This window comes from Dama dama, chromosome 14, assembly GCF_033118175.1.
Source record: "Dama dama isolate Ldn47 chromosome 14, ASM3311817v1, whole genome shotgun sequence".
Taxonomy (NCBI): Eukaryota; Metazoa; Chordata; class Mammalia; order Artiodactyla; family Cervidae; genus Dama; species Dama dama.
In genome coordinates, this window is record NC_083694.1 from 30270879 (window position 1) to 30415057 (window position 144179).

The 144179-nt window shown below is 41.0% G+C and overlaps 3 protein-coding genes across 3 annotated transcripts; 2 read left to right on the top strand and 1 right to left on the bottom strand.

The window, feature by feature from the left end:
- The first annotated feature begins 16375 nt into the window (after positions 1-16375).
- On the top strand, positions 16376-49363 carry ADSS2 (adenylosuccinate synthase 2). The gene is made up of 13 exons (XM_061160220.1): positions 16376-16688; positions 30048-30150; positions 30955-31023; positions 32915-32965; positions 33858-33924; positions 34209-34316; positions 35332-35413; positions 38119-38245; positions 39432-39586; positions 41548-41672; positions 42910-43007; positions 46750-46899; positions 48218-49363. The coding sequence occupies exons 1-13, from the start codon at positions 16506-16508 to the stop codon at positions 48268-48270; spliced, it is 1371 nt and encodes a 456-aa protein (XP_061016203.1). The 5' UTR covers positions 16376-16505; the 3' UTR covers positions 48271-49363.
- Positions 49364-50873: 1510 nt separating this feature from the next.
- Positions 50874-51211, top strand: LOC133069102 (large ribosomal subunit protein eL43-like). Its single transcript, XM_061160222.1, has one exon. It carries the CDS (start codon positions 50889-50891, stop codon positions 51165-51167), a length of 279 nt encoding a protein of 92 aa, XP_061016205.1. The 5' UTR covers positions 50874-50888; the 3' UTR covers positions 51168-51211.
- A 1063-nt stretch (positions 51212-52274) lies between these two features.
- On the bottom strand, positions 52275-90810 carry SPMIP3 (sperm microtubule inner protein 3). Its single transcript, XM_061160221.1, has 5 exons — positions 90709-90810; positions 77460-77528; positions 68649-68744; positions 62785-62957; positions 52275-52366 (listed from the first exon to the last, which is right to left on the bottom strand). The coding sequence occupies exons 2-5, from the start codon at positions 77513-77515 to the stop codon at positions 52275-52277; spliced, it is 417 nt and encodes a 138-aa protein (XP_061016204.1). The 5' UTR covers positions 77516-77528; positions 90709-90810.
- Between the last annotated feature and the right edge of the window lie 53369 nt (positions 90811-144179).

Below are 144179 nucleotides of genomic sequence, written 5' to 3' on the forward strand. Positions count from 1 at the left end.
AGGAATACTGGAGTGGGCTGCTATGCCCTCCTCCAGGGGATCTTCCCGGAACATGGATCAAACCAGCCTCTCTTCTGTCTCCTCCACTGGCCTGCCAATGGCAGGTTCTTTACCACTAGCGCCACCAACTGCTAGCGTGTATTAAATTCCTTGGAGTTTGCACTTCTGAACTCCTGGCCATACTGTAGTCTATAGGGTGTCCCTGACAGAGGCGGGCATTGCTGACAGGGAGGGAGCACTAATCGAGAACAAATCCACTCCCCATCCTCGCAACACTTGGCTTAATAAAACATATATCTGAACACTATCCTTTGCTGTGTCCCCTGAAATGTCATCTGAGGACATAAAAAAATATGATAGTCTCTCTTTCTGTTATATTGTCATTTTAGTCACTTTTTTTTTTGATGTTTAAACGAGTACCCTAATTGAAAATGGGAGTAGGCAGAGGCAAAAAGAAATAAAAATCAAAACTCAGGAACCAGGAAACCTGAATTTCAGTATAAACTGTAACTTTCCGTGGACATGTTTCCCTAAAAATATTTCTGGCCTATCCCCTGTATGGTAGGTGTGAAGTCATATCTAAACTAAATGTAAGCAGAGTAAAATATAAGGATAAAAACTCAAAAATTACTTAAGCATTTGCCCTCCAGCAGCATCCAACAAAGGAACACCAGCTTCCCTTCCCATGTACAGTGCAAAATAACCATTTTTGCAGTCTCACCTGACTAGTGATTTTATTTTCTTGGGCTCCAGAATCACTGCAGATGGTGACTGCAGCCATGAAATTAAAAGACACTTGCTCCTTGGAAGAAAAGCTATGACCAACCTAGATAGCACATTAAAAAGCAGATATATTACTTTGCCAACAAAAGTCCGTCTAGTCAAAGCTATGGTTTTTACAGTAGTCATGTATGGATGTGAGAGTTGGACTAAAGAAGCTAACCACCGAAAAATGGATGCTTTTGAACTGTGATGTTGGAGAAGACTCTTGAGAGTCCCTTGGACTGCAAGGAGATCCAACCAGTCCATCCTGAAGGAAATCAGTCCTGAATATTCGTTGGAAGGACTGATGCTGAAGCTGAAACTCCAATACTTTGGCCACCTGATGTGAAGAACTGACTCATTTGAAAAGCCCCTGATGCTGGGAAAGACTGAAGGTGGGACGAGAAAGGGATGACAGAGGATGAGATGGTTGGATGTACGTGAGTTTGAGCAAGCTCTGGGAGTTGGTGATGGACAGGGAAGCCTAGTGTGCTGCAGTTCATGGGGTTAGACACGACTGAGCGACTGAACTGAGTGACTGTCTGACTATTATTAACCATTTATTCAAAGGGTTCCCTCTATTCCTCAACGTTTCTGTTTTTGTTGAAAACCTGTAAATTAGACCCACAGACTTTATATCCCCGTGTATGGATCTTGTGTACGTGCCTGTGTCTGGTCTTAACTTACTCATTGCAGTACCAAGGACATTTGTTAGGGTCAGGTTACGGGATGTAACATTTGGAATACAATGAGGCCTTCTAGATTGGGGTGGAAATCAAGAAATTAATGTTTAATATAAGGCAGTTAATTCATTTGGTTGGGAGCCAGAAGTGCCAGTTAGAGCCCTGTCCAGGTGGGTTATCTTGGTTTTTAGGACCCCAGCCTAACCCTGAAATAGCTCCTCAGAGCTGTGTAAAAAATCACAACACAGTGACATGCTATGGATGTCTTAGTAGAAACCCTTTTGGTTTTCCAAGAACAGTTAACAGTACCCTTTTAAAAAGAAAATATTTTTCTCTTTGTAAAAATACATTATAATCATAGAAAAATTTACAAGCATGCTATATTATAGATGAGAATAAAAACTATTACAAGAGAGAGAAAACTTCTGGTAACCTATTCATAATTCCCTCCTGCCACTGCCCGTAAGTACCTGTGGTGGTTTTAAAATGTCCACAAATTCTTTGACAGTCCTTCCACCAAGAGGTAGAGTCCATGCCTTTCCCCTTGAGCCCAGGCAGCCACTATGACTCCCTTGATAAAACATAATGTGGTGGGAGTGACAGGCCAAGTCAGAAAAGGTCAGGCCATTCTTGCTAGTTTCTCTTGAAACACTTTCTCTGGGAACCCTGAGCTACTATATAAGAACTCTGGCTACTCTCAGGCTACCATGCAGAGACTGTGTTAAAATCTTCCCAGTCCACAGGCAGACAAGTAAGTGAAAAAGCATTTGAGATGACTCTGTCTGGGGCTTGGAGATGGGAGTAAGGGAAAGAGATGAGCCCAGGCACAGATTTAACAAAGATTCTTCTGGATCTTTTAAAAAACACAAAGAAAAGGGAGAGGAGTTTATAATTCCAGAAAAACTGGCTAAGAAAGAAAACAAAAAAAGAAAGAAAAAAAATTTTTTTAAGTTAAAAAAAAGAAAAAGAACAGAAGAGCAGGCTAGACGTACTTGCCAAATATATACAGGTCCAGATCCATGAGGCACCAGGCAGATTTTCGTAATCTCCTTCCCTTCCTTAACTCCACCTCTAACCCAAGCCCTTTGAGTCCTAGAGGAGCCAGGAGGTTAAGAGTCTGCCAGGAACAGCTTTAAAGTCAACAGTTATTACTAGGGAGACCTGTGCTGCTTGAAATGGAAGGAAGGAGAGGCAATAAGAAAGACATATGCCAATGTTAGAGCTTTGAAGGAATTAAGACAACCCAATAAAGTAGGTTGAGGGCCTTGTATTCTTCGCACTCTAAGGATTGAGTAACAGTGAGGGAAAACCAAGTAGGAGACCTGTCAGACCTCTACACTCGGAATTGCAATGATAGAGGAAAATGGGAAACCAGAGAAAGAGACCCATCACCAGGAGACTGACAGTCACATAGGCCCATAACCTCTATTAAATGCATGCAGCACCATGGTAGGGGTCAAAGCCATGGGCCCAGGCACCACACTAATGGGCTCTAGGACACCATTCTCTCAGCAAACCCCTCCTTGGGGTCAATCAAGCAGGGCTCACAGATGTTGGGGATCAGTTCCTAGATTAATGCTAATAACTAGTTCCTTGAACTCAAAGCAAGGCCATGAGTAACATTTCCAGGCAGCCCCTGGAAAGGCTCACTGGAGCCTAAAAAAAGCTCACAAGGCTCACTGGAGCCTAAAAAAAAGCAGGCGCACATTTCTGAGTTATATATGCTAGAGTTGAATATCTGAAAATCAAAGCAGGTAAAACCAGGTCAAGAGAATGAGTCTTATTTCTCTGGTGAGGGCTGGGCTGGATTCTGCTCAGGCTTGCCAGAGGCAGAGCCTGGCCCCATGAGATTCCCTCCTCTTTGAGAGCACAAGTATGCCCTACCTGGCTGAGGGCTTTTCATATACATTAAAGAGAAGTCTCCTTGAATCTGAGCTGAGCTGGAAAGGGCCATCCAGTTTAGCCCTTAGCTACTGCTATGCACTTTGACTAATGCACTGACTCTAAAACTATACATGGTTAGACCCTGGAAGAATAGTTCTTTTCTTATTAGAGACCCCTTTAAGAGTAGAATTTATCGATCTTCTTGTCTAACAGGCTCTTTGGCACTTCAAAAATTATTTCAGATGTTCCAGACAAGTTGAGATCTATTAAGTTAAAGACAGCCTCTAAGGCTGTTGTTTGCCTGATTCTCCCATCCCTAGTGCCTGAAGTTCTACAGGAATCTCACCTCTCAGTGGGTACACAAAAAGCATGCTAATCCCTCCCTTTCCCCCCAACTTGCTTTGAAACACATGGGACACCAGCCCACAAACCAGATGATGCACCTGGTCTTCAGAGTGGCAATGGCGGCATTCACATGCTTGGGTACCACATCTCCATGGTAGAACAGGCCATTGTTTGCCATGGTGAGTGTCACACTTGACCCATCTGATTGGGGGCTTTGGAGCAGACATTGCTAACCCCTGACACCAAGAGCCGCTCATGATGGTCTTTCTCAGCTGAGAAAACATGTGAGTGGGTCACCAAGGGGAAGTGGATGTGGGGGTAGGCACCAGATTGGTCATGGACTCTGTGAGGTTCACATTGAGGGCACTATCCAAATGCAAGGAGGCAATCGAAGAACAATCTGGCTTATGAGCCAGTTGAGGTGGATGCAGGTTGAGCACTTGATGTCCTGGTTACAGTGACAGATACCATAGATAGCTTCATTATCTACATGAAGACACAGTCCAAGTGCTTCAGGGTGGAATGGTGGTCAGGATGGAGCTACCAACTGCTTTGGACACTTGAGAGGCTGGGTAAATAGCAAACTCCAACATGGATTTCTTGTCATAGCAACAGAAAGCCAATCCATCAGCAGGATACCGAGCCAGTGTTCTCCTCAAAGCTATAGAAGATCAGGAAATAACACTATTAAGGATGCAGATGGCATTATCATCTCTCCCCAGCCCTCTTCTCTTGACAGAATGATTTCCTGTCTCCAAAACTATTGTGACCTAACTACAACTGTATTCACTTCTGTACTTAAACACAAAACTTTCAAGCATAATTTATACTTAAGTATATACATATTATTGTATATACAATTAATGATTTGACAAATGTATATACCTATAGAACCATCAAACCAATCAAAATATAGAAATTCTCCCCCCCAAAAAATATACAGAAATTTCCATCACTCCAGAAAGTTCTCTCATGCTCTACTGCTTCACCTCTAGAGATATGAGAAGAGAATACTTAGAAGGGGCTTGGAGTTCTGGGGAGACAGATGACCTTGAAGGGCAGTACTATGTGTATGAAGTGGAGAGGGGAGATGAGGGTCAGGTGGACACAGGATTTGTAGTCAGAGAGCTGAGCCCTCTCAGCTTTGTGTCTTTGCCACCTAGTTGCAGGAAAATGGGATTGAGGTTGGTGGTGCTGAAGTCCATGGGGTCACAAAGAGTTGGACACGACCGAGCAACTGAACAACAACAACAAATATATAATAAATTTTTTAAAAGCTAAAGATAAAAGAATTAGGCTTTATATAAATTGATAACTAAAAAAATTCTCCTTTTAAGAAGGCTCTAAGCTTAGTGAGTACTTCGTTTTACTTTCACACAGAATCGCATTCTTCAGATCTCCAGCAAATCCTCTGTCTCTGAGCAGCAGAAAGCATATCTGGACAGTCCCTCTAGTCTAGAAGGCCAGTGACAATGTACTGGCTCCTAGCTGGCCTCAGTCCTGGTATTCTCGGCCTCAGGCAAGGGTTAGGGTAAGCTGGAAGAGTAGCTAAAGCTAAACAGGAGCCTCTCCCAGCTGGAAAGCCCTGCTTAGGAGTCTAAGAACAACAAGCCAAACTGCTGAGGCAGCTTCCTTCCATCTGCTGGGGCTAGAGATGAATAAAAGACCAAAATAGGTTTGGATCAGACGGTCAGGCTTGGCAAAGCAAGGAGCCAGCAAGGTGGGAAGCCCTAGCCCACAGACTCAAGGCAGAACATGTTTCTCAGGCTTCTAACCCTGGATCCACACTCAGGACATGCAGCTCCCCGCAGAGGAAGCCGAGTGGCCAGATAGGCCAGAGAAACCAGCGCCAGCCACAGGCCTTTGGGTCCCCTTTCTTCCACACAAGTCCATACTCCAGGCCAGAGAAGAGGTTGTGTGTGTGTTAGTCATGCAGTTGTGTCTGAGTCTTTGTGACCCCATGAACTGTAGCCCGCCAAGCTACTCTGTGCATGGACTCCTCCAGGATATACTCCAAGAATACTGTTAAGAATGCATTGAAAAAAAAAAAGAAGAATGAATTGATCTGCAGGTGCCAAGGGCACATGGTCTGCTCACCAGTTCTTGGATCCAGTCCAGCGCGGGATAGGGATCTCCTTCCACAGTGTAGTGGCCTCTGGCAGAATGGCTGACAGCATCTTCCTTGTCAGATATCAGCTGCTCAGGAAGAGCCGTGGATACCTGCCAGTTTTTGCCCTGCCCCGCGGGGAGGAAAGGTCTCCTCTCCTGTGGGGACATGGGCACTAGGACCCTTTCTGCTGAGTTCCCCCAGGTAGAACTGGAGAGCGGGGCGTGAGAGGCACATGGCACTCCCGAGAACCACTTCTAAAGCCCGGTCTTAACCTGAGCGGTGAGGCATGCTGGGTGGCCCTAGTGGTAAAGAACCCACCTGCCAATTCAGGAGATGTAAGATGCAGGTTCAGTCCCTCGGTAGGAAAGATCTCCTGGAGGAAGGCATGGCTACCCACTCCATTATCCTTGCCTGGAAAATCCCATGGACAGAGGAGTCTGGTGGGCTGCAGTCCATAGGGTCTCACAGAGTCAGATATGACTGAAGCGATTTAGCATGCACACATCTGAACTGTGAGGAGGACAATTAGGGGATCCCTTTTCCTGTCCCGTCCCATCATGGCCACTTCATTCTGCTTAGTGAGGAATCAGGGATGTGTTTAGGGGAATCTCCTTTGACTTTTGATTCAGATAAGAACACAGACTAATGCAGAAACCCCATCCACAGTTTAATATCTGCAACAATGTCTTTAGGAAGATGGGGGAGGGGCAATGTTTTCAAGAACAAGAAATAGGAAATCCAGATGCAGAGACTCCCTGGGAGCCGACAACAGCCAAGTTCACACAGGTCCGCATCCTATTAAGGAACCCATTTCAGTTAAACTTAGGGCTTTCCTGATATCTCAGTTGGTAAAGAATTCACCTGCAATGCAGGAGATCCCGGTTCGATTCCTGGGTCGGGAAGATCTGCTGAAGAAGGGATAGGCTATCCACTCCAATACTCTTGGGCTTCCCCTGTGGTTCAGCTGGTAAAGAATCTGCCTGCAATGTGGGTAGAACTCGGTTCGATGCCTGGGTCAGGAAGATCCCCTGGAGAAGGGAAAGGCTACCCACTCTAGTATTCTGGTCTGGAAAATTCCATGGACTGAATAGACCATGGGGTCCCAAAGAATTGGATACAACTGAGCAACTTTCACTTTTCAGTTAAACTTAATTGTTATCTCTGAGAGCTGGAGGGTAGGGAAAGGGTGGTTTAAAGTTTCTGCTTTAATATTCACTCTTTTCTGCAATCCTTTCTAAGTCTGACCCCTGACTCAAATATTTAGCAGTTTCCGAGGCAGAGCTCTTTGACTAATCTCCCACTCCGCACAGGAAGCCCCCAGGACCCCTCCTGGAAGACAGAGTCTAGACGAAAGCAACAGACCTCATTGCTGTTCTTGTTGGGTGACTGCCTGAACTACAAGAGTTTTTTCTCTTAAGCAGCGCCCCCAGCAGATTTTGGGGATTGTGAAAAATATGGACTGGGAGTGGGGAACTCCCCAGTGCTTGCCAGTCCTATCTCACTGATGGTGTTGAAAGAGTCACTACTAGCTCCCTAGTTGCTGGGCACAGTGCCATCTGCGCTCCTGGCAGTCAAGTTCCCAGCAGGCACTGCCCATCTGCACCCCAGCCTGGCCCACAGGGATAGAGTCACCCTCATGCTGTTGGGGGAAGCAGAGCAGTGGTATGATCTGAGAAGGGAGGGGGGTTTCAAAAGCCTTTCCTGGGAGCACCCCTTTGTCTTTCCTCCCCTGAAGCTGAAACCTAGCAGTGCATTACCCAGTTCCCTTTACTGGATGCCCATTCAGGCCTTCTTACTCTTCACAAGACCCTCATTTTCTCTTCATTTACTCAGGGCTTGAGAACAAAGGTGGCTAAAGCCTAGATCTTCTAGAGAAAGTCAATACCAAGCAGCCAAACCCCACTGCCTAGTGCCCTGTCTTGCTGGCTGGGGTGATTTGGGAAGGGGCAGAACCCCACATGCAAAGTTAGGGCACCCTGGAGCCCTGGACCCCTAGGAGAACGAGTCTCCAGGGCCAGGACTCTGTGTCCTCCACACCCTGAGGAGGCAGAAGATGGAGTTAGGTCTGTGGGTTCATGGAGGCACAGATTCTGGAGTAAGAACACTTTACAAGCTCATCTGCACCAAGGGGTGTGTGTGGACACAGGCCCTAGTGCCTCCCAGAATCTCAGGATCCCCACCTCTGACCTGAATCCCGGTGGAGGCTCTGGGGCTGTCTTGGAGGACTGTTCCTAACTAAACTGAACTGTGAAACTGTTGCCAATATTCTAGAAAACTCCCCTCTGCATCTAGGAAGGTCTAGGGTGGGTTGGGGTGAAGGAACAGAAGTCTGGGGAGTCTGCCCATCATAGGAGCTACCTCAGTGAGGAAAGTAGCCAGGTAGGGTGAATTTTCTGCTTCTTTTGTGACCCTTGGAGCAGTTATCTGAATTAACAAATCTGTGGTCAGTGGGCCAGGACCAGGCTTATCCCACTACGCCAAAGGACAGGCTATAATGTAATAGGTTCATAATACTTTTCACACAAAAGAATACATAAAAAAATAAGCAAAGATAAAAAATAAAGAAAACATTTTTAATATTACAGTAAGGTACCTTGAAAAGTACAGTGCATGCTAAATCGCTTCAGTCATGTCTGACTCTTTGTGATCCCATGGACAGTAGCCTGCCAGGCTCCTTTGTCCATGGGGATTCTCCAGACAAGAGTGGCAACTGAAGTGGGTTGCCATGCCCTCCTCCAGGAGATCTTCCTGACCCAGGAAGACAAGAAGATGACCCAGACATCTCTTATGTCTCCTGCATTAGCAGGCAGGTTCGTTACCACTAGCGCCACCTGGGAATACAACAGCTGTTTACTAGCAGTTCCAGCTACATCACCACGCTTTCACTCTTGCTTCCGGACATCTTGGACTTGAAATAAAGATACTGTCTACTGTACTCTATACAGTACTCTAAAGGACACAAAACACAACCACTTGCACAACCACACATGACAATGTATGCCAGACACGTGAACTAACTTATGTGATTGGACATGGGAATGCGTGTTCATAACTTTGAAAGTTCACAACCTGAAGGTTCATATGTAAGGGACTAACTGTATCCTGAAATATTTTTAAACTTAATGCTCAGGTGGGAAAAGAGGTTTAAGCCCAGGGTGCAAAGGTTAACTTTGGAACCCTGAAAACTATTCTTTGGTCTCAATCCTTGGGTTTTATGAGGTTGCCAGCTCTAAACTGGATGCCTCTGGTGAAGGGATAAGATGAGAGTGAATATTCAAGAAAGTACTTTGAAAACCCTTGTATGTACAAAGCTAAGTCATGGTTATTCATTGCCTGTCACTGCCCCAAACGAAACAACTCAAACGTTGTGTCCTATTGAAGGTGGGCATACCAATGATGAAAATGAAGCTACTTGGCCATAAACTCAAAAAGTTGAACTCAAGATCATTTTCTCTTCCTTGCCTCTCCTCATTGGGCATCCACTCCACCTGCTAGCAGAGTCGGCCAGTTACAAATGTCCTCCCACCCCTCTATTGAAGAGACTGCACTCTAACCAAGAGATTATAAATACATTTGAAACAGTGACATCCTTGTGTGTTATTTTGTGGAAATTACACAAACCCTTCTCTCTTTTCTTTTCTCATTAGATTTATTTGTTATTTAATATTTATCTATTTTTGATTGATGATTGCTTTACAATACTGGTTTGATTTCTGTCATACATCATAAAACCTCCTTTCTTGATGTAAATATGTTTTTCTTTACATCACACCTATTAAAATTAGTCCTTTTACAAGGTATTTGTATTTATTTCTTTTATCTAAATTGCTTCCAAGTTTAGACTTTTCTTTCTTTTGTTTTGTTTTGGTGACTCTTTGTGACCCTGTGAAATTCTCCAGGCAAGAACACTGGAGTGGGTAGCCTTTCCCTTCTCCAGGGTATCTTCCCAACCCAGGGATCGAGCCCAGGTCTCCCGCATTGCAGGTGGATTCTTTACCAGCTGAACCACCAGGGAAGCCCAAGAATACTGGAGTGGGTAGCCTATCCCTTCTCCAGCGGATCTTCCCGACCCAGGAATTGGACTGGGGTCTCCTGCATTGTAGGCAGATTTTTTTTTTTACCAACTGAGCTATCAGGGAAACCCTTTGTTTTGGTCACACCCTGCAGACTGCAGGATCTTAGTGCCCTGACAAGGGATTGAACCAGGGCTCCTGGCAGTGGAAGCACCAACTCCCAAACACTGGACCACCAGGGAATTCCTTAGATTTTTTTTTTTAATGCCTGATAGGATTTTCTAATAGTAATTCAGAAAATTATTTATTATATTTTATATTTGACTGTGCTGGGTCTTTGTTGCTGCAGTGAGCAGGGACTACTCTTCATTGTGGTAAGTGGGCTTCTCATTGCAGTGGCTTCTCTTGTTGTGGAGCACGGGACTTACGTGCATGGGCTTCAGTTGTTGCGGCACATGGCTTAGTTGCTCCAGGGCATGTGGAATTTTCCCAGACCAGGGAGTAAACCCCTGGGCCCTGAATTGGCAGGTGGATTCTTAATTACTAGACCATCAGGGAAGTCCTACAGTAATTTTTTTCTTTTTCTATAGTAATTTAAAAAGTTATTGACTTGGCCATGCCAGGTCTTAGTTGTGGCATGTGTGATCTTTGATCTTCACTGTGGCACACAAGCTCTTTAGCTGAGGCATGTGAATCTAGTTCCCTGACCAGGGATCGACCTCAGGCCCCCTGCATTGGCAGCATGGAGTCTTAGCCACTGGATCACCAGGAAAGTCCCTATACTTTTGTTTCTAACTTTTCCTTCTCCTTTTCTTTGTATCACCTGTCAACCTCAAAAATAAAAGTCAGCTATTTTATCAGCAAAATGGGTTTATTTGGGAATAGTAGAGAATTACAGTTCAGCTATGGTGAATCATGGGTAAGTCTAGAGAACAAAGAGGGTTTTGCTTTTGTTAGGTTTTAGAAGGAAATTGCTAGAGCTGTTTTGAACAAACATTCACTGGAGAAGAGCCAGAGTTGGAGGCTGTGGCAGTTTCTCATTGGATGCAAGTGGGAGTTAATGCATTTTTTCTGGGTGAGGGAGGGATTTTCTTTTCTTTTTTAAGAGCAGGAGATAGGGATTAAGAACTGCCTTGCAATGCAGGGGATGTGGTTTCGATCCCTGGTAGGGCAACTAAGATCCCACATGCCTTGGAGCAACTAAGCATGATCACCACAACTAAAGAGCACACACCACAACTTGACATAATGAAGATCTTGTGTGCTGCAGTTAAGACTTGACATGCCCACAAAAATAAACAAATAATTTTTTCTTAAAAAAGCAGGAGATAAAATTGCTCTGTGAAAAATGTCTTCCCTTATACCAGAAAAAAATTAACATTCTTTTCTTCTTTCTTGCTGCTGGTTATGCAGATTGCAACAAGTGGCAGGTGGGTGAGAGCTCCCTCTTTAAGGCTTTCTGACTCCATTGAAGATGACGGTTCCTTTCTTTTCATACTTCCCCCTTTGGTCACCATCTTCCTTTGAGAGCATGCTTGACCAAGAGTCAGGTTTTCCAGATCTAGAGGTTTTGGTCCTTGGTTCCAGGGGGGAGCTTTCTTGATGGCTGTGCCCCATAGAGGTTTTGGTCCTTGGTTCCAGGGGGGAGCTTTCTTGATGGCTGTGCCCCATGTCGGAGGGAAAGTGCAGATTGGAAATCATTGAGACCACATTTGAGGAACAAAGAAAAGTAGGAGGGATAACTATCAGGTATTTCCCATCTAAAGTCTATATCTTATCAAGGCCATAAACACTGGAGATCATCTTGAACTGGTAGGCTATTACCACCCTAGCAAACTTGGGTCTACTCACCCATGCACAATAAAGCTAATCTACTGACATCAGATTGTGGTGGAGAAAAGTGTAGTGCTTATTGCAGGGCACAAAACAAGGAGTCCAGGCAGCTAGTGCTTAAAAGACCCGAAATTCCTGATGGCTTTCAGGGAAAGGTCTTTAAAGATAAGCTGAGGGAGGGGAGTTGTGGGGTGCATGCTCAGCTCATGGAAATTCTTCAGACTGGTTGGTGGTAAGCTAATTGGGAGTCAATATCATCAGTCTTTTGGTTCCCAGCTGGCTTGGTTTCTATGCACTTATGAGCAGCATATAGCTAACTTCCTCCACTTGGAGGGGATTTCATTAGCTGCAGAACAACTCAAAGGGATATAGCTCAGAATATTAGCTAAAGCCCTTGAGGAGGAGCTAAAGATCCTTGACTTTATGGCTAAACTGTTATTATTTTGTCTTGCTTGATTGTTTTTCTTTCTTTGTGCATTTTCTCACTTCTCTGATTAAATTTATTCTTTGGAACTTAGGGAAGGCAAGTGGAGGACATGCAAGAGTGAGATCTACCCCAGAAAGCCTCATAGGGTCCTGCTCAGTTACACTGGGTATACGTCATTCTTACAAAGGTTTAACGAGCACAAAAATAATTATGCAAAGCAGAGTTAAAAGTAATATAAGTTCAGTTTGTATTATGGTTCTAAACCAGGAGCCCAAATTTAAAGGTAACACTAAATAGGTTTAAAACAAACGAAAAAACCCTAGGGATCATCAGGTGAAATTTATTGTAACCAATGAGCTAGTTTCCTGATCTTTTATGATTGAGTTTTTAATCTCTCCAGAGGCATTTAACTATGTGTAACAGGTAGTATTTGCTACTGAAAAAAATGCCTTCTTGTTCAGCAAGTAGGTAATGAGGGAATATGCAATTTTCCAAAACTACTTTAGCTAATGAGTCAGGTGATTGTTGCTGGGCTGCTATGCTTTGGCTGTGGAATTGAGTAGCTCTCCTAATGTTAGGGAGTGTGAATCATGCTTTCATTGGAACTTATTCTGACCCAGAGGAGAAAGTCTCTCCCTATGGAGGCAGACTCAGAGTCAAGTAGGCTTCTTTTAAGAGGTGAAAGAATGGGAAGCTTCAAATGTTTTACTCTGCAGCTGATGTCAAGTGATTGATGAGTGAAATTAGCAATAGTGCTTGGGACAACAGGATGGACGAAAGGGTCACCACTATTGTGAATAGATTGATTTCTCTAGGGGCAAACCCAATAATTAGGTAAGTTTCCCCCTTTTGTAGTAGATTGAAAATGTGGACAAGAGTATTGTCTTTCCAAGAGGAGGGAGAGGATAAGGCAATAATAATAGAGGGAAAAGTTACACAAGCCTGGTTCAGTCATCTTGGGAAAAAAGATGCGTCCTTCAGCTGTTATCTACTTCAGTTCCTGGTCAGTTTGATTAAGTGGTCTTCAGAGCTTGTTACAGGATGGGATGCCAGGTAGGGTCTTCTTTAGCTGTGAGATGGTTTATTGTTGTTTAGTCGCTAAGTCGTGTTGGACTCTTGCAACCCCAAGGACTGTAGCCTGCCAGGCTCCTCTGTCCATTGGATTTCCCAGGCAGAAATACTGGAGTGGGTTGCCATTTCCTTGTGAGATGTTTACCCAAGGTTCAAAACACCCAAGGTGTTTTGGCGCATCTGGGTAGTGAGGAGGACCTTTGTGTCCAAGGAAATTCACAAATTTTATTCTTATTGATTCCAAACCAGAAGGGTTGGAAAAAGTTGGAAATGTTAATTTGGAGACTTGTAATCAGATATTTGAGGAAACAAGAAGACTTTAGGATCTAGTCCAGCTTATAGGTATATAACAAAACTTGAAAGAAAATTAACAGGACAAGAATCTAATATCTACAAAGGTGCAAACATAATTTCTCTCTCCATAACTTTCTCCCTTTTATCAAAAAAATCATAGTAAAACTAATTTGTTTGTATTATATTTGGCCTGATTATTTACATAAATGTAGCAAGAATAGTGATTGACCATATAAATTCTTTTTAAGATTACTGTGCTGGAACCTTACAAGCAAGGTGCTAGGCTTAGTTTTTCCAAGCAATTCCTTAAAATTGGTCATATCTGAGTCTATGTAACTCTCTCAAATATGACATTCCAGTCAAAGCCTTGGCAATGTAGTTAATATTTCCTGTTGTATACTGTTATAAGAACAGGTTCTCACTGAATTCATGTAACTAACTAACTGTACTGTCAGGAAAAGAATATTTAAGAGTTCCCAAATTCTGAAGGGATCAGGTAGGAAAAGATGAATATTTCATCTTTGTTTACAACTAGTGTAAGTGACAGATGCTTAAGAGAAAAATTTCCTTAAATACGGAAAAGTAAAAATTAGGGGATTAGCATATGAAGTCATAAAGATTATAATCATCCTCTAAAAGACTTCATTCAGGAAAAGCAGAACATTAGGGAACCAGCATAAAAAAATCATATGAATTATAGTCATCCTCATTTGTTCATTCAGTCTCCTGTAATTCTTGTTGATCTTGGGTTAGAGGCTTTATGAATCAATCAATTTTCCATTAAAGCTTTGTAAGTTTTTACCTAGTTCAGTGTTATGATCTTAAAGTTCTCAGAAATCTGCATTCTAATTATTTGCGGCGGCGGGGGGCACTTTTCCACGATTCTTCTTGAAGATGAAGCATTTTTATAGGAATATTTTTGCGAAGCATCAGAGTAAAACTAACTCTCTACGGTGACAAAAGAAATGTCCGTTTTTAGAGGTCCAATAAGAGCTCATTATAATAGAATGGACAAGGGAATTTGTTAAGTTCTATGACACGCATTTTAAGATAATAACTAGAATTATGAATGGTGCATGTGTGTGTGTGCTAAGTTTCTTCAGCTGTGTCCGATGCTTTGTGATCCTATGGACTGTAGCCCACCAGGCTCCTCTGTCCATGGGATTCTCCAGGCAAGGATACTGAGGTGAGTTACTGTGTCCTCCTCCAGGGAATCTTCCCAACCGAGGGTTAGAACCTGTGTCTCTTATGTCTCCTGCACTGGCAGGCAAGTTCTTTATCACTAGTACCACCTGGGAATGGTGACTGGTAATAATACACCAGATATATCAGATTTCGAGGAATGTTATATTTATGAAGCATTTATAACACATACCTATACAGATGCAATATAAAGAAGGCTTAGTATTATTTACTTGACAATGCTTCCCATGTAATTTCCCAAATAAGTCCAATTAGTTTAATATCTCCCTTTTTATAAACAGAGAGAACAGATCCTCTGAGATGCTCCAGGGGCCCTCCAAAAAAATCCCAAAGTTAGTTTAAGGTCAAAAAGACTTCAATTATAGCTTGATTTGGGGGAAGTTTTTCAAAAATATCAAAAATTTTGGACGTGACTAAATTGGATCACAGATCATCGTAAAATAATATTTAACTATTCATTTAACTAAAGTGACAAAAAGATTTCAAAGGTTAGAGCATTGTTACTGGGGCAAAGGAGGAAACTGCCTTCCATTTTTTAAAAGCAAGAGATAAAATTCCTATGTGAAAAATGTCTTCCCTTATCCCAGAAGGAAAGTAATATTCTTATCTTCCTTCTTCCTTGTTAGGCAATCTGCTCGGAGTGGTACCCGCATGAGAGCTTTCCCCTTTGGGGCTTCCTGATTCCGTTTAAAATGAGCTTTAGTTTTATAGTATGCTTGGGAATCTAATGACTTCCCTGGTGGTTCAGACGGTAAAGCGTCTGCCTACAATGCAGGAGATCCGGTCCAATCCCTGGGTGGGGAAGATCTTCTGGAGAAGGAAATGGCAACCCACTCCAGTACGCTTGCCAGGAAAATCCCATGGGAGAAGCCTGGTAGGCTACAGTCCATGGGGTCGCAAAGAGTCGGACACGACTGAGCGACTTTATTTACTTACTTCTGGAAATCTAATGGCAACTGAAACACTAAACACTGCAAAGAGGACCTGGGCTCTGGACTGACCATCTAGGTACCAATTCACTCCTCACTAGAGGTAGTTAACTAACTTTTAAATCCTGTAAAATAAGGATAAGATACCTCATATGGTTGTTACTGTATTCTGGCATACACTATAATGACATCGGCATTTAATTCTAATAAGAAGGTATAGGACTCTACGTATTCTGTAGATTTTCAGGCCCAATGACCTCTACATTACTGCTTTACATTCGAGTTTGCCCTTTTTTGATGCCCGTTCGCATCTCTGTTCTTACTTTCAGACCTTTATTTTCCAATTCTAAACTATAGTATGTTCCAATTTCATCCCATTTGTATTTTGAAGTTCCACCCTTCGTATTTTGTATACACTATCTCATTCCTTAATAAAAGCAAATTAAGAAACAACTTAAACATTTTTCACAAACTGAAACGTGCAGATTGCAGACACCAAATCACCGGAACACACCTCTTCGACCAGAGCGCTGCCGGGAGTTGTAGTCTGACGCACTGGCACGTACCTCCCCGCCTCTCCAGTTTGAAAAGCCCGAGAAAGGGCTGGTGGGCGGGGCGTTGAGGTTGAGGCGCGCTCGAAGCCCCGCCCCCGTCCTTTCCGTTCCGTGTTCGCTCTGGAGGGGCGCGCCCGGCCGCGGAAGGGGCGTGGCTTTTTTCTGGGGCGGTGCTGCCGAGGCCGGCGTGCGCGGGGAGGTCCTGGTGCCCCTCCGAGAGGGCGGCGGGAGCGCGGGGCGGGCCTGGCGGGAGGGTAGCGACCCGGCAGGCGGGGCGGGGGCGGGCTGGCTCTGGCTCCTTCTTCCTCCGCATGTGGCTGGCGGCCGCAGAGCAGTTCAGTTCGCGCACTCCCAGCTACCCGCGTCCCCTTCGGGCTCTCCTCGTGTCTCCGGAGCCATGGCGTTTGCCGAGACCAACCCGGCGGCATCCTCCTTGCCCAACGGCGACTGCGGCCGCCCCAGGGCGCGGCCTGGAGGGAACCGGGTGACGGTGGTGCTCGGCGCGCAGTGGGGCGACGAAGGCAAGGGGAAGGTGGTGGATTTGCTGGCGCAGGACGCCGACATCGTGTGCCGCTGCCAGGTGAGGCGGCAGGGCTCTGACGGGAAGCCGGCCCCTGAGCTCGGGCCCAAGACTCGCATCCACCGTCCGAAATAAGGTGTCACCTTGAGGTTCTTTCCTCTTACTACGAGCTGCGGCGACGTGGAGAAATGGCGGGAGGTCGGAGACCCCTGACCTGGGTCTCGGGCTGAGGGCTCGTGATGGCTCAGGAGGAAAATGCGGCTTGACTCGGGGAGCCTTTGAGATGCGCGATGCCTGGGGAGTTGCAGTGTTCCGTCTGAGGACCAGTGCTCAAACCCAGGATGGGCCGGGGTGGAGATGGGAGACCGTTCGAGTTTGAGGAGCTACAGCCCGAGGCCTGATGGCGACTCCGGGCAGAGACCCTAGGGGGCCGCAAAATCGTCCCCGTCATCACCCATCCTCCCAGGGGATATCAAGTGGGCCGAAACGCCCAAAAATCCAGACTCGCCACTCCCCCACCTGCAGGCCCGAGCTTCCGAGCTTTGCCTCCTCGGGTCCACTTTGTTGACATGAGAACCCACCTCTGGGCTTTAGGCCGGTTTAATGGCCCCGTCTGTTACTGGGTACCCGGTATACTAAGGAAGGTTAATTTTACTTCTTGGTCCTAAAGGTAGGAATCCCAGCTCTTTTACGAGTGAGGAAAGTGAAAGGACACACGTGTCAAATCTAGTATTTAGAAATATTTGTATTGTTAACGCTCACACCTAGAGTGAACTTTCGGGAAATAGAATGGTAATATACTTCCTACCGGGAGACACGTGGTTTTCAGTGTAAGCCGCCTTCCTATTTGTCGTTTGCTTTGAAGCAGCCTAGAGGCTAGGCCTTTCTAAAGGCTCATAGGTAACTGTTACGAATTTCAAAATTCGAAATAGTTGAGCAATAAGCCCTTTCAGAACGAATGGTAATGTAATGTCTGAAGTTAACTGCTGTTTAGGTTGCAAGAATGTTTCTTCTTCATCAACTGTGTACATCACAATATAATAATGCTGTGTGCATTCTAACAAGTTCATAGGCCTGCTTGATTAGAGGTGTTCTACCTAAACCTGAGTACCATTTTGGCAGGCAGAAAAAAGTAATCATAGGTACATAAAAAGTTAAATGGGAAAAATCTTGTTTTTTGCATGAGGAAATCCATCCTGCCTGTTTCTGGGTTAAGATAGCTGTTGCACCAGTTGCTTCTTAGTATTACCACTTCTTAGTATTACCAGCACCCCTTCTCTTCCAGTCTTCTATTCTCCCACCTCTCTGGCTACACACACAGGTTACTTCATGACACTCCTGAAGGTGTTGCCTCACACTGCTGTAGGAGCTGCTCCAGAAGACTGACCATCACCTTCCTTTTCTCTTAAGATTCTATATTGCTGTGCTGTGGCAAAGTCTGGGAATACCTAACTCTTTCTGGGCAGGAGGAGAGGTTGAGACCCATTTATCTACTTCACTGTCATTTCTGATATCTTTCTTATACAGAAATGGTTGTGGTTTAGTTGCTAAGTCCTGTCCGACTGTTACGAACCCATGGACTGTAGCCCACTAGGCTCCTTTGTCCATGGGATTCTCCAGGCAAGAATACTCCAGTGGGTTGCCATTTCCTTCTCCAGGGGATCTTCCCAACCCAAGAATCGAACCCAGGTCTCCTGCATTGCAGGCAAATTCTTTTATACAGAAATAGCTAACATAAATAACAGAATAAATATAGGTTGTAAGTAGTTTTGGGGGATGTAACCATTTTGTGTTTATTCTAAAACAGCCTCAATTTTAATAATCACTTTGAAAAGAAGTAGAACTCGCTTGTTGGTTGGAGAGGGTATTACCATGTTACTGTAAAAAGTAGTCTTGAAGGAAGTCATAGGCTGATCTGATCTGATGCCCTTGAAAAGTCTGGAGAGAAGTGATTGAGAAGGAGCCAAGTTTGGCTTTAGAATGTTAGCTGAAGATAGAGGAGAAACATATGAGCAGACTTGTTAAGCAGACTTGACTCACCTGTAAAATTTTGACTTAACTACCTTCCTTATATAATTTTAAAAATTTATATTCTTCTAGTGTTTAAGAACCCAAAGGATTCTTATGTCTTGTTAATGCCAGTAGATAATGAATAGATTTAAGAATATTCGTTGTGATTCACTTTGGTAACTGTATTATTTGGTCAGTCCCAGTAAGCTGACATCTCTTAGTGAAGTTCTCTTGACTTATAAAATTGATAGTTATGGACTGTTGAAATTCTTAAGAAGTATGTATAGAGAGCTGGGAAAGGTCAACTTTTGGAAGGACATTTTGGACTAGGCTTGCTCTGTTTGATGATTTGAGTTTTGTGTATTATTGAAAATAATATGCACTTTTTAGAGTTTAATCAGTCTATTTTGTCACATTCATGCCATAAACTCAAAATTCTATAGTGTTTCTCCAGAAGTGGTGTACTCATAATGTGTCTCTAATGGAATCATAAAATAAGGAATTTCTCCCAATAAAAATACAGTTTTTTAAAAGAAAAACTGACATTGCATTTAACTATTTATTTTAAATATAAAATGTCTTTTTGGAAAGAATAGGTGCAAAGCTTGTGGCATTTTCATCATCATTTTAGATTTGGGATTTATAGGAAGCTATAACTTGTCAGATACTTAAACTTCAGATCCTTAAATAAGTGTGTAGGACTTGCATGGAAGGATGACTTAATTCAATAGGTCTTGTAAGAAAAAGAGAAGAAGTAGTATAGGACCAGTTTCTGGCATAGTTCATTCATCTAACAATCTCATAATAAATATCTATAGGGGACCACTTAGCCTCAGAGTTAGCTGACAAAGGCAGGGCTTGTGCTCACAAGGTGTTTATAGTCTGGTGGATAACTGTTACTTAGAAAAGTATTGCCAGGGTGGGGATGGAGAAGGGTGTTAGTGTGGGTTTTTCAAAAGGTTAAAATATGGAAATAGGAAGGCCCCTTCCTGGCAACACAAAGATAGTTTTATTAGAAGGTCTATTACTGTCCCCTCACCGCAATTCCCTCAAAGTAAATTAGGCTCTATTTTCTTTATTTCATCGAATAGAAATTACAGAGATTTTGACTATCGTACTTTATATCAGGCCTGAAGCATAGGCTTGTTTATTGTTCTGGTGAAAGTAAAGCTTGGTAGTCTTGTCTATGACAGGTATGAGGTTAGTTGCCTGTGATGGGGTAGCTAGAACAGTATTTCCTTTCTTTGTGTTTTTCCTCAGGGTTTTAATGTTAATATAAAGAGGAAATACTAAGTAAAATTAATTATAAAGGGAAAGTATGTCCTGTCACATGCTGTTTGTAAAGTTGGCCATAAAACTAAGCACAGTGAAAAAAATGTTTGTAGCTAGATTCGGGTATCTGTTGAAGGGTCTGAAACCAGTTATTAGCAAGTGATAAAGAAATGCAAAAGATGTACCAGCAGCAACTGAGACTTTCTCCTTGAAATACTCAGAAAGGTTGAGAGATAATTTAAAAGAAAATAACTTTCGTGTTTTTTTAATGCCTTGACCTTATACAGCTAAAATTATCTTCTAAATCACCTCCCATAATTTTGAAGCTGTTGGAGAATTAGCATTTAAGGTAAGCCATTCTTCCAGTTTTATAACAATTGCTGTTTCTTTGTTTATATCAGGATTGTTTTCTATATATAGTGTTTTCCAAGATTGTACATAAGTGATTACCACTGTGTGTTGTACTTGGTTAAATTTTACTTTCTTGGATTATTGTGCTTTCCCTAATAGAATGCTTTCCAGGTGGCGCTAGTGGCAGGAACCCACCAGCCAATGCAGAGTCGGACACAACTGAAGTGATTTAGTACTATTAGAATGTAGGTTTCTCAGAAAGAGGACTCATTCCCTTTTTGTTTTCTTCCCTAGCACCCAGTACTACATGAGGCAGTGTGTGCTTAGTCGCTCAGTTGTGTCCGACTCTTTGCGGCCCCATGGATTGTAGCCCGCTAGGCTCCTCTCTCCATGAGATTCTCCAGGCAAGAATACTGGAGTGAGTTGCCATGCCCTCCTCCAGGGGATCCTTTGCAAGCCTGGGATTGAACCTAGGTCTCCTGCATTGCAGGCAGATTCTTTACAATCAGCCACTAGGGAAGCCATATGAGGCAGAGAGGAAGTAAATACTCAACAAATATATATTGGGTGACCTGGATCACCCTTAGAAATTTCTTTGAATTCCGTAGTTTAGCCCTTTCCTGTATTATCTTAATACGTGCTCAGTCACTTCAGTCGTGTCTGACTGTGACCCTATGAGCAGTAGCCCACAAGGCTCCTCTGTTCATGGGATTCTCCAGGCAAGGATACTGGAGTGGGTTGCCATGCCCTCCTCTAAAGGATCTTCCCCACCCAGGGATTGAACCCACATCTCCTGTGTCTCCTGCATTGCAGGCGAATTCTTTGCCACTGAGCCACTGGGGAAGCCTTATTATTTTTAATATATTCCTGGGCAATTTAATTGACCATTGATGTGAGCTTAATGTGGAATCCCCAGCGTTCCTTGGATTAACATTTGTTACATAGTATTTTTAGCTGGTATTATTTTTTTGTGTTGTACTATTATGTTCAAAGGCTTTACTCCTTTGATAATTTTTGTGCATTTCCTCAACAAATTTCAGTTGACTGCCATGTGTTCCTAGTAAATAGTTTTTCTTTGCTGAGGGCAGTAGATCTCAAAGTTTGGTCGATGAGGATGTCCCAAGTTGTTCACTGTTTAAGCTTACTGTATTAGAATAGATAATATGTCACTATCTTTATTTTTGAGGCATAAATTTTTAAATTATATGAAATTATCTTCAGTAGTCTGACCAATATTATTATGTTTCTTTAATTTTGGTGAGAAAGGGTGGATTAGTTTGGTAGTTTTAAGTATCTTTAGGAAAAATTGTTGCCTAGAACAAATCTAGAGTGAACTTGTAAATTGATAATATACTTAATAGCTTACTTAACAGTAATTGGATACAAATCTACATATGTTTTGGGGACTAAGTCAGTGTTGACACCAAAGATTAATGTGGATTAGCTACATAACAGTAAGTGAAGATTGGTGATGTTAGAGTACTTTTTATCAGTGGAAAAAGGGATGTTGAGGTATTCAGTATTGTCTGGGGAAAGCATTTGAAAAGAACAGTAAAGTGTGTATACACAGGGAACACAATGTTTTGTAATAACCTATAAGGGGAAAGAATCTGAAGAAAAAGTATATGTGTGTATAACGAATCACTTCACCGTCTACCTGAAACTAACACAACATTGTAAATCAACTATGTGGTGTTGTTCAATTGCTAAGTTGTGTCCAACTCTTTGTGATCCCATGAACTGTAGCATGCCAGGCTTCCCTGTCCTTCACTATCTCCAGGAGTTTGCTCAAACTCATGTCCATTGAGTCAATGATGCCATCCAACCATCTCATCTTCTGTCACCCCCTACTCCTTGTGCCCTCAATCTTTCCCAGTATCAGGGTCTTTTCCAATGAATCAGCTCTTAGCCTCAGGTGGCCAAAGTATTGGAGTGTTAGCTTCAGCATCAGTCCTTCCAGTGAATATTCAGGGTTGAAGATTCCAGCTTGTGATTCATCCAGCCCAGCATTTTGCATGATGTACTCTGCATAGAAGTTAAATAAACTGGGTGACAGTATACCGCCTTGATGTACTCCTTTCCCAATTTTGAACCAGTCCACTGTTCCATGTCCATTTCTAACTGTTGCTTCTTGACTTGCATACAGATTTCTCAGGTGGCAGGTAAGGTGGTCTGGTATTCCATCTCTTTAAGAATTTTCCACAGTTAGTTGTATGCTTCAGTTAAAAAAAACAAAAAGGACAGTTAATAGAGGACAGTTCCCATGGCTACTCTGGCTCCAAGATGGAATGGTTCTTTACATTGAACCAACTTTTAATTATATTTAATTCAATGTAATAAAATTCCTTTTTAAAAAATAGGAGGTCCCATGACATTTTTTAAAATGGGACTTTTGTCTGTATTATGTTTTGAAAACCCGTTTAAAGGAAGGGTTTTATTCATGAGAGAAAATTTTTTTGACTTGAAATCTGCAGTTCAGTGTCAGTGTTTTAAGAAAATATCTCCATAAATGTTTTAATGACTAGAGGAGTTTTTATCTGGCATTTATAAAGAGCTGCATAACATTGGTTTATGCATTTTTTGGTTGCATGTCTGATCCTCCTATCTATGACTGGTCATCTCTGACCCTTGTTAAGTGTGTATATTAGAGCACACACATGCACCTAGAATCTGGAGCTTCTTAATCAGGAATCTGAGATCCTCCAAGTCTATTCCTCTTTCCATTTTCCTCATGAGTTGTTTTATAATGTAATTTAAGGTACAAAATACAAGGTACCTGAGATTTTTGTCTTCCATGTGATACTTAGCTGTGTGTGAAACTGGAAGGTAAATGTAATACTGTAAGGTAAAGCAGATATCTTAAGCCTTTAAGAGATAACTTAGCAGTGCACTTGGATGTCTTTGCTAAAAACAAATTCAGATACCCTGTATATGTTTTCCTATCTAGCGTGTCTGGTTACTGTTGAATAGTTTAATTTGATCAGCTTACTGCTGGTAACTTAAACCTGCTCTACTTTGGAATCACAAACTAATTGCAGTTATTTGAGTTTTTATAAAAGAACAGTCATCCTTGTTTATAATTCCTTTATTGCTGTGGATTGCTGTGTTTTAGTTTTGGCAAATAGTGAAATCAACAACGGGACACAGGCCGGAACAGTCTTTACCAAGAAAAACAGCACAGGTAATACAGCACCAACTCAGAAAGACTGTTAGGTTTCTGAGGAGCTTGAAGACTAGATATGAAGTGGGAACCCTTTTTTGGTTGCTAGAATAGTTCAAAGGCATGGATCTGAGGCATTGCTGCTCTCTGCTGCAATCCATAGTGTTTATTCTGACTTTCTTTTGATTGATGTTCATTTGGAGCTCTATGATTACAGTATAGTATTCATGTATTCAGAGGAACAAGGACAAAGAGAAGACACAGACTATTTTGGAGGCCAAACTAAGTGGCCTGAGTAATGCCTCTGGGCTATGTGCATGAAATTGTTAGCCCTTAGCACTCTTGCTATTAGATAGAAAAGAGACCCTATTGTTTCAGGTTTGTAACTGACTGTTTCCATCTCCTCTCACAGCAGAAACTCACTTAGTTGGAGTGATTTTGGAAAGAGGAAGACTTAGAAGCAAACTAAGTCAAGACTCAGGAGTCACTTTTGCAGACTAGTGTCATTTCATTCAAGGCTAAAAAATTTTTTTTTCTTTTCCTTTCTTCTTTTCTTTCCTGTCCTGGACCTTCTTAGAAACGAACATATAACAGCATTTCCTGATCCAAACTTTTATTCTAGAGTTGGGCTTGATAGCCTCTGGTTCTGAGGAACTATGGAAAGAAAATTTAAAACACTTGTCTTCTGACTTTCTTAAGTTTAAAATCAAATTGGGAAAAAAGTATACATGAAAACAGTATAAAAGAGCTAAATATTTTTATTTTGAAATATACGATCTAAAACCCCAAGAAACAAACCAACCAGTGGAGCTCCACAGTGGCTTCATAGTGTGGCAAGTCTCTGAGGAAAATCATAAGTCTATAATGCCTTTTATGATATTTAAGAGAACAGTTACAAAACAACTAAATAATATTATATTACCCTGTTTTAGAGGTTTTAGTACCATGTTTTAGAGGTTTATTCTTGACGACATAGATACTAAAATTTAGAAATTAGTTTTTAATTGAAGAATAGTTGATTTACAGTATTAGTTTTAGGTGTACATAAGTTAATCTTATATTCAGTTAGTGCAGGATGTGAATTTAGAGAATGGGCTGTATACATACTATCTTGCAGTGACTTTGCTTTGTAAATAATTTGGATTCTTTACAAACAATGGAAAAGAGACTGTCTTAAGCAAAATGGAGCTATGTTTAAAGGAAGACCTATGTAGCTAAACCTTGGAGTGGCCTGGCCTTAGGCAGCTCCTTGGATCTCAGCAGGCAGGACTGGCCACCTTTCTCTTCAGGATACTCTGTTAGGTGATAGGCATCTCTTAACTCTCACAATCAAATTCCCGAGAGAAGCTTGATTGGCTCAGGCCTGGATCAGGTTTCCTCCTCTGGATCAATTACTGTGGCCAGAGGGGATGATTACACACTATGATTTATGACGTAAATGATAAGGGGGAGGGGAGGCAGAGGGACTCAATGTACTGAAGGTATAACTGACCTTCAGTTCATCTCACATGGGAAGATAAGAAATGAGGAAACAATTCAAGGTTATTCTCATTTGTAAGTTGTTTTCTAATACATTGTAGACCTTTGTTGCTTTTCTGGAGGGAAATGTTTGGTGTTAAATCGGTTTTTATTGTTTTAACTATAATTAAAGAGACTTAGCTGTGCTGGTTTTTAAACCCTAAATATATATACAAGAAACTTTGCTCTTCATCTTGGAGAACATAGAATTTTAGTTCTGCTCTCCCCCACCTCCATCATAATATTCTAATTTATTCCAGTGAAGTACAGTTTTTTTTTTTGTCATTAAGAAGCTTGTTTAATATTTACATTCAATCTTAATGTAAGAATAATGGTCAAAGAAAATCAGTAAAATAAACACCAAATTAGAGGATGTTTTTGTGATTCTGGTGAGTGCTGAGTGGATGATTGGATTTTTTTCCTTTTACATATTCTTCACTTTAATATTGTTAATTTCCTTTTGTTTTGAAGAGGTGGTAGAATGGCTTTATTTTCAAAGAATTGTAGAGTTTTACTTTTCTAAAATTATCATTGTTGTTGTTACTAACTCTTGTCCAACTGTTTTTGACCCTAAGCACACCAGGTTTCCCTGTCCTCCACTATCTCCCGGGGTTTGCTCAAGTTCATGTCCATTGAATCGGTGGTGCTGTCTAACCATCTCATTAATTAGTCCATATCAAATAAGTACTAACAGTGTCTAGAGCTTTATTGATCACTGTAGGGGAAGCAAAGAAGTATTGAGCCCTTGTATTTAAAGAGTTTATATTCATCATCTTATATCCCCACTGAATTTTACATTTGTTCTTGTTATATAATGTAAGAAAAATATATAAGGCATTATAAACTTATGTTTTTCCTCAAAGAGACTTGCCACCAATATGCAGCCACTTTTGAGCCCCACTCATTTGTTTAATGGTGTTTTAGATGGTATATTTCAAAATTAAAAATGTTCAAAAGTGAAGACATCTGAGATTCATTAAGAAATATTTTCTCGATTGATATAGTTGATCTGCAAAACAGCATTAATTACTGTTCCACAGCTCCTTGTTTCTATAACAATTGAACATATTCTGTTTTTTTACTTAAGTAGTATAAAATATACAGCTGTGATATTTAGAAGTATTTAAATGCTGCATGAATGAGTGGGATCATAAGTGTTATGGGAATTTAGCAAAGCAACAAGAGGTAGTTACATATAACTATTAATATAAACATGTGGTTAATGTTGTATCTGGAAGGATACTTTTCCAAATTTGCTTTGAGGCATCTGTTAAAAGTAGAATGAGAGATATATTTATCTTCCATCATTTATCTGGCCTTCCCAGCACTAGTTAGGAGAAACATGAAACATAATTAAACATATATGTCCTTGCTACTTATCTAGGTACATACTACAGAGAGTTGCCCATGTGAGAAGCTGTTCCATCGCAAATGTGGGAGTCTGTAGTTCAGAGTACAGTTGGCCCTCCATATCCATGGGTTCTGTATCCAAGGAGTCAACCAACTGTCAATCAAAGATAAATTGGAAAAAAAAAAAAAATCCAGAAAGTTCCAAAAAGCAAAACTTGAATTTGCTATGCTGGCCACTGTTTACATAGCATTTATGTTGTATTGGGTATTATAAGTAATCTGGAGATGATTTAAAGTATCCCTGAGGGTTTGCATAAGTTATATGCAAATGTTACACTATACAAGGGATTTAAACACTTGTGGATTTTGGTGTCCCTGGGGGTCCTGGCACCAATCTCCTGTGGATACAGAAGGATACAGATACTATATCTGCCCTGGTAATGTGATCATGGGTGTTGGTGGTTGGGTGAGACTGGCAATGGTAGTTCTATTGAAACCTGTTTGTTTTACTGTCTGCTGCTGACGTGTGACCCCTCCTTGGACCTGTGTTTCAGAACAATTTCCTCAGCTCCCAAGAAGAGTTTTGTATATTCCATACAATTTATGGGCTTCCCTGGTGGCTCAGATGGTAAAGAATCTGCCTGCAATGTGGGAGACCTGGGTTTGATACCTGGATTGGGAAGATCCCCTGGAGGAGGGCATGGCAGTCCACTCCAGTATTCTTGCCTGGAGAATCCACATGGACAGAGGAACTACAGTCCATGGGGTTGCAAAGAGTCAGACACGACTGAGCGACTAAGCACATTGCACACAAAATTTATACATATTGTAGGTTGGCATCCAAACTGGTAATTGAAATTTGAAGCTTCATCTGAGGCTTTTTGTGAAATGACCCTATACTAAAAGTTTTATCGTATATAGATTTGTCAAAAAATGCCTTGAGTAGCCCCATCTCATTTCACCTCAGGACTCTTCGGTACAGCAAGTGTTTCAAGATTAGAAGCTTTTACACCCCAACCCTCTTAGGGCACTAGTGACGAACTAACTAATACACACATTTTCTCCCTTAACTCCTCAGCAGGATAATTTAGGGTTATTCTTGGATATATTTAACCATATTTTCCTACTCAATCAATTTAAGTGGGATTTAAACCATATAGTAATCCTTAATAAGGCATTGGTTATTGAACAATCTTGGTTAATGTTTGAATGAGCAAGCTGTTCATGAAAGTGTGATTTCAAGCCTTTTGCAGCTAAACTTTTCCAGCTGAACCACCTGAACCACCACGTGTGTAAACTTGGAAGAGCTCAAAGAATTAAACCAGTATATCGCCCTAAAGTCATTTATCACCAGTCACAATGATATGTCTCAAACAAACGTATCAGCTGCTATCTTTCCATCATTACGTCCTGTCTTAGTAAGATATTATCTAAGAGAGTAGTAGGCTTTGTTATACACAAGAACAACTGAGTTAAAAATTATTTCTCCAAATGACTATATTAGTATATCTTTAAAAACAACTGTGTAAAAAAAAAAAAATGTAAAGAGACTTACTTTAAAAGTCTACATCAAAATTACAAAGTAGTTTGTTTTATATTAAGCAAATGATGAATTAAAAAGAAAACTGGTTCTGCTTAAATAATAACACTTTATTGATTGTTTCAAAGTCACCAGTACTTTATAACAGTTTAATATGAATTCATTAAATTTAGTGTTTTATAACAATTTAGAGTGAATAGTTATAATAACAAATTAACATTTTCCTAAGATTTGAAGAAATTTTTTTTTTTTACATTGAAGAAATTTTAATGAGTTTTCATACTCTGAAAATATTTTTCCTGAAACTTGGGGGAAGTTTCCTAAATCACAAAAAGTTGTGATAAAAAGGCTAATACTGATATGAGGGATAGAATGATAGAAAAGCCATAAAAACCAAGTAAGAATTGTCCCGTGGGTTGTTTAAGAAAGACTAAGATCAATATGTTCTTTTTTTTTTCCAGTATATTCTTTAGTTTATGTAATATATGTTTTAGGATTCTGTCAGAGTTGGTGATAAACTTGCCAAGGGTAAAATAATAATAAAGTATGTACCAGGAAGTATATTGCAACATTGTTAATAAAGACAAAAGGTTGGAAATAACCCAAATGCCTTTCTGTGGGACCAGTTTAATAAGTTTATGTGTCCTTATAAAAAAAAATACAGTGCAGCTGTTGAAAGGATGAGGTTTTTCTCTTTGCAAGGTTATAGAATGAGCTTCAAGTTTGTTAAGTAGAAAAGCAATTTGCCCAGGTCTATATCTTTGCTACTGTTTGCATAGGTGGAATATGCAAATATGTGTGTGTATATGCAGAATTACTTAGGGAAGGACACAAAAAGCTGGTGGTAACCGCAGCCTTGTAGCAGGGAAGGGGAGAGCAGAGTATGAGAAAGACTTCCCTTTTTACTGTGTGTCCTTCGGTGCCTTTTGTATCCATATGCAGGTGTTGCCTACAAATAAGTAAATAGTAAAAAAAAAAAAAAAAAAATTCACCTGTTCCTTGGATGGTGTCAAGTGAAGGAGGTATTGCTTAAATCCCTGCTTCTGTCTTCCTGGGTCTTGTCGCCTACCTGTTACTGGTAGACTACAGGCTACCACTGCCAAGTCTTTTTTTTTCTTTTAAACATACATGACATAACTCTAGTCTTTAAGCAAGGAATTCTTTGTACAGTGCAAAACACTGTAAATAAGTATTTGCTTTGTTGAAGATTTTTTTTGCAGGACCTATCTTTCTGGCATTTTTGTGAGTTCATGATGACGGTAAAAGTACGTAATTTTGATAGCCTTGTGATCAAGTTAAACCAGTCATGTCCTGCAAAGATGTTAAACTTTTTATTTTTTTCAGATATATTCCTAGTTTGTTGTTTATTTTTAAATTATTGTTAGTGTTCTGTAGACATTTAAACATAATCAAATTGATTTGTGTCTTTTCCTCATGCTTTTTAAACTTAGAAATTAGAAAAATTGTCTGGTCACTTAATACTGTCTCATTTGTACCTGATTTTTATAATTCAGTTTCACATTTTGTTTCATAGAGTAGAAGTTTCACCATGGATTTGTACTATGATGCTCAGCTTTAGATTTTCCTTGACCCAGTGTATTACTTTAGCCAGAGACAAGCAGATTCAAGGAATTGGTCACTAACCAAGCTCACAAGGCTGATTTTAAAATTTAAAAATTAGTCTTCAGAATAGCTAATAGTTAAGGGAATTGCTTGGGAGATATCCTAGTTGATAAATCCATATAAGAATAATAATTTAAGGTCACAGAGTTGCCTGTCACACTTTTAGGACAATGAGAATTGTGTGAATATTTCTATCAAGTTAGGATAGATTACTTTTTCAATTTTAAGGATATTTTAAAGATCAGTGTCATGGATAGTTAAGTAGATTGCTACATGTTCCACATAGTGCCAGAAACAGAATAACAAGCTAATTGTTCCCTGTACTTTTTTCATTTTTTTCTCTCTTTTTAAGATGGGATATGTCTTCCAGAAATCTGAATCCCCCAATTTCTAGATCCCGTTAGGAATAATCACTAAAGTAGGGAGAGGAGAGAGGATGACCAGACTGTTGGGAGCCTCAAGAGAACAAGTATTCGTGGCCAATACTGGGGTTGCCTCAAGGAACGTCATTGTAGATCATTAATTCACTTTGGAAGGAGTTATATTGCTTGCCATATTCATTGTTAGGTTTAGTTTTCCCAATCTTGTGTTTCAGGGAGGAAATAATGCTGGCCATACAGTTGTTGTAGATTCTGTGGAGTATGACTTTCACCTTTTACCCAGTGGAATAATTAACCCGAATGTTACTGCATTCATTGGTAAGTATGTAAACTGAACTTAGGGATTTTCTTCCCCCAGTTGATAATAGTGTTTATTTTTCATTCAACTTATTTAATCTCTAATCAAATGATTTATTGATTGCTTATTAATCCTGACAATGGTACCTCCTGGAGTATACCTGACTTTGACTGTTTAACACATCTTTTAGCCTTAATACTTTTTGGAATGATTACTTTGCATTTATTTCTTATTGGCATTCTTAACTGTGTAGCGAAGTGTTGGATCATCAAATCAGGTTTCCAAGCACTATGAAGCATAGTAAGAAAAGCGAGAAGTCTATGTTTCATGGATGGATTCTGAATGCTTGTAACATAAGATGCAATCTGACATTTTCTCTTCTAGTCTTTTATTTTTAAAAATGCTAATCACTACCCAGTAAATTGATTTTATGGCCACTAATTGGTTTGAGTTCCCAAGTTGAAACACTGTGATCAGGTTCAGTTTGCCTAAAACTATATAACTGGTTCCTTTCAAAATAACAGTTTCACTTCATTTCAAAGAAATTTCAAAGTTTATTGAGTGTAGTTTTAAGTGTTTTATATTATGTGTATTATGTTCTATTATGTATTTACATTTTACTACTATTTAAGACTTGGAGTCATTTCTATGGCAACTCTCTGGTAAATTAGAATGTTCTACTAATCAAAGTATATCACTCTTCTACTATTCTAGATAAGGGTTATTGTAAATGTCTTTGTTTAAATATCATGTATTACAAATATAGATGTTTAAAGTTGGGATTTGTTTATTTGTGTGTATGTGTTTTTTTTTTTTTTTTTAAGGAAATGGTGTGGTGATTCATCTACCTGGATTGTTTGAGGAAGCAGAAAAAAATGTTCAAAAAGGAAAAGGTATGAAAGAATGAGTCTGCTTTGTCTGGTAACCAGCTATTTGTTTTTGTTTTTTTTTTTTGGAAGAGTGGGTAAAGTTTTAAAGGGACTCTCATTCCAGAAAAAACTTCACATTTTTATCTTCTACTTTAAAATTGCAGGTTATTGTAGGACATAATTTTTATGTCATAATTTTTATTTAATAAATTTTTATTAAATTTTATTCATTATAATCAGTGTTCTGAACAAAAGACAAGCATAGCAAGTTCATTGTGTAAGTCTTGATTTTTTTACACATTGGTTGTCTGCAAACCTTATCTTTAGGTAGCTAGAATTACTACATGTTGGTGGCACGACTCTAGAAGTTCCCAAGCTCATTTTGTCACTTGTGCTTGCTAGCATCCTCTTCTGCACAAACCAAAATTAGCTTAAGGCAGTTTCAGGAAGCCACTGTAGCCCATTTTGTACACCATTAGCCTCATTTCCTAGAGGATCTGGAAGTCCCTTGGTTACTACAACACAGGACAAAAGAGGGTTGTTTAGATCCCTCCCTCCAAGTGAAGGAAATGCTTCTTTGCAGTGTATCCACTTCCAGGTTTAAAAAAAAAACAGACTTGATTTCCTGCCTTCTCTAATCTTTTCTGGAATTTTGGAAGTCTATTTACATTCAATTTGGCTGCCTTTCTAGGGTTTGAGGGGACTGTGACAATACAAATAAAACATAATTGAGAAAAATCATTAGTGTAATTTCCCCTTAACTCATATTTAATGTACTAAGTCCTATTAAATTTTTAAAGTTTATCTTTCATGCATAAAAGTAGCAGTCCATCCATCCTTAAGTGTTCCTGACAACTAAATCTGACTTAAGAGAATCCTGTCTTGCTTCTGTCTCTGTAGTCTTCCCTGAAATTTTACCTGTTTCTTGTGTCTGCTTTCTTTAATTGGTCAGGTTGAGGTTCCCATGTTCCTCTCCGTTGTTCTTTATCCCCCTTACAGTTTTGCCCTACTCTTTTTCCTTCTGCCCTGCCTAACCCAGCTGACTCCACCTTACTGAATTTCTTTGTAATATTTACTTTATAATAATGCCTAAGCTAACATTAGAATACATATGTGTTTACATGTCAACAACTATGGGGGGGGCTTAATGTCTTCTTTATAAGGAATATTTTTAAAACAAATCTTTGAATATTGTCAAAAGTAATTTTTTAATATTCAAGTACTAATTTTGAAAATTAGTATCTGGTGGCTTATCCTTAGAATACATATAACCCAAGGTTCTGTCTTTAAAGAAAAATATTTAAATTCATTTATTTATTCATTCAACAGTGATTTTCTTTGAACATTTATTGGATGCCAGACCCAATGCTATGAAAACTCATGACCTCTACTCTCAAGCATTCCCACTTAAATGGGAAGATACGTAGATCTTCTTATAATTCAGTGCAATAAGTGCAGTAATTGATAGTACTTTGGAAGAATAGTGAGAGCATTTTATTATTTTGTTTAATCACATTTTTTGTAATTGTCTTGGGAAAGGGCACCATTCCCAAAATTAACTCCCTTTTCTCAAAATTCTCCCCATGCTCTGCTCCTCACTCCCCACTGCTGACAAAATAATATTTTGTACCATTTGTGTTTTTGGATGCTTAAAAGTATTTTATGTGGCTATGGCTGGCTTGAATTTGGAGCAGCTTAGAGCAAAACATTTAGAAAGATAGAATTTGTAAATGAGTTTATATAATGATAGATGAGAAAATTCTTGTTAAACATATTTCCTATGCAGAAGAAAAGATACTAAAATGATTACTTCAGTGAAAAACACTTTTAAACATTGTATTTCTAAGGAAATTAAGATTTAAAAATTATTATACAAATGTTCAATTAAGCCTGTCTATTCTTCCTTTCCTTCTAGGTCTGGAAGGCTGGGAGAAAAGGCTTATCATATCTGACAGAGCTCATATTGGTAAGGGGGATATAGTGCATTTATATATAACCATGTTTTTATCAGAAATATGAAAGCGTTTAATAGATGATTTGATCTTTAATTTTATTGAAAACTAAGTAGGATGAATTGTAACAATTGAGTTCAAGTACATGAAATATTATTAATTTTTTTCTTCTGTTTCTGATAAGGACTAGGTTAAGATTACCTATTTCTAAAGAATTAGCCAATCAAATGAATAAGCAGTATTTCAAGAGGCTTTGCTACTTCTCTTTGAAAATAAGCCATGTTAAAATACAAAGAGCATTTATTTGCACATATTATTAACCTATTTATATCTTTATATTTATGGCTTGTTTATTGTCAACAAGTATATTGGGACCTTGCTTTTTATTCATTGTGATAATGTTCCTTTTAATTGGAGTATTTAAACTTTACTTTTAGTATAGTTAATTAGTGGTATGGTTGAATTTATATTTACTCTTTGTTTTCTATTTGTTCTTTGTCTTTTTTCTTCTCTCCTGATTTCTCTGGGATTTGATTTTTTTTTAATATTATCTCCACTATTAGCTTATGAGGAAGAGAAGAGGGAGATGATCAACATAACCCCCAAATTTCTAGAGTCTAAAACATGCAGAGAATATCTCAGTAAATTGAGCTTTATAGAATTGTAGGGTAGGGTATTCCAAAATTACTGTCTTAAGGGCTCATTTGTAAAAATATGATAGATTGCAATAAATAGGAATGAATGATCAGGTATATTTTCATAATAACATACCAGTTAAGATTGTATTTGTCATAAAGAAGCTAGGCTGAAGGGATTTGTAACTTAAGTAATTTAAAACAAAATACATTTTGCTTTCCTACATTACTTTTGATTCATTAACAGCTGATTTTGTTTCTTCTCCCTCAGTATTTGATTTTCATCAAGCAGCTGATGGTATCCAGGAACAACAGAGACAAGAACAAGCAGGAAAAAAGTATGTTGTGTTTTTTGTGGGTTTTTGTGGGTGGATGTGTGTGTGCAGTTTTAAGCATATCTAGTGTTTTTTTGTTTCAATTCTAGGCCAGAAGTTTAAGAAAAATAGCTATTAGACTATCCTGTTTAGATTTCAGAGAAAATCAGTAAGATCATGAAAATAAACATAAAGAAAATAGCATAAACAGAAAACACTCATAGTAACTTAATTCTTTGTGGTCAACTGACCATTAAGAACTGGATCTTTCTTTTCTAACTCAGAGCTTGTTTTGATCTATTTTTAAGTTTGGGTACCACAAAAAAGGGCATTGGCCCAGTTTATTCTTCCAAAGCTGCTCGGAGTGGACTCAGGATGTGCGATCTTGTTTCTGACTTTGATGGCTTCTCTGAGAGGTAACTATCTTGTATTTTGAAATGGAAAGAGCAAATGGATTTTTAGAATTTTTAAAACTCAATATGCAAATTGATAAAAATCTGTATTCTAGTTGATTCGTGGTGGTTGGCTTTTTCGTTTCTTATGAAATACTAAAGTTATTTTTTATTACATTTGAATTGGTCCTTAATTTGAGATTAACTTCATGAAAATAACATGATGTCGATATCATATGAGTACCCCCAGAAAGACAAAGCCAAAATTATATTTAAGGATTGGGATTTAGAATGCTTTACTGAGATATAGACATGTTTCTGGGGGGATGTGACAGTGCTATGGTGGGGTCTCCATATCCTAGGGTCTTGATCCTCAGATTTTCAAGTTCAAAGACACTGTTGTGTCCTTTTCACCTAGAAATAATTAGGTTATCAGATACTTGTGAAATAACGTGTATCAAGCTCAGCTTGAAAAATAAGAATGCCACCTTGACATTTAATCACTGTAGATGGGAAACCTAGTAATCATCAGAAAACTATATGGTGACTCAGTGATGAGTTAGTTGGTTTCATCTAATAAGAGCATCAAAGATCACTTGCTATATCCATTTCCAGTCAGCAGTTTGTCTGCATTGTTAGGGCACCTCTAGTGAGAATATTGGAGACCAGTTGCTAATGTCTGTCGCTGACTCTCCTAAAAGCATAATTTTAGACCATTCCCTTTTATCTTTCATAGAGTATAATATAATTAATTCAGATTTAAGTCTTGCAGTTGCAGATTTGAGTCATTTCTTGCTCCTCCTGCCCCTCACACACATCACCTTAATTATATTGTTGATATTCCTATCAGTAAAAAATATTTTGAATGTATCATTTATTCATATGACTGACCTTAATTAGATTCTGTTTCTCAGAGTGTAACTTCATTTTGGGGATTGTTATTAAGACCATTTAACTCTAGAAATCATTTGAATAGAATGAAATTATTCAGAATATTTTAAAACAGAGCTAAGGTCTTGATTTATCTGTTTTTTCTCAGGTTCAAAGTTCTGGCTAACCAGTACAAATCTATATACCCTACTTTGGAAATAGACATTGAAGGTGAATTACAAAAACTCAAGGTAATGCTTTCTGACATTTATAATGTTCTTCTTAAAACTTGTTTGCCAAAATAGCATCTAGATCTTTCATTCATTCAGTCTTGTATTAGGAACTGAAAAACAAGATTGAAGAACATGTGGTTAATAAGTGCCACACAGATATGTGTAAAGTATTATAGGTAAGAACTAGTAAAGTGAGTTTGTATTTTTAAGTCTAAAAGTATACAGGCCTAAAAGGATGTGGCATGTTTGAGTAACTTTACATGATGTGGCTTTAACAAAACATCCAGTGGGGACCAGGGAGCAAGAACAAAGTACTTGAAAAGGAGCCTGACAGGCTACAGTGAATGAGGTAACAAAAAGTTAGACAAGTAGGAACTAAATCATAAGTCTTGTGTTGATCTTATATGTAGTAATAGGAAGGTTAGCTACTCAATAATTTTGAGCAGAAAAAAAGGACTAACTTTGTATTATATAAAAATCACTCATAAGCATTTGGAGGATAGATCAACTAAGGGACAAGTGAGAGATGATAACTTTTAAAGCTAACCAGCACATTTAGGACTGATACCCCAAAGGGTCAGTTTCTTTAGCACTGTGCTCTTTAGAAAGAAGGTGATTGACCAAAGGTTAGGACCACAGTTGGTGCCTAAGTTAGTCAGTAATCAAGTTGCCTATCCTTTCCACCCTTCCATTCCTCCAAAATCTTTGGAGTTTCCAGCTGCTTCCTTTGTGTCTGACTATTACTCTTTCTTTCCTGTGAATAAGTATGACATCAGCTCCAGAACTGAATAGGAATTTACATACCTTATATGTCATTTTAGAATTGTAGCTGACCTTAGGTCTGCCTACTCACTGAATTTCTTTTGAAAAAGTGACCTTCAAGGGACAGTGTGAATGTTAGTTACTTGGATTTCAGCATATTGATTGTTGCTTAGAATGGACTGCCACTTTGTTTTCATTCTGTCATGCAACAAGTATTTTAAATTTATTAGTAGCAACTTGAAAATATTTACATGCTAATAAAAGGTGTATCTTTTCAATTCTATTTTATACATATTCCATATAAATGTAAAGTAGATGAATAATAATGACCAGAATTAGGTAAGAAGATTTTTAATAGGTGATGAACAGTATTCCCCCATTATCCTTGGTTTTGCTTTTTGTGGTTTCAGTTTCCTATGGTCAGCTGCGAAACAACTCTCAAGTTTTAAACTTGAGACTTTCTGAGTAGTGTGATGAAACCTCTTGCTGTCCTGCTCCATCCTGCCCAAGACATCAGTCATCCCTTTGTCCAGTGCGTCCTGCCTGTTAGTCGCTCACTGGCCATTTCACTTGCCAGATTGACTGTCCTGGTATCACAGTGCTTATATTCAAGTGACCCTTTTAACTTACTGATGGCCCCAAGGTACAAGAGCAATGATGCTGGCAATTTGGATACACCAAAGAGAAACCATACAGTGAAAGTTCTTGACTTAATAAGGAAAGAGAAAAATATGCTGTGGTTGCTAAGGCCTACAGTAAGAATAAGTCTTCTATCCATGAAATTGTAAAGAAGGAAAAAGAAATTTGTGCTAGTTTTGCTGTTGCAAAAGTGTAGCAGTGTGTTACATAATTTTTATTATAGTATAATGTCATAAGTGTTCTATTTAATTATTGGTTATTGTTGTTCATCTCTTGCTGTGCCTCATTTAAAAATTAAATATTATCATAGGTATGTATGGATAGTAGAAAACACAGTGTATGTGGAATTTGGTATTGTCTGTGGTTTCAGGCATCCCCTGGGGGTCTTGGAACATATTCCCTTAGGATATGTGGGGGTACTGTTGTATGTTGAACCAGGACTTTAAGGAACATGATGAATGGTACAGTCATTTCAGGCATTAAAAAAAAAGGACTAAAACAGGAAGAAGCATGAGACTGGGGACTAGAGCCAGAGGGGGACTATATGTCCATCAATACATATAACATACTCAGTGAGTCATGAGTGGATCTTGGAATTTCCATACTGGTCTGGCTAAACATTTAAACATGGTTGAAACTAGATTTTATTGCAGTTATACTATAGGCCTTGGGGGAACTCTTGTTTATATTTTTAATTGAATTTCTAGAATTAAGCAGTATTATTAATACTTTAAACATGTTTTGAGAAAGTTTTATCATGTTTATGTGAGTTAGTATTTGATATTACTAGTAATACTGCTAAGATATTTTACTGTAATGGAATACAGTGGGAAAAGAATATTAGTAATCAATTATTGACGTTTGCTTGGCAATGTCACTGGTGGCCTTCACAACATTTTGAGAAAGACTTTAATGCACTTATGGTTATATGGACTCTTTAAGTGCTGCTTTTTTAATACCTACAAAATATAAAAGCACAATATTCAGTTCTTTTTATTTTCCTAAAAACTGGTATATGAAGTATGAGTACTGGGCAGTTCAGAAGATTGTTATCATTATTTGCAGTGAGGTTGAAGTAGAACCTTTGAATTTCATTGTATCTCTACTTCTCTTCAAATAGTGTCTCTTTTCTGGTTCTGGAGAATCAGCATGAGAGACCAAAGCCATGCCAAATATTGCAATAGGGTGAGCATTGTCACCAATCCCTTTCTCCTTTCCAGTTGTCAGTTTTCACTGTCAAAAGTTGGGTAATTTTTACTCAGATAGTTTACATTGTAAATTTATTAGTATACATCGAACTTGGTTTTTGTCTTTGTATATAGGGTTATATGGAAAGGATTAAACCAATGGTGAGAGATGGAGTCTATTTCCTGTATGAAGCTCTCCATGGACCACCAAAGAAAATCTTGGTAGAAGGTGCAAATGCAGCACTACTAGATATTGATTTTGGTAAGTGAGATACAACCTACGGGGAGCATAACTGAGCCCTAAATTGCTTAAGATATGCATAATTAATGTTAGCATTAAAGGATTTTAGAATAAGGCTTTTTTGCTTGTATATTCAGGAATGATGCAAGTTTGTCATCTTATCCTAACCCTTTTTTTAAAAAAGGAATGTTTTGTGTTTTGCAGTTCATTAGAAAAATGAAATCACTCTTTGGGTCAATGGGATTTTTGTTGCTTGGTTTATAGCAATTCCAGACTGTATTTCTTTGGAACTGAAAGATGATTAGATGAATTCTGTGAAAGAACCTATAATTCAACCTTTTAAAAACTATCAAGAGCTAATAGTATACATTGTTACTAAGCATACACATCCTAAGATCTATGGAAGTCTGTTTAATTAGTTAATTAGAGTTCCCTGGATGAGAGATTCTGAGTTTAAAAATTTAATGTTTATCATCTTCAAACTTTGCTGACCTTTCAAGCTAAAGATGATCTCTCAGTATAAGACTGATTGTTCTCAGCTGTTACTAACATTTCATTGACTTTTGACTCCAAGTAAGCCAATTAAGGTGTATTTCTATACAGTAGGTACATATTTTTGATACCATAATATGCCTGTCCAATCTGGAAAGAAAGCAGTGTCTAATTAGCATAGGGGATAGTTCAAGAATGAAGAGGATCTTGGGGTCAGGGTTGAAGGGGATAGGAAGTACACCATTGCTTACTCTTGTCATTTCTGGGGTTTATTCCCTGAAGAGAGATCAAAAGGTCATAGAATGTGGAATACCACAGAATTCTTAGTGTACTCTTGTCACTCCAGGCTGCTGGGGTATCCGTAGCAAGGGAGTAAAATAACTTTACTCCTGTTTTAAATTAACAGCAAAGTATAAAATACAAATCTACATAGTAGAATAACACCAGAGTTTTGGCATTAAATTAGGTGAGTACCTCCTGGACAGAACCAAGTAATTGCATGTACTCAAGGAGCATCTGTAGTATAGCACTGCAGCTAAAGCTTAACCACCTATGTTTTTATCTCTGCAGACAAAAAGAATCAGGAATAAAACATCGAGGCTTTGAAAGGGTAGTTCCTTAAGTCTGTCAAATACCTAGAATATACTCAAATGCAGAACTTTAAAAAATAACATCTATCATTTGTGTATATTTTACTGTTTGTTTCTGTTTTTAGGAACTTATCCTTTTGTGACCTCTTCAAACTGTACAGTTGGAGGTGTATGTACTGGCTTGGGTATGCCCCCTCAAAACGTTGGAGAAGTGTATGGAGTTGTGAAAGCTTATACAACTAGAGTTGGTATTGGTGCCTTTCCTACAGAACAAGACAATGTAAGCCTGTTTCTCAGTAAATCTGATTCAAAAGTTTGAAAATGAAAAATCATGCTTTTTTCTTAATGAATTATTGTCTTTTATGCATTTCACTTAATTTGCAAGATTAATCAGCGCAACTTTAAGGAAAATTACATATACCTTTATTGTTAGTGGCAATAGATTGGCAACAAAAGGGGAGATTAGTGGGCACTTAAAGGTAACTGTAATTGCAGGCAAGTGAAGGTGGGTTACGAAGGGGATTAAGATAGTAGAGGAGGGAGAATTTAAAAATAACAGGTATCTTTCACCAAGAGCTTATTAGGAGTCAAGGTTGAGGAAAGTGACCTCCAGACATTGTCTAATCATAGCCCACTCTTTACTTTGTGGTGACCTCAGGCCAGCCACTGTTTAATTGCTGTAAACTTAGAAGCTCTTTTTATCCTCACAACAACTCTGGGAGCTGGGTGCTGTTACCATCCCTATTCTACATATGGGGAAACTCAGGCCTGGAGAACTGAAGTAACTGCCTCAGGCCACACAGATAGACAAGGCTAAAATTCAAACCTGATAAAGCAGGATTTTAGTTGTAATTCCATCAGAATATGTGTGATAATGAAATGATGGCTTTAATCAGAAAGGTGTAAATTAAGGAATAGATAGATGATAGACGGGAAAATTAGGTTGTAGGGAGTGGCTGTAGCTTAGAACTTTGAGCATTGTTTTGAACCTTAATTTTCTTCGAAAGGACATTGTGGTAACAACTAGTAGATGGGAATTTGCCTTATGGTTTTCAGGAAAATCATCAAACTATAGTTCTTAGAACAAATGGGCCTAACTTATCTATTTTAGTAAATACTTATTAGCAGCTTAGTTTTTAATATGCAATATTTATAATTTTTATGTTAATCCAAATTTTTAGAAGTTATCTATATAATGTAAAAAAAAGGTTGGTCTTGAGGTACCATTACACGCCAGTCAGGATGGCTGCTATCCAAAAGTGTATAAGCAATAAATGCTGGAGAGGGTGTGGAGAAAAGGGAACCCTCTTGCACTGTTGGTGGGAATGCAAACTAGTACAGCCGCTATGGAAAACAGTGTGGAGATTTCTTAAAAAACTGGAAATAGAACTGCCATATGACCCAGCAATCCCACTTCTGGGCATACACACTGAGGAAACCAGATCTGAAAGAGACACGTGCACCCCAATGTTCATCGCAGCACTGTTTATAATAGCCAGGACATGGAAGCAACCTAGATGCCCATCAGCAGATGAATGGATAAGGAAGCTGTGGTACATATACACCATGGAATATTACTCAGCCATTAAAAAGAATTCATTTGAACCAGTCCTAATGAGATGGATGAAGCTGGAGCCCATTATACAGAGTGAAGTAAGCCAGAAAGATAAAGAACATTACAGCATACTAACACATATATATGGAATTTAGAAAGGTGATAACGATAACCCTGTGTGCGGGACGGAAAAAGAGACACAGAAATACAGAACAGACTTTTGAACTCTGTGGGAGAAGGTGAGGGTGGGATATTTCAAAAGAACAGCATGTATACTATCTATGGTGAAACAGATCACCAGCCCAGGTGGGATGCACGAGACAAGTGCTCCGGCCTGGTGCACTGGGAAGACCCAGAGGAATCGGGTGGAGAGGGAGGTGGGAGGGGGGATCGGGATTGGGAATACATGTAAATCCATGGCTGATTCATATCAATGTATGACAAAACCCACTGGGAAAAAAAAAAAAAAGGTTGGTCTTAAAATAGTGGTTAAAAAATAAAGGCAAAAGTGGATGTACTTCAAATAATGCCTCCTTCACATAAAATCTATCTCTGTGAAATTGTTCCTTCCAACTTATTTTTTCTGAAAGACGTTTATCTCTAAGAAACTTTATGCCTTGTTATATGATCTACTGGATTTAGAGTGTTGGTATTCTAATCCTAAAGTTTTATTTTCTGTTCTTTAGGAAATTGGAGAATTATTACAAACAAGGGGTAGAGAGTTTGGTGTAACGACAGGAAGGAAAAGAAGATGTGGCTGGTTGGACCTTGTTTTGCTCAAATATGCTCATATGATTAATGGATTTACCGCGTGAGTATTCTTAGAAACACTTATTTCATAAATGACAATTCATGACCACAGGTTAAATTTTGTGGAGTGCAAACTTGAGGTAGTGCACTAATACAAAAATTTCACTCTTTAGACTCCAAATGAAATTGCAGTTCAGAAGTGGACCAAAATACAGGGGAGGGGTGCATAAGGAGAGAGACCCTAGTTTTTCTCCCTAGACATCCAAGGTTGGGAGAGAAAATCGTGATACTCTTACATGCATATAAGTTTAGAGGGAAGTAAGACAGGCAGGTAGAAAGGTGAGTAGGTAGACAGATGGAGCAACATAGAGTATGTTTGTCAGAGGGGAGGCAATGTAACTGATTTAGTGGATAGGCTTGATTGACATCCGACTTCTGGATTCAAATATCAGATCCATACATTATGCTGTGTGACTGTGGGTAAGTTAATCTTTCTGTGCCTTTTTCAACATCTTTAAAATCTAAATAATAGTACTATCTACATCACAGGGGTATTTTGAAATCTAGATGAGAGTATATAGCATGCTGCCTGGCACACTAAAAATGCCCAGTAAAAGTTGCTATTAATACTGATGCTTACACATAATAAATGTGAAAATGTATTCATGTTTGTGTTATTCAGGCTTAACTTTTAGCAAATATTAGAGTAAAGGATAAAAAAATAATCTGTAGGCAAGAATCTCAGACCTAGTGTTTTATCTCATTTCTATAGATTTTCCTAGAAAACTGTTTTCCAGTCAATTTATTGGGAGAATTTGATGTGTTATGAAGAGATCCTCCCTCTCCTTTGACAATTTCTGACCAGAAGGGTAGTGTTAAAGGAGAGTGAAGAAATGAGGATTGATCGCATACGTGTATATATCGTACATGTATCTTGTCATTCACGTGGAACAGTCAGTTTTGCTGTGTCAGCCACAGAATGCATCCTTTGCTCCAGGCAGCCCTCTCTGGATATGTATTAGTTGATCCTGAGAAACTAAGCGAGAGGATGTGGGTCTATCAATCAGTGAAGATCTGTTGCAGTTATTAGAAAAGTGACTCACTAGTAGATCAGTTAAGTCATTGTTTTTAATAGAGGAAAATATATCCATGTATTGCCCTGTAGTGTTTTATGTGTGGTGTGCTTTAAAATATAATTCTAACCAGTTTTCAGAATTGCTTTGGAACTTTTAGCTTTGTATGAATTCTCCTTTACTTCTTCATCAAGTTGTTAACATCTCCTTTTCTTCCAAAATTAGGTTGGCACTTACCAAATTGGATATTTTGGACATGTTTACAGAAATCAAAGTTGGAGTTGCATACAAGTTAGATGGTGAAATTATACCTCATTTTCCAGGTATTCTTTTTTAGGCTGTGTCTAAAGAGTATTATTAGGTGTATGTATCAGAGCAATTCATAAAACTCTTCTGTATAATTTATGACATATAGCCACAGACTTGAAATGCCCTTTGGGAATAGTGCAAGTATACTCACAGCATTTGTTTCATAGTTGCTGTGGATTTGGGTGCTGTGTCATGACAAGCTTATGTTCACACTTGAAACGGGAAAGAAGAGACAGGGTACCACTGGGCCCAGTTACGCTGCTCCCGAATCTTATCTTCCCTACTCTTCGCTACTCTGAAAGTAACCTCTCTGTAGGCATTCCTTGAGAAATGTGAGATAGGACAAAAGAGCCTACTAGAGCTAATGGGTTTCTTCAGGCATATCTTTAGTTATATGAGTTCTTCAGTTACTCAGGAAGTTCCAAAAATGTTTCCATTTTCCAGAAATAGAAACTGTTAAATTGTTTAGTCATCCTGGAAGACTAAGAATATGTCAAATGAAGGAATATTGACTAGCTAAGTGGAACTTGGTAGACTGGTAGGTTTTTGACCAGTCCTTGGGAATTGAGAACTGCGAGTTCTTAGAAGCATGTTTAAAGTCATTATTTGTTAGCTGACATCTGGGCCATCTCCAGTTTGGTTTCTTCTGACTATTCTTTTCCTTGATTGTGAATCACTGTGTCTGTGTCTCATGACTTTTGGTTGAATATTGTGCATAATATGTTGTAGAGACTTGGATTCTGTTACCTTACTCTGAAGAGCATTGGTTCTTGTTTTAGGGGACAGTTGAATTACTGTCTTATCATCCTGAACCTCGTATAGCTTGGTTTTTTAATACTTTGTTCGTATAGTATATGGAGAGTGCAAGGTGTTTCCCAAATCTCTCTAACCTAGTGTGAGACAGTCTCCAAATTATCTCTGTGGGTCTTGGCAGAACTTAGTTTTAGGCTTTGTTGAAGGGTGAATGGGGGTTGGTGGGGAGCGGGCAGGGTGAGGGAGAGTCTGTAGTAGATTTGAAGCTAAAGTTTGGTTTTTACTTTTAGTGAACAATCTTTCTGTTGTCTCAGCTGGATGCCAGGAGAGTTAACAAGGTATAAAGAGATCTTTCCAACGTGGCAGTGCTGGAGCTCCATTGTACCCTGTCCCTTCCCTTTCACCAGCACTGCTTGACCTCTAGAATCTTTGTCCCACTCAGCTATGTGACAGCTGCTATCTGATAAGCCTCTCATGGGACCATGCGTGTATGGTTGAGCTTTAGCCATGGTACCTTCATACCCATTTCTGGGGGAGGAATACCCTCTCTATAGCTCTCTCCTCTCAGATGCTTGCCCTTGATGATTCTAGCTGCTTCAGCTTTCCTGAAATCTGATATCTATGTTCTCAGGTCAGTGGGACCCCCATTCCCTACTGACTCCAGTGTCCTGACTTTCCTTGATCAAGAAATTGTCCCTGGCAGAAAGTTAAGTAGTTTCAGGAATTGCTTGAGTTTTCTTCCTCTCAGAGACCACAGTTTGTATTACCTATTGACCACTGCCTGGAAAGAGTTGTCATGTATTTCGTCCAGTTTTACAGTTATTTATGCTAGAAAACGGAGAAGGCAATGGCAACCCACTCCAGTACTCTTGCCTGGAAAATCCCATGGACGGAGGAGCCTGGTGGGCTGCAGTCCATGGGGTCACTACAAGTTGGACACGACTGAGTGACTTCACTTTCACTTTTCACTTTCATGCATTGGAGAAGGCAATGGCAACCCACTCCAGTGTTCTTGCCTGGAGAATCCCAGGGACGGGGGAGCCTGGTGGGCTGCCATCTATGGGGTCGCACAGAGTTGGACACGACTGAAGCGACTTAGCAGCAGCAGCATGCTAGAAAAGTTCATCTAGAACCATATGCTCCATCATGACTGAAAGGAGAAGCCTCCCTGAGTCTCTTGATTCTCTGTGGTCTGTCACAAGCAGTGCGACTTAGTGTGGTTCATCACTTTCTCTAAGTGTCCACAAACATTCCTAGCATGATACATTTTCATTGTGTCATGGATCATAGGAGAGAACTCTCGTATCCATATATTCTCTTATTAAACGTTTTATTCCACCACTTGCAGAATCCTTTCATCCTGTACCTCTAGGATCCAGTTCTGTACATACTCCTTTTGCTCCTACTGGTACATATTGACTCAGTCCTACAGATCCTTCAGAATATATTTCCTCTCCTCCTTTAGCAGACCCTGTGACTCCTTGGCCAACTTATGTTTGCATGTCAGGAGAGGAGGCCCTGAGAGGCTTCTGCATCATCCTCAAGCCAAGGGAAGCCTCAGCCATTCTGCAGGCCATCAGCGAATCTATAGAAAGATTCAGCCAGATGTCTCAAAAGTCTCAGGGTTCCAGTTTTTTCTCAAACAGGATCTGGCCTTGTAGCAGATTTGCTGGATTTGAGTGTTCAGCTTTCTCTGGAGCTCTGCCATCTGTATGATTGAGTCCTAAGCCTGATCCTCAGCTCTTTCTGCTCTCTGCTGTAGGCGATGAGATTCTCTCTAGGTGTTTTCATTACCCTTTCATTGTCTTTGTCCAGTTCATGAACGGTGTCCATCTAGAGCCGTTCAATCCCAGTTTCCCTTCTGCTCATTGCCAGTGCTTTACTTCCCACCACGGCATCCCAGTTCACCTCCCGTGGACAGTTGTAAACTAGAACATGCCAAAGACTGTACTCTCTCTACCACTAGCAGTCGTCCTCATTGCCAGCCAGCTGGCCAGTGACCCAGCTTCAAGATCCCATTCTAGAGCCTTCTTCCTCAGACCACTCCTGGCACCAGTTGTCTTACTTTTGGTTCCCTGGGAAACAGACTGTGATACAGAGATGTACGTGTAGGTAGTTTGTTTGCAAGCGCTCTGAGCAAGAATGTCTGTAACGGAGGGGGAGAGAAGAAGTAGGATTAAGCAGAAGTTGAACTGCCAAGAAGTTCCATGAAAAACCCTCAGTTGGTCCCATGGGGAACTCTGGGACTAGACTAGTCCTCCAGAGTAGTCCCAAGTTAAGGTAAATAGGCAGGTCCTTCGTATCCCCATTTTGATTAGTCGGTATGGGCTGCTCCTGGGAGACAGCTGAGGAGATTCTGAACTGTGCGTTCTCAGCAGGCAGTACTCCCGTAGCTGGGGAATTAGCGTGTGAGTCCTGAAGAGGGAAGTCTGGACAGTGTACCATAGCATCCACCATACTACCTCCAGTCAAAGACACTATTCTTGTTTTAGTACATTTTCGGCTTCTATTAGGGAATATGGAGAAACTGGTTAGGTGAGATAATGAAGAAATTTTCCTGCTAAGTCTTTGTATACAGTCACAAAAACAATAGAGGATTTCCCACATGAGAGCACGTATGCAAGCCTTCTTTCTGTGACATTGCTGCCATTATACAGATCCATAGCCCCCAGTCCATAGTATGGAAGTCTAAAAAGCTCTGAAAACTGAAAGCTGTTAAGTTTAGCACCAAAACTCATTTGACAGGAAAACCTGACTTGAACTGATGTTAGAATTAATAATACTACCCACTTAGAGTGAATAATCCTATTCCTGCAAAAATATGTTTGATTATGAAATACTAGATGGTGTACTTTTCTACCTCCCTAAATTCTGAAAAATTATAAATTTCAAAACATTACCTGGCTCCAGTGTAAGAGATTGTGAACCTATGATGTATTAAAAACTCATTTGACAATAGACAGTGTACACCATGGGCAAATATATTTATTCTTTAACTTTCAGCAAACCAAGAAGTCTTAAATAAAGTTGAAGTTCAGTATAAGACTCTCCCAGGATGGAACACAGACATATCAAATGCAAGGACTTTTAAGGAACTACCTATTAATGCACAAAACTATGTTCGATTTATTGAAGATGAACTTCAAATTCCAGGTAAATATACTTTATGAACAACTATTTTTTCTACTTTTGATTTCAGCTATCTTTGAAATAGGATAAAAAACAGTTATTTCTCTGTAGAGTGCTTATGAGTTGCACAGATGCCCAGGAAAAGATAAAATATCTTTCTCTAATCCTTCACATGCCTCAAGACAATATATTACCTCTCACCCTTTTTGACCCTGTTTTTAATTCTGTTAGTCTTTTTTTTTTTTCTTTTTGCCCTATGACATTCATTCTTATTCCTTTCTCCCTCTTAATAATAAATCCTTGTGTCTTTACCACCATCAAAACTGGTTTGTGATTTTTTTTCCACTTGAGGTTAAGCTACCCTTGAGAGTTGGTGAAGTTTCTTGACTAGATATTAGGAAATAATAGATGCAGAAAATAGGAAATCCAACTTGAAAAAAATGAAAGAATAAAGAGTAAAACTTCTTTATTTAAAAAAAAAAGTAAGCTGGCCAAGGAGTGAGACATAACTAAATTATGGCTATGAACTAGTTTGTGAAATCTCTCTTTTAAAACATTGCTTTTTTTCCTTTGGTACTGTTGGAGATTTCAGAGACAAAAGGTAGAGTGGAAAATATCCTCTGTATAAAATCTATTATGCACTTAACCTGATTTTATATTGTTGATTATATTTGTGGTTCATCTCCAAACATGAATCTTGTTTTCCATATGGCTAGCTGTGTCTCCCAGCTTGATATTAAATCTTGTAAGCATGTTTGCTCATTGTACTTAGTCAACGTCTTTTGAAATATAAAAAGCAGTTAGTTTAACAATGACATCTGTAAAATGCCATAAAGGTTTGCCCATGTAGTGTCCATGAGGAGAGATTCCCCTAGACTGGTACAGTAGCCAGATTCTCAGGCTGTGCAAATTAAAACAGTATTCTCTTCCAGATATTTCTAGTTTTTGTGAGATATAGAAGTTACAGTGTCACTTCAGTGTCCTCTTACTGTCATCCATTTATTAAAGATGCCTATCTTTTCTAGTTAATTAGGAATTTGATTAAAGGTTTTTAGGTCGCTAATGGTTTGGGCCAGTATTTTACTAATCACTAGGAACTGAACAGTTGTAAATATTGTACAATTAAAACAGGAAAATTTTAAGGCATACTACCCTGTCCTGGATGTTGACTGCACATTCTGTTTAGAAATTGGCATAATCTGCTAATAGAGGGGAAAGATAGGAAAAGACATGGGGGGAATGTCACAATGGTGACACTGAGAAAAGTGGGGGATCTGTTAATCCCAAAGATTGAACATTATACATGGATTAATACTATTCTTATACTTTTTCTCCCTCCCAGTTAAATGGATTGGTGTAGGTAAATCCAGAGAATCTATGATTCAGCTCTTTTAAGGTTTTCCAGTGATGCAAGAAACACTCCTGGAGAGGCGGGGAAAGGACTTTCTTAAATATGTCATTTATGATCTACAAATTCCAAGAATAAAGACATTGAAGTGAGTTTTAAGCCGTACAGTTGTTTCCAGTCTTTTGAGATGGATGGCTGGTGTGGAGATACTTTGGCATTTTCCAGTGTCAGCTTTCTTAGCTGGCATAATTGCCGAATCATTTGTTGCTCCTGCTGCTCATGGTGCCATGTTTTCTTTTAATGTTTAGTAATAATATAATCAATGTTGTTTGAAATCTAAAATAGAATTACTTTCAGTGTAGTTTTTCTTCATTGTTGTTGTTGTGTGTTCATAGGTTTTACCTCTGTTGAATGGTAAGAACAATTAATGCAGTTTTGCACAAATATTTTTACATTCTGATCATTCATTTCTGTCACTGTAACCTTTGTTGTTCGAGAGAAAATGATAAGAGAGGAGTCCTGTAAATTTTTGTAATGCTATAAATTCTGTTTAAATTGTGAACTGTTTATTTTCTGCTGAGACCATTGCAAATTTGAGCTTTGGTGATGGGAGGGGATTATATTCATGAGTCCTCTAATTTGTACAGAACACAAAGCTTATTTCTCGTGTGTAAATTATTTAACATATTGAACATTTAGCTAAATGTTCAAAGAAAGAAAAAAGTGTTCCCTAAAATAACAATTGTATTGTTAGAAAACTTAGTCATTAAAAGATCTGTTGTGATATTTGGTGGATATTTTTCTTTAATTTCAGACATTAATTCTGAAATGTATAGCTTTCTTACCATTATTTCTAAAGTCAAATGGGTTGATATTTGAACATCGTGCCTGCCAGTATGCCTACAGAGTCATCTGTAAGTGTCCAAATGAAACCAACTTGTTGGTCATAATTTTGATCATACCTTTATTTCTTCTTTCTTGCAAAAAAAAAAAAGGTGTTATTTTGACTGTTTGGCTTACCATACTGCATTGTAGATCATCCTTCAATGAACTATTTTAAATGTTTAAATTAGGTGCCACTTAAATTTATTTTATTATACCATCAATAGCTGATTAAAAAAAACCCAACTATTTCTAGTATGTTTTGTGTATTGTGTTTTTGTTCTGATAAGAGAAATAATAGTAATACTACTAGTACGTATAAGACAGAGTTTTACCTTTGTAGTCTGTGGGGTACAGTGAGGAAAACTGGGCAACAGAATCTCTGAAAGGATCTAAGTGTCTTTTATCTTTACTAAGTGTATTTTTATTAATAGTTTTTAGAGTCCGTTATCTTGGCTATAAGCATCACATTATTAAAACGTGTTTTTAGTAATGGTCCAGAAGCAAATAAAGTGACCTGTTTGGGGACTTCCCTTGTGGTCCAGCGATTCTGCGTTTCTACGGCAGTGGGTGTGGGTTCAATGTCTGGTCAGGGAACTAAGATGCCACTTGCTGCGCAGTGCAGCCAAAAAGTTAAAAAAAAAAAAAAGTGAGCTGTTACTAATTAAATTGGTTGAGAGGATATGTTCTTCAGGTACAGTTAAGTTTTTAAAATTATAGGCAACTGTATTAAAATAATCTTTGTTGATCAAGTATATGTGCTAGGTATTAGGTATGTGATAAGTAGACAGTCTTCCTAAAGTTTATTGTAGTGGGGAGAGCATGCTAAACAAACATATGCTAGGATGGAAAAGTACCGGAGTGCAGTGCAGGAGAACCTAATCTAAATTTGGAAAAGGTCAGAGAAGGCCCTTAGTAGATACAGCATTTAAACGGACCAGAAAGATAAGTGGCTGGAGTACAAAGTAGTCAATGTGCAAAGACCCAGAGGCTCGAAATAATTTGGGAAGTTTGAGCAACTGAACAAAATAGCGAGGGACTGGTGAGGCCACTTAGGCTGGCAGGAAAAACCAGAGGAGGGTAAAGCCAAACAACCAAACCGTGTTTTCTATGAGGACTAACAAGATACTTCAGTGTGGAGAGGACCTGTCTAGTATGTATGTTTATATATATTAATACAGTTAAATGGGGATGCCTTTCCTTCACAAATGAGTATATGAATTTAATGCCATTCCAATCAGAATCACCATGGTGTTCCTTGTAACTGGAGAAAAGTTATTGAAGCTTAGGTGAAAAAATGAATATGTAAGAATGTCTAAGATATTTTTGAAAAAGGAATGTGTTGAGAGAGGAGGTTTTTTACTCACCAGATATTAAAGTGGTATAAAGCTACTAAAATCAAAGTATGTGATACTGTCATGGGAAAGAACAGATATGTAAGGGAAGTGGACTAGACATTCCAGAAATAGATGCAACATATGTGGGAACATAATGTAAGCACTCCATTTCACTGGGAAAAGAATACATTATTTTTTTTTTTTTTAAAGAGTACATTAAAAAGAATGATAGCAAAACAATCTCAACATAGAATAGAAATTTATAATAGAATAAAAATTAAAGTTTTAAGTAATAAAAGTAATACCAGAAAATATATACTCTTAGGGCCTTCTAAAGAAAAACAGGAAACTTGGAAACCCTAAAGAAAATAATGTACAGATTTGACCAGAGTAAAATTTTAAAAACACTAAACAGCCTCTTGGGCTCGGATCTAGGTTGCGTTAACATGGTGAAACGCACCAAGAAGGTCGAAATCGTGAGCAAATACGGGACCCGTTATGGTGCCTCCCTCAGGAAAATGGTGAAGAAAATTGAAATCAGCCAGCACGCCAAGTATACCTGCTCCTTCTGTGGCAAAACCAAGATGAAGAGAAGAGCTGTGGGCATTTGGCACTGTGGTTCCTGCATGAAAACAGTAGCTGGTGGTGCCTGGACCTACAACACCACTTCTGCTGTCACAGTAAAGTCTGCCATCAGAAGACTGAAGGAATTGAAGGACCAGTAGAAGCACCACCATTTGATAATGTTACTAGCCTATAATAAATGGGTTAATTTATGTAACAAAAAAATAAAAATAAAAACACTAGACAAAATTTTTAAAAAACAACTGAGAAAAGTAAAAGTTTGGAAAAAGTCAACATATGTCCCTAAAACACAACAAACTGCAACAAATAGACCACTGACAACCAGTAGAAAGATAAGCAAAGCTTTCATTTGGGAGGATTCTTGTCTTAAGTTCTGTGAAATATTTCTTTGGAAAATACCTCCAGTGTTTATCATTTTGTCTCTGGCATGCTTATTAGTTAGATGATGGACCTGATTTATTACTTCACAACTTAAGACTAAGGCAATGGAGATGTATGTATATTAATACATGTGTGTGTATATATACATATATATATGTATGTATATAACTGTTCTTGGGGGTAGTTTATTAACTGGTAGACTACTTTGGGGTGATGAGTAGGGGACCAACTACTATGCTTGGGGAGTCCCTAGAGAATAGAATGAAGATTCTTTTCTTTGGGAGCATTTCTTTAGAGAACCTCTATCGTTTTGCCTAGGGAGCTGGTGACTGGTTGTCAGGCTTTCTTGTCAGTATAGGGATGTTAATTCTTCTGTATGGAGACTTTAAGTTAATCCTCTCACTGTAGCCCTCTGCCATACTGGGTTCTGCATCCAAAGCACCTTCAGGGTCTCTGATGCCAGGAATCTTCCTCCTTGGCAATATCTTTAGGTTCTTCTCTCTCTCTCTTTTTTTTTTCCTAACAGTGTTGCAGTTATTGAACAGATGCAATTATCTCCTTAACTGGTCCCACATGTAACCACTGGACTAAATGTGAGATGGTTTGGCGACATTAGCAACAAGACTGGTAGTGGGGCCTTAAGAACAGGTTACAAACTCTTAAGGCTGATCTTGATTCCCTGCCCTAGACTGACCAACTGAGTAGAAGAGAATTTGCAATGTGTAAATATTTTTAGGATTGTAGCCATCAGGATACACACTTAAAAGTAGTTCTGCTAACCATTATTTTAGTCTAAAGGAGCCACTTAAGAATGCCAAATGTTTTGTTCAAAATGCCATGGTTACTTTAGTTTAAAAGCCTTTCTTTCAAAGCCACCTCCCTTCACAACAGTAGTGCTCTGGCAGTGAATTGAGTGGTCTAGGATTCGATGAAACTGTGCCTAATTTCCGGGCCCAATCTGGAAAATAAAAGAAATTAATGATTTATTTTAAAACTACTCAGTTTTAACACACTATCTTTTCAGGAACAATTGTGTGCAATAACAAAGTGATTTATAAGGTTTAAAACAAAGGAATATATTTAAAAGATGTGGGGGGAAAAGGGCTTAATCAAAAGGTTGTTTTTGTGGTTCAATCTCTGATTGAGGTGTGTGATTAGATTATTCCAAAATGTAAATAAAATGAAATAAATTGCATAAGTTTGTATTCTTACATTCTAATTCTAGATACCTGCTTCACCCTTTAAGCCCTAATAGGTCATTTTGTATCATGTTTGTATCAAAATGTAGTTACCATCCCTAAATTCAGACCCACTGAAGTGCCCTCATCTTTTATATTCCCTTGTCTACAATCACCAGCATTTCTGCTTACCTAAAGGTATGGGTTCAAGGAGTTTGGGTTGGATACTGCAATCATTGCATCTACACCTAATGGACCAAAGACTAAACTGTTTCAATGATAGTGTAACAAAACTTTATCAGGTATAGTGCTATTCCCTGTTAGGTGTTTTACTTAGGGTTAACCCTAAAATTCACAGATCCTCAGAGGCCAACTGATACTATCACTACCTCAAAGAGATCAATGAACTTTCCTGAGTTTACAGGACTTGGGAGAGGAGGAGCCCACATTTGACCCAGAATTAGCAGGCCCCAAAGTCCCTAATCTTTTCATTGTTCTCTCCACCTTCCATAGCACTTCAACAGCATTTAAAGAAATAAACAGTTTTAATATTAAGAATGAATAACATTTCATTTACTCAGGAAATATAGTTGGAAGATTGTAAAAATCAGATTTAACTAAATGTGATGCTGTCTGTAGTTGGTAACCATATGACTTCTCAAAGCTTACTATTGGATTAAATAATAACTCTGACCTTAAGGATTACATTGTATACCAGGGAAATATATTAATGATGTTTAGAAGTGTTAGGAATCCTACTTGATAGCCTTAGTGATCTTTGTTATGAGAATTATGGAGCTGAATTAGATACATTTAACCAGGTAAATTCGACAGTAAATGTTTTAAGAACACAGCAATATTTTGGGAGGATTTCTCCTGCTATTCCACTTAGTGCATATATATGCCTTCTGACAGTGGGTGCTATCAAGTCTGAAATATCCTATACAAATTTGGGGGTGGGGAATACTATGGAAAGAACTGTGAAATGATTTTTTAGATTTCTATATCATTTGACAAAAGTTGAATTATTGTTCATGTGAATTTGTGTGTGATGACTGCTTTGAAATTCATTGCTGAAAAATGAAGTGAAAAATTAGTTGAGAACCACAGAGAAAATGTAACCAACTTGCTGAAGAATCCCATGTATTCCAAATGACTTAATAATTTAGTATTATTTAATATTATCACTTTGGGCAATTAAATTTTAAAGGATAACCTTGATTATATATGATTATTACTTTATGCCCTAGTTTTAGAAATTAATCCCAGTGAAAGATGTCATTCCAGTGTATTAGGTTTTTTTAAAAACAAACTTTTATTGTGGCACATGTTTGTCCTTGATTATTAGTAATAGCTAACAGTTTTGGAGGTTTCTTAATGTTATGTACAGGCACGATGCTACATTATTTATATGGGTATCTCAGTTCTGTTAGGTAGATACTATTTTTATCCTTTTTGCATGTGAGAAAACTGAAGGTCAGAATCTAAGGGTCACACTGCTATGAAAAGAATATATTTTATTTTGGAAGAATGAGGTTTTTTAATTATTTGGCACCAAGGTGCATAAAACAAGTGCAACTTTCATCTGAGGGGCCATCTCACCCTCCCAGGCTATAGATTCCCTGAGAACAGAATCTTCTCTTCTACTGTGTCTTGCACATAGTCAATGCTTAATAAATATTTCCCAAATAAATGAACCCCTGTGTTCTGAGAAAGAACTTTTACTGAGGAGGAATTTCTTAGCTAATAACCATAATCTGTCATGGTCTGTATATAATCTGTTCTTCAACTGTTCCCAAATAAGAGGTAAGAACTGAACATGAAATGCAAATTGCTAATCTAGACATGAACTTGGCCCTTAAACTCTGATGACAAAGACTAGTCAAATGGATAAGATTTAAAAACAGTCTTACACCTTGATAAACACTGTAATAGTACTTTCTCTTATTCTGTGAAAGGCCTTCCCCCAAACACTCCTTCAAGGAGTCAGTTTCTTGAATTAAACAAAAGCTCAATTCAATCAGTGCTCAGCTTCGTAATAATTCTCTGTTAGGTCTCTTGCAAACCAGCCCTTTGCCTGCCTGATAGTTGTTTATAAAATAATTGCCACCTAAGTATCTCTAAAATCCATGTAAGATGGTTCAGTTCAGTTCAGTCGCTCAGTTGTGTTCGACTCTGCAACCCCATGGACTGCAGCACACCAGGCCTCCCTGTCCATCTCCAACTCCCAGAGTTTACCCAAACTCATGTCCATTGAGTTGGTGATGCCATCCAACCATCTCATCCTCTGTCGTCCCCTTCTCCTCCTGCCTTCAATCTTTCCCAGCATCAGGGTCTTTACAAATGAGTCAGCTCTTTGGCCAAAGTATTGGAGTTTGAGCTTCAACATCAGTCCCTCCAATGAACACTCAGGACTGATCTCCTTTAGGATGGACTGGTTGAATTTCCTTGCAGTCTAAGGGACTCTCAAGAGTCTTCTCCAACACCACAGCTCAAAAGCATCAATTCTTCGGTGCTCACCTTTCTTTATAGTCCAACTCTCACATCTATTTGTGACTACTAGAAAAACCATAGCCTTGACTAGATGGACTTTTGTTGGCAAAGTAATGTCTCTGCTTTTTAATGTGCTGTCTAGGTTGGTCATAACTTTCCTTCCAAGGAGTAAGCGTCTTAATTTCATGGCTGCAGTCGCCATCTGCAGTGATTTTGGAGCCCCCCAAAATAAAGCCTGCCACTGTTTCCACTGTTTCCCCATCTATTTGCCATGAAGTGATGGAACTGGATGCCATAATCTTAGTTTTCTGAATATTGAGCTTTAAGCCAACTTTTTCACTCTCTTCTTTCACTTTCATCAAGAGGCTCTTTACTTCTTCACTTTCTGCCATTAAGGGTGGTGTCATCTGCATATGGAGAAGGCAACGGCACCCCACTCCAGTACTCTTGCCTGGAAAATCCCATGGATGGAGGAGTCTGGTAGGCTGCTGTCCATGGGGTCGCTAAGGGTCGGACACGACTGAGCGACTTCACTTTCAGTTTTCACCTTCCACTTTCATGCGTTGGAGAAGGAAATGGCAACCCACTCCAGTGTTCTTGCCTGGAGAATCCCAGGGACAGGGGAGCCTGGTGGGCTGCCGTCTATGGGGTCGCACAGAGTCGGACACAACTGAAGCAACTTAGTAACAGCAGCATCTGCATATGTGAGGTAATTGATATTTCTCCCAACAATCTTGATTTCAGCTTGTGCTTCATCTAGCCCAACATTTCTCATGACGCATATAAGTTAAATAAGCACAGTGAAAATATACAGCCTTGACATACTCCTTTTCCTATTTGGAACCAGTCTGTTGTTTTATGTCCAGTTCTAACTGTTGCTTCCTGATCTGCATACAGATTTCTTAAGAAGCAGGTCAGGTGGTCTGGTATTCCCATCTCTTTCAGAATTTCCCACCATTTATTGTGATGCACACAGTCAAAGGCTTTGGCATAGTCAATAAAGCAGAAATAGGTGTTTTTCTGGAACTCGTTTGCTTTTTCGATGATCCAGCGGATGTTGGCAATTTGATTTCTGGTTCCTCTGCCTTTAAGGTGGTGCTAGTGATAAAGAACCTACCTGCCAATGCAGGAGACACGGGTTCAATCTTTGGGTCGGGAAGATTCTCTGAAGGAGAGCATGGCAACCTACTCCAGTATTCTTGCTGAAGTATCCTGTGGACAGAGGAGCCTGGCAGGCTACGGTCCGTGGTGTCGCATAGAGTCGGACACGACTGAAGTGACTTAGCACGCAGAGACGCATGCACTGTGTGCTGCTACTAGGCAGACTGGGGACCTGGGACCCTTTGCTGCAGTGCTATAATGCTTACACCTAGAAAAACTTCTCCAGTAACAAAATATTAATACAGAGAAATGAGAAAAAACTAAAAATAACTGCATGCAGGCAGTTGGGGGAAATCATAGACAACAAGATACAAAAAGAGCAAAAATCCCAACTGCCACTTTTGAGGAGCTGGAAGCAAAAAGAGTGTCTCGGGAGCTTTGGCTCTACACATGCCCCCCTACACACACCACCACCAAAGAGGTGGGCAAAACACCTAAGCCCAATACCTGAGCACACCTCTACTCACATCCCATAAAAGGAACTAGCTTTACCATCTGCTGAAGAAGGGAACCTGTTACTTGTTCTTGCTCCCTCCTACAGCTAGCTCAGGAACCCCAATAAAAGTCTTGCCTGAATTTCTTGTCTGGCCTCTAGTCAATTTCTATTGCTTGGGGAAGGCCTAGCACCCTGGTCGATTTCACTGCCTCCCATCATCAGCTGCCTGAAGCACTGGTTCCCAACTTGGCTATACAAAGGAATTATCTGGGGAGTTTTACAAATTACTCATGCCCGGGACCTTCTTCCTCCCACCAGGAGATTCTGACTTAATTGATATTGGGTATATCCTTGGCATCTGGATTTTTAAAAGTGATGTAGCTGAAGTTAAAAATCTTCAGCCTAACCCCTGCAATCGTCTCCGGATCCTTCTTATTCCATCTTGGCTCCACTCTACTCCCCATCCTGTCCCTTTTTCTTCTCCATAGTTGGAGTAATCTTTTCAAAATGCAAGTGTAACTGTGTCACCTCCACCCCCTTAAAACATGGGGGCTTCCCAGGTGGCCCTAGTGGTAAAGAAACTGCCTGCCAATGCAGGAGACATAAGAGACGCAGGTTTGATTCCTGGGTCAGGAAAATCCCCTGGAGAAGGAAATGGCAACCCATTCCAGTATTCTTTCTGAAGAATCCCACGGACAACGGAGCATGGTGGGCTAAAGTCCACAAGGAGGCAAAGAGTTTGACACAACTGAAGTGACTGTGCATGAACCCCTTAAAGCTTTTCAAAACTTTCCCAGTAATCTCAAGCTAGAGGCCCCAAACCTGAAAATGGCTCTTAAAGCCCTCCTCCTTCTTCTTCTTTTTAAAAATATTTATTTGGCTCCATTGGGTCTTAGTTGCAGCAAGTGAGATCTTCGGTCTTCCTTGTATCATGTGGGATTTTTAGTGGAGTCATGCAAACTCTTACTTGCATCATGTGGGATTTAGTTCCTTGACCAGGGACTGAACCCAGGCCCCCTGCATGGGAGTGCAGAGTTTTAGTCACTGAACCACTAAGGAGGTCCCCAAGCCCTCCCTGACCTTGTCTTCTCTTTAGCCACATCCTTCTTGACTTCTGGGCTCCAGCACACTCATTTATCTTTTAGTTCTTCAGCCATGCCATGCTCTTCCCACAGTGCCTTTGTACACACTGCGCCTAGTGAAGCTCTTCTCCCATTCCTTGCCTCGCTAACTTTTAGCTCATCTTTCAGCTGTCAACTCATCATTTTTCTGACCTGTTATATGCTCTTACAATACCACATAAACTCTGCTTCATAAGACTTACGGCCAGTGAAATTTTATGCTTATTTCTATGCTGGTTCCCCCATTGAGGCTCCTTGAATGTAGAAACTTTGGGTCTATTTCTGCTTCACATGGTGTTGCTAAAACCTTGCACACTGGCCTATAGTTATACTCTCAAATTAGTTACTGAAGGAATATGTAGGAACGAATGAAAATATGCTTGACATCAGATCTATCACCAAGCTCAACTGATGTCAGCTCCAAAATATCTCCAGGACCCATTTGTTCTTCTTTGTCTTCCCTGCTGGTCCAAGCCACCATTATCTCTGGTCTCAACTCCTAAACAATGTCCTCACTGGTCTGCAGACCCTCCCTCTTGTTCCTCTCCAGTGTCCTAACAGCAGGCAGACTGATCTTTTAAAAATCCAAACAATTTGCTACTCCTCTGTTCAAAATTATTCCAAGTCTTTCCCTTGTTCTCAGAATAGAATCCAAGCATCTTACCACTCTCACCCTCACTGACGACCCACCGAACTACACTGGCCTCATTTCTGTTCCTCAAACATGCAAGCCGTTTCCAACTTTCAGGCTTTAGCACTTACTGATGTTTATATGATTCATTGTTATTTTCCAGGGCTCAGTTAAAGTTATATACAGATATTCCCTGACTGCAGTGTTAAAAGTAATCTCCTTTGGCTACATTCATCACTGTTTACTTCCCTAACAGCAGGACTACAGTCTAAAGTTCATTTTAAATGGACTTGTTTATGTTCCGTATGTACTTTCCAGGTGATGCCAGTGGTAAAAACAAACAAACAAAAATGCCACCTGCCAAGTGGCAGGCAATGGGTTCAGTCCCTAGGAGGGGACGATCCCCTGGAGGAGGGCACGGCAACCCACTCCAGTATTCTTGCCTGGAGAATCCCATGGACAGAGGAGCCTGGCCAGCTATGGTCTATTGGGTAGCAAAGAGTCAGACATGACTGAAGTGACTTAGCTCAAGCTCCGTATCCCCCATTAGAATGTCAGCTCCATGAAAGCAGGTGTCTTGTTTATCCTGGTCACTGTACTCCCAGCAGATAGGTTGTACTGGGTGTTCAACCAGTAACTGAATCATCTTACAGCTGCCAGCTTCCAAGATGGATCCCAGTGATTCTTGGCCTCTGGTGGTATCCATGCCCTTGGGTCCAACTCCCCTCCCACACTGCTTCAGGGCTGACTGTAATATGACCTTCAAGTTTAAGCCGTAAAAGACAGTGCAGTTCCCATCTTCATCTCAGATTACTCATTCTAGGGGAAGATAACTGTCACACCATCAGGATGCTCAGCATGGAAATAATCAAGACCCCAATCCCCCAGTAGCCTATGACAACCACGTGAGCCGTCATGCTTGACAACTATATGAGTGAACCACCTTGAGGGTGGATCCTCCAGCCCCTGTTGAGCCTTCAGATGATGAAGCTTTCACTGTCACAGACTGCTACCTTGAGAGAGACTCTCAGCAAGAACTGCCCACCTGAGCAGTTCTCAAACCCTAACCCACTGAAACGATGAGAGGTATTAATAAAAATCATCATTATTGATGTTTTAGGTTCCGAGGTTTTGGAATGGTTTGTTACTTCACAATAGAAAACTAACATACACTCAATGAGTAATCAACGGAGCCCTGAATATTTAAACATAAATTATCTCTTGAATCGGTCAGGCTTCAAACCTCACTAAGCAGGGAATGATCCTAGGCCACACTTTCAAGTACCATATTTTCCATATTTCTATCAGAGGCTTTAACAATCTTGCAGTACAAGTGGGAGGCTGTGCAATTAGCTTTAATTGCTCTCCTGTGAATTCTTTATTCGGTACTGTCTTTTCTCTCTCCTGAGGCTCTGCCATATGAGTCTTCCCATTTCCCATGAAACTTCCTCAGTTCAATTTAAGAGCAAGTTTTGGGAGTGTGACATCTCTGCACATGACCTAGACTGATGACTTAGCAGCTGCTTGCCTGAACAGGTTTTTAAGTCTCTAAGCCTCTGTTTCCTGCTCTGCTAAACAGAATTAGTAAAAATACCTACTTTATGGGGACAATCCGACTCATTGCAATGGTGAGTGTGACACACATATGAATAAATCACTTAGCACACCTTGGGCACATGACAAATATTTTAGATTTTAGCAATTATCCTAAAATGCGGACTTTGAATCTCTATTTTACAGACAGAAAGGTTCAGAAAAGTCGAGTGTCCTGCCCGACACCGCACAGCTGGGATGTGCCAGGCCTGTAGCACTCTAAGGCCTGAATTCTGCTCCCTGCCTCGCATTGCCCCATCCATGGTTCTGCCACCGCCTCCCAGCTGCTCTTCTCACCTGCTGGCTGTGTCTTCTCCTGCCTGTGCTAAGCAGTCCGACAGACTGATGCTAAGCTAACCATCCGACAGAGGATGTTAAGCTAACATCCTCTGAAGCTGATTGGGTTGCCCCCTTGGCTCTGATCCTATAACTGCTCTGATTATGCAAATTCAACTTTCCAGGCTCCTGTAGCTCCTCTTCAGTTCCAGGTATTCTCGCCCACTCTGCCAATCTGTATTTTACTTCCCACTTCTGTTTTACCTTGCTCAATCATGCCTGGCCCTCTTGGGGTTCCTCCCTGCTCCCCTTCCCCACCCCTCATAAATCTCCCCCTTCTTTTCATCCACTGCCTCTGGTATGTCCCCCTGTTTCTTTTTCTACCTGCAAATCTTATCCATCGAGATGAAGCTTAGTTCCCCACTGGTGCATTCTGCTTTCCTGGCTGTTCTAGGCCCCAGTGATCTCATTTTTCTACTGCTGCTCCTCTACTTGGTACTTTTCCCAGCGGGCTCAGTAGTAAAGAATCTGCCTGCCAATGCAGAAGACTCAGGTTTGATCCCTGGGTCAGGAAGATCCCCTGGAGAAGGAAATAGCAACCCACCCGTCTTCTTGCTGGGAAAATTCCGTGGACAGAGAGGCCAGATGGGCTACAGTCCATGGGGTTGCAAAGAGTCAGATATGACTTAGCGACTCAACAGTAGCAGCAGCAACCTCTGATAGGTTCATTATTGCCTCATCTTCCCAGTTAGATTGTGAGCTTCCTGAGGCTGAGATCATAGTCTGGACTTTCTTTTACCTCCTCCCATGGCACTTAGCCTGGGTGTTTTCTTTGCTAAACATTCACCTGATTATATAGGTTTGGAAAGAATTAGGAATTGTCTTTTAAAATAAGCAAGAGAGAAACTTCTTGTGCCTGTCTAACAAGACTTCCTTATAGCAGAGAAGTGGTAAAGAAGTCTTTACCATCACTTTGGAAACTAGAGGTCACCTAGATTCCCTCATACAAAGGAAATAAATTTCACACTCAGTCAGCCTCCAAAAACTGCTTCTACAGGGATGGGAGCCCCACCGGTGCTTCCCAACCATCCCTTCTCTTTTCCAATTCCACCTCAGCCCCAGGTAGTGTCTTCTGCCCGAAGCCGACTTTCTTTAACATACCCCTCCTAAGGTCCCCTGATTCCTACCACCCCATACCTCCTCCTCCAATGACCTATCTCAGCCTTCACCTCCTCCCTATCCCCTCAGCTCCCTCTCTTCTCAGGCTCCAAACTTCTCTCACCTCCCAGAACCTGGATTAGCCTGCTTGCAACTTCTTATCCCAACTCGCCCTGTCACTCTCTGGCCCCAATCCCAGCTTCATCCATCACCACCCCTATGCCTGGCTCCACTCCCCGAGATCTGCCTGGTTCTGCTGGGTTCCCGCTCTTTTTTCCTGTCGCCTTGTGACTGAGTCCCAGCCCTGCTCTGGCATTCCCTCCGGGCTGCAGCTCTTTGTTCAGGGCAGAAAAAAAGAGGGGTAGATTCTTCCCATTCCCCATCCCATTCCTCTCACCATCCTTCTACTAGTTCTGTTATTTTTAATTTTAAGATTAAAAAAAAAGTGGCTCATTTTAAAGAAAACTGTTGAATAGATAGTAGTACAAGTGATACTCAGATGTGACAGAGGTAAAATAGCCTAAAGGTCCAGCACAGACCTTGGGCTAGGGCTGAATTCTGTGTCTGAAATGACTGGATCTGTGTTTTGCTTCTATTTTCTGTGCCTTGGGGCTATCTCTGCAACTTGGTCACTGTAAAGTGGGGGAAATAATAGCATTTACTGCAGAGAGCTGTTAGAAGGACCAAATATGTGCTCGCCACCGTGTAAGAGCCCCAGAAGTGTTGGGGTTCACTCGTTTAGAAAGTCTGTCAATGGAGCAATCGATGCTGTGACTAAAATCCAAAGTGTCAGTGATTACAGGAATACAGTCAAGTTCAAGGTCATTTCTATGTGTACTCCCCAGGGTCATATCTGTGGGGGACCTTGGCCCCTCAGCACTCACACACGGGCTGTAGCATGGAGAAATACTACAAAGGGAACTTAGAATTTTTGAAACATACCTGCAAATATTAAATAATTGTCATAAATCCATTTAAAATAGAATGAAGGGAGGAAGATCCTCTCAACAGTATGTTTAGGCACAATAACAAATTTGTTGAGTGACAAGGGGGCTCCGAGGAGTGGTCAGACTTGAGCCTGCTTTCTACCAAGGACATTTATGAATTTTCAGCCTTAAAGTCTCTTGTACGAGGAGCTAGGGAAGAAGGATGTGGTCCAGGGGCAGCTCTCTAAATTCTTCTTCCTGCATCAGACACAAGGGAATACCCCTCCCTGCCAATGTGACTGGTCCCAGACATGCTCCCTGAGACAGCAAGCCCACAGGAGATGCTCAAATGTGGCCCAGGCAAAGTTGCTCTCAGACAGTGAGAACCCTTGATCTGACTTACCCATCTTGTAAAATGGCAAAGAGTAGTCTCTTTGGTAAGAGGTTTCTTTATACCATGGTTCGGCAGGCTTTGAACATCTTCGAAAATTGATATAATGAATGAGAGTTTGTTGGTCTAATTGAGGCTGATACTGACTTTTCTTCTTAGATGGAATTTCCAAGTCTATGAGAGGTCTAAATGAAAATAGAAACAGCTTGCTAAATACCCACCCAGTGGAAGAAAAGCATTTCATTTTCTCATCAGCTGAAATCCATTCCCTAAAAGTAGCCCAGAGGCTACGAAGATAGTATTGACAAGACTCTGTAACTCCAAGGTGAGCTCTAGCAAACTTGTCAGTAGATGGTTCAAGGATTCCAGACCCCTGTTCTTCCCTTTAGCATCCCTCCTCCTTTCTAATCACAGGTCATAGAAGGTGACCTGCATCAAAACTTCCTCTGGATCTGTTTAGGCATGGCTACTTTCCAGTGCCCTTTTGAAATGTAATTTTTGTATGCATATTTAGTTCCCTCAAGGAACTAGTGCTTTATTTTGACCAGACTAACCAGTATGGTGCATACTGGTGTTTGATGAGCCTGAAACTGGTTATAACCTTCCTGTACCTCCAGATGAGTATAATGTGAACTGTGGGCTTGTCATACATGGAATTTATTATGTTGAAGTATGTTCCCTTCATGCCCAGTTTGTTGAAAGCTTTAATCATGTTGCTCAACATCACTAATCATTCAGTTCAGTTCAGTTCAGTCGCTCAGTCGTGTCCGACTCTTTGCAACCCCATGAATTGCAGCATGCCAGGCCTCCCTGTCCATCACCAACTCCCAGGGTTTACTCAAACTCATGTCCATCGAGTCGGTGATGCCATCCGGCCATCTCATCCATCCTCTGTCGTCCCCTTCTCCTCCTGCCCCCAATCCCTCCCAGCATCAGGGTCCTTTCCAATGAGTCAACTCTTCGCATGAGGTGACCAAAGTATTGGAGCTTCAGCTTCAGCATCAGTCCTTCCAATGAACACCCAGGACTGATCTCCTTTAGGATAGACTGGTTGGATCTCCTTGCAGTCCAAGGGTCTCTCAAGAGTCTTCTCCAACACCACAGTTCAAAAGCATTAATTCTTTGGCGCTCAGTTCTCTTCACAGCCCAACTCTCACATCCATACATGACCACTGGAAAAACCATAGCCTTGACTAGATGGACCTTTGTTGGCAAAGTAATGTCTCTGCTTTTTAATATGCTATCTAGGTTGGTCATAACTTTCCTTCCAAGGAGTAAGCGTCTTTTAATTTCATGGCTAATCATTAGGGAAATGCAAATGAAAACCACAATAAGATATCACCTCATACCTGTCAAAAAGGCCATCATCAAAAGACTAAAAATGACAGATAGTAGCAAGGATGTGGAGGGAAAAAAAGTCCTCATGCACTGTTGATGGGAATGTGAATTGGTTGCATCTACTATGGAAAGCAGTATGGCGATTCCTCAAAAAAAATAAAAATAGAACTACCATATGATCCAGCAATTCCACGTCTGTGTGTTTTTCCAAAGGAAACAAAATCACTATCTCAAAAAAGATATCTGCTCTCCCATCTTCACTACAGCATTATTTACGATGGCCAAGACACTGAAATAATCTAAATGTACCATTGATGAGTGAATGGAAAAAAAATGTGTGAAATGTATATACTATGAAATACTATTCAGCCTAAAAAAGATGAATAGCCTGTCATTTGTGACAACAGAGATGAGCCTTGAGGACATTATGCTAAGAGGCAAAGAAAGACAAATACTGTATGATCTCACTTTTATATGGAATCTAAAAACCTGAACTCACAGAAACAGAAAACAACATAGTGATGTGATTGCCAGAGGTGAGGTTTGGGGCCTGGGGGAAATGGATGAAAATGGTCAAAAGATACAAACTTCCAGATATAAATAAGTTCTGGGAATATAATGTACTGCATGGTGACTATAGTCAACAATGCTATATTGTATATTTGAAAGTTGCTAAGAGAAGTAGATCTTAAAAGTTCTCACCACAAGAAAAAAATTGTAACTCTATGAGGTGATGGATATTTATAAACATTCTAGTAATCATTTTGCAATATGTACAGGCTTCCCTGGTGGCTCAGCTGTAAAGAGTCAGCCTGTCAATGCAGGAGATGTGGGTTCAATTCTTGGGTTGGGAAGATCCCCTGAAGAAGCAAATGGCCACCTACTCCAGTATTCTGGCCTGGAGAATCCCATGGACAGAGGAACCTGGCAGACTGCTGTCCATGGGGTCCCAAAAGTTTGGACATAACTTAGCAACTGAACAGGAACAATGATATATATAAAATCACTATGCTGCATACTTAAAACTAATAAAATGTTATGTATAAACTATATCTCAATAAGACTGGGAAAAAAGGGGGTTTCAAAATACCATCTCATTCTATTTTGTGTAGATCTGGAGGATTCTACATATTACCTATCTCTGGGTAATGACATTATGGATAATTAAAAAAAAATTTGATTATCAGTGTTTTCAAATGTTGTAATGAACATGTGTATTTTTGAATTGTAAAGTAGAGAAGGTGAGCTACTAGAGATGTGAAAAAGATTAAATGTTCGGTGAAATTTAAGAACATCCTAATCCAATAATTTTGAGTAGGATGTCGTCTTACTTGATGGTATAACCGTAATTAATCACACTGAAATGGGTGACTGATACTATTTAATCATAACGCATTACGTTTATATACTTCGGTAAAACTTGATTGTGATGTGCCTTCTTTAAAGAGAAGAGTTTGTTAGCAGAAATGGGATGCCTCCACCTGAAGTTCAGGAAAAGAGAGAGCAAGACTCTGACTGTGTCTTGATAGTGGAGCGATGCTGGATGCGCGTGAGATGTTCTATTGAGGACAGGTGTGGAGAAGCACCAAGAATTCCTTCCCACCTCGACTTGCTGTTGTTTTGTGCTTAAAAGTTTCTTGGTCCTGGAAAGTGGGTACCTTACATGGTGGGTGGGAGCACTCCTTTTCCTATGAAAGCTTGTTTCCTGCTGTCAAGCAAAACATTTGCTTTCTGATGAATGGGTCAGTCTCTTGTGAATTTGTGTTCTGCCTGTTACTGTCACCTGGCCACTTCTGTGCCACTGACAGCTATGGATGGCTCCCGAACCGGATCCTGGTGATTGCTCCTACACCCACCCCTGCTAGACTGGCAGGCTGTTCTGACTTTGCCCTGGATGTTTCTATGGAACCAGAATCATCTCCATTTTCAAGAATACTGATGGTGTTCTGGAGACAAGACTTTTACTCAAAAGGGGGACTCTAATTCTGAAAATATCACATTGGTGGGAGAATATATCTGAGGAAGGTAAGCCATAGGCATCTGTCATTTTAAATTATGAGTATAAAGACAAGAAGTTAGGCCTGGTCCTAATAATTGCATGATTTCCTGTCTTGTTTGTTAGTTTTGTTTTTGCTTGTCGTTTCCTTATTCTTAGCCAGAAGTTTAATAAAGTCGTTGGTTGACAAAACATTGACTGAGTTTTCCCCCTAAGACTAATCCTAGGCAGGCTCAAGTCTTGTCAGAGTCAAGGTTCCCTTTGCCTGAGCATCTTGTGGTTGGAGGAGGGGCAGATAATGGAGCCAAGGGAACAGTCAGAGTCCACAGGACACACGTGGAGAGTGCCCTGTGGAGCTGGCTTCTGGGAGAAGGTTTCAGTAGTTTCCTTCCTTGTTTATCCTCTGGCAGAGATCATTCTCCTAACAAGATTTTGATATAAGAATGTATTTGAGTTAGAACAAAGAACCTTGAACTGGGAATCAGAAAGTGTGGATCAATTCACAACTCAGCTTTTACACCAACCAGCTACATGTCAGGCAAAACATGTCATGTCTCTGGCTACATCTTATTTATCAAGTTGAATCAGAGTTTTAAAAAGCTAAAGCTACTTCCAGTTTGGTCATCTATTAAGTTGAGTCTGTGTGCTACTTTGTCGTTGCTATGGCTTCCTTTTCTTTGCTTGAAGAATAATCAGGAGTTGACTATATCAAAGGCAATTAAGAAAAGAAAAGAAGTTTCTAAAATATATTATGATGATGAACTCAAAATAATAGCAATTGTATTTTAAGTGCTTACTATGTTCTGGGATTTTACATCAATTATTTTATTTAACAGGTAAGCCAATTGATATTCAGAATGGATGAAAACTGCCTAAAATCAAACATTTCATAAGTTACTCAAATTGATGTTTCTAACTGGATCATGGAAAAAGCAAGAGAGCTCCAGAAAAACATCTATTTCTGCTTTATTGACTATGCGAAAGCCTTTGACTGTGTCGATCACAATAAACGGTGGAAAATTCTGAAAGAGATGGGAATATCAGACCACCTGACCTGCCTCTTGAGAAATCTGTATGCAGGTCAGGAAGCAACAGTTAGAACTGGACATGGAACAACAGACTGGTTCCAAATAGGAAAAGGAGTACATCAAGGCTGTATATTGTCACCCTGCTTGTTTAACTTACATGTAGAGTACATCATGAGAAACGCTGGGCTGGATGAAGCACAAGCTGGAATCAAGATTGCCAGGAGAAATATCAATAACCTCACACATGCAGATGACACCACCCTTATGGCAGAAAGTGAAGAAGAACTAAAGGGCCTCTTGATGAAAGTCAAAGAGGAGAGTGAAAAAGTTGACTTAAAGCTCAACATTCACAAAACTAAGATCATGCCATCCAGTCCCATCACTTCATGGCAAATAGATGGGGAAACAGTAGAAACAGTGGCTGACTTTATTTTTCTGGACTCCAAAATCACTGCAGATAGTGACTGCAGCCATGAAATTAAAAGGCGCTTACTCCTTGGAAGGAAAGTTATGACCAAACTGGACAGCATATTAAAAAGCAGAGACATTACTTTGTCAACAAAGGTCAGTCTAGTCAAGGCTATGGTTTTTCCAGTAGTCATGTATGGATGTGAGAGTTGGACTATAAAGAATGCTGAGTGCCAAAGAACTGATGCTTTTGAACTGTGGTGTTGGAGAAGACTCTTGAGAGTCCCTTGGACTTCAAGGAGATCCAACCAGTCCATCCTAAAGGAGATCAGTCCTGAGTGTTCATTGGAAGGACTGATGTTGAAGGTCAAACTCCAATATTTTGGTCACCTGATGTGAAGAGCTGACTCATTTGAAAAGACCCTGATGTTGGGAAAGATTGAAGGCAGGAGGGAAGAGAAGGGAACGACAGAGGATGAGATGGTTAGATGGCATCACCGACTCAATGGATATGAGTTTGGGTAAACTCTGGGAGTTGGTGATGGACAGGGAGGCCTGATGTGCTGTGGTTCATGGGGTCGCAAAGAGTCGGACACGACTGAACGACTGAACTGAACTGAACTGAAAAGCCTCCCAAAACTAGAAAATAGCACTGAAGTGCCTGCTTTTTTCCCTTTCTGTTAAAATCACTGCAGAAAGGCAGAAACTGGTTAGGCCAAATTTGTGATTTTATTGAGAAGGAAAATGAGTGTCAGGAAGATTAAGTTATTTGAGTTAAAACGTTAAACTAATGATATTTCTTACATTCCTTTGATGATTTAAATAATTTTATATTTATTGTTAAGTATAAAAGTAGTATATGTTCATCATAGAAAATCTGGAAAATAGAGAAAAAGATAAAAAATGAAACACAAATATCAATAATCTCACTATTCATGAAAAGCCAGTGTCAACAGTTTGCTGTATTTCCTTCCAAATTTTTGTATCCATTAAACAATAATTATTATTTTTATTATTATCATTGCAAATTGTGATTCCCAGCTTTTCATTTATTAGTCTAACTTTAGTGAAATTTTTGTATATTACGATTTAGGAAAGTGTCTTACCTGGGAGATCTCTTCACACTATCATCATAATGGAGTCTTGCCAGCTGCCCACTGTAATAACCACGGAGATCTTTGCCTTGATGAACAATGAATATACTAGTGGGGACAGGAAGGAGAATGAGAGAAAAGGAATTAATATGACTAGCTCTTTACAGAGGAAAACCAGCTGTGGTATAGTACAAAATATATTCAGTCTCTATCCTCAGTTCCTGGCACAAAGGTCCTAAAACCCTTGGAATCTCTTGATAGGGGTGTCTTTTGTTATCCATTTTTCAAGATTCATAAAGAAATATTTGACTTGTCAGGTATTAGTTTCAAAATATCAAGAAAAAAATAAGGGAATATATAAAGCCAGTGGGGCAAATGTTGATATTTACTGAAAGATGGAAATGGATAAATGGAGATTCTTTATACTATTTTTTTCTACTTTTGATATTTTTATGAATTTTCATAGTGTTTAAAAAGAAACTCTAATAATTAAATATATAGGGGCTAAAAATGAAGAAGCACTATAAAGGTCAAAGCACAAGTTACTTGCAAGCCTGGAGGAGGGGTTCCAGCCTTGCCTGGGTGGGTTGGGCTGTGAGGATGTTTGGAAACACAAGCATAAGTGAGTAAGGTCGAGAGTAGGGGGAAGTCTTCTGGGGCGTGAGATGAGCTGGGTGTGTATAGCTGAAACACAGCAGTGTCGGGAGGAGCCGAGGGCTCATGGTGCCCAGATCTTACATTTTGAAATACATCTTCTTTATAATTAATTACTTTTCTTTTAGATGATCGTTATAGCTTAATGTTGTTGTTGTTTAGTCACTAAGTTGTATCCAACTCTTTTTTGACCCCATGGACTGTAGCCCACCAGGCTCCTCTGTCCATGGGATTTCCCAGGCAAGAATACTGGAGTGGGTTCCCATTTTCTCCTCCAGAGAATCTTCCCAACCCAGGGATCAAATCCATGTCTCCTGCATTGGCAAGTGGATTCTTCACCATTGAGCCACCAGAGAAGCCCTACAGCATTATACTGGCATCTTAAAATTATATGTAGTTGTATTATGTTATTTACAGATTTTATTTCAGGAGAGTAGCAGGGACATTACAAAATATTTATTATAAACCAATGGAGTGTGTCATCTGAAAAACGGAACCATTGATACAGGTAATAGGGAATCGTTGTACGATTTTAAAGAAAATCCATGATGAATGCAATTTTTGTTGAAGAGAGATTCTGCTGGTGGCAATGTGGAAAACAAATCTGAAGACAATCTGACTAGAAGTACAAGGACTGATCAGGACGTAATCATAGCAATGTATGTGGGATGTAGGGAAGCTTTGAACTCTGTGGTGGAAAGTTCACATGGGGAGGAGAGGCCTAAGATGACTGCTAGGAGAGAGGGTTGAGGATGAAAAAGAAGGTGCACACCAAGGCTTCAGCACAAGACAAGGCTTCAGATGTTGGGAAATAGGCTGCCATTCACCAGGAGACAGAGCGCAGGAAAGTGACCCTTCTTGAGATGATGATTGTAGAGTTTGTGGTATGTGGGGTCTTTGGGGACCTTCCATAGGTTCTTACTCAGTAGGTGCCATAAGAATTTAAGAAGAGTTAGTAAAAGGTACTACATAGTTTTGCATGGAGTAGCTCATCAAGTACGTGCTGAATGATGAATGGAAACTTAAGCTATGCCTACAGTTTGACCAGAATTTATTAACTATGCATAATGTATCCTACAGTGAACAAAACCATCCCAAAGAAAAAGAAAAGCAAGAAGGCAAAGTGGTTATCTGAGGAGGCTTTACAAATACCTGAAGAAAGAAGAGATGCAAAAAGCAAGGAAAAAAAGGAAAGGTATATCCAACTAAACACACCTTTCCAAAGAACAGCACAGAGAGACAAGAAGGCCTTCTTCAATGAACAGTGCATAAAACTAGAAGAAAACAGTAAAAGGGGAAAGACTAGAGATCTCTTCAGGAAAATTGGAGATATCAAGGGAACATTTCACCCAGAAATGGTAGAGACCTAGTAGATGCTGAAGAGATCAAGAAGAGATGGAAAGAATACATGGAAGAACTGTACAAAAAAAAGATCCTAATGAACCACATTACTACAATGGTGTGGTCAGTCACCCATAGCCAGACTTTCTGGAGAGCAAAGTCAAGTGGGCCTCAGGTACTAGTGTTAATAAATCTAGTGGATGCGATGGAATTCCAAAAGAACTATTCAAAACCTTAAAGGATGATGCCATCAAGGTGTTGCCTTCAATATGTCAACGAATCTGGAAGACCCAGTAGTGGCCACAGGATTGGAAAAGGTCAATCCTAAACCCAGTTCCCAAGAAGGGTGGTACTAAAAAATGTGCTAACCATCACACAATTGCACTCATCTCCCATGCTAGTAAGGTTGTGCTTAAAATCTTGCATTCTAGGCTTCAGCATTATGTGAACCAAAAACTTCCAGATGTCCAAGCTGGGCTCAGAAAAGAAAGAGGAACCAGAGATCAAATTGTCAACATTTACTGAATCATAGAGAAAGCTAGGGAATTCCAGAAAAACATCTATCTCTGTTTCATCAACTATGCCAAAACCTTTGACTGTGTGGATCATTATAAAGTGTGGCAAGCTCTTGAGGTGATGGAAATACAAGACCATCTTACCTGTCTCCTGAGAAACCTGTATGGGGGCCAAGAAGTAACAGTTAGAACCCTGTATGGAACAAATGATTAGTTCAATATTGAGAAAGGAGTATGATAGGGCTGTCTGCTGTCACCCTGTTTGTTTAAACTATATGCTGAGCACATCATGAAAAATGCTGGCCTGGATGAGTTACAAGCTGGAGTTAAGATAGGCGGGAGGAACATCAACAACCTCAGATATGTGGATGATACCACTCCAACGGCAGAAGGCAAATAGACACAAAAGAGCCTCTTGATGACGGTGAAGGAGGAGAGTGAAAGAGCTGGCTTAAAACTAAATATTAAAAAAACTAAAACCATGGCATCCGGCCCCATTACTTCATGGCAAATACAGGTGAAAGTAGTGACAGATACCCTCTTCTTGGGCTATAAAATCACTGTGGATGGTGACTGCAGCCATGAAATCAGAAGACGAATGATTCTTGGCAGGAAAGCCATGACAAACCTAGACAGTATGTTGAAAAGCAGAGACATAACTCTGCTAACAAAGGTCCATATAATCAAGGTATGGTCTTCTCAGTGGTCACGGATGGTTTTAAAAGCAGGATGGTAAAGAAGGCAGAGCACCAAAGAATTGATGCCTTAGAACTGTAGTGCTGGAGAAGACTCTGGAGAGTCCCTTGGATAGCAAGGAGATCGAACCAGTCAGTCTTAAGGGAAATCAACCCTGAATGCTCATTGGAAAGACTGATGCTGAAGCTGGAGCTCCAGTATTTTGGTCATCTGATGCAAACAACTGACACATTGGAAAAGTCCCTGATGCTGGGAAAGATTGAGGGCAGAAGAAGAAGAAGGTGTCAGAGGATGAGATGGCTGGATGGCATCACCGTGCAGTGGACATGAACTTGGACAAACTTTGGGAGATGGTGAGGGCAGAGAGGCCTGGCGTGCTACAGTCCATGGGGTTGCAAAGAGTCGGACACGACTAGATGACTGAATAATGAGAACAATGTGCCCTGCACACTACTAGGCTCTGCAGATACAAAGCTGACTCAAAAGCAATCCTTGTCTTCATCGTGCTCTTTATGTGCTGAAATCATGATCTGAATAAAGGGTCAGTGGGGCAGAAAAGAGGGAGGGCTGTCTAGGGTTTGAGCAAGGCAGTAGGAGAGGGAAGAGATTCCAGGTGAGGGAAAGATAGAACCCAACTCTCGGACAGAGTTGTGATCAGAGTGGAGTGTGTGAGGGCCAGTGGGGACTTTGCTGTCTAGCGGGTGCAAAAGGCAAGTGCTGTCAGCAGGGCAGGTCTGCCTGTCTGTGCAAACAGGACCTCAGGGAGCTCTGATTTTCAGAAAAACCACAGTCTGTCTGGGCCTGCCCAGTGGCTAGGATAATATGACTGAGCCCTAAACGGTAAATAACAGCAGGGGATTTGGTCATAAGAGGAAAGAAGAACTGGCACAATGATAGGGAACAATGACATTCTTGAGGGCACGGGAATGGGAGACATAGCTTTCTTAGGTACCTGTCCAGTTTCCAAGCCCCACCTTGGGAAGATCACCTCACTGGAGGCTCTGTGAAGCATCCAGCTGGAGTTCAGAACAACACTGATTTCTCACGGTTGCTACACCATTTGCACTAGGCTGTGTTTTGACTCTGGGTTCCTCCTGGGCATGAGTCTGGGTGAGCAGCCTAAGCACTGCTCCTAGAAATGGTCTGTACAAGCCATCTGAGACTGGAGAAGCCCCTCACCAGCACCAGGTAACGTGCCCACCCCAAGTCCCTCGGGAGTCTCCCTGGGTAGCTTTTTAATTTTTATTTTTTTAATTTGTTTTATTTTGGTTGCAACACGCAGCATATGGGATCTCAGTACCCTGACCAGGGATCCCACCTGCAGCCCCTGCAGTGGAAGCGGATAGTCTTAACCACCAGACCCCCAGGGAAGTCCCTCTCCAGGTAGCTTTTGAAATGGAGAGAGTAGGAAAGTGTGTAAGCAGGTGGGTGTTGGAGGCAAGGGTGGGGTTGTGGTCATTTGAGGAATGAAGGCGTGGTATACTCTAGATGAAGGGGGTAACATGTCAGTGGTTTGGAAGAGAATTTTTATCTCCTAAGAGATAACGCCTGGCCTGGCCTGGCAGTTAGTGCCCCCAGAGGCTGCACAGTACCCGGCCTCTCCCAAGGAGGGGCTGGGTGTGAGGAAAACATCGATTAATGAGTAGGAAAGTAGGGCTGGCCTCCAGACCTGGTCTGGGAGCCCTGCCCTGGACTCTGCTCAGACCCACTTTATTGACTTGGCTTGTAAGATTCTTGAGTCAGCTGTAGAAAGGCCTTTTCTCCTCCCTGGGTGGGAGTAGGAGTCCAGGGACAGTATTTACCAGTGCCTGACAGCGTGGCTCTTTGAGGTAACACATTCAGTCTAGACAAGAGCAAACCCGTTCCCTGGGAGGGTGAATGTAACCAGAGCAGGATCTGGGCTTCCCCGCAGGCAAAATTCAACACCCAAAGGGGAGGATCCCTCTGGGGCCTGAGGTAGCCCGGGTCACTGTGATGGTGCAGCCCTATGTCTGTGCTGGGCCTCATCATTACAAAGCTTCGCAGAGATGATCTCATCTAACTCTCACAGTCCTGTTGCTAGGTAAACACTGTTAACACCCTGTTACAGAAAAGGAGACCAAGGCTCACAGAGGTTAAGTGGGCTTCCTAAATAACACCCAGCTGATAAATGCCAGAGGTATGAGTCAAACCCAGTTCTCTGAACTCCATGTCGCATCCAGAGTCATCTCTGTTTGTGCAATGACTTCTTGAGAAGAGTTCAGCGTTACTTGTGTGTGAACTCTGTGATTCACTGTGGGCAGACAGGAAGTGGATGTCCTGTACCAAAGCAATAGGAAGAGAAGTAGACCCCACAGTGAAACTGGAGGCTGCTTTCGGTTCAGGAAAACAAGTGCTTACTGCAGGCTCTGAAGTGTGCTAGATGCCAGGGCTACAGTGATGAGAAACACTGTCTTTCCACCTGAGAGTTCATAATCAGGTAAGGAAAACCCTCCTCAGACCCAGTCATGTAGAGTGGGGTAAGTGCTGCACCAGTCAGGAAACAAAGGCTCAGGGGGAATAAGTCTCTTACTAAGGACAGGAGCTGATAAGTACAGAAGGTGGGAGACCACCATTCCCACATCCTCATGCTTTCACTCCCCAGACTCTACTGGCTTCACAAATCTCAAGGAAGAGGGAGCCTCAGTTTTCTCATCAATAAAATGGGGGGGGGGGGAGGGCTTCCCTGGTGGCTTAGTCGTAAAGAATCTATCTGCCAATGCAGGAAGCACAGGTGTGGTCCCTGATCTGGAAAGATCCCACATGCTGCAGAGCAACTAAGCGAGCTACAACTAGTGAGCCTGTGCTCTAGAGCCCAGGAACCACAGCTACTGAGCCCGCGTGCCCTAGAGCCCATGCTCTGCAACAAAACAAGCCATGGTAATAAGTCTGGGCACTGCAATGAGCAAAGAGAAGAGCCTGCATAGCAACAAAACCCCAGCACAGCCAATAATAAATAAATAGATAAACGAAATTTTTAATTATAAAAATAAAAAGTGGGGGTGATGCTATCTCCATTAATGACTACATGAGAATCAACAAGATAAGTGTGAACGTCCTTGGTGACTGAAGTATCTCATAGGTGTTGCCATCTATCATTTGAGGCAGGATGATCTGACCTTCATAGCTGCCCCTTGATGCCTCAGAGATTGCGTCAGTCAATGTTTTTAAAGTTCCTTTAAGTCCAACACAAATTCTTTGTCTTTTGCACACCACAGTGAGTTTAATCCAGCCTAAGTAATCTTTCCAGGAGCATCCTAGGCCCCACAAGTCAACACAGTACTCAGTCCTGCCCCTGAGTGACAAGGCTAATATAATTTGTATCTAATGTAATTCTCTTACGAGAATTTTGTGTGGTCACTAGTACTTGTAAATCACTTAATATTTAACTTTATGAGGTGCCCCTACTGGTTTGTAATTCAGTTTTCCCTACTATAGCCCAAGGGTTAGGCATTTAAGGATGAATTAATTGGGTAAATGCTTACAGAGAGGAGCAGCAGAGGGCAGACCTTCTGTCAATACTGTCAATCACCGGGAAGCCAAACCTCAAACACATGCCGGAATGGGTTTTTCTCATTGATTCATTCATTTTTCAGTTTTCCAACAAAGGTGCGCAGAGGTCCTAAAAAGTGTGGCAGTCTGCTAGGCAGAGTGGCCTATGAAACAAGCCCCGCCCTGGGGCTGACCCAGAGATGTCGAGGGCAGTGACCTAGAGTACAGATGTTGGCTTCAGACCAGCAGGTTCAAATGCTACTTCTGCTAGTTCACTACTGTGGAATCTGAGGACAGTCACTTAACCACTCCTTGACTCAATTTCCTCCCAGTCACTGTGAAGATTAAATGAGTTAATATATACTTAGAACAGTGCCTGCGACATATTAAGGACTGTTAAAGGGTTAACTATTATTCCAGTGGGTGATCTAGATAGGAAATAAAGAAACAGAAAATAATTGAAAGTTATGATTGGAGTCACACAGGAAATCAAAAAAGGTGTGAGAGAGAGAACTGACAGAGGTGATGAGGTAGGTGGAAGGAGGGCACTTCGCCCAGCCAGGATGGCACCATCTTCTGCTCACTGAGCAGCTGATAACAGTGGAGACATGCTGAGTGAAAGGGGGCTGGTTGAACCAAGTGAAAAGAATAGCAGAGAGTCGAGAAGGCGATGATGTAGGGGAAAGGAACATGTCCCCAAACCCTGAGACATGAAAGAGTGCGGGCCTACTGAAGGAACAGAAGAAAGATCACAGGGCTGGAGCTAAGAGGAGGTTGGAGAGATCAGCAGGGTCTGTTTGTGTAGGGCTCTGCAGGCCCTGGCAAGTGTTGAGGCTTCATGCAAAATGCAATAATTGCAGGGTTTGGTTTTTTATTTTTTGACTGTGCTAGGTCTTTGTTGCGACACTTAGGATCCCTAGTTGTGGAGTTCCGACTTAGTTGTCCCGCAGCATGTGGGATCCTAGTTCTCTGACCAGGGATAAAATCTGTGTCCGTTGCATTGGAAGGTGGGTTCTCAACCACTGGATGACAAGAAAGGTCTCAGATTGCACAGTTTTATGCAATGGAAGGCTCTGATCCTGTTTATGTTTTGTGGGGTTCTCTCTGGAGAATTGATTGGAGGAGGACCAGAGTGGCCATTGTTGTAGGTGAACAGGGGAGAGGCAATGGTGGTCTGGACCAGGTTGTGGCAGTGGAAATGAAGAAAAACACTCCAATGGAGATACATCCTAGAGGCAGAATTGAGGAACCTGCCGATGGACTGGTCCACTATGTTGCAAGGCAGGAGAGACAGAAAATGGACAAAGACCTGCCCCACGGGGAGCACTCAGCTGGCGAGTGGGGGCCCCAGTCTGGTGCAGGCACAGTGTGCCTCTGATGGATGAGCCCGAGAGAGCTGAATGCAGCCCAGCCTGAGGACATCCGTGGCCTGGCACCTTCTGCTCTGTGTTCCACCCCAACCCTCCAGCTCCCCATGGGCTGCCTTAGGTCAGGTCCAGTGATTCTGACTTGGTTCCATTTAACTCCAGGCGGCAGCAGCCAGTGGAGGATTGTCTCCATTTTCCCCAGGAGATGAGACCACAATTAAACAGGCCCAACAGTGGTGGGCAAAAATCTCAAGTACACACTCGGAAAGCCAAAGGCATGTGGGGAGGCAGAAATCAAGTAATTCTGGAACCCACCCCTTTCTCTCCACCCTGCTTCCTCTGCATGTGTGTTTCAGGGAGGGAAGGGTAGGCACTATACTTTCTCTAAAATAGGACTTTTTTTTAAGAGAAAGAACATCTTTTTAAGAACAAAGCATGCTTCCCTTTCTCCTTCAGTGATATCTGGAAGCAAAAGGACATATCTTTGATGACTAAACATTGTGGAAAATAACTAAGTACTAAAATTTGGAGTTGCCAGTTGCTTGGATGCTGCCATAAATGTAGGATTTTTTTTTTTTTTAAAAACAACTTCTTGTAAACCCAAAGAAACTTCAGTAGAACCTCTGGCAGCAGTTGTCTCTAAATCAGCGAGCAAGCAGCAGAGCGAATAATTCTAGTCTCCCAGGAGCCTGTCTTCCGTACTGCAGCTCCAGAGGTGTCTTCATTTGGAAGACCATTACCTGGGTGGGATTGCTGGGCGGCGGTCAATAAATTCTCGTAGCCGGATGGCAGTCATGATGGATAAGATTCTGAAAAAAAAATTAAAATGAAGTTTCTTATTGCAAGTTTATACACATTTCCCAGGCATGACTACCTAGTACTACAAAGTCTGTCTTGAAAGTAGAAGGACCATTCATAGCTTCTGCTAGACTATTTAGGGAAGAAAATAGACTCTTTTTAAAAAAAATTTATTTATTTATCTATTTATTTATTTCTGGCTCTCTGCAGTTGTGGTGAGCAGGGGCTACTCTTCATTGTGCTGCGCGGGCTTCTCATTGTGGTGGCTTCTCTTGGTGCTGAGTATGGGCTTGTGGATGCTTGAGCTTCATTAGTTGCATCACGTGGGCTCAATAGTTGTGACTTCTAGACTCTAGAGCACAGGCTCAGTAGTTGTGGCACTTGGGCTTAGTTGCCCTGCAGCACGTGGGATCTTTCTGGATCATGGATGTGTCTTCCACATTGGCAGGCAGATTCTTTACCACTGAGCCACCTGGGAAGCCCCAGGAAATAAACTCTAAAAGAAGCAAAAAGAAATGGAAAGCATAAGCCAATATACAGAGGCATGCTTTTCTTTAAGAGTAAAAAGTACTGTGTGAGTTGGGGACGTAGCCTCCTTTCTCACTCTTCTTGAGGTATCTTCCTACTGCACTCACTTGTAGGCTAAGCACTGCATCTTCCACATGCCCTCATGACTAGAGTTCTGGAAATGAGTTAGGATCCTCGAATCAGAGTTAATTGAGTGAGATTTGGAAGATGAAAATGAGACAGGGGCTAATTTCTGCTTCTTTGCCTTTTTCTACTGGCGAAACTGGTTAAGACAATGTGATGTTTCTTTCTGCAGCAGAAATGCCAGTGTCCAGTCTCCAGCTTTGAGGGTATAAGAGGCAATCGTGTTGAAGCAATGCTGAATGCTGCGTTTAGTGTTCAAACACCAGCTTCTTGAGGGCAGAGAGGCAGCTGGAGTGGCAGTGCTGTTAGCTTTGGGACCAGGTTCTTGAACTCAGTTGTCTGGAAGCAACTTCCTCATCAGGGCACAGGTAGCTGCTTTTATGATGGGTCAGTTTTGTGAAGATGTTCTAGAAGCTTCCTGGAGGTCCTCCCCAGAGCATACTCTTCCAACACTTCCAATGATTTTGTAACCACCTCATTATCTACATTGAACTCTTTCTGTTTTTTTTGCTGGCTCCAGTTTAAACATATAATATATAATGTTTCTAGTCTAAAATTTCATTTTGCATCTGCTCATGTACTGGAGAGGACTTGCCATAGAAAACCACTGCATCTAAGTATTCACTTGAGAAAGAGTCTACAATGGGGAGGACACTAAGTGCCTCGGGAGATAGAGGTGGGAGAAAGCCTTACTTTTTTACAGTTTACCCTTGGTGTACCTTGTGAATTTTGTACAAGGTGTATATATTATGTATATACAAAGACAGCTGGGCCTCCAATTTGCATCAACATGGGGTAGCAGAAGAACAATGTACTGAGACCCATATGGCTTGTGGTCCGTCTTTGCCTCGCCAGAGTGGAAATGTGTGTGAACAGTTATGTCCTCCCTGAAAGTCATATATTGAAACCCTAACCCCAGTGTGATGGTATTTGGAGGGGGAGCCTTTGATTTTCTCATGGGCATGGAGCCCTCGTGTATGGAACTAGTGCTCTTATGAAGGAGACCTCAGAGTGTCCCCTGGCTTTCTTTCTGCCATATGAGAATACAAGAAGTCTGCACCCTACAACCTGGAAGAGGGTCTCATCCAAACCCTATCATGCTGGCACCCTGATCTTTGACTTCGGCCTCCAGAAATGTGAGAAAGAAACTTCTGTTGTTTACAACCCACTCTGAAGCTTGTTACAGCAGTTTAACAGACTCAGGCACCAGCTAAGTACGTTGATGATTATGATATCTTTCTGGAGAGTTACGTGAGACAATGATGCATGTGTGTTTTCTAACCTAAAAATCAGGTTGGAGAAAGGAGACTATATGAGTTTCTATTTATGAACATGTATTATGTGTACAGTAAAATGTATTAAGGAGCTTTCCTGGTGGCTCCGTGGTAAAGAATCTGCCCACCAATGCAGAGGATACGGGTTTTGGTAAAGAATCTGCCCACCAATGCAGAGGATACGGGTTTGATCCCTGGGTTGGGAAGACCCCCTGGAGAAGGAAATGGCAGCCCACTCCAATATTCTCGCCTGGGAAATTGCATGGACAGAGGGGCTTGGTGGGCTACAGTCCAGGGGGTCACGAAAGAGTCAGACATGACTTAACAACTAACTACCACCACCACCAACACGTATTAACTCCTATCAGCCTCCCAGTAATCCTATTAAGTGTTTATCACTACCCTTTACTGACAAGAAAACTGAAATTCTGAGAAGTAAAGTAACTTCTGAGAATCCATGGTGAGACTCCTCTAGCTCCAGAAACAGTTGTCTTAACGACTGTGCTCTATCAAAACAACCAAGGGGCACCCTGACCATCAGCCAAAACAAAACTGGGATAATACAAAAGAAGCAGTAACCAGGAGGGAGGAAGAACTGGAAAAAAAGAGTGTGATATCTCCCTCTTTTCCTTGGATAACTTGTTGACTTCTGTCCACAGGCCAGCTGGTTGCTTTACTTCACCTCTGTTTTTCAAGCAACTTGAAAAGTTTCAAACAAGATTGTAATAGAACAGTTTGGCTATCCAACAGAATCTATTCATTACTAAGTGTGTTTTTACTCTCAGCACTGGTGTGTTTATTTAAAAAAAGAAAAAAGAAGGCAGAAAGAATGAAAGAGAGAATCTGAGCAAACACAATTGAGCTCTCTCTTAAACTCAGAAAACATCACTGCTGGGATTTCAGTTCACTAGAAGTGACATGCTGGAGAAGAATGCAAGATATTTAGGACATTTGTGCTCCTAACCAAGACAACACCAAGTGTGCCTTTGATGATGGAGTGATTGCTCAGTGCCTAGAAATTCTGAATCAGCACCACAGGGAACATCAGTCCTTGGGTGGCTGTGACTTGGCTATGTGGTAGAAACCATTTCAGAGGAACACATTAATAACTCACTTTGAGTCTAAGCCTAAGCTTCCAGAATAATCAGAAGACCTTGTCTGGGAGGGTGACCTTGCCATTTTACATCTTTAGAGAATGCCTCTACCATGCATACAGGGCACCAGATCATATTTTGTGTGATTAGCTATCATCTCTTGAACACATAAGAAAATGTAGCTTGCAGTAGATATGTCAGTGCATTTTATTTTAGTTAATCTTAAAAAATAGTCATCCACCAAATCAGAATGTGACTTAGGTATGAACATATGTTAAACGTGCCATCATTTACAAACTCACAGCCAACACTGTTGTTAGAGGCACCACGAACAACATATCTTTTATCACCTTTAAAATGTATAATTTCTTAGCTACCTTAATAGAAGATTCTCCTTCTGATGTGCCCTTAGTAAAATTCTTCCAGAACAAATATGAGTTCTGTCTATACTGTCATCCTACTTTTCATTCAAACTCATATTAATTCTACAAAACCTTAAGCTTTTTATTTTTTTAAAAAACTGAAATGTAATATGCTCAGAGTGAATAATTCTATAAAATAATATTAAAACTATCCATAAACAACTATTTTAAATTTTTATATTTCATCTATGCACATATATATATGTATATATATATACATATATATGTGTATATGTGGGACTTCCCAGGTGGCTCAGTGGTAAAGAGTGTCCCTGCAACCAGGAGGTGCAGGCTGTGTGCTTGCATTGGGAAGATCACCTGGAGGAGGAAATGGCAACCCATTCCAGTATTTTTGCCTGGAAAATTCTATGGACAGAGGAACCTGGTGGGCTATAATCCATGGGATCACAAAAGAGTCAGACATGACTTAGTGACTGACCAACAAAAAATGTGAATATTGTTTTCTTGGGCTCCAAAATCACTGTGGATGGTGACTGCAGCCATGAAATTAAAAAATGTTTGCTCCTTGGAAGAAAAGCCATGACAAACCTAGACAGTGTACTAAAAAGCAGAGATATCACTTTGCCAACAAAGGTTAAGCTAAAAACCATAGTTAGAGCTATGGTTTTTCTAGTAGTCATGTATGAATGTGAGAGTTGGACCATAAAGAAGGCTGAGTGCCAAAGAATTGATGCTTTTGAACTGTGGTGCTGGAAAAGACTCTTGAGAGTCCCTTGGACAAAAAGGAGATCCAACAAGTCAATCCTAAAGGAACTCAACCCTGAATGTTCATTGGAAGGACTGATGCTGAAGCTGAAGCTCCAGTACTTTGGCCACGTGATTCGAAGAGATGACTCATTGGAAAAGACCCTGATCCTGGGAAAGATTGAAGGCAGGAGGAGAAAAGGGTGACAGAGGATGAGATGACTGGATGGCCTCACCAACTGAATGGACATGCGTTTGAGCAAACTCTGTGATACAGTGAAGGACAGGGAAGCCTGGCATGCTGCAGTCCATGGGGTTGCAAAAAAGTTGGGCATGACTTAGCAACTGAACAGCAACATAAATAGCATATATACTTAAAAACTTGAAAACACAGCAGGCATTCTGTTTCATATTTTTTGGTTTTCACTTAACAATATATTATGTTAAAATTAATACAGTATATTAAAATTTTCCACACTGCTACAGAATAGCCTTAATTCTAATATTTAATGTTCTTTTGTGTTGTTTAGTGAGGCTCACCTATTACTCTATTTTAAACAGTATCGTGTTCACTCTCTGGACTCCTCATCCATGTTCTATGCTTGATTTTTCTCCAAAACCCTCATCACCATCTGCCATACTGTATGTTTACTTAGGTATCTTGTTTTTGTCTGTCTTCCCCATCAGAAAGAGAGCTTTGAATGTTGTGTTAACAGCTGTATCTCTAGGATCAAAGATGATAACTGACACTTGGTAGACATTTAATAAATATTCTTTGAACAACTGAACATGCTATAACTTATGAAACCCAGCTCCCTAATGTTGGACATTTGGTTATGCTGAGATTTTATATGTTTGAACAGTTGAATTAATTTCTTAGGATACATTCCTAGAAGTGAGTCAAGGTTTGGGCATCTTCATGGATCTTTCTTAGGAGGATTTTAGTCACTTTCAATAATTAATTTTGGTACCTAAATCACTACGGATAGTCCCCTAGGGCCTAGAAATTAAAATTTAATAATAGAATTTTTTATCATGCTGATGTTCAGGAGGTGAACTAAGGTAAATGTATATGAGATGCACATTCCAACAAGCTTCCTCAAAGTTAATATTCAACATATTCAACATGCTGACATCAGGGTTTGTTTTGGCAACTTTCTGTTTTGGCAACTTTGTATATTATGGATCAAATCAAAATTTTATAAAATATAATAGCAGTCAAAAGCCTGATAAATTCTACCAATTTATGGTAATATTTCTTAGCAAGTCATGAAGGAACTTTCTCAGCCTGATAAGAAGCATCCATAAAAACCTACAGCTAACATCATACTTAATGGTGAAAGGCTGACTTCTTCTTAAAATCAAAAACAAAACAGGATGTTACTCTTACCTCTCTACTCAACACACTGCTGGAAGTCTTAGTGCAATAAGGCAAGAAAATGAAATAAAAGGCATGCAGATTGGAAGGAAAGAAAACGACCCCTATTTGCAAATGACATAATTGACTCTGTAGAAAATCTCAAGGAATCTACAAATAAAGTCTTTAACTAATAACTGTTTTTTAACAAGATCATAAGATACAAAGTCAACACATAAAAAACAAATATACTTCAAGTAAAAAAAAAATTTATAACACAACTATTTATAATAACCACCCCCCCCCCAAAAAAAAAAAAAAAGAAAGAAAGAAAGAAGGAAAAATACTATGTATAAGTCTAACAAGACATGTTCAGGTTCTATATTCTGAAAAGTACAAAATACTAATGAAAGAAATCAAAGACCTGAGAGATATGTATTCTTGGATTGGAAGACTCAACATTGTAAAGATGACAATTCTCCCTAAATTGATTTGATTTCTCTGGTTGAACTTCCCAGCAATATTTTTGGTAATAGATATAAACAAGTTTTTTCTAAAGTTTATTTGGAAATGCAAGGGAAATATTAATAAAATAGCTGAAGTAGTTTTGAAAAAGGGCAACCATGCTTTGGTAGAAAGGAGATGGAAAAAAACTAGTCCTCAGCTCACATCTATTATCAACTAGACATTTCACATGTGTTATTTCACTCTGTCTTCATAAGAGTACTGAGAGTTGTTTATTGGTATCCTGAATTTGTAGAAGATGTTAAATTACATGTTCAAGGTCATATATTCCCCAATAGCTCAGTGGGTAAAAATCCACTTGTAATGCAGGAGATGCAGGTTTGATCCCTGGGTCAGAAAGATCCCCTAGAGCAGGAAATGACAACTCACTCCTGTGTTCTTGCCAGGAAAAACCTATGGACAAAGGCTACAGTCCCTGGGGTCTCAAAGAGTCAGACACAACTGAGCTACTAAACACACACACACATACTAAGCATAGCCAGTAAACAACAAAAACCCAGATCTGCTCGATTCCAAAGCCTTTCTGCCTTCTCCTCTAGTGCCACTGATTCATTGATTTACTCAGCAAACATTTAATGATCAACTACCTTCCCTTGGCATTGTACCAGGTACTGGGAAAAAGCATTTAGCCGGAAGTATGTGGTTTTGCTCTCCTGTTATGTGGTAGAGGAGATGAAGTCAGACACGAATCAGAGTCGCACAAGGCAATGTAAATTTGAAGCTCAGTGACTGCTGAAATAGAATCATCTGACGTTTGCTTTCAGGTAGTTGAGGGGCTGCATCCCTCCTCCCCTTTTTCAGAATTCTAAAGGAAAAGACTCTAAGAATGGATAAGTCATCTTTGCTTCAGGACATTTTCCCTGATAGGAAACTTTCAAGAAGTTCTCCTCTTGGAGATGCCCTTTTCGAGGTTGAGAAAAAGTTTGTAAAAATTGACACCAACTTTTATGGTAGGAAAGAATTAAAAATAAGATTTGTTAAATCAAAGGTTTATGATGTCAAATGGATCCAGCAGCAATTACCTAGTAAGTTAATCAGCTTGTGGACCTTAAACATTAGTACCTGATAACTAGCAAGTTATCAGGCTTCCCTGGTAGAACAGCTGGTAAAGAACCATCTGCAATGCAGGAGACCCTGGTTTGATTTCTGGGTCGGGGAGATCCTCTGGAGAAGAGATAGGCTACCCACTCCAGTATTCTTGGGCTTCCCTGTGCTTAAGAATCCACCTGCAATGTGGAAGACCTGGATTTGATCCCTGGGGTTGGGAAGATCCCCTGAAGGAGGGCAAGGCAACCCATTCCAGTATTCTTGTCTGGGGAATTCTATGGACAGAGGAGCCTGGCAGGCTACAGTCCATGGGAGTTGCAAAATGTCAGATGCGATTAAGCACAGCAGAGCACAGCAAATTATCATTTAATTCATCTGTCCAAAGAAGGGCAGAGGCAGGACATTAGTGTCAGGGTCCCTAGACTCTGATGTTGTTTATCTGGTAATTTTTGGAAGTAGAAGGGAGTGGCATATAATCTGGTGTACACATGGCAACAATTTACTTTCAAAATGTACTGCATAACACCAGAGTCCTGGGTGTCCCCTTTCCTTGAAGGTGTGGCATCTGTACTCTTTGTACCAGGGGAAGCTGGGCCCCTGGGGAAAGCCAGGTCCTAGTAATCTGACAGTGCAGAATCCTATGACCCGCCCTTGCTAGGAGCATGACAGCAGCCTCGCTGACTGTGGCCAGGGCAATTGCTCTCAGCTGCTTTTGAGCATGTGTGTCATAAGAGGACATTTAGAAAATGGTTTTGAGTAACTGAGTTACTTGCTTCTGTTTCCTCAGGAAGCCAGGGTTCCCAGTTCAAGAAGATTACCCACTTGCTCTCTTCCCCATCCACATTCCTGCATTTAACCCCCAAAATCTTACCATGAATTTTGCTGCCTGAATGTTGTTTCTTTCCTCCTTTTCTAATCTAAATTCCACCCATCCTTCAGGGCCTTCCTCAGGTCCTTTGCAGTCTCTTACTAGGACTCTGAGTTTCAAATGGTCTCTTATCTGCCCCTGAATTCCCAGAGCCCCTGATTAATTCTGTGATGCACTTTGGTTCTTATTGGTTTATTGATTTCTGAACTCGTTTATTCATCATTTAAGAAAATATTTAATGAGTGGCGGTTTTGTGCCTGGCCTTGAATAAGGCTCTAGAGATTCTTCAACGAGTAAGAAAATAGTTTCATACAATGTCTTGCCTCTCAGCTAAAGTTACGTAAAGCTCCTGGATGTTGGAACCATGTTTATTTTTTTAATTAATAGATTTGATTGTGCTGGGTCTTAGTTGTGGCATGCAGGGTCTAGTTCCCTGACCAGGGATTGAAACTGGGCCCCCTCTGTTGGGACTGTGGAGTCTTAGACACTGAACCACCAGGGAGATCCCAGAACCATGTTGTTTTGATGGTTTTTATCCTCCCTCTCCTTGTCCTCCTACCTCACTGACTTGCAAAGTGTTCCCCATCCAAAGAAGTGCTCAGTGCATACTTTAGAGTGAATAAATAAATGAAAGAATCAGTCAACCAGCCCACTCAGTAACCTGGCAATCTAGTTAATAGGTTTTAAACTTTGTTCTTGTATCATAAAGAGCCAGTTGCCTTAACATAGGTATATCCCATTTCTAAGAAAAAAATGTTGATCTAGAAAAAGCTCTTCAAATAATTCAAAATTGAGATATGAATATTCAGTATCCAAAAGAATTCTTCACTTTACAAAATGGTTTGCCACAAAGTTTCTCTACATTGTGAGCTCTTGTCCCTAGAGCATTCAAAATGCAACCAGCTATTCAGTAATGCAACTGCTAAGTGGGAAGAGAGAGGTCTGGGCAGTAACTGGTGTTACCTGTTTAGGCTGAAGTGGGTAGAGACCTCCTTGTTCTTAAAAGCGGTCCTCTAAGGACAGCAGTTATTTTAGCTGTCTCCAAGTACTGCCAAGGCTCACTGCAGAGTTATAGGACTTGATCTTTTTACATCATTCAAAGGGTATTATGATGCACTGTGAGTTAGAAACTTTTGGTAGGTAATGCCTTTCAAGTCTTGGACTTATTAAAAACAGAGATCCTTTGGTCTGTATGAGAGCCCAGCTGTACATGAAAGAAAGGATAAAAATTGGTGTGGAAAGGAAAACCATGTGGCAAGTAACCTAGACTATTTAATCACTAGAATTTTCTATAAAGATTATTCCAAAGACAACATAAGATCAAAGATCTGAGAGGTGCTGTGCTACAAGCACTATCCTTTGCAAGCTAAAATTGAGGAAGTAGGGGTTGGCCCCTGGAACAAATGAGTCTAGCTCTGCTTGGTCCAAGACTAGATTAGGCTCCATCCTGCTACTACTGAAGGCATCAAAGGAGACATTTAATTAGCCCTCTGTATGTCTTCTTTGGAAAAATATTTCTTCAAGTTCTCTGTCCATTTTCCTAATTAGTTTGTTAGTTTTTTTAGCTAATGTGTTATATAAATTTTTTATGTATATTTGGCTATTAACCTCTTACCAAACATACCATTTGCAAATAACTTCTCCCATCCAGTAGGCTGTCTTTACATTTTGTTGACGGTTTCTTTCATTGTGCAAAATCTTTTTGGTTTAATTTACTCTCATTTGTGTAGTTTTGCTTTTGTTGCCCTTGCCTGAGGATCCAGAAAAATATCGCTAAGACTGATATCAAAGAGCATGCTACTATGTTTTCTTCTAGGAGTTTGATGGTTTCAGACCTTACATTTAAGTATATAATCCATTTCAACCTTTGAATATGGTGTAAGAACATGGCCTAGATTTATTTTATCATATGTAGTTGTCCAATTTTCCTGGCACCATTTTTTTGGAAGATACTATTTCTTCCGCATTTGTATTCCTACCTTCTTTGCTGTAGATTAAACCTACAATATCTCTGAGGTATGCCTATAGTCATTTTGAGAGCTATAAATTGATATCTGGTATGGTTTTGATCTGCATTTTCCTGATGATTAGTGATGTTGGTGAGTTTATTTTTGAGCTCTCTATTTTGTTCCATTGATCTCTGTGTCTGTAATTTTGCCCAGTACCTTACGGTTTTGATTACCATAGCCTTGCATAGTTTGAAATCATGGAGTGTAATACCTCCAGGTTTTTTCTTCTTTTTCAAAATTATTTTGACTATTCAAGGTCTTTTGTGATCCCACCCAAATTTTAGGGTTGTTTGCTTTAGGTCTGTGAAAAATGCCATTGATATTTTGATAGGAATTGGGTTAAATCTGTAGATTGTTTTGGATGGTATGGACATTTTAACAATATTCATTCTTCCAATCCAAGAACACAAGATATCTTTCTATTGCTTTATATCATTCTCAAATTCTTTCATAAATATTTTATAGTTTTTCAGAGTATAGGTCTTTTACCTCCTTGGTTGTTTATTCCCAGGTATTTTATTCTTTTTGATGCAATTTTAAATGAGTTTGTCTTCTTGCTTTCTCTTTCTGACAGTTCATTATTGGTGTATAGAAAAGCAACAGATTTCTTTGTATTGTACCCTGCAGCTTTACTGAATGCATTGATTAGTTCTGATAGCTTTGTATATAATATATATATAATTATTATTTCTATATATATTATTATGCCATCTGCAAATAATGACAATTTTACTTCTTTTCCCCAATTTGGATGCATTTCATTCTTTTTGTTGTCTAACTGTTATAGCCAGGACAACTAATACTTTGAACAAAATACTAATATTTTGAATAAAAGTGGCAGGAGTGGGCATTCTTGTCTTATTCTTGGTCTTAGAGGAAAAGCTTTCAGCTTTTCACAATTGAGTATGTGTTAGCTGTGGGTTTACCATACATGGCAGTTTATCATATACATCATATATGTGCAGATATTATAGCTTCTTGGGAATTTCCTGAAGTGCTTTGAGAAACTATTGATAAAGACATGTACTTATCTAGCAGGTTTTCTTTTCCTGGGGAAATGGAGTTTATGGTCATCACAGGAGTCCGGTGAGATGGAAGGGGCTTTCCTTTCAATAATTCATTCATAACCTTAATGCATGTTTAGCAGATTTATAAATTCATGTCTGTTACATTTGACAAGGCTTCACAAAATATTTAAGTAGATGAAAGCACAGCTGAGTTTCCAAAGGCTGTAGTGTGGAGCAGAAAGAGAACTTGTTTGGACAGAATTCATTGTATCTTGCCAGCATCTGGTCATCCTTAAAGAAATGCCTGCCGCAGCTAGAGGAAGCCTACGGACAGCAACAAAGACCCAGAGCAGCCAAAAAAAATAATAATAAAATAATAATAATAATAATAAATTTTTAAAAATTGAAGGAAGGATGAGAATCACTAAGCCTCAGGAAGGCAAGCATTAGGACAGGTCTTGGGATCCCAGAAGCAGGGGTTCCTGGTCCACTGGGTACTGAAATTGTTATGACAGTGACACAGCCCATCTGTCAGAAGAGAGGATCACATAGCCTGTTCAGAGCCACTAGGAAAAAGGGACCAGGCAGCCACTCCAACTGCCTTCTATTTACATGATGCTGACAATTTACTGTCATACGAAGCTTATGTAAAAAATGTTTTTACTTGCTTTAATTGTTTGATTGTCCCATCAGACCAAGAGACAGGAAAGTCTGGGAAGAATCCCAAAGCAATAGAATGTCTCCTGAGTCATAAAATCATTTTATGCATGCTACAGACTAAATGAATGTGCCATCTGAAAAATGTATATGTAGAAACCGTATTCCCCAGTGTGATGGTATTTGGGGTTGGAGCCTTGAGAGGTAACTAGAATTCAATTGAAAGTGGGGCCCCTTTGATGAATATTTTGTTGTTCAGTCTCTCAGTTGTATCCGACTCTTCACAGCCCCATGGACTGCAGCACGCCAGGCTTCCTTGTCCATCACCAACTCCCAGAGCTTACTCAAACTCATGTCCATTCAGTCGTGATGCCATCCAACCATCTTGTCCTCTGACATCCCCTTCTCCTCCTGCCTTCAATCTTTCCCAGCATCAGGATCTTTTCTAATGAGTTGACTCTTCACATCAGGTGGCCAAAGTATTGGAGTTTCAGTTTCACCATCAGTCCTTCCAATGAATATTCAGAGTTGATTTCCCTTAGGATTGACTGGTTTGATCTCCTTGCAGTCCAAGAGACTCTCAAGAGTCTTCTCCAACACCATAGTTCAAAAGCATCAATTCTTCAGTGCTTAGCTTTCTTTATAGTCCAACTCTCACATCCATACATGACTACTGGAAAAACCATAGCTTGGACTATACTGACCTTTGTTGGCAAAGTAATGTCTCTGCTTTTTAATATGCTGTCTAGGTTTGTTTCTTCCAAGGAGCAAGTGTCTTTTAATTTCACGGCTGCAGTCACCTCTACAGTGATTTTGGAGCCCAAGAAAATAAAATCTCTCACTGTTCCCATTTGATGAATATAATGTCCCCTTAAGAAGATAAAGACAAAAGAGAGAGAAACTCTGCATGTGCATGAAGGAAAAGCCATGTAAAGACATAGTGAGAAGGCAAGTCAAGAAGAGAGCTTTCCTCAAGGAACAAATCAGCCAGCACCTTGATCTTGGATTTTCTAGCTTCCAGAACTGTGAGAAATAGATTTCTATTGTTTTAGCTGTCCTGTCACATAGAGAACAGCGAGGGAACAAGAGAGTGAGACAAATTGAGAACGTAGCATTGAACATATACATTACCATGTGTCAGATAGATAGCCAGTGAGAATTTGCTCTATGGTGCAGGGAGCTCAATTTGGAGATCTGTGATAACCTAGAGGGGTGGGGATGAGGTAGGAGGGAGGTTCAAGAGGGAGGGAACACATGTATACCTATGGCTGATTCATGTTGATGTATGGCAGAAACCAACATGAAATTGTAAGGCAGTTATCCTCCAATTAAAAATAAATAAATTAAAAGACCAAAAAAGACCAAAAAAAAAAAAAAACCCAAAAAACAAACAAAAACCAAGCTTCTCTGTCTGTGGTGGTTTATTATGGTAGTCCGGGCTGACTAAAACAATACAACTTATTAGTTTGCCTCCCAGTTATAACCCTCTGCTCCCTGATTAGTTTAGTCACTGACAGCCCAGTCACCCAAGCCATGAATCTGAACACCTAACAATCCTGGCCTCTCAGCTCTCACCTCTAGTATCTCATTCAATGATTTCAGTTCTTCCTCTCACACGTCTTACTGCGCTGTTCTCATCTCCCCCTGGACTTCGGTGTGGAGGATGGTGACTTTGGTGTGGAGTCTATGCGCTGTCTGCCTCCCCACCTCCCATCCCTGCTTCCTTCTTGGCCAACACAACCTCAGTTCTGTTATTGCTGCAGCAGGCCCAACCCCAGCGGATGACTCATGACTAACCACAGGCAATGTGACATTTCTGTCCTTCCTCGTGGCTTGGAGTAGTCTTGTGACATGGTCTGGCCAGTGGGACATGACAAAGTCTGTTGGGGAGTTGCTGAGCAGTCTTTTCCTCACTAATCAATGAGACATCTTTTCCCACCCACACCTTTCTGAGGGAGAACACATGTCTGGAGCCCAGCAGCCACTTTGTGGTCAATGAAGGCTGTACTATAGCATCTGTTGGTTCCTGGATCTAGAACACTTGTCCCTCTTTGTCTGCCTGGCCAATTTCTATTCATTCTTCCTCTAGGGAGCCCCCACCATGCACCTGACCTTGTAGGCACCTGGTGACTATGTACTGTTTACTTGCCTCTCAGCCTCTATATGCCTGATGTTGGCATATATCTTCTTTTTGTGAGAAGAAGGATAGAGTGAGAAATCTGACCTTTCAAAGCCTAGGGTTCAAATTCTCACTGTGCTACTTTCCCAGTTTCATTGGTCATCTCTTAGTCTCTTTCTTTAGTTTGAAAAGTGGCAATAATCATATTATGTATATCATAAGATTTTTGTGGAGGATAAAAAAATGTGTAACATGTATGGCACCCCACTCCAGTACTCTTGCCTGGAAAATCCCATGGACAGAGAAGCCTTGGTAGGCTGCAGTCCATGGGGTTGCTGGGAGTCAGACACGACTAAGCAACTTCAATTTCACTTTTCACTTTCATGCATTGGAGAAGGAAATGGTAACCCACTCCAGTATTCTTTCCTGGAGAATCCCAGGGACGGGGAAGCCTGGTGGGCTGCCATCTATGGGGTCGCACAGAGTCAGGCATGACTGAAGCGACTTAGCAGCAGCAGTGCATGGTAACATCTCATCAGGCACTAATTGCTATTGATATTTCTGTTCTGGTACCTATACAAAATCACTCATAGGACGGCTGAACTCTGATTCTTAATTCAATTCTGAACTCCTGACTTCAAGTCCAGTGCTCTTTTTAATGGACTGCAGGGAGTGAAAGAAGCAAATGCTTTGCTAATGTCTTGGGCTCAAGTGTGCTGCTGTCGTTGGCTGTGTAGTGACAAGTACATACGCATCACTCAGTTACATCCAGATATCACTGGTGGTCTGGCCACTTAGAATCTAGATAAGATTGCCTCAAACCCACAATATTGTTCCATGCAGAAGTGCAAAGCCCTCTCAAGATTCAGCAGCCCTGGGACCACATGATGGAAGCCATGCATCTAGGGTGATAGAACAGTAAGTCTGAAGCAGCTCACTCCTTCATGATTTTGGAGCCAGCAAACAACCCTTGACTTTGGACTTTGTTTAGGTGAAAGCACACTGGGCTTCTATCTTTATTTTATTTTATTTATTCATTTATTTATTTTTGGCTGTGCTGGATCTTTGCTGCTGCATGCGAACTTTTTCTGGTTGCAGAGAAGGGGGGCCACTCCCTAGGTGCAGTGCACAGGTTTATCATCACAGTGGCTTCTCCTGTTGCAGAGCATGGGCTCTAGGGCACAGGGGCTCAGTAGTTGTGGTACATGAGCTTAGTTGCCCCACAACATGTGGAATCTTCCTGGGCCAGGGATTGAACCCATGTCCTCTGTATTGGCAGATGGATTCTTAACCATTGGACCACCAGGGAAGTTCAAGTTTCTGTCGTTTTAAAGCTCATCTCATCACAGCTAAAGCCACATAGCTGCTGAGCAGGACAAGAAACATCTTCCTTAAAGGTAATCTTGTTTTTAAATAGGGTTTTCTCATCCACTCACTCCTCCTCATTCATTCATTCTTTGGAAAGAGTTAAGTATTATATACTAATACTTCCTTCACTTCATACTTAGCAAAGGACAGGAATTTGAGTACAAACACAAGGGCACTGGGAAAAAGCCAAATGGTTATTATGACTAACATCCCTTTTTTAGTTCTAGTGTGGCCTGTCGGAAGCAACGATTGACCAATAACATGGTTGTCACAACACAAAGTTTACAGTCATGTTTTCAGAGCTAACAATAACCATGGTAGGATGTGAGTATCTGTACCGTTTTCTTGTGGAAACTTGTTTTGATTCTTTTCCTTTCTTTGCAGCTCCACAGAGTATGGCAGATGAGTGTAAATATTTCTCCTTGTCTCCTACGAGGCTTTGAACACTGTCTGATGTTTCTGATGTTAATCACTTGGACTTTGGCTCCTTGCTATAGTGTCGTTGGAAAATGGCAAGATCCTAGAGAGAAATGCCTCAGATGGGAACCTGAGCCACATAAGCTCACATAAGAACATAAGTGACAGTCAAAGTTAAGTTTATGGAAAAGAAGAAATGCAAAAAATTTTTTTTGTTTATGTAGATTTTGGGAAAAGAGTCATATTTGCTCTGTAACTTCCATTTGTTGAGAACTTACCACAAGCCTGACAGGTTGTAAAGGACTTTGTAAGATTATTTTTCTTAATTCTCACAATGATACAAGGTGAGGAATGCAAAGTTCATTTTACAGGGGAAGCCAATGAGGCCTGGAAACCGTCAGTAACTCACCCATAGTTACACAAGCAGTAAGGGTAGTCTTTGAACCCAGGTCCGTGTGACCCCAATGGTCTGTTTCAAAACCATCAATTTTCTCTGCTTCCATTGAGCATCCTGTGAGCACAGTGGGAAGAGTGGGTCAGAAGACCTGGCTTGGCATGCAGTAGCACCCTGATTTTGGATGTTTAAACACTCTGGCCTTATGATTTCTCATCTAACAGCATCGTTTCCTTTTATGCCCATCAGCAGCAGCAAATCATTGTCCCACAACCCCATCCTTCTGTTTCTGTGATTTCTCATTTTCTCTCATGTAATGATTGATTAATGTGGAGAAAACTTCTGGGAGGATTTTATTGGGCAATGGACTGGGTGGTTCCATTGGGAGGTTCCTGCAGAAAGAAAAGAAACTTCAGGTAAATTACGATTCCTCTCCCACTTCGGCTCCCTCGGACCACAGCCCTTGTCCTGGAAGTGAGTGACTCAGCACTTGTGATGGGAAACAAGGCTGAAGTTGCCGAAGGAAACCAAACAATTCTTATTTACCAAACTGTCAAAATCCTATCATTGCAATTAAGGAGATAGGCAATTAACTGTGTCTTAATTACAGCAGCTGCCACTTCATCTGAATGCTGTAATTTGCACAGAGAATGGAAGGAGACTTTAAATTAATGTGTGTCTTTAAACAACGAAAAACATTGATGGAGCCGAAAGAAAATTGTCAGCAGTGGTCATGGAGGCCCCTCCTAAAAAGAGGCATTGTTACAAGATATGCTTACAGAACGCTGCAATTTTCTTCTGCCTTTGTTGCCTAATGGCTGTATTCTTAATAAATGCCAGAAAGACATTATTATATCCTATTTTGTCTGCAATGCAATTTAGTGATTTCAATAGCAATATCATCTGTGAAATCCTCTGCAAGTGTCATCTTTATTTTTCTTTTTCTTAACTCAGCTTTAAAACAAAGATTTTGAAATAATGAGTCCAGACTCATGGACAGTGAAACAAGCTTTTAAATTTAGGATTTTAAAGGGCAGTCAGATTCGCATCTGTACAACCATTCTCTGAGATGAGTTTTAACATCACACCTTACATACGAGGAAACGGAGGCTCAGAGTAGTTAAGAAGCTTGCTCAGGGTCACAGAGCAAGCTATGAAGTGGCCAAGCCCAGATGTGACTCCAGAGTTTGTTTTTTTTCCCCAAAGGCTGGTTAACAGCATGAAGTCAAGGTGCCACAGAGGGGAACCCCAAGCCAGGGAGTGGACAGAGTTGTGGCAAATCTAAGGTGAGTAGCATTTAGAAGTTGCTGGGTGTCAGAGAGGGGGCTGGCAGGTCAGGCCAGACAGCTGCATTTAGAGCTGGGCTTCAGTCAGTGGGAGGCCCCAGCGTGGAGGGGTAAGAACATAAAGCTTTCAAGCCAAACTGACTGTGCTTCAATTTCTGTTCCTCCATTTAGAAGCCAGGCGACCTTGAGAAATGTCCTTATTGTCTCTAAGTTTCACTGACTTCAATGCTCTTCATCTATATTTGGGGACTAGGTCAGTTTTGCACGAGTGCTGTGAGCACAGAAAGGGATAACACAGGCGCAGTGAAGCCATCAGCAAATGTTAGCTCATCCCTCCTCTTTCCAGAAGGGATCCCAGTTCAGATCTGGGAGGCATGGGTGGTGGTGGTGATAGGGAGGGTGTTCTGCCAGATTAATTAAAAATATCCAGGAGCCTATGGTAAGAACTAGATCACGTGTTGGGGAGGAAGACAGTCTAGCAACAAAACCATGATGCCTGGTCTCCAGGACCAGGCCGATGTGGACAGCAAGTACACCAACTTCATGTTGGGTCTGGCAGTTGAGTTTGAAGTCCTCCTGCTTCAGGTCAGAGTGAATCCTAGGACCTGAGTGTGACACTAAATGGCTCAGCTTTGGGGAAGGGGGTGCCGCTGAGCTGTGGGGCTGGGCAGGCTCGCACATCAGAAAACCAGCTGCGTGGCCCTGGGTCCTGTTTTCCTCTAGCCTCAGTTCTTGCAGCAGAGGAATGACAGCTCTGGTAGAGGAGAGCAATGAGTGAGGGGCAGGGCTACCTGGTTGCCAGCTACCACCTTAGCCAGCTTGGCTGGACAATCGCTTCTCTTTCTGATGGAACTTTGACCTTTCTTCCAGAAAGACAGCATTTTCAATACAATATAATAATGCAGAGTTAAAACTACGTAACAGTATAGCTGATGCCATAAGTACCTTCACAAGAGAGGTTGAGAGCTATAGACAGCAGCCTCCCTGACCTTGCCGACAATGACCTAACTCTCCACTGCCTTCCTCTGCTTTCTTCCTCACTCCTCTGACCAAGGTCAGCACCCAGGAAAGGAGCTGATGTTTATCATCTGGATCCTAATGTAATCTGAGGTTTGGCTTGCCTCTCTTGGAAGAACAAGCATTTTAGCTTCTCCATTTGTAACCCACATAATTACAGAGGCATCACTCATCTAACCACCAGCAGACATGCTTAGCCAGGAGACCATGATGCTCTTAGAGAGCTGCTAGTAGCTTCCCAGAGAGGAGGGCAGAAGACGAAAGAGCACAGGTGGTGGTGGCCCAGGGGGCTGCAAGACAGAGGAAATGTTGGGGGGGATCATCCCAGTGAGCCTTACTGTCTCAATACCTGATATCCTTACTCTCTAGTGGCAGGAGGTTGCCATCATAAGGAAGGCAGACTCTGCATCTTATAAATCTTGTATATCTAGATTTAGCACAGAAGCAATAAATGTTTACAGGCTCCAGTCAACTGGAATTAACATTTGGCAGACTTTAGGATCTGTGCCCATCATCCTGTCATTCAGCCATATGAAGCCACCTGAAACTCTCCTTTGCCCTCACAGAATCACAGAAAGTAGAGCTCAGTGAACCTTGGAGACCATCTGGTTAAGTTAGGAAACTGATTAAGACCATAGTAAGGTTTGTTCATTCATTTGAAACTACTTACTGGAGCACCTAGTGTGTGCTGGGCATGGTGCTAGTTACCAAGTGTGAAGTGAAAGTGTTAGTTGCTCAGTTACGTCTGACTCTGCGACCACAGGGACTGGAGCCCACTTGGCTCCTCTGTCCATGGGATTCTCTAGGCAAGAATACTGAAGTTGGTTGCCATTCCCTTCTTCAGGGGATCTTCCTGACCCAGGGATCAAACCGTAGTCTCCTGCATTGTGGGCAGATTCTTTACCATCTGAGCCACCAGGGAAGCCCAGTTACCAAGTGTACTGTGGTTACAAAATAGGCTGCAGGCAGACCTTGAGAAAATCCTCATTTCTTTTAACCTTGTCTTTACTTTTCTGTAACCCAGGGGAAGGTCAGCGAGCCCCCTGAGAGTTCTATCTAAGGTGTTTTGTAGAAGTAATTTAATGAGATTCTCAGGACTAGAGGACAAGAGGCAAAGAATCAGACATGACTGCTTAACTAACACTCACTTTTGCCTGCTGTGAGTGAAGAGCTTGGAAAGAGACCAAGAGGAACCTTCTTCTTAGAAATAGAAGAAGGTTTGAGAAGAGTTAAAGAATCTGTGAAAGAGGGGTCAGAAGACTCAGAACCCTAGGAGCGAGGAGCCGGCAGACAGGCAGAAGTGAGTGGAAGCCCTCGGGAGCCTAAGGACAGAGGGGTTGTGGGTATGGAGGGCTCCCTGCCCCGCAGGGGGCTACTGCTGCTCAGCCGGCACTACAGCTGCTGTTGTGGGAGGGTGGACCCAGGGAACGCAGGTCTTCCAGAGTTTCCAGAAAAAACAGATTTCTAATGGAATCTTTCTGACTTCCCGTACCCTGAGCAAGCTGAACAAAGCATGTGGTTGAATTTATCGTATTAGCCTTTCATTCTTGTTCTCGCCCCTGAGAATCTCAAAATTAAACAACTTATATGCATCAAAGTAAAACAGATTATCTCTCCTCTTTTTTAATCTCCTTCTTCATATTCTTTGCTTTAACAAAGGTCCCCAAATTAATTATTCACAGTGCTGTAAATGAAAAATTTAATTCAGTGGTAGAACTCCATTAGCTGAATCCATTCCAGGCACTGGGGGTGCCTTCACCAGCTGAAGATGGGGGGCCTCATATATCAAGGAGAGCCTGCCTGACTGGGACTCATGTTCCTGTGAACAGTGTTGTCCTTTCCTGTTCTGTTCTCCTCAGGCTCCTGCATTGCCTCATTGACAACGAGAGAGTATCCCAGGAAGCTCTGTTTTCATAGACAAGGAAACTTCAGCTTCTTCAGAGCTTTCTCTCTGCCTCTGGAGACTGGCTCTCCCAGATGAACCCCCAGGGCTCCCAGGGTTAAGGTGTGGTGGGTTTTCTGGTGCCCCAGGAGAGGTGATCCTGGGGAATAGGTGTGGCCTCATCAGTCAAGTCAAAGAATGGGTTTTGTCCAAGGCATCAGGGATTTTAAACATTCTCCAGGTGGCGCTAGTGGTAAAGAACCCACCTGCCAATTCAGGAGAAGTAAGAAATGCAGATTCAATCCCTGGGTCAGGAAGATCCCCTGGAGAAGAGCATGCAACCCACTTCAGTATTCTTGCCTGGAGAATCCCATGGACAGAGAAGCCTGGCGGGCTATGGTCTATAGGGTCACAAAGAGTCGTGCATGACTGAAGTGACTTGGCAGCACTCATTCTTTATTTGTGAAGCTAAGAGTATAATTTTTAAAATAACTTTTAGCTGCAGATGTGGAATTTAGGAACACTACTAATTTGGGAATTACTTACTTATAGTCACTCCTTACAAGAAGCAGTGGGTGCTTAGAGAGGACTCCTTCTGTTAACTGACCTGCTTCTATCATTTCAACATCTTTTTTGAGCCCTTCACTATCTGCTGAATAAGGACCAAACTCCTTCATCTGACATTCCTGGTCCTCCATCAACCAGCTGCCATCTCATTTAGGCCAGCTCTCCACACGGACATCATGCTCTAATCTCCCTAGGCTATTTGCAGTTCCCTGAACACTTCGTAAAGTTTACTTCAGTGCTTTTATTGCTCCAACCTGATATACCCTTTGCTTCATTGTCCAGTCATTAAAGTTCAATTATTTGCTTCTTTAAATGATTATTGTGCATTGGAACTACAAATATAATATGAAAAAGAACTAGACCTTGTCTTGCAAAAGTTTAGAATCAAAAAAGGGAAACAGACATAGAAATAAATGAGCTCTAAGCTCTCTCCACCTGGCTAACTCATCATTTTCCTCAGGGTTCCTATATTTCTGTCCACTGGAAAGCTTTCAATGACCAGTAATGGTTGGGTCATGCACCATAGTTATCATGGTAATTGCCTAATTTCCCCCACCTAGGCTCTAGGCCTCTCAAGAGAGGAGACTTTTTAAATTCATAGTGGCTTTTTCAGTGCTTGGGAGTTTGGTTACTCTGTAGACATCTATTGGACAGAGGAATGAATGAATTGTTAGGCAAGAGGAAGCACACAGTTCTGGGAAAGCAAGTAGAGGGTGCACTCATCCTAGTCATTAAAGCCAGAGAACGTTGTCCAGAGACTGCCTAGGTTGAGTTCAGGGGATTAACAGAAGTAAGAACAATCAGTTAAGGACTTTGAGTTTCTGATTCCATATGTAAGGTGCTTGGAAATTGCCAATCATTCCACTGTGACATCAAGTGAAAAGCTGAACAAACTGAAAACCTGACTTCTTAGATATGCAAGATACGTGAAGTCACAGGACTGCGGCCTCCAAAACTGGAGAGACAGAAAGATGAATACAGAGAATCACAACTTACTGGAGCAGAAACTCAGGAGCAGAAACTGTGTGAGAACCAGTGTTAGGGTTGGAAAACCTAAAATGATATCGACAAATCACAGAAGGCTCAGTGTGGACAAGTAGGAGAGACAAAAACTCCAGCGGGACCCAATCACAAAGGGGTCCCACATTATTGTGAAAATAGGAGAAAGATCCCCTCATGCCTTTGGCAGGGGGATGGGAAGAAGAAACATTTGAAATGCACCAGAGCATTTTGTTCTTCTTAGCAAGGCTGGAGAAACTATTTTACCAGAGTCCAACCAGCTGGAGCCTAAGTGATCTAGAGGAAGGGAAGTACCCAACTCCAGCCCACCCTAGCCATTCTGTCCCACCTAAGAGGGAGTGACTGAGAAGCACTGGCGAAGTTCATAACCCAGCAACACAGGCTCACCGAAGCTGAGACCAATCATAGGGCTTTAGAGCGCCTTCCCTTTCCCCACACTTCACCACATGACTAAACCCTACTACAGCAGTTTCTTTTAACTGGTATATCAAATAAGATGTCAAGGGAAAAAATTACAAAACATATTAAAAGGCAAACACACTCTGAGGAAACTGAACTAGGATCAGAAACAGACTCAGACATGGCAAAGCTATTAGAACAATCAGACCAGGAATTCAAAACAACTATAGTTACAGTGTTAAGGGCTCTAATGGATAAAGTTGAGAGCATTAAACAACAGACGGGCAATGTAAGCAGAAAGGTAGAAATTTTGAAAAAGAACCAAAAAAAAAAAAATTGCTGGAAATCAAAAGCCCTATAACTGAAATGAAGAATGCCCTTGATGGACTAATTAGCAGACTAGATATGTCTAAAAGAACCTCTGACCTTGAGGATATAGCAGTAGAAACCTTCAAGACTAAAAAGCAAAGAAGAAGAAGACTGAAAAAAGCATAACAGAATATTTGAGAACTGTTGGACAATTGCAAAAGGTAATGTGTATGTAATTAGAGCATCAGAAGGAGAAGAAAGAAAAGGACAGAAGAAATATTTGCAAACTGATTGAGAAACTTCCAAAATCGATGTCAAATACCAAACCACAGATTCAGAAACTTCAGAGAACATCATGCAAGATAACTGCCAAAAAACTACACATAGACATATATTCAAATTACAGAAAATCAAAGATAAAGGGGGAAAAATTATAAGATAAAGAAAAAGCTGGGGGTGGGGATGGGAAAACACTTTACCTATAGAGGAACAAAGATAAGAATCACATGCAACTTCTCAAAAATTATGTAAGCAAGAAAAAAATGGAGTGATGTATTTAAAGTATTGAGAGAAAAGGTCCAACCTAAAAATATGTACTCTCTAAAATGTTCCTTTAAAAGTGAAGGAGAAGTAAAGAATTTTTTTTCTAACAAACAAAACTGAGGAATTTTGCCAGTAGGTTTGCCTTGCAAGAAATGTTAAAAGAAGTTGTTTAGACAGAAGCAAAATTATATAGGTCAGAAACTTAGACCTACATGAAGAAAGAGCATTAGAGAAGGAATAAGTAAAGGTAAAATACAAATATTTACTTTTCTTATTTTTTATTGATATAACAATATTTTGAACAGTTTGTTCAAAATAATAATAGCAAAAATGTACTCAATTATATATGCCTACATATGCATGTATATGTTTATGTACATATGCTTGTATGTGCTTATATATAAGTTAAATAAATGGCAGCAATGACACAAGGAATGGAGGGAGGAATTAGGATTAGGCTGTTATTACTAGGTACTTGCTCTCACCCTGAAGTTATATAGTGTTATTAGAAAGTAGAGTTGGGATATTTGTAAATGTATATTCAAACTATAGAGCAACCACACAAAAAAATTTTATCAAGAAGTATAACTTCACTCATTATTAGAGAAATGCAAATCAAAACCACAATGAGGTACCATTACACGCCAGTCAGGATGGCTGCTATCCAAAAGTCTACAAGCAATAAATGCTGGAGAGGGTGTGGAGAAAAGGGAACCCTCTTACACTGTTGGTGGGAATGCAAACTAGTACAGCCACTATGGAAAACAGTGTGGAGATTTCTTAAAAAACTGGAAATAGAACTGCCATATGACCCAGCAATCCCACTTCTGGGCATACACACTGAGGAAACCAGATCTGAAAGAGACACGTGCACCCCAATGTTCATCACAGCACTGTTTATAATAGCCAGGACATGGAAGCAACCTAGATGCCCATCAGCAGATGAATGGATAAGGAAGCTGTGGTACATATACACCATGGACTATTACTCAGCCATTAAAAAGAATTCATTTGAACCAGTCCTAATGAGATGGATGAAGCTGGAGCCCATTATACAGAGTGAAGTAAGCCAGAAAGATAAAGAACATTACAGCATACTGTCACATGTATATGGAATTTAGAAAGGTGATAACGATAACCCTATATGCAGAACAGAAAAAGAGACACAGAAATACAGAACAGACTTTTGAACTTTGTGGGAGAATGTGAGGGTGGGATATTTCAAAAGAATAGCATGTATGCTATCTATGGTGAAACAGATCACCAGCCCAGGTGGGATGCACGAGACAAGTGCTCCGGCCTGGTGCACTGGGAAGACCCAGAGGAATCGGGTGGAGAGGGAGGTGGGAGGGGGGATCGGGATTGGGAATACATGTAAATCCATGGCTGATTCATATCAATGTATGACAAAACCCACTGGAAAAAAAAAAAAAAAAAGAAGTATAACTGAGATGCCAAGAAAGAGAGACAATGGAATCTTATAAAATGCCCAGTTAAAACCACAAAAGGTAGAAAAAAGAGTGAAGGACAATAACAGGAACAAAGAACAAGGGCAACCAATAGGAAAGAGTAAAAATCATGTTAGATAATGATCCAACTATATCCGTGGTGGTCTGGTCGCTAAGTTGTGTTCAACTCTTGCATCCTCATAGACTGTAGCCCACCAGGCTCCTCTGTCCATGGGATTTCCCAGGCAAGAATACTGGAATGGGTTGCCATTTCCTTCTCCAGGGGACCTTCCTTACCCAAGGGCCAAACCCATGTCTGCTCTATTGCAGGTGGATTCTTTACCAACTGAGCCACCAGAGAAGGCTATATTCAAAATCACTTTTAATGTCTTTAGTCTAAATACCCCAAATGAAAGACAGAGTTTGTCACAGTTGGGCAAAAACAAGACCCAGCTATATGTTGTCTATAAGAAACCCACTTTAAAGTCACACATAAATTAGAAGCAAATGAATGGAGAAGGATATACCATGTTAACACTAATAAAAATAAAGTGAGGCTACCTGTATTTTAATCAAAGCAGGATTCAAAGCAAGGAGGATTATCAGGGCTAAATTGGGGCATTACACAATGATAAAGGGGTCAATTTTCAAAGAAGACATAATAGTTCTTAATGTGTATGTGCCTAACAGCAGAGTGTCAAACTACATGAGTCAAGAAAAAACTAATAGAACTGCAATGAAAAATAGATGTCTCCATTATCATAATTGGAGATCTCAACATCCCTCTATCAGAATTGTATAGATACAGTGCAGAAAATCAATAAGTACATAGTTGAACTCAACAATACCATCAATCAACTGGATGTAATGGACATCTGTAGATTGCTTTATCCAACAACAGCAGAATATACATTCGTCTGAAGCTCACATGAAACACTCACCAAAATAGGTCACATTCTGGGCCATAAAACACATCTTAACAAATTTAAAAGAATGGAAGTCATACAATATCTCCTGTTAGACCACAATGGAATTAAGCTAGAAACCAATAGCAGAATGATAGCTGGAAAATCTCCCCAATACATGGAGATTGAATAAAACATTCATCAAAGAAGGAACCTCAAGAGAAATTAAAACATATTTTGAACTAAATGAAAATGAAAATACAACTCAAAATCCATGAGATGCAATGAGAGCAGAGCTTAAAGGAAAATTTTTAGCTGCGAATGCATATACTAGAAAGAAGAAATATTTAAAATCAAGAATCTAAGTTTTCACCCCAGGAACATAGAAAAAGAGCAAATTAAATTCAAAGTAAGCAGAAGAAAAGAAATAGTAAAATTTAGAGCAGAAATCAATAAAATTGAAAACAGAAAATCAACAGAGAAAATTAATAAATTCAAAAGCTAGTTCTCAGAAAAGATTAATAAAATTGATAAACCTTTAGACAAGCTAAAAAGAAATCAAAGAGAGAGAACACAGGTTACTAATATCAGATGTTAATAATAATAATATGAATATCAATAACCTCAGATATGCAGATGACACCACCCTTATGGCAGAAAATGAAGAAGAACTAAAGGGCCTCTTGATGAAAGTCAAAGAGGAGAGTGAAAAAGTTGGCTTAAAGCTCAACATTCAGAAAACTAAGATCATGGCATTCAGTCCCGTCACTTCATGGCAAATAGATGGGGGAACAGTGGAAACAGTGGCTGACTTAATTTTTCTAGGCTCCAAAATCACTGCAGATGGTGATTGCAGCCATGAAATTAAAAGACACTTACTCCTTGGAAGGAAAGTTATGACCAACCTAGACAACATATTAAAAAGCAGAGACATTACTTTGCCAACAAAGGTCCCTCTAGTCAAGGCTATGGTTTTTCCAGTAGTCATGTATGGATGTGAGAGTTGGACTATAAAGAAAGCTGAGCACCGAAGAATTGATGCTTTTGAACTGTGGTGTTGGAGAAGACTCTTGAGAGTCCCTTGGACTTCAAGGAGATCCAACCAGTCCATCCTAAAGGAGATCATTCCTAGGTGTTCATTGGAAGGACTGATGATGAAGCTGAAGCTCCAATACTTTGGCCACCTGATGCAAAGAGATGATTCATTTGAAAAGACCCTGATGATGGGAAAGATTGAGGGCAGGAGGAAAAGGGGATGACAGAGGATGAGATGGTTGGATGGCATCACCGACTCAATGGACATGGGTTTGGGTAGACTCTGGCAGTTGGTGATGGATAGGGAGGCCTGGCGTGCTGTAGTTCATGGGGTCACAAAGAGTCGGACACGACTGAGTGACTGAACTGAACTGAACTGATGAATAACTCTACCCACAAATTTGAAAACCTAGATGAAATGGACCAATTCCTTGAAAGGCACAATCTGCCAAATTTACACACACACAAAAATAACAGAAAATTTAAATAGGTTTATGTCTATTAGCTCAGCTGGTGAAGAATCCGCCTGTAATGCAGGAGACCCTGGCTTGATTCCTGGGTCAGGAAGCTTCCCTGGAGAAGGGATAGGCTACCCATTTCAGTGTTCTTGGGATTCCCTGGTGACTCAGATGGTAAAGAACCTGCTTGCGATGCCAGAGACCTTGGCTTGATCCCTGGGTTGGGAAGATCCCCTGGAGGAGGGCATGGCAACCCACTCCAGTATTCTTGCCTGGAGAATACCATGGACAGAGGAACCTGGTGCGCTGCAGTCCATGGGGTTGCTAAGAGTCAGACACGATGGAGCAACTTTCACTTCACTTCTTCATAAATATTAGAGAAACTGAATCAATTTTGGTGCCTTCCAAAACAGAAAACATCAGACCCAGATGAGTTCACTGGTGAATTCCACCAAATATTGAATGAACAAATTAGACTAACTCTCTATAATATCTTCCATAAACTATTAAAAGGAATTCTTCCTGATCTATCTTACGAGGTCAGCATTGCCCTGATATCAAAACCAAAGACATTATAAGAAAGAAAACTATTGACCAGTTATCTATCATGAACACAGGTGCAAAACTCCTCAACAAAATACAAGTAAACTGAATCCAACAATGTATAAAAAGAATCATATACCATGATCAAGTGAGATTTATCCCAGATATGTTAGTCTGATTCAACATTTGAAAATCAAGTAATGTAATCATCACTTCAGTTCAGTTCAGTCACTCAGTTGTGTCCGACTCTTTGCAACCCACGGACTGCAGCATGCCAGGCCTCCTTGTCCATCACCAACTCCCGGACCTTGCTAAAACTCATGTCCACCGAGTCAGTGATGCCATCCAACCATCTCATCCTCTGTTGTCCCCTTCTCCTCCTGACTTCAATCTTTCCCAGCATCAGGGTCTTTTCCAATGAGTCAGTTCTTCACATCAGGTGGCCAAAGAATTGGAGTTTCAGCTTCAATATCAGTCCTTCCAATGAACACCCAGGCCTTATCTCCTTTAGGATGGACTGGTTGGATCTCCTTGAAGTCCAAGGGACTCTCAAGAGTCTTCTCCAACACCACAGTTCAAAATCATCAATTCTTTGGCACTCAGCTTTCTTTATAGTCCAACTCTCACATCCATACATGACTACTGGAAACACCATAGCCTTGACTAGAGGGACCTTTGTTGGCAAAGTAATGTCTCTGCTTTTTAATATGCTGTCTAGGTTGGTCATAGCTTTTCTTCCAAGGAGCAAGCGTCCTTGAATTTCATGGCTGCAGTCACCATCTGCAGTGATTTTGGAACTCAAAAAAAAAAAAAAGTATCTCACTGTTTCCATTGTTTTCCTATCTATTTGCCACGAAGTGATGGGACCAGATGCCATGATCTTTGTCTTTCAAACATTGAGAGGGGAAAAATAAATAAAACCCACAGATTACGTGCCTAAAAGCAACTCCCAGCAGAAAAGTACCCCAGACGCCCGCATCTGCCACCAGCAAGTGGGGGCGGAATGGAGAGGAGCGGGCGGCATTGCTTAGGGTAAGGACCGGGCCCAAAGGCCCTGAGAGCAATCGGAGGGAGCGTTCATGAGATAGCAACTTAAACTGTGGGATAGCAAGAGAGAGAGAAAATTAACCAGCCCAAACACACTGCTGGCCGTTCGCAGAACAAAGGACTGGTCCCCGCCGGAGGCAGGAGGCAGGTGGGAGGGGAAAGGGGCAAACTCAGTCCCAGAGATGGCATCTCCTACCACACTGCAAACAGGCCTCCAGTTTCTAACTAAAGACTTCCTGAGATTCTGGATGGTAGACATCCGCCCGGAGGGTCGCGGCTAAACACAAGGTGCAGGTACCTGACCGCCGTGGGTGGAAACTGAGGCTGGGACTGCGGAGGGGAGAAGGCCCACCACACCCAGGGAGAGTGCGCCCGTCAAGCTCCTGGCTGCCTGAGCTGCTCGGACCTGGGAAGGCACAAAACGCAGGTGCAACCGAATCCACTCTTTTGTGGAGTACCCGAAAACTGGAACCGCACCCAAGGCAGGGCACGCTTCATATAGAGCAGCCAGGAGCCTGAGCAGCATAGATGGGGAGAGCACACACACCCGTGAGCGGGGGCAAACCCAGTGTGGCCGGAACACTGTGAGTGCTCCCCACACACAGCGATATTTGTCTGCAGCGCCCTTCCCTCCCTGCAGCGCGACTGAACTAGTGAACCTGAACAAGAGACCACCTCCGCCCGCCTGTCTCAGGGCGGAAATTAGACACTGAAGAGACCGGCAAACAGAAGCCAAATAAACAATGGGAACTGCTTCAGAAGGGACCAGTGCAACAGATTAAAATCCCTGTAGGTAACACCGACTACACCGGAAGGGGCCTATAGATATCGAGAAGCGTAAGCTGGAACAAGGAGCCATCTGAAACTGAACCGAACCCACACTGACCACAACAGCTCCAGAGAAATTCCTAGATATATTTTACCTTTTTTTTTTTTATTAAAAATTTTTTTTCTTTTCTCTTTTCTTTTTATTTTTTCTCTTTTATTTTCTTTTAAAATTCCCTATTACTCCCCCATTACTCCTTAACTTTCATTTTCATATATTTTTACGATTTTTTTAATTAGGAAAAAAATTTTTTTCTTTTTTTCTCTTATTTTCTTTTGAAGCCCTCTATTACTCTTTAATTTTCATTTTCATTTCACTATAACCTTGCAAAAAAAAAAAAAAAAAGAGAAGCCCTATTTTTAAACTGAACTTCATATGTATTTCTAATTTTTTTTGTGTTTTTGTTTTTAATATTGTATTTTTAAGAGTCTAACCTCTACTCTAGATTTTTAATCCTTGTTTTTCAGTATGTGATATAAATTTTGGACATTTAAGAATCCAATATTCAGTTCCCATTTTTATTCAGGAGTGTGTTGATTACTCTCTCCCACTTTTGACTCTCTGTTTTCTACCTCAGAACACCTCTAATTCCTCCTTTCCCCTTCTCTTCCCAATCCAATTCTGTGAATCTCTGTGGGTGTCTGGGCTACGGAGAACACTTTGGGAACAGACAACTGCGTAGATCTGTCTCTCTCCTCTTGAGTCCCTCTTTTCTCCTCCTGCTCATCTCTATCTCCCTCCTCCCTCTCCTCTTCTTCATGTAACTCTGTGAATCTCTCTGGGTGTCCCTCATGGTGGAGAATCTTTTCACCATTAACCTAGAAGTTTTATTACCAGTGCTGTATAGTTGGAGAAGTCTTGAGACTACTGGAAGAGTAAAACTGAAATCCAGAGGCAGGAGACTTAAGCCCCAAACCTGAGAACACCAGAAAACTCCTGACTACACGGAACATTAAGTAATAAGAGGCCATCCAAAAGCCTCCAAACCTACACTGAAACCAACCACCACCCAAGAGTCAATAAGTTTCAGAGCAAGACTAACCACGCAAATTCTTCAGCAATGCAGGAACACAGCCCTGAGCGTCAACATACAGGCTGCCCAAAGTCACACCTAACACATAGACCCATCTCAAAACTCATTACTGGACACTCCATTGCATTCCAGAGAGAAGAAATCCAGTTCCACGCACCAGAACACCGACGCAAGCTTCTCTAACCAGGAAACCTTGACAGGCCAATCATCCAACCCCACCCACTGGGTGAAACCTCCACAATAAAAAGGAACCACAGACCACCAGAATACAGAAAGCCCACTCCAGACACAGCAATCTAAACAAAATGAAAAGGTAGAGAAAAACCCAGCAGGTAAAGGAATGTGAAAAATGCCCACCAAGTCAAACAAAAGAGGAGGAGATAGGGAATCTACCTGAAAAAGAATTTAGAATAATGATAATAAAAATGATCCAAAATCTTGAAGACAAAATGGAGTTACAGATAAATAGCCTGGAGACAAAGATTGAGAAGATGCAAGCAATGTTTAATAAGGACCTAGAAGAAATAAAAAAGAGTCAATTAAAAATGAATAATGCAATAAATGAGATCAAAAACACTCTGGAGGGAATGAAGAGTAGAATAACAGAGACAGAAGATAGGATAAGTGAGGTAGAAGATAAAATGGTGGAAATAAATGAAGCAGAGAGGAAAAAAGAAAAAAGAATCAAAAGAAATGAGGACAACCTCAGGGACCTCTGGGACAATGTGAAACGCCCCAACATTCGAATCATAGGAGTCCCAGAAGAAGAAGACAAAAAGAAAGGCCATGAGAAAATACTCGAGGAGATAATAGCTGAAAACTTCCCTAGAATGGGGAAGGAAATAGTTACACAGATCCAGGAAACCCAGAGAGTCCCAAACAGGCTAAATCCAAGGTAAAACACCCCAAGACACATATTAATCAAATTAACAAAGATCAAACACAAAGAACAAATATTAAAAGCAGCAAGGGAGAAACAACAAATAACACACAAAGGGATTCCCATAAGGATAACAGCTGATCTATCAACAGAAACCCTTCAGGCCAGAAGGGAATGGCAGGACATACTTAAAGTAATGAAAGAGAATAGCCTACAACCTAGATTACTGTACCCAGCAAGGATCTCATTCAGATATGAAGGAGAATTCAAAAGCTTTACAGACAAGCAAAAGCTGGGAGAGTTCAGCACCAACAAACCAGCTCTTCAACAAATGCTAACGGATCTTCTCTAGACAGGAAACATGTATAAACGTTCACGTATAAACATGAACCCCAAACAACAAAGTAAATGGCAATGGGACCATACCTATCAATAATTACCTGAAATGTAAATGGGTTGAATGCCCCAACCAAAAGACAAAGACTGGCTGAATGGATACAAAAACAAGACCCCTATATATGCTGTCTACAAGAGACCCACCTCAAAACAAGGGGCACATACAGACTAAAAGTGAAGGACTGGAAAAATATATTTCACCCTAACGGAGACCAAAGGAAAGCAGGAGTCGCAATACTCATATCAGATAAAATAGACTTTCAAATAAAGGCTGTGAAAAGAGACAAAGAAGGACACTACATAATGATCAAAGGATCAATCCAAGAAGAAGATATAACAATTATAAATATATATGCACCCAACATAGGAGCACCGCAATATGTACGGCAAACGCTAACCAATATGAAAGAGGAAATTAATAGTAACACAATAATAGTGGGAGACTTTAATACCCCACTCACAACTATGGATAGAACAATTAAACAGAAAATTAACAAGGAAACACAAACTTTAAATGACAAAATGGACCAGCTAGACCTAATCGGTATCTATAGGACATTTCACCCCAAAACAATCAACTTCACCTTTTTCTCAAGTGCACACGGAACCTTCTCCAGAATAGATCACATCCTGAGCCATAAATCTAGTCTTGGTAAATTCAAAAAAATTGAAATCATTCCAGTCATCTTTTCATACCACAGTGCAGTAAGATTAGATCTCAATTACAGGAAAAAAAATTATTAAAAATTCAAACATATGCAGACTAAATAACACGCTTCTGAATAACCAACAAATCATAGAAGAAATCAAAAAAGAAATCAAAATATGTATAGAAATGAATGAAAATGAAAACACAACAACCCAAAACATATGGGACACTGTAAAAGCAGTGCTAAGGGGAAGGTTCATAGCATTACAGGTTTACCTCAAGAAACAAGAAAAAAGTCAAATAAATAACCTAACTCTACACCTAAAGCAACTAGAGAAGGAAGAAATGAAGAACCCCAGGGTTAGTAGAAGGAAATCAATCTTAAAAATTAGGGCAGAAATAAATGCAAAATAAACTAAAGAGACCATACCAAAAATCAACAAACCTAAAAGCTGGTTTTTTGAAAAAATAAACAAAATTGACAAACCATTAGAAAGACTCATTAAGAAACAAAGGGAGAAGAACCAAATTAACAAAATTAGAAATGAAAATGGAGAGATCACAACAGACAACACTGAAATACAAAGGATCATAAGAGACTACTACCAGCAGCTCTATGCCAATAAAATGGACAACTTGGATGAAATGGACAAATTCTTAGAAAAGTATAACTTTCCAAAACTGAACCAGAAGGAAATAGAAGATCTTAACAGACCCATCACAAACACGGAAATCGAAACTGTAATCAGAAATCTTCCAGCAAACAAAAGCCCAGGACCAGATGGCTTCACAGCTGAATTCTCCCAAAAATTTAGAGAAGAGCTAACACCTATCTTACTCAAACTCTTCCAGAAAATTGCAGAAGAAGGTAAACTTCCAAACTCATTCTATGAGGCCACCATCACCCTAATTCCAAAACCAGACAAAGATGCCACAAAAAAAGAAAACTACAGGCCAATATCACTGAAGAACATAGATGCAAAAATCCTTAACAAAATTCTAGCAAACAGAATCCAACAACATATTAAAAAAAATCATACACCGTGACCAAGTGGGCTTTATCCCAGGAATGCAAGGGTTCTTTAATATCCGCAAATCAATCAGTGTAATACACCACATTAACAAATTGAAAGATAAAAACCATATGATTATCTCAATAGATGCAGAAAAAGCCTTCGACAAAATTCAACATCCATTTATGATAAAAACTCTCCAGAAAGAAGAAATAGAAGGAACATACCTCAACATAATAAAAGCTATATATGACAAACCCACAGCAGGCATTACCCTCAATGGTGAAAAATTGAAAGCATTTCCCCTAAAATCAGGAACAAGACAAGGGTGCCCACTCTCACCACTACTATTCAACATAGTTTTGGAAGTGTTGGCCACAGCAATCAGAGAAGAAAAAGAAGTAAAAGGAATCCAGATAGGAAAAGAAGAAGTGAAACTCTCACTGTTTGCAGATGACATGATCCTCTACATAGAAAACCCTAAAGACTCTTCCAGAAAATTACTAGAGCTAATCAATGAATATAGTAAAGTTGCAGGATATAAAATTAACACACAGAAATCCCTTGCATTCCTATACACTAACAATGAGAAAACAGAAAGAGAAATTAAGGAAACATTACCATTCACCATTGCAACAAAAAGAATAAAATACTTAGGAGTATATCTACCTAAAGAAACAAAAGACCTATATATAGAAAACTATAAAACACTGATGAAAGAAATCAAAGAGGACACAAATAGATGGAGAAATATACCATGCTCATGGATTGGAAGAATCAATATTGTCAAATGGCTATACTACCCAAAGCAATCTATAGATTCAATGCAATCCCTATCAAGCAACCAACAGTATTTTTCACAGAACTAGAACAAATAATTTCACAATTTGTATGGAAATACAAAAAAACCTCGAATAGCCAAAGTAATCTTGAGAAAGAAGAATGGAACTGGAGGAATCAACCTGCCTGACTTCAGACTCTACTACAAAGCCACAGTCATCAAGACAGTATGGTACTGGCACAAAGACAGAAATATAGATCAATGGAACAGAATAGAAAGCCCAGAGATAAATCCACGAACCTATGGACACCTTATCTTTGACAAAGGAGGCAAGGATATACAATGGAAAAAAGACAAGCTCTTTAACAAGTGGTGCTGGGAAAACTGGTCAACCACTTGTAAAAGAATGAAACTAGAACACTTTCTAACACCATACACAAAAATAAACTCCAAATTGATTAAAGATCTAAATGTAAGACCAGAAACTATAAAACTCTTAGAGGAGAACATAGGCAAACTACTCTCTGACATGAATCACAGCAGGATCCTCTATGACCCACCTCCCAGAATATTGGAAATAAAAGCAAAAGTAAACAAATGGGACCTAATGAAACTTAAAAGCTTTTGCACAACAAAGGAAACTATAAGCAAGGTGAAAAGACAGCCCTCAGATTGGGAGAAAATAATAGCAAATGAAGCAACAAAGGATTAATCTCAAAAATATACAAGCAACTCCTGAAGCTCAATTCCAGAAAAATAAATGACCCAATCAAAAAATGGGCCAAAGAACTAAACAGACATTTCTCCAAAGAAGACATACAGATGGCTAACAAACACATGAAAAGATGCTCAACATCACTCATTATCAGAGAAATGCAAATCAAAACCACAGTGAGGTACCATTACACGCCAGTCAGGATGGCTGCTATCCAAAAGTCTACAAGCAGTAAATGCTGGAGAGGGTGTGGAGAAAAGGGAACCCTCTTACACTGTTGGTGGGAATGCAAACTAGTACAGCCACTATGGAGAACAGTGTGGAGATTTCTTAAAAAACTGGAAATAGAACTGCCATATGACCCAGCAATCCCACTTCTGGGCATACTCACTGAGGAAACCAGATCTGAAAGAGACACGTGCACCCCAATGTTCATCACAGCACTGTTTATGATAGCCAGGACATGGAAGCAACCTAGATGCCCATCAGCAGATGAATGGATAAGGAAGCTGTGGTACATATACACCATGGGATATTACTCAGCCATTAAAAAGAATTCATTTGAATCAGTTCTGATGAGATGGATGAAACTGGAGCCCATTATACAGAGTGAGGTAAGCCAGAAAGATAAAGACCATTATAGTATACTAAGACATATATATGGAATTTAGAAAGATGGTAATGATAACCCTATATACAAGACAGAAAAAGAGACACAGATGTACAGAACAGACTTTGGGACTCTGTGGGAGAAGGCAAGGGTGGGATGTTTCTAGAGAACAGCATCAAAACATGTATATTATCTAGGGTGAAACAGATCAATAGCCTAGGTTGGATGCATGAGACAAGTGCTTGGGCCTGGTGCACTGGGAAGACCCAGAGGGATCGGGTAGAGAGTGAGGTGGGAGGGGGGATCAGGATGGGGAATACATGTAAACCTATGGCTGATTCATGTCAATGTATGACAAAACCCAGTACAATATTGTAAAGTAATTAGCCTCCAACTAATAAAAATAAATGGAAAAAAAAAAAAAAAATAAAGGCAATCACACTTTTTTTGGGGGGGGGGGGAAAAAGAGGCTCTTTAGTTCTTCTTTGCTTTCTGCCATAAGGGTGGTGTCATCTGTGTATCTGAGGTTATTGATATTTCTCCCAGCAATCTTGATTCCAGAAATCTTTGTTGTTTGATTGCTTCATTGATTCCAGCAATCTTCATCCAGCCCAGCATTTCACATGAGGTACTCTGGATAGAAGTTAAATAAGCAGGGTATATAAGACAATATACCCTGTATACAATATAACCTTATTGTATATAAGACAGTATACAACCTTGACGTACTCCTTTCCCAATATGGAGCCAGTCTGTTGTTCCATGTCCAGTTCTAATTGTTGCTTCTTGACCTTCACACAGATTTCTCAAGAGGCAGGTAAGGTGTATGTCTGGTATTCCCATCTCTTTAAGAATTTTCCACAGTTTGTTGTGATCCACACAGTCAAAGGATTTGGTGTAGTCAATAAAGCAGAAGTAGATGTTTTTCTGAAATTCCTTTGCTTTTTTTATGAGCCAAAGGATGTTGGCAATCTGATCTCTGGTTCCTCTGCCTTTTCTAAATCCAGCCTGAACATCTGGAAGTTCACGATTCACATACTGTGAACCCTGGCTTGGAGAATTCTGAGTATTTCTTTGCTAGCGTGTGCTGCTGCTGATGCTGCTAAGTCACTGCCGTCGTGTCCGACCCTGTGCAACCCCATAGATGGCAGCCCACCAGGCTCTGCCATCCCTGGGATTCTCCAGGCAAGAACACTGGAGTGGGCTGCCATTTCCTTCTCCAATGCATGAAAGTGAAAAGTGAAAGTGAAGTCACTCAGTCATGTCTGACTCTTCGTGACCCCATGGACAGCAGCCTACCAGGCTCCTCCGTCCATGGGATTTTCCAGGCAAGAGTACTGGAGTGGGTTGCCATTGCCTTCTCCAGCTAGCATGTGAGATGAATGCAATTGTGCGGTAGTTTGAATATTTTTGGCATTGTCTCTTTGGATTGGAATGAAAACTGACCTTTTCCACACAGACTTAAAGAAGAAAGTCTGATTATGAAATCAATAGATGCAGAAAAATCGTTTGACAAATCCAGTACCTATTCATGATAAAACTCTCAGTTAACTAGGAAGAGAGGCATACTTTCTCAATTTGACCAGGACTATCTACAAAAAACCTACAGCTAATATCATACTTAATGGAGAAACTAGAAGTCTTATTAAGATCATGCACAGGGCAAAGATGTCCTCTGTCACTGAAGTGAAGTGAAAGTCGCTCAGTTGTGTCCAACTGTTTGTGACCCCATGGACTATACAGTCCATGGAATTCTCCAGGTCAGAATATTGGAGTGGGTAGCCTTTCCCTTCTCCAGGGGATCTTCCCAATCCAGGGATCAAGCCCAGGTCTTCCACATTGCAGGCAGATTCTTTACCATCTGAGTCACAAGGGAAGCCCAATAATCTTTTTCAATACAGTATTGGACATCCCAGGGAAGGCAATAAGAGGAAATAAAATACCTTTTATTTCCTTTTTTAAATAAAAGGTATTTATTTCCTCTATTTACAGTGAGATAAAGTGATCAGTGACTGAGGGTGAGGAGAGGTGATCAACTGTAAAGATGATACAAAGAAGTTTTTGAAGAGAGAGAGAACTACTATATACCTAGACAATGGTGGTGGTTACCAGCTTTCATATCATTATTAAAGCTTATCAAAGTTCTCACTTAATATAGATAAATATTTTTGTATATAATACCTCGATTAAAAGAAAACAGACACTTTTAAAGTGCTTGTACAAGAGTTTGCCCACAAAAATTCTGGTGTGCCTCATTAGGTGTGGGCCTTCGGAAAACTGTTGACCCTCTGACAGCTCATTCTCCAATTCTATAAGATGGTAAAAAAAGTATCTTAGGATTACTATGATGAATACATCGGGTAAGTAATGTGACTGTCACCAAGTTAATGCTCAGTCCACATCTGTCCTGATGATAAAGGTAGGCCAGCAGGAGAAGTAGAAAGTATATCTTAGGCTAAGCAGGCATAGAAATTGAGGCACAGAGACCATTCTTTGCTCAGCTGTAAGACTTGCCCCAAATTCCTCCAAACTGGAGGACAGGTGACATTTTGAAGAAAAGTGACATTTTCTGTGGGGCAGGAAAGCTGCTTTATCACGTTTCTGGAAGCTGGCTCAAGGTGACCCCTCATTAACCAGACTGAATTGTTTTTTCTCTCCTGAAAGTCAACTGGTCAGGGAACTTTGAGTCAAGACTGAGTCACAGCTGTGCTATGTTCTCCAAGAAAACAAACCTTGTTTTTTAAGCCACCAAGGAAACGTTTGAATAAACTAAATGTACTTCTGTAGTTATATGTCATCTCTGATTCACGATCTTTGAATGGTTCACTTGAAAATGGTTATTCTGTTTATAGCAGAATTGGTGCACTGGATATTCTTAACACTTAAGTTGGTCTTGTACTGTCTTCCCCAATCTGTCTTGGAACGACTCTTTTAGTGTCTTCATAAGAAACAGTACAAAATTTACCAATTACTCCAAAGCTGGGCAAACCAGTTCAACAGCCTCAGTGCAAGAGGGAAAAGGAAGAGAATCAAGTGAATGATTGGTTTCTTTTTTTCCTGATTACTTTTTTTCTTTCCCTCTGATTACTGATATAAGAGCTGTGGCTCTAGTTTTGATCTTTTTGAATTGCTTCCAAAACCCCCAAAAGTCCAACCAGAGACAGAAAATCCAGTGAAAAAGGATCAAAACTATTCCTATTAAGATTTTTGTTTTTTTGTTCTGTTTTCCCAGACTCAGCAACATTACCCAAGTATGTTAATGATAATGACAATGTTTTAAACAAAAAGATTGAGCAGCCCTGTCTAAATGTCAACTAGACCATCAAGCAATGCACTTTTAGTGATTATAGAATCACAGAGTCACATGTTAGAAGCAACCTCAGAAAGCCCCTGGTGCATCCCTTGCATCTTAGAAGAGACAGAATTCAAAGAAACAGCAGTAACCTGTCAGGGTCACAGAGCTTAATCTGCTGAATCAAACTCCATACTCTTTTATGTATTGAATGTCTGTGATAACTTGTGATGGTGGGGTACAGATTTGCAAACAACAAAAGCTGAGGTGTAAGGTATTATTTTTTTAAAAAATAACATGTTTTTATATAATTTTCTCATTAGAAATTTGTCAGATCTGGGGACACTCTTGACCCTTTGAGGGATTTAGAAATCAGGGAAACCCTTGACGTATTTAAACATGCAATGGCTGTATACTGGCTTAGGAAGGCAAGTTTAAGTCTCTAAGGGTTTGTACGTTGAATTTTGTGATTGCTTTCTTCAGGGCTATCAATTCTATACATGTCCTTTATATTCTCCTCCTCATCTGCCCACTTCATGAAGTCATCGTCCCCTGCTCTTGAAGCATCAAATCTAGAGGTGGCTCTGTATCTAGTTAGGAGAAATGCTGGGGAAAGTGGACTCACTGGAAGTAACTTCCAGGACCCAATGCCCATTGGGAGTATTTTTTGTTTTGAGGAAGATAACTGCTCTGATTTTAGATGACCAAGTAAAAGACAATTATGTTAATCTTCTCCAAGGGAATCAATTTCAATTATTTTCATTCAAATGGTGAGCCAATCGTCCCACTGTCATTGAGTGAACACTTTATACTTTAGTTTTATCATATGATCACATTGCAGAAAGTGAGAAAGACTTTTAATACTATTTCTTTCATCTCTCTATTCTGTAACTGCTGTACACAGTTTTAATTATTGTTGCTTTAGGGAACCCCTTAATTACCTGAATGGGCAAGTAGAGACAGAATTTGTTGCCCTGAGAGACTTGTGGGCACTTGACCTTTGGCACTGATCTTCAGTGCAAAGGACCCCCAAAGAATCCCTGGATGCTTTGTTGTTCTGGTTTGACAATGGCCAAAGGATTTTCCTGACAGATCTCTCCATGGAGAATGAGTTAATCACAGTGGAGGCTTGCACTACCTCTTAAAATTCTAAAACCACAGGTCAACATTAGCATTCATTTCTCACTGGAAATAAGCACGGCAACTGCCATCATGCCACACCCCTACTCCTCTTGGACTGCAAACCAGTACATGCTCATTGCAGCAGTTATTTGCTCTTTGTCTCACTTGTTTGCCAAGCCAAGTCTGCTGATCTATTTTGGCATGTAAGATCCATTAAAAATTTATTTTTATTTAATTGGACAGTCCAATTTTGTTTGGCTGTCTAACTCAGTTTTAGTTTCCTCATTGTCACTTCTTTCATGGTTCAGTTCATTTCCTTTCTTTTGTCATGGGCAGTCACGTTGTTGGTCCTATTCACCTTGTAAATCCCCAAGCACAGCCTAGCAGTTTTCACTTGAAAATACTGTATGGTTGCCAGGTAAAACACAGGATGTGTGCGTGTGTGCTAAGTTGCTTCAGTCATGTCCAGCTCTTTGCAGTCCTATGGGCCTGCCAGGCTCCTGTGTCCATGGCATTCTCTAGGCAAGAATAATGGAATGGGTTGCCATGGTCTTCTCCAGGGTATCTTCCTGACCTAGGGATTGAACCTGCGTCTCTTTTGTCTCTTACATTGGCAGGCAGGTTCTTTATCACTAGCACCAACTGGGAAGCCCAAAATACAGGATACAATGGGATATGATTTATAGGGTGCTGTGCAACATTTGGGATATACTTGTACAAAAAATTATTTATTATTTATCTGAAATTCAAATTTAACTGGGTTTGACTTCCTTGGTCATCCAGTTGTTAAGAATCCGCCTGCCAATTCAGGGGACACAGGTTCAGTTCCTGGTTTGGGAAGATTCCATATGCCTTGGAGCAATTAAGCCTGTGTGCCACAACTACTGAGTCCATGCGCTAGAACCCGTGATCTTCAAGAGGAGCCACCACAATGAGAAGCCCACACACAGTAACTAGAGAGAGCAATGAAGACCCAGTGCAGCCAAAAACAAGAGGAAATTTAACTGGCCATCTGCATTTTTATTTGCTAAATCTTACCACCCTAAAAACAAGTACCTCCGTGCCTCTGAGACATAATAATGTACAAGTGGGGCCCAGATCCAACTCATGAACTGGCTTCCCTTCACTTCTCTATCTCCAAAAACCAGTGTCCTTTCACTATTAAGAATTCTGGTCTGTGTTGGAAGCAGGGGAGGGGGTACAACAAGATAAACCCAAACATAGTTTATTGTTACACTGTTGATATGAATAATAAAATTTAATTGAAAATTGATTTATTTTTCTTTTAACTTCAAAGTAAAATGATAAAAGTGAAAAAGAACCCCATAAACTCAGGTCTTCTCTTTGGCTTTCCTACCCACCACCTCTGAGCACCTCTGGACCATCACCAGTTTCTGTGGACCATGTTCATACCATGGCCACCACAGGCATATCATTTCAGTCTTAGGAGTCATAGGGAACTCCTGCTGGCTTCTCAGTCCTTGTGCTTAGTCTGAACTTGAAACAGTTCCTTTTTATTCCCACCTGAAGTGGCCTAGCTCCAGAGAAACCAAGCAACCTTGACACTGATCAGTGGCTATGGAAACACAGGTCAAATTCCTTTGTGGCAAGACTTCCTGTGAAAAATATCTTCAGGACATAGCCAGTGATCTTACACAGAGAAATGTTTTGTAATAAATGACCTCTGTGTCAATAGGGAATATTTCTCCTCACAAAACTCTTTTAGAGAAAACAACCAGAATGGTCAAAGGGTGGTTTCATTCACATTTTGCCTACTTTCAAAACCTCAAATGGCAATTAACTTAGCAAGTGATTCCTGTATCTACGCAGGCAAGCTGTTAATGTAACGTCACACTGTTCTCATAGCGGAAAGCAGAATCTTGGGGGATAGCGTTTCCAACAATCTCTCTCAAGTAGTTCAAAGCAAAATTATCAGTCTTCTGTATTCTGAGCTTCCAGATCCTGCTCTTTAAATAAGTGTGAGAAATATCTGATTTAGGTTAACACATCTGTCTCCAGAAAAGTTACCCATAGGAAATTGATGCTCCCATTCCTATTCCTTGCCTTTTAGACCTATTACAAATCCAGGTATTTAAGGTCCTAAAGTTAACTAATTCTGTCATGGATAAGGAAATGTAAATACGAGTTATATAATCATAAAAGAGAGACCTTCTGTGTAAGCAGATAGCATGCACCTTAAGGGGGATTAAGCATGTTGAAATAAATTATGTCCAGGGACTTCCCTGGTGGTTTGGTGGTTAAGACTTCAACTTCCAATGCAGGAGGTGTACGTTCCATCCCAGGGAACTAAGATCCCATATGCCTCAGGGCCAAAAAACCAAAACATAAAAACAGAAGCAATATTGCAACAAATTCAATAAGACTTCAAAAATTGTTCACATAATATTAAAAGATGCTTGCTCCTTGGAAGAACAAACTTAGACAGCACATTAAAAAGCTTGAGAGTTGGACTGTAAAGAAGGTTGAGTACTGAAGAATTGATGTTTTCAAACTGTGGTGGTGAAGAAGACTCTTGAGAGTCCCTTGGACTGCAAGGAGATCAAACCAGTCAATCCTGAAGGAAATCAACTCTGAATATTCTTTGTAAAGACTGATGCTGAAGCTGAAGTTCCAATACTTTGGCCATCTGATAAGAAGAACTGACTCACTGGAAAAGACCCTGATGATGGGAAAGATTGAAGGCAGGAGGAGAAGGGGGCGACAGGATTAGATGGTTGAATGACATCATCAACTCAACGGACATGAGTTTGAGCATACCCCGGGAGATAGTGAAAGACAGGGAAGCCTGGTGTGTTGCAGTAAATGGGGTCACAGAGAGTCAGACACAACTGATAGACTAAACAACAATAAAACATTAAAATTAAAAAAATAACCTTAAAAAAATGATAGCTCATGTCCAGACTGCAAGATGCAGGATGGTCTAGCCCCATCCCTGGTCCCCTGCAGATCTGAAGGACTCCAGGAGTGCCCTGAGCTGAGGAGTGCCTGAGAGCCCTGAGCTGTTTGCCTTCTTCAGAAATTACCCTTGGCTACAGATGTCCATCCTGCTCAAGGTCATATCCTCTTCTTGGGGCAGCCTGTATCCAATGACTGCTATTTGTGAGGGTATAATGCTCAAATGACTTGCCCCAAATCATGACAACTCTGAAGGGGCATCCCAGTATTAAAGATCCCCATGGGGTCAGCTGAGGCTTTTGTTGAGACCACAGCACAGTCCAACTTCTCCTTGCAGTCATTTCCCTCTCTTTCTCCAGGGAGGTTAATCCCAAGAACATACTCTTTAATAAGCTTCCTGCATGTTGATCTACATCTCACAGTCTGTTTCCCAGGGACTCAACCTGTACCTGTTGCTACCTGCAATAGTCCAAGAAGAAGATGCTAAGTTGGGATTGTGTAACTGAAGCACCTATTGTCCAGTTGGCAAAGTTGGCTTCATAACTGGTAGCTGTGGCCCATCTTAGCCCTGGTAGAAGGTAGCAGTGCAAATGATAAAGCTTTGACCAGTAGTGAACTGGGGTGATATGCCAATGAAAGGAATACACTCGTAGGTAAAATGTATTACACATTTAAGAAATGAGGGGGAAAAGGAATTAGAAGGACAATGGATTTAGATGGCTATTGCTGGGAGGCAATTGATGCTTTGGAAAATTAAAGGCTGACAGTGATTGCACAGATTACGAGGTAGTTACAAAAGTCAGAGGCTTTCTTGGCAGCATATAAAGGAATCTGTAGCCCCTGTAGCCAAAGTGCAGAAAAGCTGAAGACCAGCCCAGCATTTATAATTAAAAGAGTAACAGAACTCTAGAGAGTGTAGAACACTCAGCCTAGATAGGTTGCTCTGTCCAAGTCAGGACTCTCATGCGGAAAGAATGGAATCTGGACATACAAAATGCAGACGTCTGGGTTGATGCTCTTGAATATCCTGATTCTTCTGTCCACAGAATCAGCTCCCTTCTCCATATTAAGATATAACATCTACCCCGACAAGCCTTGAGACACTTTAGAGGCCATTCCCGTGTATGACAGCAGGCACCTTCATCAGCGTCTGCCCTCACTTGTCCTCTTGGATGTTAGGCCAACAACTAGCATGAGGAGAGACCATTCTCCAGCTGGAAAAGTGCTGAACTTGCTAAGGGAGAAAAGGAATTATACACTGAAGGGGCTGCAGGGCCTGGCCAACATCTCCTGGAGGGAGCCAGCAGTGTACTGAGAGGACTGGTTCTCAGAGTGCTGAGTCTGAGAATGGGGGCTAGGGGGAGAGTGGGGGATGTCTTGACTATATTTTTGTATTCTCTGTATTCTAAGTGCTTTGGCGTCTGGGTCCTTGATCCCAAAGAGACTGCTGCTTCCAGGCTACTCATTCCTAGAGAGAGCAAATGACTCCCATGAGAGTGCGCTTCTCATATGCACACCAACCCATCCTAGGCCCATATTCCCCAACCGTCTCCTTGAAGAGACTCCCACACACCAAGTCAATATTTCCCTTTCTGTAAGACATCACCCCAGGGCTGGGTATGAGACAACTGTGGGACACTCTTATAGTCCAGAACCTGGGGGAAATTATTCAAATTATGCAGTCTTAAATCTACTCAGAGTACTGTTGCAGGAAGTGGAGGGGCCCTTCCAAGGCCTGAGAGTGAGCTGTTGTCTAACACTCAGAAGTGACTCATCTGAGGAGACACATGTGATGACAAAGCAAGAGACTTTTCTGGGAGGGGGCACCCGGGTGGAGAGCAGCAGGATAAGGGAACCCAGGAAAACTGCTCTGGCTCACAGTCTTGGGTTTTATGATGATGGGATTAGTTTCTAGGTTGTCTCTGGCCAATCATTTTGACTCAGGGTCTTTCCTGGTGCTACACACATTGCTTGGTCAAGATAGATTCCAAAAAGGAGGATTCTGAGAGGTTGGTAGAACATGTAGCATCTCCTTTGGACCTTTCCTGAATCTTCTGGTTGGTGGTGGCTTGTTAGTTCTGTGTTCCTTACCAGGATCTCCTGCTGTAAAATACGCAAACAAATGGTCACTATGGTACCTGGCCAGGGTGGGTGGTTTCAGTCTGTGTTTCCCTAGTAGTACCTGCCTCACTTACTTCTTTCCGAGAAAACCCTCCAAAGCCTCTGGGTCATACTCTCCTCTTCCTTCTTCTGACTCCAAGCCATCCCTTCTCTTTCCCCATGTGGTTCTGCATGTGTGTCATGCCTCTTGTGTCTGGGTATCTGAGAGTATAAATGTCTTCCTTCATAACAACCATTTCCATGTCTGCTGTCTTATTAGATAAATTCTGGGTATATATTTATATTATGAGGTAGAAAATAAAGTTGGACAAGGGAAATCTTATAGATACTGGAGCATTCTCCTGGGATACAAGATTTAACTCTCTGGCAAAGATCCCAGGAGACAGAGCAAAGATAGCTCCCAGAAGATTGGAGGAAGCAATGGCCCGTGTTAAATCAAGTAGATGTGCCAGAAATATTGCGTCAGGAAGTGGAGGGAAAGGTCAGAGGGTCAGAGAAGTGGGCCATAATATATCTGTACAGTATAAGGCTGGAAAAACCCATCCCAATGACCACATGCTGCAGGAGGTAGGAGGTGACTGGTAGGTCAGTTGGTCAGCCAAGGGACCAAATCTACACAGTTATGGAGATGGTTAATAGAACACATGTTGCTAAGACACTATAGATGGGCACCAAACATAGGCAATATTAACAACCAAAAAAGTAAAGGACAGACAGGGGCAGCTGCCACAATCAAAAGTCACAATCATTTTCCCATTTTCTGATCCTGAGATAGTTTTCAGACCCACTGATTGAAGAAGAACTTGGGTTATTTCAAGGAAAAACTCCACAACATCACAATTATATGTAGTAATGTTTGTCCCAGTCTTTCTTCAGTGATTGTTTGGTTATTTTCTTGCATAATGACATTGATCACCCTCAGAGTTAACAAACATGATCATGGCACCCCTGTTTGAATGGAGACATATGAGGACCAGGTAATAAATGGTATTCTGGCCTGAGTCTGGCTTATAGGGAGTCCACTGGGCTCACTGACCCATCTGGTGGTCCTTTTCCCAGAACCTGAATGTACAATCATGATGGACATACTTGGTGCTGGTTTTACCCCTACATTGGTTCCTTGGTCTTTGAGACAATAGCTAATAGAGTTAAGCAGGAAGTGGAGTCTTTGAAACTCTCCTCTTCTTCCCTGGATTAGTGAAGACAGTAAAACAAAATCAATACTCCATCCTGATGTGCATGCTCAGTCTCTTTAATCAGGTCTGACTCTTTGTGACCCCATGGACTGTAGCCCATCAGGCTCCTCTGTCTATGGAACTCTCCAGGCAAGAATACTGGAGTGGGTTGTCATGCCCTCCTCCAGGGCATCTTCCCTACCCAGGGATTGAACCTGAATCTTCTGCATCTTCCGCATTGTAGGCAGATTCTTTACCACTGAGCCACCAGGAAGGCCATTCCATCCTGGAGGAAATGGCAAAAGTCAGATACAGAGATGTAGGGGTAGGGAATGAGAGATGTTTTATGATGTGGAGAGAAAACGAGACTCCCATTCATCTCTGTTAAGATTTTCCAAGTGCATCTGGGAGGTACAGAATGGATCCTGATAATAGAGGTTCATCTTGGAGAGAACTATGTTGTTATTTTAAAAACTCCTTCAGAATAACCTCCACGTTGGCCAGTTTTTCCAGTACTGTCTTTAGAGGGAAGCCTGGAGGACCACACACCCAGCAACCTTTCCTGGCCAGCCTGGAAAGAAGGTGACACACCTTGGAAATAAGCATATTGGAAACAGACAGGAAAACAAGTCTTGTATGGGCCTGATGACAGTACCTCTGCAGAACTCCTATCCAGGGCTCAGGGCCAAATGGGTAAACCACATCCAGCCAGGCTGCTGTGACCTCCTTGATCCCATCCTTTCACCTTGTGAAATGTCACAGGTCACCAGCATGTTTCATTCAAAGTTTGGTTAGATATTAAAGATCACTGACTTTAAAACACAGATGATTGGATTATGTGAGATGTAAACAATATTTTTAAGAGAATCATAGCTCTGGAGCGGATGAAATTTCTGAAGACAGGGCAAGGATTCTGTGAGGACTACGGTGGGAACCAGACTAGAGGCTTGAGAGACAGATGGAGAAGACAAATCGCAGAGTCACTGCTCTAAATGCCTCACGCCCTGGGACCATCCTCTTAACAGTCACTGTCAAAGCCAGTCATTGTAAGGAAGAGGAAGAAAAGGAAAAGAAGGAAAATTAGGGCAGGATGACAAAGGGCCAATGGAAGTTTGAAATATTAAAGGTAAAAATTAAACATAAGAAAAATAAAACAAGAGCAGTCAACAACCCATTAAATCCAAAAGGTAAAGAAAAACAATAAAGGATAAAGTGTCTGAGATTTCAAGTAGAAAAATAAAAGGCAAAATCCTTTTATGGGCTAGACTAAAAGGTTAAAAACATGCAGAGGTAGATTTTAGACTGAGAGCAGAAACATGTGTGATGGGCAAAAAGGAATTGTATTTCTCTTTCTTTGATTGGAGCTTCCTTGGTAGGTCAGCTGGTAAATAATCCACCTGCAATTCAGGAGACGCCTGTTCGATTCCTGGGTCAGGAAGATCTACTGGAGAAGGGAATGGCTACACACTCCAGTATTCTGGCCTGGAGAATTCAAAGAGTTTTGGGTCACAAAAAGTTGGATATGACTGAGTGACTTTCACTTTTCTTTGATAGGAATAAAAAGAAAAGAAAATCAGGACAAATAAAGTAAGAGCAAAAAGGCCAAACATGAGTCTAAAGTCAAATTAAAAATAAAAGCTGAAGGCATGCAGCATAAATGGCACTGGGTGATCCTTAGGACAATGCTTAGGTGCCCAGCCCTGGAGGCGAGGGCACAGAACCCAGTCTTATGAACCAGATAAGCCCCTACTCTCACTCTTAGGTTTTGCTTGAACAAACCTTCTCATGTGTCTTAGTTGCTCAGTGGTATCTGACTCTTTGTGAGCCCATGGACGGTAGCCCTCCAGGCTCCTCAGTCCATGGAATTCTTGAGGCAAGAATACTGGAGTGGGTAGCCATTCCCAAGTCTAGGGGAATCTTCTAGGCCCAGGGATTGAACCCAGGTGTCCTGAATTGCAAGCAGATTCTTCACCATCTGAGTCACCAGGGAAGCCCCAAACTTCTCATGGTTATGACCAAATTCTAAATCAGTTCCTCTGAAATTTGATCTCCTTGACCCCAAAACAATATTTCAAGCCCTGGAAAATGCTGAAAATGTGAAAGGGCAAGATATTGAGAGGAATGGGGGTTCTCAGGCTCTTTCCTACCTAGTCAAGGAGGGTTGTCCCTAAACTTTGAGACCCTCAAACAAGATGACAAATGGTGGCCGAACCTGTGAAAGCTTGAACATCTTGTCTTATTGTTTCTTGAATATTGCTCCCTGAAAACCTTCAATAAAGGTCAAAAGCAGGTTTTGAAAAATTTAAATGATTCATTTGGAAATAATTTCAAGTGCATAGAAAGTTGTAAGAATGTTCCACAAAGAATTGAGTCCCTCGTTATCACTATCTGAACTTTTTGAGAGCAAGCTGCATTCACAAAACCCTGTCACCCCTAAACACTCCAGTGTGTGTTTTTGGATACAACCCTTTTGTGGGTTGAATAGTGTTCCCTCACTCAGAATGTGATCTTATTTTGAAATAGACTGATGGAATTAAAGGTCTCGACATGAAATCACTTGGGATTAGTGTGGTCCCTAAATTCAGTAGACTGATAAGAAGAGGAGAGGACAAAGAGGGACCCAGAGACATACAGAGGAGAAGGCCACGTGAAGATGGAAGCAGAGACTGAAGTGATGCTGCCACAGAAGCTAGGAGAAAGGCATGGGGCAGTTTTGCCCCCAGTCTTCAGAAGTGAACCCTGACTGACATCTCAATTTTGAATTTAGCCTCCAGGTGGTGCTAGTGGTAAAGGATCGGCCTGTAATACAGGAGACACAGGAAATGCAGGAGACAGCAGGTTTGAGCCCTGGGTCAGGAAGAGCCCCTGGAGTAGGAAATGGCAACCCGCTGTGTATTCTTGCCTGGGAAATCCCATGGACAGAGAAGCCTGGTGGGCTACCATCCCTGGGGTCGCAAAGAGCAGGACACGACTGAGTGGCTGAACACACACATTCCAGTGAATAGATTTCTCTCATTTTAAGTTCCACTTGTGGTAATTTGTAACAGTAGTCCTAGGAAGCTAATGCAAACCCTTCAAATGAGGAATTAACAATGGCACAACATTAATATCCAGTCCACAGACCTCCTTCAAAGTTTGCCAGCTCAGCCAACTCTCTTTCCCTTTTGGTTCAGGATCCAGTCAATCCTGGAACACACATTGCATTCAATGGCCACATCTTTTCCATCTCCTTCAACTTGAAGTAATTTCTCAGTTTTTCTGTCATTAATGTCCTTTAGCTTTTTAATAAATTTTATTTTGTTTTGGGGTATAGCTGATTAACAATGTTGGATGGTTTCAGGTGAAGAGTGAAGGGACTGAACCATACATATATATGTACCCATTCTTCCCCAAACTCCCCTCCCATTCAGGCTGCCACATAACAATGAGCAGAGTTCCCCATGCTATACAGTAAGTCCTTGTTGGTTATTTCTTTTAAATATAGCAGTGTGTACATATCCATCCCAAACTTGCTATATATCCCTTCCCCCCATCCTCCCCTCCAGCAACCGTAAGTTCTTTCTCTAGGCCTGTGAGTCTCTCTCTGTTATAAGCTCATTTGTATTACATCTTTTTAGATTCCACATACAAGGATGTCACACAGTATTTCTTCTTCTCTGTCTGACTTATTTCACTCAGTATGGCACTCTCTAGGTCCATCACGTTGCTGCAAATGGCATTATTTCATTCTTTTTACTTATTTATTTATTTATTGTATCTTGGTTTAAGCTTTTCTTTTCTTTTTTTTTTTTCATTTATTTTTATTAGTTGGAGGCTAATTACTTCACAGCATTGCAGTGGGTTTTGTCATACCTTGATATGAATCAGCCATAGAGTTACATGTATTCCCCATCCCGATCCCCCCTCCCACCTCCCTCTCCACCCGATTCCTCTGGGTCTTCCCAGTGCACCAGGCCCGAGCACTTGTCTCATGCATCCAACCTGGGCTGGTGATCTGTTTCACTATAGATAATATACATGATGTTCTCTCGAAACATCCCACCCTCGCCTTCTCCCACAGAGTCCAAAAGTCTGTTCTGTACATCTGTGTCTCTTTTTCTGTTTTGTATATAGGGTTATCATTACCATCTTTCTAAATTCCATATATATGTGTTAGTATGCTGTAATGTTCTTTTTCTTTCTGGCTTACTTCACTCTGTATAATGGGCTCCAGTTTCATCCATCTCATCAGAACTGATTCAAATGAATTCTTTTTAATGGCTGAGTAATATCCCATGGTGTATATGTACCACAGCTTCCTTATCCATTCGTCTGCTCATGGGCATCTAGGTTGCTTCCATGTCCTGGCTATTATAAACAGTGCTGTGATGAACATTGGGGTGCACATGTCTCTTTCAAATCTGGTTTACTTGGTGTGTATGCCCAGAAGTGGGATTGCTAGGTCATATGGCAGTTCTATTTCCAGTTTTTAAAGAAATCTCCACACTGTTCTCCATAGTGGCTGTACTAGTTTGCATTCCCACCAACAGTGTAAGAGGGTTCCCTTTTCTCCTCACCCTCTCCAGCATTTATTGCTTGTAGACTTTTGGATAGCAGCCATCCTGACTGGCGTGTAATGGTACCTCACTGTGGTTTTGATTTGCATTTCTCTGATAATGAGTGATGTTGGGCATCTTTTCATGTGTTTGTTAGCCACCTGTACGTCCCCCTTGGAGAAATGTTTGTTTAGTTCTCTGGCCCATTTTTTGATTGGGTCATTTATTTTTCTGGAATTGAGCTTCAGGAGTTGCTTGTATATTTTTGAGATTAATCCTTTGTCTGTTTCTTCATTTGCTATTATTTTCTCCCAATCTGAGGGCTGTCTTTTCACCTTGCTTATAGTTTCCTTTGTTGTGCAAAAGCTTTTAAGTTTCATTAGGTCCCATTTGTTTACTTTTGCTTTTATTTCCAATATTCTGGGAGGTGGGTCATAGAGGATCCTGTTGTGATTCATGTCGGAGAGTGGTTTGCCTATGTTCTCCTCTAAGAGTTTTATAGTTTCTGGTCTTACATTTAGATCTTTAATCAATTTGGAGTTTATTTTTGTGTATGGTGTTAGAAAGTGTTCTAGTTTCATTCTTTTACAAGTGGTTGACCAGTTTTCCCAGCACCACTTGTTAAAGAGCTTGTCTTTTTTCCATTATATATCCTTGCCTCCTTTGTTGAAGATAAGGTGTCCATAGGTTCATGGATTTATCTCTGGGCTTTCTATTCTGTTCCATTGATCTATATTTCTGTCTTTGTGCCAGTACCATACTGTCTTGATGACTGTGGCTTTGTAGTAGAGTCTGAAGTCAGGCAGGTTGATTCCTCCAGTTCCATTCTTCTTTCTCAAGATTACTTTGGCTATTCGAGGTTTTTTTGTATTTCCATACAAATTGTGAAATTATTTGTTCTAGTTCTGTGAAAAATACTGTTGGTTGCTTGATAGGGATTGCATTGAATCTATAGATTGCTTTGGGTAGTATAGCCATTTTGACAATATTGATTCTTCCAATCCATGAACACGGTATGTTTGTCCTGTTTCATTCTTTTTAAAAGCTGAGCAATATTTCATTGTATATATGCACCACATGTTCTTTATCCATTCTGTGTTGACAATGTCCTTTGGTTTTAAAGAGTACAGGCCTTTTATTCTGTAAGATGACCACAGATATGATTCTATTTGATATTTCCTTTCGGTCAGACCTCACTATTCATTCTTGGCAGCAACACCATGGAAGAGAAGCTGGACTTTACATATTATGGCATAAGATGTCATCCTGTCTAGCCATGGGACATTGATCTTGATAGCTTGGTTGTGCAGGCATCTTCCAGATTTCTCATCAAGTTACTACTTTATCTTTAGTAATGGTAAGCATTTTGTGGGGAGACTGTCTGAGATACCAAGATCCTAGTCCTTATCAACCTCCACTAATCAGTTTTGCATTCATTGTTGACACTTACCTGAATAAATCACCACAATGGTGTCATATGATGGTTTTCTATCTTCATCATTTTGTTTCCATTTACAGCTTGGCAGTCTACGATAAGAAAGAGCTTTCCCATTAACTTATTTATTCATTTATCAATATAGATTCTTATTTTATTTAATAAATGAAAGTAAGATATTAGCATATCATTTTGATGTTTAGATTGGCCCAGATTTTGCCAGTGGGAACTCCTTCAGCTTGTTCCTATGTCCTTTTAACATGTCCTAGTCATTCTTTAAGTATCTCATTACTTTCTGGCATAAGAAGATGTTCCAGGCTTATTTTATTCCTGGTTCTTTTTAGTGAAGAATGGTAGGGAGAAATCAATGTTAGATGGTCCATATGCTCACAGCTACTGGGATGTGATAATTTCTGGGCCCTCTCAGCTGATAGGGCTAGAATTTGTTTATATGTCTTTGTGTAGCTCTCTCTATATATCTGTATATATCATCTATATCTATGTATGCAGGTTTATATTTTTATGTTTATATATTTAAAAACTATGAATTTATACTATACTTCCAGTTATAATCCAATACCTCAACAAGTTCCTTTTCAGTCTTTGCTTTTCACCTCCTGTCATCTCTCCAGCCTGGTTCTCACTGCCCTTCCTACGTTTACTCACTTGCTCAAGTTACTCATTTGCTCAGTGTAATCCATTCCAAGCTCATCCCGGCCTTCATGGTAGACAGCTCCCTACCCCCACCTCCATACAGCTCAGTCCCTCAACACTAAGGCCTCTGAGAGAGGACAGGAGGGAAGGGAAAGCTTGAAAACAGTTTAAAAGAAAAACACAGAAAAGGTAACTCTCCTGGAAGCCAGTTGCAGAAGGTGAACTTTGATTTTATAGCACGTTTTGTCCTTAATGAAAGGAGGAAGTGAAAGGCATTACGTTATGCTCAGTCAGAAGAGAGGCCTGAATTTCCCCTGACTCCACCATGATATCCACAATGAAGTAAAAATGATAGAAGAAGAAAGTGGGCTGGTGTGAGACCAGAGAGAAGAAAAAAGAAGAAAGGAGTGGAGAGAACCTCAGTGGCAGACGTAAGGCACTGACACTGCAGGCAAAATCCTTCCCAGGGCTTCTTTCTCATCGTTTGCCACTGGGGCCACCCCAGATCTGACTGTTACCCTCCTGGGCCCAGCCTTTCTCTGTCCCCAATACCTCTTCTCTTGGACCACCAGCACTGGGGTTCCCTCAACATAGCCCCTCCCCTTGGGCCCTGAGACCCAGCACATTTTCCTTTCATCCTTAGGATTCACACTACTGTCTTTAGCACTTTGGGATTTCCTCTGCCTAAACTCCTATGCTGTAGATAATAAATTGGTTCTGAAATCAGGCAGCCCTAGAATTAAAAATCCTACTTCTTCAACTGTCTAGCTTTGTGTCTTTGGGTAAAGTATTCTCTGAGTATCTATTTCATCACCTTTAAAATGCACATGACAATATAAACCTTACAGGACTGCTTGAGTATTATGTGAGTAATTTAGCTTTCCTTTTCACCTTGCACAAATCAGGATGACTGATTTCAGGCTGCTTGTAAGTTCCTATTCGTTCAGAAGCCAAAGTCCAGTGCAGTCTTGGCAAAGACTCAGAGAAATGACCTTGTTTGTCTACAATGAAACACTTTCTTAAGAAAACATTGCTATGAAAAAGGAGATAGCGCTAATAGCAAAAGAAATTTTAGCCATAAAAAACTTCCATGACTCAGTAACCTGGAGAAAATTGATAAGGAACAAGAAATTGTTTTGAAAGAGAGGAGAAACAAATTATGTAATATTACAAGAATTATATACAGAAGTATGTAATTCAGTGGGTTCGGGCAGGAAGAATCCGGGATTCAAAGATTTAGGTCTAGTCTCCCTTCTCAAAACTGCTTATTTACAATCCTAGTATCCCCTCTTTGTTACTTACTTCCTGGGTTGTGCTGTAAATCAATCACAGGGCCATTAGGGGAAAAAAACAGTTACTGGAAAAACCTGTGCAGGCTCACAGGGCAGGCTCTCGACTAACACCCTCCCCATAACAGCCTCTCTACTGTTTTCCTCCAAGACACACTTTCTCTTTCCAGTGTGGGTGAGGACTTCTAAAGGAAGTGAGCCCAGCCACCTGGAATGAACGTGTCACTTGAAACAAGAGTGAGTCCTCTTCCTTCCGCTGAGCAAGGACCACCCTTTATTTTGGCAAAGATGTTGATCTGCAAATCTGTTGTAAGGGGCTGGGGGTGTGTGTCTACAGCCCATCCTGGGAGGCTTCAGCACTCAAGTAACTCAAGAATCTCCTTATAAATCAGCCTCCTTGGAGGAAGGCACGGAGGCCTAGATGGTTCCTAGAGCCTCCAGCATAGCCTCATCCTCGAGGCTTTGTTCCTTTTAGCCCTGTTTGTACAAACAGGCCTACTTCCGGGCAGCGCTGAAAAGTTGCTTTGTGACTTTCTGATGTGCAAATCTGGCTTCAGAACTCTGCTCTCAGGAAACTGCTTCTGTAATTGAGGCTGGCTGTCTCCAGGTGGCACCAGAGTGCCGTCGTCCTGAAGTGGATCCGCCCTGGGATAGAAGCAAGAACAGTTTCTCTCCCCCACCAGTTCATTTGCGGAACTACTGCCAAGATGAATCTTCTTAATGATGAGGTTTCTCTTCTGCTCAAAGCCCATCAGAGGCTTCCTGTTGTCTGCTGAATAAAGCCAGACTGTCAGTGGTCTGGGCTTGAGATCAAGCTGAGATTCGGTCTTGTCTGAGCAAGCAGGATGATGGAAGACGCTAGAGTAGACGGAGGAGGTTGTTTAAGTCTGGGGAAAAGAGTTGAAGCAACAAAAGCAATGAGCATGAAGAGGAAGCTCTGATGACCATGTCTTTGTGTCTTTGCAGAAGGGCACTGCAGGCAGAAATTGCAGGCTCTACTTTCACACAAGACCCAGGACTCACTATGTAGGTAATGAAATGTGACACAGGCTGGGGGTGAGGGTGGTGGTGTATACCTCCAGGCATGCACAACACCTGTGACAGCGTCTGGTAGCAGCCCTCACTGACCTTCATGGGCAGCAAACAATAAATAAAGGGCCAGGGCCAAAGGACATGAGGGGGCCCTGTGAACACATAAAACAAACTCCAAGGACCCCACAAATATTGAGAGGCTTTGGCAAAGTCAGATAGCCTCTAATTAAGGGTGTCAGGGCAAGAGCCAGCGAAACAGGGTTAGGACAGTTGCTGAGGTCTCATTCCCACCTCCATGCTGAGAGACGGAGTGGTTTTCTTAGTGTGTTTTAGCAGCGACAGCAAAATACCACAGACTGGGTGGTTTATACACAGCAGAAACTTATTTCCCACAGTTCAGGAGCTGGAAGGCCAAGATTAAGGCACCAGCATGGTTGAGTGAGGTTGAGACCCCACTCACTCCCTGGTTCATAGCTGTTGCATTCTCACTGTGCCTCACATGGTAGAAGTGAGGGGGCTGTCTGGGATCTCTTGTGTAAGGGCACTAATCGCACCGACGAAGGCTCCACCCTCATGACCTAATTACCTCCCAAAGGCCCCATCTCCTAATGCCATCACTTTAGGGGTTAGGATTTCAACATGTGCATTTTAGGGGGGACACAGACATTTGGACCGTAGCAGTGGCCATACACTTTATCATCCTGGGTGTTTTATTGTTGTTATTTTTTACTGAAGTAACTCAAGAACATCCTTTCCCCCTTTTCTAGACACTTGCTGTTTTATGACCAGAAGAAAAACTATTATTATTTTTTTCCTATCACTGCACTCAAATACATTTGGTCAGATATTCTTTTTCTACTCCTGGACAATCTTTTGGGCAAAGCCTATAACTTCTTCAGTCTCGAAAGTCCCAAGCTTTCAGTAATTGGGATAGTTTCAGTTTTGAATGTTAAGTCAGAGTTTCGTCTTCCAGCAGACACAAAGCTGAGGCTTGACCGGCAGCCTTAGGGGAAGCTGCAGTTTTTCCTGTTGCTCAGCTCACTCTATTACCTCTGGGCTCTCCAGAGTTGGGGGCAGGGGGAGAAATGAGAGTAACTTTATTTTTGGCCGTGCTGGGTTTTCACTACTGTTTGTGGGCTTTCTCTAGCTGTGGCAAGTGGGATCTGCTCTTTCTTGCAGTGCACAGGCTTCTCATTCCAGTGGCTTCTCTTGTTGTGGAGCACAGGCTTCAGGGTGCGGGCTTCGTAGTTGTGGCACACAGGCTTACTTGCCCTTGGCGTGTGGAATCTTCCCGGAGCAGGGACTGAACCTGTGTCCCCTGCATTGGCAGCTGGACTCCCAACCACTGGACCACCAGGGAAGTCCCTGACACTTTTGATAGTGGAAGGGGTGCTCCTAATGTTTATGCTGGGGCAACTGATCTAAGTGTACACCCTCCTCCAGATGAGTGCAAAGCCATCCTTCACGGCCTGGTTGGCCAGGCCCCGGCCTGCTTTTGCAGTCATACTTACACTCACTGCCACTTCTGAGAACAATACTTCAGTGTTCGGGCCAAGATACATTACCCTTTCCCACACCTCCAACTGCCCCAGGCTTCTGTGTTTCCCTGGGAACCTGGGTGATAAAGTGTGAAGACACAAGACCAGGATGCTGGTGACTTGGGGAATTGGGTCCAGCTCTGCATGTCATGGGCTCTGTGACTGTGGGCACATCACATGTCCTCTCTGAGTCTTGTCTTCTTTAACTATGAAGGGGAATAATGCATCTATTCCTCGGGGTTGTGAGATTAAATGATGTAAACTATGTGAAAGTGAAATGGGAACTTCACATGACCATTCAGATTCTAGAATTTTTTTCCTCAATCTTTTTTTCTGGTCTCAATTTCCAGAGAAAAAGGAAGCTATGAATTTAGTACAGAGGAAGTGACAGAAATGGTGTAAGTATCATTTTTATTTCTCTGATTTCCCCCAGCATTCATTCCTCATGTCACTACCAGTTCATATGTGGAGGTTTACTTTCAATAGAGTGAAAGTGTCTCCAGAGATTTGTCAGCTTTGTCCAGCTTTATCCTACAACCGTGCTTGGTATGGAGTAAGAACTCAGTAAATATTTGTTGAGTAGATATAGTTTGTAATATAACAATAAGAAATAGGTAGATTGTGCTGTTTCTAATCCCATCACCTACATCCCTGTTTCCATTTGAGAATCACTGCTCTGAGCTTGTTAGAAACACGTTGAGCCCAATTCCGCGCCAGATTCCAGTGGGGGATGTGTGTGTTGGGGGGTGTCAGATGAACAGATGAATGAGAAGACCCTTGACCTTTAAAAGTCTAAAATATAAAAGGGGAGAAAGGAAACAAATATAAATGAAAATAACCCCGTGACTTTCTTCAACTGAGAAGTATTACAAGTAACTTAGTGCTCAGAACACACAAAAGTCCACAAATTTCATTGATCAAATTATATACAAAATTGTACATTTAAAAAACTTTAAAAAACCCTCTTTTTGAAAATGCTTGACTTTGCCTTTTTTATTTTTTCTCTTAAGCTATCTGATAAAGCCTTGCTTGCAACACATTCTTAATTTCCTAACAGTAGTGATTCCTAAAAATGACATGCTACAAGCTTTTTATATTCTCACCCTGGATGTTAACTTGTAGTGAAGATCCCTTAAAGTTTAAACAGTCATGTAGCTCAAAATGGAAATTATGAATAGCCAATTACACTTGGTTGCCAAATGGGACCCCTGTGATGAATAGCTCCTCCTCCCTGACTGTAAAGATAGAATGGGTAGAACCTCACAGCTGAAGACAGAAATGATTCTCTGTATTAAATGTACATGCAAATTCATAATAGGTAGGAAATTAACTGGAAGGCAACAGGACAAGTAGGCCTTCAGAATAGGGAGCTGTGAAGTCTGCAGAGCAGCTAGAGAAATGACCCAGAAATCAGAGCAAAGGAGGCAGCAGTGGATTAGAAGAGAAATACTGACAATGAGGCGGTTTGGGTACTTTGGAAAGAGATCAGTTTAAGAACCATTGTGGGGGGTAGGAAGGCCAGGGAGCATGGAGTTTGGAGTGTCAAGCAGACCCCTGTCTGTTCTGCACTTAACCTGGAGACTGAGTACTGAGGAGGGCGGGTTGTGCTGCCTAGGTCCTACTGCTGACCCGGCAAAGCGAGAGTAGGAGTCACTACAACTTCCCACCCCAGGGTCCTCGGCTGCTTCCTAGAGGGTTAGGCTAGACCAGCGGTTCTCAGCTTTTACTAGAAATTAGAATCATCTCGGGAGTTTTAAAAATCCACTGCTGCCTGGGCTTCCTCCCCAGACAGTCTGAAGTAAAGGGATAGGACAGGGCACAGGTGTGGATGTATTTTAACAACTTTGTGGAGATATCGTACATATGCCAAAAAAATCTACCCTTTGAAAGTGTATGATTTGGTGGGTTTTAGGATATGCACAGCATTGCATAACCACCTCTAATTTTATAACATTTTTCACCCCCAAGAGAAACCCATGTACCCATTACCAGTCACTCTTATTTCCCTCTCCACTAAACCCTAATCAACTACTAATCTACTTTCTGTCTCTATATATTTGCTTATCCTGGACATTTCATAAATGAAATCATATAATACATGGCCCTTTGTGATTGGCTTCTTTCTCCTAGCATAACGGTTTCAAGTATTTTCCATGTTGTAGCATGTGTCAGTAAAGAATCCACATGCAAAGCAGTAAATGTGAGTTCAATCCCTGGGTTGGGAAGATCCTCTGGAGAAGGGCATGGCAATCCACTCCTGTATTCTTGCTTGGAGAATTCCATGGACAGAGGAATCTGGAGGGCTACAGTCCATGGGATTACAAACAGTCAGACATGGCTGAGTGACTCACACACACAATATTCCATCATCTGGATATACCATATAATAAACGGGAGTAGTTTTTAAAGTACTTTTTAAAAAATAGAATTTATTTTTGGGAACAGTTTTAGGTCCACAGCAAAATTGAGAGGAAGATACAGAGTTATCCTGTATCTTCCTGCCCCCACACATGCATAGCCTCCCCTACCACTAACACCCCTACTAGATGGTACATTTATTATAATTGATGGACCTACAGAGGCACATCATAATCACTCAGAGTCCATGGCTTCCATCAGGGTTCAGTCTTGCTGTTGTATGTTCTATGCATTTGGACAAATGTGTAATGACATGTATCCATCATCATAGTATCATACAAAGTAGTTTCACCCCCATAATCTTCTGTACTCCACTATTCATCCTTACCTCCCCTTGAACTCCAGGCAACCAATGATCTTTTTACTGTGTCCATAGTTATGCCTTTTCCAGAATCTCATATGGATAATTTTAAAGATCTAATATGCAGCTATGATTAATAACCAGTAGATGATCCTTAAGACTGTGCTGGGCTCCAAGGTGCTCATGGGTGGGACCAGAGAGCCAACCAGAGCCTCTGTCTGGCAAAGCCAGTCTCCAAAAGTGCCACACCTGTGTCCTGACTTCAGGCCAGAAGAGAGCTTGTACCTCCAGTTTGGACCCCGTTTTTCAGTGAGATTGACTGTTGTGCTCTGGGAGCTGGACATGTTTGACTCTGTAGGTGAGGAACAGCACACCAGGGCCCCAGCTCAACGTCTTTGTAACCAGAAAGGTCATAGGTAAGTCCTAGAAAAACGTGCTTCTAAAACTCAAAAACTGTTTCATGGAGTTTAAGAGGCTCCCCTGTTGTGTAGAAACACAGATTTAGTTGTGAAGTCATCCTAATAAATTCCCAGGTTGAGCAAACTCGTAGTTGTGCCAAGTTCCTCTTCCGGAGCCTTTGTTTGGCCCTTTGACCCTCCCACTACTAGACTCTTGCCCGTTAGGTGGGTTGATGCCAACCTACTGAAATTACCATTCACTGGGTCAGAAAAGACACCTATGAACTGGTCTCACCTGTTCACAACTTGGTTGGAATTTTTAACTGTAGCCGGAGGTGTTTCAGCAGCTGTTCAGATCATTAATGGGAAGTGGGTTCATACTTCTGTCCCTGCCTTTTTTTAACTTGGGAAGAAACTTAGTGCTTTTCAACACTATCACAAAGCAAAGTGAAGATGGATGAAGGCATAAAACTCATAAATGCAGCTGTGAAGTCACCTCCCATTATCCTGGGGTTACAGAAGGGACCCCTGGTTCCACTGCCACCCGCACTAGCCTCTTCTCCAATCAGCTCTAGTGATCTTTGTAAAATATAAATGAGATAATGTTCTTCCTCTTCTTGGCTTAATAACCCCACAATGACTTTCCTGTACTTAGGATGAAATCCAAGACGCTTAACCTGGCTGAGGAAGACTGAGGGATCTGGCCTTTGCACTTGCTTTTCTCTCTCTTTTCCCATCACTTTATTCACAACCCTCTGTCTCAGTGTCAATATCTTTTCCTCAGAGATGCCATCTCTTTCTCCTTTGAAAGTGAAAGTCGCTCAGTCGCGTCTGACTCTTCGCGACCCCATGGACCATACAGTCCATGAAATTCTCCAGGCCAGAATACTGGAGTGGGTAGCCGTTCTTTCCTCCAGGGGATCTTCCTAACCCAGGGATAGAACTCAGGTCTCCTGCATTGCAGGCAGACTCTTCCCATTCTTTCTTTTTCTTATGGCATCCTTTACTGGCTTCATACAGCTCCTCACCTTTAGTGATTCTATTTTTCTTGTGTTAGTTTAACAACCTTTCCCCAACTAAACTGTAAGCTCCATGTTGAGTTTGTACCTGCTCTGTTCTGTGTGGTGCCTGGCTGTGATTTCATACTCAGAAATGCTGACTGAATGCACCGGTGCATGGACGGATTCCTGGGAGTCTGGAGTCCTGGGGCTCAGGCCAATGGTGAGTGGGTGTTTAGGACCAGGAAACAGAGGCTCAGACACCAAGCACATTGTCAAGAAGAGAGATTCATGATACAAGTGATGGCTTTACAAACAATGCAGGTCTGACAGGTGGGGCAGGAAAGGTGCGTTAGGGAGAAGGTAGGTGACCACCAGATCTCTGAGTTTAGGGAGGTTCCCCAGGCTGCAGAACATGTTCTGTAATCTGGAAATCTGGATGAAAAGTCAGGGGAAGCCTTGCGGATATTGTTGCAGTTATAAGAGACTGTTGAAGTTATAAGAGACCTTCTTCCTTCCCTTGAAGGCTAGAATGGAAACCTGGCTTCCCAGGGGGCTACCTCCTCCACAGGTAATTTGAAGCACTGAGGATGGCCAGAGGTCAAGGTTGCCCAGGAACCACAGATTTGCACCCAGCGCAGGGAAGGGAGCATATCTCAAAGTCCTCTCAGAGGCCAACAGTGTGGGCGAGCTGTGGTTTGCCTCCTCCACTTCTGGACCACAGAGGGGGCATGAGGTATTGGAAGGCTGCGGTAGGTGGAATAACTGTCCCCTCCCAGCTGTGGTCAGAGATGTGACGACAGAAGCTGAGTCAGAGGGATGCCACGCTGCTTGCCTTGAAGACGTGTCATGACCTCTAGATTCTGGGGAAGGCAAGGAAATGGATTCCCCCTTTGCCCAAGATATGATGCCCAACTCAGTTGTTTATAATCAGTTCATAGCTCCTCCTAGTCCTTAGGTGATTTACCAATCAGGGGACAATTTTAACATAAGCAAAGTTGCCTGGCTGTATAGTTGACAGTCCCATTTTATCTGGTTTCCCAGGTGTGGTAGGCAGCATAATAAATGGCTTCCTGAGGATGTTGACCCCCTAATCACTGGAAACTGTAAACACATTACTGTTACTGTTAAGTGGCAGAGGAGAATTGAGGTAGCAGATGTGATTAAGGTTATTAATCAGCTGACTTTTAAAATAAGATGATTATCCTGAATTACCTGGGTGGGTCCTTGCAAGTGGAAGAGGGAGGGAGGAGTGTCAGTGTCAGAGGGATACAATATGAAGAAGACTCCACCAGACCCTTCTTGGCTGAAGAAAAGAGGGATCACGAGGCAAGAAATACAGGAAAAGGCAAGCAAATAGATTTTCTCCTAGAGACTTGCCTAGTCAATGATTGCTTTTCATCCAGTGAGACCTGAGCTGAGATTCTAACCAAGAGAACTAGGACAGATTTGTGTAGTTTTAAGCTGCTAAATTTATGATAATTTGCTACAGCCACCCTGGAAAACTAATACTAAACTCACCGGACCTAGTGCAAACAGACTAAGATCCCAGACTGGATATAGCCAAGTGTTACTGAACCAGGTTCATTTTGCCCAAAGCACAGCAAACCAAGACAGAGACACTGAGGTTTGCAGCAAAGAGAGAGTTTATTTGTAAGGCAGCCATGTGAGGAGATGGGAGAAAACATCTCAAATTTACCTCCCTGGAGGCAAGGAGCTTGGGGTGCTTATGGGACAAGGAGTAAAGAAGCAGGGCAGGCTGAAGTGTGGGAAAGGTGACTGGATAAAGGGGTGATCATTCTGCTCACGCACACTCACAGGGGCACCAAGTTGCACATGCCCAGTTGAAGGGTTGATGGTTCTATCCAGTCTCAACCAGCTCAGCTCCAACTAGATGCTGCTGACTCTAAGTCCCTAGATAACAACTTGGGCAAACATCTTTTTTAAAAATATATATATATTTTAAGCTTTATTTGGCTATGCCAGGTCTCAGTGGTGGTATGCAGGGTCTTCGTTGTGGCATGTGGGATGTAATTCCCAGACCGGTGGTTCAATCTGGGTCCCCTGCATTGGGAGCATGGAGCCTTAGACACTGGGCCACCAGGGAAGTCCCTCGGGCAAATATCTTGTTGTTTAGGCTATGGGCTACTTGCAGGACGTGCAAGTCTTGAAATGACCTTGATTAGTGAAGGCAAGTGAGGTGGATTTGACTAATAAGGTCACATTCTGAGGTTCCAGGTGGACATGAATTTTGAGGACCCCATATTGGTATTTTGAGTGGCACCAGTGGTAAAGAGTAGGATTCCCTGGTGGCTCAGATGGTAAAGCATCTGCCCACAATGCGGGAGACCTGGGTTCGATCCCAGGGTTGGGAAGATCCCCTGGAGAAGGAAATGGCAACCCACTCCAGTACTCTTGCCTAGAAAATTCCATGGACGGAGGAGCCTGGTAGGCAACATGGGGTCGCAAAGAGTCGGACATGACTGAACGACTTCACTTTCACTTTGAGTGGTAAAGAATCTGCCTGCCAATGCAGGAGACATAGGAGATGGGGGTTCAATCCCTGGGTTTGGAAGATCCCCTGGGATAGGAAATGGCAACCCACTCTGGTATTCTTGCCTGGGAAATCTCTTAGACAGAGAAACATGGTGGGCTATAGTCCATGGTGTTGCAAAGAGTTGGACATGACTAAGTGTGCCCACACACAAGGATTTACTATGTCTCTGGCACCCTGCCAGATTCTGGAGAAAGAAGTTCTGTAAAAAAGGGACTAAAGAAGGCTGAAAGCAAACTAGGATTGTGATAAATGTCTTGAAAGCCATGAGCAGGGGCATCCTTGGGACTCAGTAGGGGTGGTAAGGAGGCCTTAGAGAGGGTGATCAGAAAAGGCCAATCTGTAGAGCAGAGCTGAGCTCCCAAAGCCAGCAAGGATCAGGCACACAAAGTGAGCTGGAGAGCCAGCACACGATGGATGGGTGAAGCCAAGGGCCTTGGCAAGTTCCCAGGGGAAGAAATCCAGTGAGACTGGGGCAGGGGAGAGGGAAGGCAGTGATGTGAACTGAGCTTGTCTAGAGCAACCTGTGAGAATTTGGAGTAGTAAAGAAGACATTAGACCACGTGTCAGAAGGTTCCTTCTTGCCTGGAGGATGGGGTTGGAGGAGGCAGGGAGATAAAACAAGACACCATGGCAGCCTTCCTGGAGAAAAGATGCTGAGAGCTTGCCAGTTCACAGGTCCCCAGGAAGGGGTCCAGGCGGCTCCGAGAGGCTCCCGGGGGAAGGATGAACAAGACTGAGCTGGTGATTAGACTTGGAGTGAGGCAGGAGGAAGAACTCAAGAGGCCTTCCAGCACAGGTAAAAAGCAGTGCCATTTATTTTGAGGAAGATGCAGGAAAGGAAATGCCCAGTCATTTGAGACAAACAGCTCAGAAAAGGCTCTGCCACCCTGAACAGTCCTCCTCTGGGAGCTCGCTGTCCACACCCACCTTGGGTCCAGGCATGATGGAACCACCACTCTGCCACCTGTGGACGGCCATTGTTCTGACTTCCACATGGCCCAGAGCGAGGAGACTGAGGGAGTGTATCCCCATCACTTCCAACTGTGAGCCCATTTGGGGGATGTTTAGAATTATGGACAAGAGACTTCAGGTCCCGCTGAGGTTCTCCAGAGGGAGGGAGGGGGACCAAGGCCATGTTCCTTCATACAGAATCTCCTTTGTTTCTGCAAACAGCCCTTTCAGATAGCTGGTGTGGTTCCCATTTTGAGAGATGAGGAACAATCTGAAGAAGGTGAACATCCTGATCAAGCTCCCACAGCCAGTAAGTTGTAGAGCCAAGATCAGTTTCCTGATCTGGGCAGCTCTTTTCTCTTTCCTGGCCCTCTGTCACTGGAGGAGGGCATCATGGAAAACATGCGTTAAGGGTCCTGGGGTGGTTCAGGGTGAGCATTGATGCAGGCCTGATTTCATGAGGTCAGCTTGATGTAAAATTTTGTCAGTCTGTTTCAGAGACTCTACTTCTTCTGTGAAGATGGGTTTGAAGAGGGTTGGGTGAAAGGGAGCTCTTTCTGGAGTGCTTATATAACATTTTTTGAAAGATATTCATGCACTGTCTTTTAGTTTGCTTCCAGGCAGAATGAAGTCAGCCACATAATCAAACTGATCACACTCATAAATTCATAGGATATAAGGAATTGTCCTGACAAGTCTCTTTTATTGTTTAATTAGTTATTATTTTCTCACTCAGTCTCCCAGCTCCAGTCCCATTACCTTCTTCCTCCCCTTCTCCTCTGTGCATACCTAGACATATATTTAATGCATCTCCTTCCAGTCCCCCTTCCATCACACATATGTGTGTGGAGATATCCTTGATAATACAGAGTGTTGTTTTGTGTGCTGTTTTAAAATTCTTATAAGTGTTGTGCTATAAATATTCTGTTTCTTTCATTTTGAGCTTAACAGTATGATTTTGAGAATTATACATGTTTTATGTAGTCTGGGTAATTTTTTCTGTCTACTGCAAAGTATTTCACTGAATACCTGTAACATATGTTGCTTGTTCACTTCCCCGGTAAGGGCCCCTAGTTGCCTCCAACTCTGTGACAGCATCCAAGTCTGTGTGAAGCTCTTCACACACATGTCTCTTTGTGAACTTGTGATGGTTTCTCCAGTGTATAAACCCAAAGGTGGCTTTCCAGGGTTCTAGGGATACATGTAGAAAATGCCCTTGGAAATGACTCACCAGCTACGTTTGAACCAACAATGCTCAAAGGTCACATTTCCCCACATCCTTTGCCAGTATTTGATATAGTCTGGCTTTCTCATTTTTGCCAACTTGATGTGTATAAAGTGGCATTTTGTTAACTCAGTATGATTCTCCCCAAATCCTAGTGTCCATCATCATCTTTGCTAGGACTGAAGGGAACATAATGTATCAAGTGTTGTGATAAATGTATTTCTACATGCCTTGCAGTCTTTCTTTTCCTGACATAAGTTTATAAGTTCATGATAAAAGTGCCTGCCTCGCAGTGTTGTTGTAAGGCTGATCTAAGAATCTGGCCCACAGTTCATGCTCAGTAGAGGCAAGTTATCATCACTGTCATAAGCTGTGAGTATAAAGTAACACAGTGTTTGCTCCAGTAGCATGTAGGCTCCAAGAGAAAAGGGATTTTTGTGTCTTTTGTGCACAGCTGTATTTCCAGAACCTAGAAGAGTGTTTGGCTCACAGTTAGTGCTCAGTAGGAATTTATTGAATGAATGGATAATAATAACTGTAAGCTGCTATAATGATGGTGATGATGCATATAAAGTAACTAGCACAGTGGATGGCACATAGGCCTCAATAAGTGTTAACTAATACAGTTGGTTCTTCTTAGCATTAACTCATGTCAGAAAGGCCCCATGTCTTTGCTGATGCTGTATTCACAGGAAGAAGTTAGGCCACTGATTCTCCATGCTGGTTGCGCTCTGAAATCACCTGAGGAGATGTAAAAGTAACTGACTCTCTCAATATGCAGCTCACCTCTTGCCTCTCATCACAAAATGCTAATTAATTTACAAAAGGAAAAAGAGTTCTTTTATAGCAGAGAAATCTGGCAGACACCATCTTAATTAAATGATCAAAGTAAATGTCATCAGTAACAGGAAAATAAACAGTGGACCACCCAAAAGGATGCAATGAGAACACAGCATCATTTCTATGACATTCTTGTCAAAGAAGAATGAACTGGATCCCTTCGTAAGGAAATGTTGGACAGACCCAAGCTGAAAGACATTCTACAAAATAATCTTCAGAAGTGTCAAGGTCATGAAAGTCAAGGAAAGGCTGAGGAATTTTCCAGACTGAAGAAAACTAAAGACACCTGACCAATAGCTGTAACTCATGATTCTGAGTTGGACCCTTTCCTGTAAAGAATGTTATGTGGACAACTCGTGAAATGTGAATGAGATCTGAGGACTAGTTAATAGAGCTATAACAGCATTAATATCCTGATTTAGGGTTTTCTATTGAATTGGACACGACTGAGAGACTTGACTTCACTTCACTACTGAGGTTATATAGGACGAAGTCTTTGTTTGTGGGAAACACACTAAAATGTTTGGGGAAGATGGTGCACCAGGTTGGCAAATTACTCTCAGTTGGTTCAGGAAGGAATTTTTTGGAT

What these genes read in the sequence shown, in the direction of transcription:
- ADSS2 (XM_061160220.1), top strand. Translation starts at nt 16,506, where the DNA reads ATGGCGTTTGCCGAGACCAACCCGGCGGCATCCTCCTTGCCCAACGGC. An exon ending in TTTGATGGCTTCTCTGAGAG is followed by an intron (nt 34,317 to 35,331) that starts GTAACTATCTTG and finishes GTTTTTTCTCAG; the next exon opens with GTTCAAAGTTCTGGCTAACC. An exon ending in AATTATACCTCATTTTCCAG is followed by an intron (nt 43,008 to 46,749) that starts GTATTCTTTTTT and finishes TTTAACTTTCAG; the next exon opens with CAAACCAAGAAGTCTTAAAT.
- SPMIP3 (XM_061160221.1), bottom strand. Translation starts at nt 77,515, where the DNA reads ATGACTGCCATCCGGCTACGAGAATTTATTGACCGCCGCCCAGCAATC. An exon ending in CGCCCAGCAATCCCACCCAG is followed by an intron (nt 68,745 to 77,459) that starts GTAATGGTCTTC and finishes TGTCCCCACTAG; the next exon opens with TATATTCATTGTTCATCAAG. An exon ending in TTTGCCATTTTACAAGATGG is followed by an intron (nt 52,367 to 62,784) that starts GTAAGTCAGATC and finishes TTTATTTTCCAG; the next exon opens with ATTGGGCCCGGAAATTAGGC.
- LOC133069102 (XM_061160222.1), top strand. Translation starts at nt 50,889, where the DNA reads ATGGTGAAACGCACCAAGAAGGTCGAAATCGTGAGCAAATACGGGACC.